General features: G+C 42.3%; 1 long non-coding RNA gene across 1 annotated transcript; it reads right to left on the reverse strand.

Moving 5' to 3' along the window:
• Positions 1-51,322: 51,322 nt before the first annotated feature.
• LOC125965011 (uncharacterized) lies at positions 51,323-116,911 on the reverse strand. Its single transcript, XR_007478435.1, has 3 exons — positions 116,560-116,911; positions 73,238-73,305; positions 51,323-51,561 (listed from the first exon to the last, which is right to left on the reverse strand). It is a non-coding gene; the product is annotated as an uncharacterized LOC125965011 (long non-coding RNA).
• Positions 116,912-144,179: the final 27,268 nt, after the last annotated feature.

The raw sequence follows: 144,179 nt of genomic DNA on the forward strand, positions 1-144,179 counted from the left end.
GCACAGGCACAGGCACGGGGACACTCTGTGGAGGGTCCGGGTCAGGGGCCGACGGAGGTGTAGGTGCGGAACGGGGACTGTGGAGGGTCCGGGTCAGGGGCCGAGGGAGGTGTAGGGTGAGAGGACGTGTCAGGGGAGGGCCAAGGACTGGGGCAGCCTGAGGCTTAGGCACAGGCACAGGCACGGGGACACTCTGTGGAGGGTCCGGGTCAGGGGCCGACGGAGGTGTAGGTGCGGAACGGGGACTGTGGAGGGTCCGGGTCAGGGGCCGACGGAGGTGTAGGGTGAGCGGACGTGTCAGGGTACATGTTAGTGTTAGTGGTGTACCGGTCAGGCTTCGGGTAAGGGTTAGGCCTAGGGCTAGGGGACGGGGACGGTTTCGGATAGAGGTGAGGGTCCGACAACGCTGTAGGGTTAGCGTACGTGCGGGTTAGGGTTACGGTTCCGAAACGGGTACGGCTTAGGGTACCACGATGAGTTAGGCTTAGGGAACAGGTACGGTTTAGGGTCCGGGTTAGGATGAGTTTCTGGATCAGGGTCAGGGTTAAGGAACAGGTCCGGGTTAGGGGACGACAACGAGTTAGGCTTCGAGTACTTGTTAGGGTACGGGTTAGTGTCAGTGGAAGGATTAGGGTACCACTTAGGGTAAGGGTTAGAGTTCGGGTCAGGGAATGGGTACGCCTTAGGGTACGACAACAGGTCAGGCATAGGGTACGTGTCAGTCGTCTATGGGCTAGCGTAAGGTTTAGGGTTATGGTTCGGATTAGGGTACAACAGGGGATTTGGGCTAGGGTACCTGTTAGGGTATGGGGCAGTATTAGTCTGTCTATTGGTTCGGATCAGGAACCAGGTTAGGGTAAGGACTAGGGTTAGGATTAGGGTCTGGGTTAGGGTACGGGTATGGTGTAGGGTACAGTTGAGGGTTCGACACCGGGTTCGTGTCGGGGTATGCGTTAGGTCCAGGTTAGTGTCAGTGTTAGTGTATGGGTTCGATTTAGGGTACGAGTAAGGGTTAGGGGACGGGTTAGAGTTAGGATTAGGTATAAGATTAGGGAACGAGGACGGTGTAGGGGACGAAAAGGGAGTACGCTTAGGGTATGAGCTAGGGGACGGGCTAGGATGTGGCTTAGGGTTAGGGCTCGGGCTGGGTTGAGGGTCCAGGTTAGGGGACGACAGTGGGTTAGGTGTAGGGTCCTGTGAGCCTACGGGTTAGGAGTATGTTCCGTGGTAGGGTAAGGGTTCGGATTAGGGTTAGGGAACGGGTACGGTGTAGGGTACAGTTGAGGGTACGACCATGGGTTAGGATTAGGGGACGTTTTCGGCTACGGGTTAGTGTCAGTGTGTGGGTTAGGATTAGGGTTACGGTTAGGGAATGGGTCCGGTTGAAGGTACAGATTAGGGTATGGGTTAGTGTCCTGGTTACGACTAGGATCCAAGTGAGGGTACGGGTTGGGTTAGGGGACAGGTCAGGGTACGACAACAGGTTCTTCTTCTGTGAAGGGTTGGGATGAGGGAATGGGCAGAGTTTAGGGTGCGGGTTCGTTTTGGTGTACAGATTAGGCTTAGTGCACGGGCAAGGGTTAGGAATCGGCTTAGGCTTAGGGTACTTCTTAGGGGACAGATTAGCGTTAGGGGACGGCTTAGGAGTAGGGGATGCTTCGGGGAAGGGGAAGGGTTATAGTTAGGGATCAGGCTTGGTTGAGGGTACATGTTAGTGTAGGAATTAGGATGAGGGTACAGGTTGCGCTAAGGATTAGGGGAAGGGTTAGGAGGAGGAGGAGGAGGAGGGAACGGGTACGGCGGAGGGTACGGGTTAGGATGAGAGTAGGGCTTAGCGTACGGTTTGGGCGGGGGGGCGGCCCTTTGCTGAACATGCAAAGAACACATTGAAAGAACACTTTGGGCCTCGTGTTCTGTTCCAGGTGTTTGAGCAGAGTGCACTTTCAACTGAAGCTACAGAAGACATGTCCAAACTGTATCCTAATGCCAACAACAGGAGGCGATTTCCCTTACCTGTGCAGCAGTGCAGAGGTGAAGCTCTATGGACAGGTAGGTCCTAGGCTGGATCCCAGAGCACTTTGCACACAGAATCTGGTGGGAAACAGAAAGAGAAAGGGTTTTTGGCTTTTTCTGGTCGTCGAGGAAGAGAACTACCGAATTCTCTGTAGGAGTGAAGCATTGACTTGATACATTGCTCCACAGGAGTCACGTACAGGAGAATTCAAGCATATTAGAGCCACCTGAGGGACTCTGTGCCCACTAGCCCTTGTCTAAGAACCACAGGCCTCAACTCACACACTCAAGCAGCCGTCTGGTACAATGGGACCTCGGCTCCTGGACACAATGCATTCCGCCAGAGCAGGACACCAGACTTAAACGGAGTCAACCTGAAGCCCACGAAGGGACTTCTCGGTCTACTTTGCATGCACTCAAACACACGCACCCAAACAAACTCTACTTCTTCCACTACCTGCCTCAATGGATATTAGAAGAGTGGTGACAAATGGTTGCTTTGCAATTTGGCAAGTAGTAGCAAGAGCCTGAACACACCAGTACGGGTCAGTGTCGTTAGCGTACGTGTTCGGATTACTGGACGGCTTAGGGGGAGGGGACGGGGACACTCTGTGGAGGGTCCGGGTCAGGGGCCGACGGAGGTGTAGGTGCGGAACGGGGACTGTTGGTGGTCCGGGACAGGGGCCGAGGGAGGTGTAGGGTGAGAGGACGTGTCAGGGGAGGGCCAAGGACTGGGGCAGCCTGAGGCTTAGGCACAGGCACAGGCACGGGGACACTCTGTGGAGGGTCCGGGTCAGGGGCCGACGGAGGTGTAGGTGCGGAACGGGGACTGTGGAGGGTCCGGGTCAGGGGCCGAGGGAGGTGTAGGGTGAGAGGACGTGTCAGGGGAGGGCCAAGGACTGGGGCAGCCTGAGGCTTAGGCACAGGCACAGGCACGGGGACACTCTGTGGAGGGTCCGGGTCAGGGGCCGACGGAGGTGTAGGTGCGGAACGGGGACTGTGGAGGGTCCGGGTCAGGGGCCGACGGAGGTGTAGGGTGAGCGGACGTGTCAGGGTACATGTTAGTGTTAGTGGTGTACCGGTCAGGCTTCGGGTAAGGGTTAGGCCTAGGGCTAGGGGACGGGGACGGTTTCGGATAGAGGTGAGGGTCCGACAACGCTGTAGGGTTAGCGTACGTGCGGGTTAGGGTTACGGTTCCGAAACGGGTACGGCTTAGGGTACCACGATGAGTTAGGCTTAGGGAACAGGTACGGTTTAGGGTCCGGGTTAGGATGAGTTTCTGGATCAGGGTCAGGGTTAAGGAACAGGTCCGGGTTAGGGGACGACAACGAGTTAGGCTTCGAGTACTTGTTAGGGTACGGGTTAGTGTCAGTGGAAGGATTAGGGTACCACTTAGGGTAAGGGTTAGAGTTCGGGTCAGGGAATGGGTACGCCTTAGGGTACGACAACAGGTCAGGCATAGGGTACGTGTCAGTCGTCTATGGGCTAGCGTAAGGTTTAGGGTTATGGTTCGGATTAGGGTACAACAGGGGATTTGGGCTAGGGTACCTGTTAGGGTATGGGGCAGTATTAGTCTGTCTATTGGTTCGGATCAGGAACCAGGTTAGGGTAAGGACTAGGGTTAGGATTAGGGTCTGGGTTAGGGTACGGGTATGGTGTAGGGTACAGTTGAGGGTTCGACACCGGGTTCGTGTCGGGGTATGCGTTAGGTCCAGGTTAGTGTCAGTGTTAGTGTATGGGTTCGATTTAGGGTACGAGTAAGGGTTAGGGGACGGGTTAGAGTTAGGATTAGGTATAAGATTAGGGAACGAGGACGGTGTAGGGGACGAAAAGGGAGTACGCTTAGGGTATGAGCTAGGGGACGGGCTAGGATGTGGCTTAGGGTTAGGGCTCGGGCTGGGTTGAGGGTCCAGGTTAGGGGACGACAGTGGGTTAGGTGTAGGGTCCTGTGAGCCTACGGGTTAGGAGTATGTTCCGTGGTAGGGTAAGGGTTCGGATTAGGGTTAGGGAACGGGTACGGTGTAGGGTACAGTTGAGGGTACGACCATGGGTTAGGATTAGGGGACGTTTTCGGCTACGGGTTAGTGTCAGTGTGTGGGTTAGGATTAGGGTTACGGTTAGGGAATGGGTCCGGTTGAAGGTACAGATTAGGGTATGGGTTAGTGTCCTGGTTACGACTAGGATCCAAGTGAGGGTACGGGTTGGGTTAGGGGACAGGTCAGGGTACGACAACAGGTTCTTCTTCTGTGAAGGGTTGGGATGAGGGAATGGGCAGAGTTTAGGGTGCGGGTTCGTTTTGGTGTACAGATTAGGCTTAGTGCACGGGCAAGGGTTAGGAATCGGCTTAGGCTTAGGGTACTTCTTAGGGGACAGATTAGCGTTAGGGGACGGCTTAGGAGTAGGGGATGCTTCGGGGAAGGGGAAGGGTTATAGTTAGGGATCAGGCTTGGTTTAGGGTACATGTTAGTGTAGGAATTAGGATGAGGGTACAGGTTGCGCTAAGGATTAGGGGAAGGGTTAGGAGGAGGAGGAGGAGGAGGGAACGGGTACGGCGGAGGGTACGGGTTAGGATGAGAGTAGGGCTTAGCGTACGGTTTGGGCGGGGGGGCGGCCCTTTGCTGAACATGCAAAGAACACATTGAAAGAACACTTTGGGCCTCGTGTTCTGTTCCAGGTGTTTGAGCAGAGTGCACTTTCAACTGAAGCTACAGAAGACATGTCCAAACTGTATCCTAATGCCAACAACAGGAGGCGATTTCCCTTACCTGTGCAGCAGTGCAGAGGTGAAGCTCTATGGACAGGTAGGTCCTAGGCTGGATCCCAGAGCACTTTGCACACAGAATCTGGTGGGAAACAGAAAGAGAAAGGGTTTTTGGCTTTTTCTGGTCGTCGAGGAAGAGAACTACCGAATTCTCTGTAGGAGTGAAGCATTGACTTGATACATTGCTCCACAGGAGTCACGTACAGGAGAATTCAAGCATATTAGAGCCACCTGAGGGACTCTGTGCCCACTAGCCCTTGTCTAAGAACCACAGGCCTCAACTCACACACTCAAGCAGCCGTCTGGTACAATGGGACCTCGGCTCCTGGACACAATGCATTCCGCCAGAGCAGGACACCAGACTTAAACGGAGTCAACCTGAAGCCCACGAAGGGACTTCTCGGTCTACTTTGCATGCACTCAAACACACGCACCCAAACAAACTCTACTTCTTCCACTACCTGCCTCAATGGATATTAGAAGAGTGGTGACAAATGGTTGCTTTGCAATTTGGCAAGTAGTAGCAAGAGCCTGAACACACCAGTACGGGTCAGTGTCGTTAGCGTACGTGTTCGGATTACTGGACGGCTTAGGGGGAGGGGACGGGGACACTCTGTGGAGGGTCCGGGTCAGGGGCCGACGGAGGTGTAGGTGCGGAACGGGGACTGTTGGTGGTCCGGGACAGGGGCCGAGGGAGGTGTAGGGTGAGAGGACGTGTCAGGGGAGGGCCAAGGACTGGGGCAGCCTGAGGCTTAGGCACAGGCACAGGCACGGGGACACTCTGTGGAGGGTCCGGGTCAGGGGCCGACGGAGGTGTAGGTGCGGAACGGGGACTGTGGAGGGTCCGGGTCAGGGGCCGAGGGAGGTGTAGGGTGAGAGGACGTGTCAGGGGAGGGCCAAGGACTGGGGCAGCCTGAGGCTTAGGCACAGGCACAGGCACGGGGACACTCTGTGGAGGGTCCGGGTCAGGGGCCGACGGAGGTGTAGGTGCGGAACGGGGACTGTGGAGGGTCCGGGTCAGGGGCCGACGGAGGTGTAGGGTGAGCGGACGTGTCAGGGTACATGTTAGTGTTAGTGGTGTACCGGTCAGGCTTCGGGTAAGGGTTAGGCCTAGGGCTAGGGGACGGGGACGGTTTCGGATAGAGGTGAGGGTCCGACAACGCTGTAGGGTTAGCGTACGTGCGGGTTAGGGTTACGGTTCCGAAACGGGTACGGCTTAGGGTACCACGATGAGTTAGGCTTAGGGAACAGGTACGGTTTAGGGTCCGGGTTAGGATGAGTTTCTGGATCAGGGTCAGGGTTAAGGAACAGGTCCGGGTTAGGGGACGACAACGAGTTAGGCTTCGAGTACTTGTTAGGGTACGGGTTAGTGTCAGTGGAAGGATTAGGGTACCACTTAGGGTAAGGGTTAGAGTTCGGGTCAGGGAATGGGTACGCCTTAGGGTACGACAACAGGTCAGGCATAGGGTACGTGTCAGTCGTCTATGGGCTAGCGTAAGGTTTAGGGTTATGGTTCGGATTAGGGTACAACAGGGGATTTGGGCTAGGGTACCTGTTAGGGTATGGGGCAGTATTAGTCTGTCTATTGGTTCGGATCAGGAACCAGGTTAGGGTAAGGACTAGGGTTAGGATTAGGGTCTGGGTTAGGGTACGGGTATGGTGTAGGGTACAGTTGAGGGTTCGACACCGGGTTCGTGTCGGGGTATGCGTTAGGTCCAGGTTAGTGTCAGTGTTAGTGTATGGGTTCGATTTAGGGTACGAGTAAGGGTTAGGGGACGGGTTAGAGTTAGGATTAGGTATAAGATTAGGGAACGAGGACGGTGTAGGGGACGAAAAGGGAGTACGCTTAGGGTATGAGCTAGGGGACGGGCTAGGATGTGGCTTAGGGTTAGGGCTCGGGCTGGGTTGAGGGTCCAGGTTAGGGGACGACAGTGGGTTAGGTGTAGGGTCCTGTGAGCCTACGGGTTAGGAGTATGTTCCGTGGTAGGGTAAGGGTTCGGATTAGGGTTAGGGAACGGGTACGGTGTAGGGTACAGTTGAGGGTACGACCATGGGTTAGGATTAGGGGACGTTTTCGGCTACGGGTTAGTGTCAGTGTGTGGGTTAGGATTAGGGTTACGGTTAGGGAATGGGTCCGGTTGAAGGTACAGATTAGGGTATGGGTTAGTGTCCTGGTTACGACTAGGATCCAAGTGAGGGTACGGGTTGGGTTAGGGGACAGGTCAGGGTACGACAACAGGTTCTTCTTCTGTGAAGGGTTGGGATGAGGGAATGGGCAGAGTTTAGGGTGTGGGTTCGTTTTGGTGTACAGATTAGGCTTAGTGCACGGGCAAGGGTTAGGAATCGGCTTAGGCTTAGGGTACTTCTTAGGGGACAGATTAGCGTTAGGGGACGGCTTAGGAGTAGGGGATGCTTCGGGGAAGGGGAAGGGTTATAGTTAGGGATCAGGCTTGGTTTAGGGTACATGTTAGTGTAGGAATTAGGATGAGGGTACAGGTTGCGCTAAGGATTAGGGGAAGGGTTAGGAGGAGGAGGAGGAGGAGGGAACGGGTACGACGGAGGGTACGGGTTAGGATGAGAGTAGGGCTTAGCGTACGGTTTGGGCGGGGGGGCGGCCCTTTGCTGAACATGCAAAGAACACATTGAAAGAACACTTTGGGCCTCGTGTTCTGTTCCAGGTGTTTGAGCAGAGTGCACTTTCAACTGAAGCTACAGAAGACATGTCCAAACTGTATCCTAATGCCAACAACAGGAGGCGATTTCCCTTACCTGTGCAGCAGTGCAGAGGTGAAGCTCTATGGACAGGTAGGTCCTAGGCTGGATCCCAGAGCACTTTGCACACAGAATCTGGTGGGAAACAGAAAGAGAAAGGGTTTTTGGCTTTTTCTGGTCGTCGAGGAAGAGAACTACCGAATTCTCTGTAGGAGTGAAGCATTGACTTGATACATTGCTCCACAGGAGTCACGTACAGGAGAATTCAAGCATATTAGAGCCACCTGAGGGACTCTGTGCCCACTAGCCCTTGTCTAAGAACCACAGGCCTCAACTCACACACTCAAGCAGCCGTCTGGTACAATGGGACCTCGGCTCCTGGACACAATGCATTCCGCCAGAGCAGGACACCAGACTTAAACGGAGTCAACCTGAAGCCCACGAAGGGACTTCTCGGTCTACTTTGCATGCACTCAAACACACGCACCCAAACAAACTCTACTTCTTCCACTACCTGCCTCAATGGATATTAGAAGAGTGGTGACAAATGGTTGCTTTGCAATTTGGCAAGTAGTAGCAAGAGCCTGAACACACCAGTACGGGTCAGTGTCGTTAGCGTACGTGTTCGGATTACTGGACGGCTTAGGGGGAGGGGACGGGGACACTCTGTGGAGGGTCCGGGTCAGGGGCCGACGGAGGTGTAGGTGCGGAACGGGGACTGTTGGTGGTCCGGGACAGGGGCCGAGGGAGGTGTAGGGTGAGAGGACGTGTCAGGGGAGGGCCAAGGACTGGGGCAGCCTGAGGCTTAGGCACAGGCACAGGCACGGGGACACTCTGTGGAGGGTCCGGGTCAGGGGCCGACGGAGGTGTAGGTGCGGAACGGGGACTGTGGAGGGTCCGGGTCAGGGGCCGAGGGAGGTGTAGGGTGAGAGGACGTGTCAGGGGAGGGCCAAGGACTGGGGCAGCCTGAGGCTTAGGCACAGGCACAGGCACGGGGACACTCTGTGGAGGGTCCGGGTCAGGGGCCGACGGAGGTGTAGGTGCGGAACGGGGACTGTGGAGGGTCCGGGTCAGGGGCCGACGGAGGTGTAGGGTGAGCGGACGTGTCAGGGTACATGTTAGTGTTAGTGGTGTACCGGTCAGGCTTCGGGTAAGGGTTAGGCCTAGGGCTAGGGGACGGGGACGGTTTCGGATAGAGGTGAGGGTCCGACAACGCTGTAGGGTTAGCGTACGTGCGGGTTAGGGTTACGGTTCCGAAACGGGTACGGCTTAGGGTACCACGATGAGTTAGGCTTAGGGAACAGGTACGGTTTAGGGTCCGGGTTAGGATGAGTTTCTGGATCAGGGTCAGGGTTAAGGAACAGGTCCGGGTTAGGGGACGACAACGAGTTAGGCTTCGAGTACTTGTTAGGGTACGGGTTAGTGTCAGTGGAAGGATTAGGGTACCACTTAGGGTAAGGGTTAGAGTTCGGGTCAGGGAATGGGTACGCCTTAGGGTACGACAACAGGTCAGGCATAGGGTACGTGTCAGTCGTCTATGGGCTAGCGTAAGGTTTAGGGTTATGGTTCGGATTAGGGTACAACAGGGGATTTGGGCTAGGGTACCTGTTAGGGTATGGGGCAGTATTAGTCTGTCTATTGGTTCGGATCAGGAACCAGGTTAGGGTAAGGACTAGGGTTAGGATTAGGGTCTGGGTTAGGGTACGGGTATGGTGTAGGGTACAGTTGAGGGTTCGACACCGGGTTCGTGTCGGGGTATGCGTTAGGTCCAGGTTAGTGTCAGTGTTAGTGTATGGGTTCGATTTAGGGTACGAGTAAGGGTTAGGGGACGGGTTAGAGTTAGGATTAGGTATAAGATTAGGGAACGAGGACGGTGTAGGGGACGAAAAGGGAGTACGCTTAGGGTATGAGCTAGGGGACGGGCTAGGATGTGGCTTAGGGTTAGGGCTCGGGCTGGGTTGAGGGTCCAGGTTAGGGGACGACAGTGGGTTAGGTGTAGGGTCCTGTGAGCCTACGGGTTAGGAGTATGTTCCGTGGTAGGGTAAGGGTTCGGATTAGGGTTAGGGAACGGGTACGGTGTAGGGTACAGTTGAGGGTACGACCATGGGTTAGGATTAGGGGACGTTTTCGGCTACGGGTTAGTGTCAGTGTGTGGGTTAGGATTAGGGTTACGGTTAGGGAATGGGTCCGGTTGAAGGTACAGATTAGGGTATGGGTTAGTGTCCTGGTTACGACTAGGATCCAAGTGAGGGTACGGGTTGGGTTAGGGGACAGGTCAGGGTACGACAACAGGTTCTTCTTCTGTGAAGGGTTGGGATGAGGGAATGGGCAGAGTTTAGGGTGCGGGTTCGTTTTGGTGTACAGATTAGGCTTAGTGCACGGGCAAGGGTTAGGAATCGGCTTAGGCTTAGGGTACTTCTTAGGGGACAGATTAGCGTTAGGGGACGGCTTAGGAGTAGGGGATGCTTCGGGGAAGGGGAAGGGTTATAGTTAGGGATCAGGCTTGGTTGAGGGTACATGTTAGTGTAGGAATTAGGATGAGGGTACAGGTTGCGCTAAGGATTAGGGGAAGGGTTAGGAGGAGGAGGAGGAGGAGGGAACGGGTACGGCGGAGGGTACGGGTTAGGATGAGAGTAGGGCTTAGCGTACGGTTTGGGCGGGGGGGCGGCCCTTTGCTGAACATGCAAAGAACACATTGAAAGAACACTTTGGGCCTCGTGTTCTGTTCCAGGTGTTTGAGCAGAGTGCACTTTCAACTGAAGCTACAGAAGACATGTCCAAACTGTATCCTAATGCCAACAACAGGAGGCGATTTCCCTTACCTGTGCAGCAGTGCAGAGGTGAAGCTCTATGGACAGGTAGGTCCTAGGCTGGATCCCAGAGCACTTTGCACACAGAATCTGGTGGGAAACAGAAAGAGAAAGGGTTTTTGGCTTTTTCTGGTCGTCGAGGAAGAGAACTACCGAATTCTCTGTAGGAGTGAAGCATTGACTTGATACATTGCTCCACAGGAGTCACGTACAGGAGAATTCAAGCATATTAGAGCCACCTGAGGGACTCTGTGCCCACTAGCCCTTGTCTAAGAACCACAGGCCTCAACTCACACACTCAAGCAGCCGTCTGGTACAATGGGACCTCGGCTCCTGGACACAATGCATTCCGCCAGAGCAGGACACCAGACTTAAACGGAGTCAACCTGAAGCCCACGAAGGGACTTCTCGGTCTACTTTGCATGCACTCAAACACACGCACCCAAACAAACTCTACTTCTTCCACTACCTGCCTCAATGGATATTAGAAGAGTGGTGACAAATGGTTGCTTTGCAATTTGGCAAGTAGTAGCAAGAGCCTGAACACACCAGTACGGGTCAGTGTCGTTAGCGTACGTGTTCGGATTACTGGACGGCTTAGGGGGAGGGGACGGGGACACTCTGTGGAGGGTCCGGGTCAGGGGCCGACGGAGGTGTAGGTGCGGAACGGGGACTGTTGGTGGTCCGGGACAGGGGCCGAGGGAGGTGTAGGGTGAGAGGACGTGTCAGGGGAGGGCCAAGGACTGGGGCAGCCTGAGGCTTAGGCACAGGCACAGGCACGGGGACACTCTGTGGAGGGTCCGGGTCAGGGGCCGACGGAGGTGTAGGTGCGGAACGGGGACTGTGGAGGGTCCGGGTCAGGGGCCGAGGGAGGTGTAGGGTGAGAGGACGTGTCAGGGGAGGGCCAAGGACTGGGGCAGCCTGAGGCTTAGGCACAGGCACAGGCACGGGGACACTCTGTGGAGGGTCCGGGTCAGGGGCCGACGGAGGTGTAGGTGCGGAACGGGGACTGTGGAGGGTCCGGGTCAGGGGCCGACGGAGGTGTAGGGTGAGCGGACGTGTCAGGGTACATGTTAGTGTTAGTGGTGTACCGGTCAGGCTTCGGGTAAGGGTTAGGCCTAGGGCTAGGGGACGGGGACGGTTTCGGATAGAGGTGAGGGTCCGACAACGCTGTAGGGTTAGCGTACGTGCGGGTTAGGGTTACGGTTCCGAAACGGGTACGGCTTAGGGTACCACGATGAGTTAGGCTTAGGGAACAGGTACGGTTTAGGGTCCGGGTTAGGATGAGTTTCTGGATCAGGGTCAGGGTTAAGGAACAGGTCCGGGTTAGGGGACGACAACGAGTTAGGCTTCGAGTACTTGTTAGGGTACGGGTTAGTGTCAGTGGAAGGATTAGGGTACCACTTAGGGTAAGGGTTAGAGTTCGGGTCAGGGAATGGGTACGCCTTAGGGTACGACAACAGGTCAGGCATAGGGTACGTGTCAGTCGTCTATGGGCTAGCGTAAGGTTTAGGGTTATGGTTCGGATTAGGGTACAACAGGGGATTTGGGCTAGGGTACCTGTTAGGGTATGGGGCAGTATTAGTCTGTCTATTGGTTCGGATCAGGAACCAGGTTAGGGTAAGGACTAGGGTTAGGATTAGGGTCTGGGTTAGGGTACGGGTATGGTGTAGGGTACAGTTGAGGGTTCGACACCGGGTTCGTGTCGGGGTATGCGTTAGGTCCAGGTTAGTGTCAGTGTTAGTGTATGGGTTCGATTTAGGGTACGAGTAAGGGTTAGGGGACGGGTTAGAGTTAGGATTAGGTATAAGATTAGGGAACGAGGACGGTGTAGGGGACGAAAAGGGAGTACGCTTAGGGTATGAGCTAGGGGACGGGCTAGGATGTGGCTTAGGGTTAGGGCTCGGGCTGGGTTGAGGGTCCAGGTTAGGGGACGACAGTGGGTTAGGTGTAGGGTCCTGTGAGCCTACGGGTTAGGAGTATGTTCCGTGGTAGGGTAAGGGTTCGGATTAGGGTTAGGGAACGGGTACGGTGTAGGGTACAGTTGAGGGTACGACCATGGGTTAGGATTAGGGGACGTTTTCGGCTACGGGTTAGTGTCAGTGTGTGGGTTAGGATTAGGGTTACGGTTAGGGAATGGGTCCGGTTGAAGGTACAGATTAGGGTATGGGTTAGTGTCCTGGTTACGACTAGGATCCAAGTGAGGGTACGGGTTGGGTTAGGGGACAGGTCAGGGTACGACAACAGGTTCTTCTTCTGTGAAGGGTTGGGATGAGGGAATGGGCAGAGTTTAGGGTGCGGGTTCGTTTTGGTGTACAGATTAGGCTTAGTGCACGGGCAAGGGTTAGGAATCGGCTTAGGCTTAGGGTACTTCTTAGGGGACAGATTAGCGTTAGGGGACGGCTTAGGAGTAGGGGATGCTTCGGGGAAGGGGAAGGGTTATAGTTAGGGATCAGGCTTGGTTGAGGGTACATGTTAGTGTAGGAATTAGGATGAGGGTACAGGTTGCGCTAAGGATTAGGGGAAGGGTTAGGAGGAGGAGGAGGAGGAGGGAACGGGTACGGCGGAGGGTACGGGTTAGGATGAGAGTAGGGCTTAGCGTACGGTTTGGGCGGGGGGGCGGCCCTTTGCTGAACATGCAAAGAACACATTGAAAGAACACTTTGGGCCTCGTGTTCTGTTCCAGGTGTTTGAGCAGAGTGCACTTTCAACTGAAGCTACAGAAGACATGTCCAAACTGTATCCTAATGCCAACAACAGGAGGCGATTTCCCTTACCTGTGCAGCAGTGCAGAGGTGAAGCTCTATGGACAGGTAGGTCCTAGGCTGGATCCCAGAGCACTTTGCACACAGAATCTGGTGGGAAACAGAAAGAGAAAGGGTTTTTGGCTTTTTCTGGTCGTCGAGGAAGAGAACTACCGAATTCTCTGTAGGAGTGAAGCATTGACTTGATACATTGCTCCACAGGAGTCACGTACAGGAGAATTCAAGCATATTAGAGCCACCTGAGGGACTCTGTGCCCACTAGCCCTTGTCTAAGAACCACAGGCCTCAACTCACACACTCAAGCAGCCGTCTGGTACAATGGGACCTCGGCTCCTGGACACAATGCATTCCGCCAGAGCAGGACACCAGACTTAAACGGAGTCAACCTGAAGCCCACGAAGGGACTTCTCGGTCTACTTTGCATGCACTCAAACACACGCACCCAAACAAACTCTACTTCTTCCACTACCTGCCTCAATGGATATTAGAAGAGTGGTGACAAATGGTTGCTTTGCAATTTGGCAAGTAGTAGCAAGAGCCTGAACACACCAGTACGGGTCAGTGTCGTTAGCGTACGTGTTCGGATTACTGGACGGCTTAGGGGGAGGGGACGGGGACACTCTGTGGAGGGTCCGGGTCAGGGGCCGACGGAGGTGTAGGTGCGGAACGGGGACTGTTGGTGGTCCGGGACAGGGGCCGAGGGAGGTGTAGGGTGAGAGGACGTGTCAGGGGAGGGCCAAGGACTGGGGCAGCCTGAGGCTTAGGCACAGGCACAGGCACGGGGACACTCTGTGGAGGGTCCGGGTCAGGGGCCGACGGAGGTGTAGGTGCGGAACGGGGACTGTGGAGGGTCCGGGTCAGGGGCCGAGGGAGGTGTAGGGTGAGAGGACGTGTCAGGGGAGGGCCAAGGACTGGGGCAGCCTGAGGCTTAGGCACAGGCACAGGCACGGGGACACTCTGTGGAGGGTCCGGGTCAGGGGCCGACGGAGGTGTAGGTGCGGAACGGGGACTGTGGAGGGTCCGGGTCAGGGGCCGACGGAGGTGTAGGGTGAGCGGACGTGTCAGGGTACATGTTAGTGTTAGTGGTGTACCGGTCAGGCTTCGGGTAAGGGTTAGGCCTAGGGCTAGGGGACGGGGACGGTTTCGGATAGAGGTGAGGGTCCGACAACGCTGTAGGGTTAGCGTACGTGCGGGTTAGGGTTACGGTTCCGAAACGGGTACGGCTTAGGGTACCACGATGAGTTAGGCTTAGGGAACAGGTACGGTTTAGGGTCCGGGTTAGGATGAGTTTCTGGATCAGGGTCAGGGTTAAGGAACAGGTCCGGGTTAGGGGACGACAACGAGTTAGGCTTCGAGTACTTGTTAGGGTACGGGTTAGTGTCAGTGGAAGGATTAGGGTACCACTTAGGGTAAGGGTTAGAGTTCGGGTCAGGGAATGGGTACGCCTTAGGGTACGACAACAGGTCAGGCATAGGGTACGTGTCAGTCGTCTATGGGCTAGCGTAAGGTTTAGGGTTATGGTTCGGATTAGGGTACAACAGGGGATTTGGGCTAGGGTACCTGTTAGGGTATGGGGCAGTATTAGTCTGTCTATTGGTTCGGATCAGGAACCAGGTTAGGGTAAGGACTAGGGTTAGGATTAGGGTCTGGGTTAGGGTACGGGTATGGTGTAGGGTACAGTTGAGGGTTCGACACCGGGTTCGTGTCGGGGTATGCGTTAGGTCCAGGTTAGTGTCAGTGTTAGTGTATGGGTTCGATTTAGGGTACGAGTAAGGGTTAGGGGACGGGTTAGAGTTAGGATTAGGTATAAGATTAGGGAACGAGGACGGTGTAGGGGACGAAAAGGGAGTACGCTTAGGGTATGAGCTAGGGGACGGGCTAGGATGTGGCTTAGGGTTAGGGCTCGGGCTGGGTTGAGGGTCCAGGTTAGGGGACGACAGTGGGTTAGGTGTAGGGTCCTGTGAGCCTACGGGTTAGGAGTATGTTCCGTGGTAGGGTAAGGGTTCGGATTAGGGTTAGGGAACGGGTACGGTGTAGGGTACAGTTGAGGGTACGACCATGGGTTAGGATTAGGGGACGTTTTCGGCTACGGGTTAGTGTCAGTGTGTGGGTTAGGATTAGGGTTACGGTTAGGGAATGGGTCCGGTTGAAGGTACAGATTAGGGTATGGGTTAGTGTCCTGGTTACGACTAGGATCCAAGTGAGGGTACGGGTTGGGTTAGGGGACAGGTCAGGGTACGACAACAGGTTCTTCTTCTGTGAAGGGTTGGGATGAGGGAATGGGCAGAGTTTAGGGTGCGGGTTCGTTTTGGTGTACAGATTAGGCTTAGTGCACGGGCAAGGGTTAGGAATCGGCTTAGGCTTAGGGTACTTCTTAGGGGACAGATTAGCGTTAGGGGACGGCTTAGGAGTAGGGGATGCTTCGGGGAAGGGGAAGGGTTATAGTTAGGGATCAGGCTTGGTTGAGGGTACATGTTAGTGTAGGAATTAGGATGAGGGTACAGGTTGCGCTAAGGATTAGGGGAAGGGTTAGGAGGAGGAGGAGGAGGAGGGAACGGGTACGGCGGAGGGTACGGGTTAGGATGAGAGTAGGGCTTAGCGTACGGTTTGGGCGGGGGGGCGGCCCTTTGCTGAACATGCAAAGAACACATTGAAAGAACACTTTGGGCCTCGTGTTCTGTTCCAGGTGTTTGAGCAGAGTGCACTTTCAACTGAAGCTACAGAAGACATGTCCAAACTGTATCCTAATGCCAACAACAGGAGGCGATTTCCCTTACCTGTGCAGCAGTGCAGAGGTGAAGCTCTATGGACAGGTAGGTCCTAGGCTGGATCCCAGAGCACTTTGCACACAGAATCTGGTGGGAAACAGAAAGAGAAAGGGTTTTTGGCTTTTTCTGGTCGTCGAGGAAGAGAACTACCGAATTCTCTGTAGGAGTGAAGCATTGACTTGATACATTGCTCCACAGGAGTCACGTACAGGAGAATTCAAGCATATTAGAGCCACCTGAGGGACTCTGTGCCCACTAGCCCTTGTCTAAGAACCACAGGCCTCAACTCACACACTCAAGCAGCCGTCTGGTACAATGGGACCTCGGCTCCTGGACACAATGCATTCCGCCAGAGCAGGACACCAGACTTAAACGGAGTCAACCTGAAGCCCACGAAGGGACTTCTCGGTCTACTTTGCATGCACTCAAACACACGCACCCAAACAAACTCTACTTCTTCCACTACCTGCCTCAATGGATATTAGAAGAGTGGTGACAAATGGTTGCTTTGCAATTTGGCAAGTAGTAGCAAGAGCCTGAACACACCAGTACGGGTCAGTGTCGTTAGCGTACGTGTTCGGATTACTGGACGGCTTAGGGGGAGGGGACGGGGACACTCTGTGGAGGGTCCGGGTCAGGGGCCGACGGAGGTGTAGGTGCGGAACGGGGACTGTTGGTGGTCCGGGACAGGGGCCGAGGGAGGTGTAGGGTGAGAGGACGTGTCAGGGGAGGGCCAAGGACTGGGGCAGCCTGAGGCTTAGGCACAGGCACAGGCACGGGGACACTCTGTGGAGGGTCCGGGTCAGGGGCCGACGGAGGTGTAGGTGCGGAACGGGGACTGTGGAGGGTCCGGGTCAGGGGCCGAGGGAGGTGTAGGGTGAGAGGACGTGTCAGGGGAGGGCCAAGGACTGGGGCAGCCTGAGGCTTAGGCACAGGCACAGGCACGGGGACACTCTGTGGAGGGTCCGGGTCAGGGGCCGACGGAGGTGTAGGTGCGGAACGGGGACTGTGGAGGGTCCGGGTCAGGGGCCGACGGAGGTGTAGGGTGAGCGGACGTGTCAGGGTACATGTTAGTGTTAGTGGTGTACCGGTCAGGCTTCGGGTAAGGGTTAGGCCTAGGGCTAGGGGACGGGGACGGTTTCGGATAGAGGTGAGGGTCCGACAACGCTGTAGGGTTAGCGTACGTGCGGGTTAGGGTTACGGTTCCGAAACGGGTACGGCTTAGGGTACCACGATGAGTTAGGCTTAGGGAACAGGTACGGTTTAGGGTCCGGGTTAGGATGAGTTTCTGGATCAGGGTCAGGGTTAAGGAACAGGTCCGGGTTAGGGGACGACAACGAGTTAGGCTTCGAGTACTTGTTAGGGTACGGGTTAGTGTCAGTGGAAGGATTAGGGTACCACTTAGGGTAAGGGTTAGAGTTCGGGTCAGGGAATGGGTACGCCTTAGGGTACGACAACAGGTCAGGCATAGGGTACGTGTCAGTCGTCTATGGGCTAGCGTAAGGTTTAGGGTTATGGTTCGGATTAGGGTACAACAGGGGATTTGGGCTAGGGTACCTGTTAGGGTATGGGGCAGTATTAGTCTGTCTATTGGTTCGGATCAGGAACCAGGTTAGGGTAAGGACTAGGGTTAGGATTAGGGTCTGGGTTAGGGTACGGGTATGGTGTAGGGTACAGTTGAGGGTTCGACACCGGGTTCGTGTCGGGGTATGCGTTAGGTCCAGGTTAGTGTCAGTGTTAGTGTATGGGTTCGATTTAGGGTACGAGTAAGGGTTAGGGGACGGGTTAGAGTTAGGATTAGGTATAAGATTAGGGAACGAGGACGGTGTAGGGGACGAAAAGGGAGTACGCTTAGGGTATGAGCTAGGGGACGGGCTAGGATGTGGCTTAGGGTTAGGGCTCGGGCTGGGTTGAGGGTCCAGGTTAGGGGACGACAGTGGGTTAGGTGTAGGGTCCTGTGAGCCTACGGGTTAGGAGTATGTTCCGTGGTAGGGTAAGGGTTCGGATTAGGGTTAGGGAACGGGTACGGTGTAGGGTACAGTTGAGGGTACGACCATGGGTTAGGATTAGGGGACGTTTTCGGCTACGGGTTAGTGTCAGTGTGTGGGTTAGGATTAGGGTTACGGTTAGGGAATGGGTCCGGTTGAAGGTACAGATTAGGGTATGGGTTAGTGTCCTGGTTACGACTAGGATCCAAGTGAGGGTACGGGTTGGGTTAGGGGACAGGTCAGGGTACGACAACAGGTTCTTCTTCTGTGAAGGGTTGGGATGAGGGAATGGGCAGAGTTTAGGGTGCGGGTTCGTTTTGGTGTACAGATTAGGCTTAGTGCACGGGCAAGGGTTAGGAATCGGCTTAGGCTTAGGGTACTTCTTAGGGGACAGATTAGCGTTAGGGGACGGCTTAGGAGTAGGGGATGCTTCGGGGAAGGGGAAGGGTTATAGTTAGGGATCAGGCTTGGTTTAGGGTACATGTTAGTGTAGGAATTAGGATGAGGGTACAGGTTGCGCTAAGGATTAGGGGAAGGGTTAGGAGGAGGAGGAGGAGGAGGGAACGGGTACGGCGGAGGGTACGGGTTAGGATGAGAGTAGGGCTTAGCGTACGGTTTGGGCGGGGGGGCGGCCCTTTGCTGAACATGCAAAGAACACATTGAAAGAACACTTTGGGCCTCGTGTTCTGTTCCAGGTGTTTGAGCAGAGTGCACTTTCAACTGAAGCTACAGAAGACATGTCCAAACTGTATCCTAATGCCAACAACAGGAGGCGATTTCCCTTACCTGTGCAGCAGTGCAGAGGTGAAGCTCTATGGACAGGTAGGTCCTAGGCTGGATCCCAGAGCACTTTGCACACAGAATCTGGTGGGAAACAGAAAGAGAAAGGGTTTTTGGCTTTTTCTGGTCGTCGAGGAAGAGAACTACCGAATTCTCTGTAGGAGTGAAGCATTGACTTGATACATTGCTCCACAGGAGTCACGTACAGGAGAATTCAAGCATATTAGAGCCACCTGAGGGACTCTGTGCCCACTAGCCCTTGTCTAAGAACCACAGGCCTCAACTCACACACTCAAGCAGCCGTCTGGTACAATGGGACCTCGGCTCCTGGACACAATGCATTCCGCCAGAGCAGGACACCAGACTTAAACGGAGTCAACCTGAAGCCCACGAAGGGACTTCTCGGTCTACTTTGCATGCACTCAAACACACGCACCCAAACAAACTCTACTTCTTCCACTACCTGCCTCAATGGATATTAGAAGAGTGGTGACAAATGGTTGCTTTGCAATTTGGCAAGTAGTAGCAAGAGCCTGAACACACCAGTACGGGTCAGTGTCGTTAGCGTACGTGTTCGGATTACTGGACGGCTTAGGGGGAGGGGACGGGGACACTCTGTGGAGGGTCCGGGTCAGGGGCCGACGGAGGTGTAGGTGCGGAACGGGGACTGTTGGTGGTCCGGGACAGGGGCCGAGGGAGGTGTAGGGTGAGAGGACGTGTCAGGGGAGGGCCAAGGACTGGGGCAGCCTGAGGCTTAGGCACAGGCACAGGCACGGGGACACTCTGTGGAGGGTCCGGGTCAGGGGCCGACGGAGGTGTAGGTGCGGAACGGGGACTGTGGAGGGTCCGGGTCAGGGGCCGAGGGAGGTGTAGGGTGAGAGGACGTGTCAGGGGAGGGCCAAGGACTGGGGCAGCCTGAGGCTTAGGCACAGGCACAGGCACGGGGACACTCTGTGGAGGGTCCGGGTCAGGGGCCGACGGAGGTGTAGGTGCGGAACGGGGACTGTGGAGGGTCCGGGTCAGGGGCCGACGGAGGTGTAGGGTGAGCGGACGTGTCAGGGTACATGTTAGTGTTAGTGGTGTACCGGTCAGGCTTCGGGTAAGGGTTAGGCCTAGGGCTAGGGGACGGGGACGGTTTCGGATAGAGGTGAGGGTCCGACAACGCTGTAGGGTTAGCGTACGTGCGGGTTAGGGTTACGGTTCCGAAACGGGTACGGCTTAGGGTACCACGATGAGTTAGGCTTAGGGAACAGGTACGGTTTAGGGTCCGGGTTAGGATGAGTTTCTGGATCAGGGTCAGGGTTAAGGAACAGGTCCGGGTTAGGGGACGACAACGAGTTAGGCTTCGAGTACTTGTTAGGGTACGGGTTAGTGTCAGTGGAAGGATTAGGGTACCACTTAGGGTAAGGGTTAGAGTTCGGGTCAGGGAATGGGTACGCCTTAGGGTACGACAACAGGTCAGGCATAGGGTACGTGTCAGTCGTCTATGGGCTAGCGTAAGGTTTAGGGTTATGGTTCGGATTAGGGTACAACAGGGGATTTGGGCTAGGGTACCTGTTAGGGTATGGGGCAGTATTAGTCTGTCTATTGGTTCGGATCAGGAACCAGGTTAGGGTAAGGACTAGGGTTAGGATTAGGGTCTGGGTTAGGGTACGGGTATGGTGTAGGGTACAGTTGAGGGTTCGACACCGGGTTCGTGTCGGGGTATGCGTTAGGTCCAGGTTAGTGTCAGTGTTAGTGTATGGGTTCGATTTAGGGTACGAGTAAGGGTTAGGGGACGGGTTAGAGTTAGGATTAGGTATAAGATTAGGGAACGAGGACGGTGTAGGGGACGAAAAGGGAGTACGCTTAGGGTATGAGCTAGGGGACGGGCTAGGATGTGGCTTAGGGTTAGGGCTCGGGCTGGGTTGAGGGTCCAGGTTAGGGGACGACAGTGGGTTAGGTGTAGGGTCCTGTGAGCCTACGGGTTAGGAGTATGTTCCGTGGTAGGGTAAGGGTTCGGATTAGGGTTAGGGAACGGGTACGGTGTAGGGTACAGTTGAGGGTACGACCATGGGTTAGGATTAGGGGACGTTTTCGGCTACGGGTTAGTGTCAGTGTGTGGGTTAGGATTAGGGTTACGGTTAGGGAATGGGTCCGGTTGAAGGTACAGATTAGGGTATGGGTTAGTGTCCTGGTTACGACTAGGATCCAAGTGAGGGTACGGGTTGGGTTAGGGGACAGGTCAGGGTACGACAACAGGTTCTTCTTCTGTGAAGGGTTGGGATGAGGGAATGGGCAGAGTTTAGGGTGCGGGTTCGTTTTGGTGTACAGATTAGGCTTAGTGCACGGGCAAGGGTTAGGAATCGGCTTAGGCTTAGGGTACTTCTTAGGGGACAGATTAGCGTTAGGGGACGGCTTAGGAGTAGGGGATGCTTCGGGGAAGGGGAAGGGTTATAGTTAGGGATCAGGCTTGGTTGAGGGTACATGTTAGTGTAGGAATTAGGATGAGGGTACAGGTTGCGCTAAGGATTAGGGGAAGGGTTAGGAGGAGGAGGAGGAGGAGGGAACGGGTACGGCGGAGGGTACGGGTTAGGATGAGAGTAGGGCTTAGCGTACGGTTTGGGCGGGGGGGCGGCCCTTTGCTGAACATGCAAAGAACACATTGAAAGAACACTTTGGGCCTCGTGTTCTGTTCCAGGTGTTTGAGCAGAGTGCACTTTCAACTGAAGCTACAGAAGACATGTCCAAACTGTATCCTAATGCCAACAACAGGAGGCGATTTCCCTTACCTGTGCAGCAGTGCAGAGGTGAAGCTCTATGGACAGGTAGGTCCTAGGCTGGATCCCAGAGCACTTTGCACACAGAATCTGGTGGGAAACAGAAAGAGAAAGGGTTTTTGGCTTTTTCTGGTCGTCGAGGAAGAGAACTACCGAATTCTCTGTAGGAGTGAAGCATTGACTTGATACATTGCTCCACAGGAGTCACGTACAGGAGAATTCAAGCATATTAGAGCCACCTGAGGGACTCTGTGCCCACTAGCCCTTGTCTAAGAACCACAGGCCTCAACTCACACACTCAAGCAGCCGTCTGGTACAATGGGACCTCGGCTCCTGGACACAATGCATTCCGCCAGAGCAGGACACCAGACTTAAACGGAGTCAACCTGAAGCCCACGAAGGGACTTCTCGGTCTACTTTGCATGCACTCAAACACACGCACCCAAACAAACTCTACTTCTTCCACTACCTGCCTCAATGGATATTAGAAGAGTGGTGACAAATGGTTGCTTTGCAATTTGGCAAGTAGTAGCAAGAGCCTGAACACACCAGTACGGGTCAGTGTCGTTAGCGTACGTGTTCGGATTACTGGACGGCTTAGGGGGAGGGGACGGGGACACTCTGTGGAGGGTCCGGGTCAGGGGCCGACGGAGGTGTAGGTGCGGAACGGGGACTGTTGGTGGTCCGGGACAGGGGCCGAGGGAGGTGTAGGGTGAGAGGACGTGTCAGGGGAGGGCCAAGGACTGGGGCAGCCTGAGGCTTAGGCACAGGCACAGGCACGGGGACACTCTGTGGAGGGTCCGGGTCAGGGGCCGACGGAGGTGTAGGTGCGGAACGGGGACTGTGGAGGGTCCGGGTCAGGGGCCGAGGGAGGTGTAGGGTGAGAGGACGTGTCAGGGGAGGGCCAAGGACTGGGGCAGCCTGAGGCTTAGGCACAGGCACAGGCACGGGGACACTCTGTGGAGGGTCCGGGTCAGGGGCCGACGGAGGTGTAGGTGCGGAACGGGGACTGTGGAGGGTCCGGGTCAGGGGCCGACGGAGGTGTAGGGTGAGCGGACGTGTCAGGGTACATGTTAGTGTTAGTGGTGTACCGGTCAGGCTTCGGGTAAGGGTTAGGCCTAGGGCTAGGGGACGGGGACGGTTTCGGATAGAGGTGAGGGTCCGACAACGCTGTAGGGTTAGCGTACGTGCGGGTTAGGGTTACGGTTCCGAAACGGGTACGGCTTAGGGTACCACGATGAGTTAGGCTTAGGGAACAGGTACGGTTTAGGGTCCGGGTTAGGATGAGTTTCTGGATCAGGGTCAGGGTTAAGGAACAGGTCCGGGTTAGGGGACGACAACGAGTTAGGCTTCGAGTACTTGTTAGGGTACGGGTTAGTGTCAGTGGAAGGATTAGGGTACCACTTAGGGTAAGGGTTAGAGTTCGGGTCAGGGAATGGGTACGCCTTAGGGTACGACAACAGGTCAGGCATAGGGTACGTGTCAGTCGTCTATGGGCTAGCGTAAGGTTTAGGGTTATGGTTCGGATTAGGGTACAACAGGGGATTTGGGCTAGGGTACCTGTTAGGGTATGGGGCAGTATTAGTCTGTCTATTGGTTCGGATCAGGAACCAGGTTAGGGTAAGGACTAGGGTTAGGATTAGGGTCTGGGTTAGGGTACGGGTATGGTGTAGGGTACAGTTGAGGGTTCGACACCGGGTTCGTGTCGGGGTATGCGTTAGGTCCAGGTTAGTGTCAGTGTTAGTGTATGGGTTCGATTTAGGGTACGAGTAAGGGTTAGGGGACGGGTTAGAGTTAGGATTAGGTATAAGATTAGGGAACGAGGACGGTGTAGGGGACGAAAAGGGAGTACGCTTAGGGTATGAGCTAGGGGACGGGCTAGGATGTGGCTTAGGGTTAGGGCTCGGGCTGGGTTGAGGGTCCAGGTTAGGGGACGACAGTGGGTTAGGTGTAGGGTCCTGTGAGCCTACGGGTTAGGAGTATGTTCCGTGGTAGGGTAAGGGTTCGGATTAGGGTTAGGGAACGGGTACGGTGTAGGGTACAGTTGAGGGTACGACCATGGGTTAGGATTAGGGGACGTTTTCGGCTACGGGTTAGTGTCAGTGTGTGGGTTAGGATTAGGGTTACGGTTAGGGAATGGGTCCGGTTGAAGGTACAGATTAGGGTATGGGTTAGTGTCCTGGTTACGACTAGGATCCAAGTGAGGGTACGGGTTGGGTTAGGGGACAGGTCAGGGTACGACAACAGGTTCTTCTTCTGTGAAGGGTTGGGATGAGGGAATGGGCAGAGTTTAGGGTGCGGGTTCGTTTTGGTGTACAGATTAGGCTTAGTGCACGGGCAAGGGTTAGGAATCGGCTTAGGCTTAGGGTACTTCTTAGGGGACAGATTAGCGTTAGGGGACGGCTTAGGAGTAGGGGATGCTTCGGGGAAGGGGAAGGGTTATAGTTAGGGATCAGGCTTGGTTGAGGGTACATGTTAGTGTAGGAATTAGGATGAGGGTACAGGTTGCGCTAAGGATTAGGGGAAGGGTTAGGAGGAGGAGGAGGAGGAGGGAACGGGTACGGCGGAGGGTACGGGTTAGGATGAGAGTAGGGCTTAGCGTACGGTTTGGGCGGGGGGGCGGCCCTTTGCTGAACATGCAAAGAACACATTGAAAGAACACTTTGGGCCTCGTGTTCTGTTCCAGGTGTTTGAGCAGAGTGCACTTTCAACTGAAGCTACAGAAGACATGTCCAAACTGTATCCTAATGCCAACAACAGGAGGCGATTTCCCTTACCTGTGCAGCAGTGCAGAGGTGAAGCTCTATGGACAGGTAGGTCCTAGGCTGGATCCCAGAGCACTTTGCACACAGAATCTGGTGGGAAACAGAAAGAGAAAGGGTTTTTGGCTTTTTCTGGTCGTCGAGGAAGAGAACTACCGAATTCTCTGTAGGAGTGAAGCATTGACTTGATACATTGCTCCACAGGAGTCACGTACAGGAGAATTCAAGCATATTAGAGCCACCTGAGGGACTCTGTGCCCACTAGCCCTTGTCTAAGAACCACAGGCCTCAACTCACACACTCAAGCAGCCGTCTGGTACAATGGGACCTCGGCTCCTGGACACAATGCATTCCGCCAGAGCAGGACACCAGACTTAAACGGAGTCAACCTGAAGCCCACGAAGGGACTTCTCGGTCTACTTTGCATGCACTCAAACACACGCACCCAAACAAACTCTACTTCTTCCACTACCTGCCTCAATGGATATTAGAAGAGTGGTGACAAATGGTTGCTTTGCAATTTGGCAAGTAGTAGCAAGAGCCTGAACACACCAGTACGGGTCAGTGTCGTTAGCGTACGTGTTCGGATTACTGGACGGCTTAGGGGGAGGGGACGGGGACACTCTGTGGAGGGTCCGGGTCAGGGGCCGACCTGGACCAAATGGAAAGTTGTAAGGAAGGTATGAATTAGGATATGGGGATTAACAGACATGTACTAATACATATGAAATACATAACCACCAAATACCTACGGAATACCAAGAGAGGTCTACTCAACATTCTGTAATAACCTACATGGGGAAGGATCCAAAGATGAATAGATCGGTACATACATAAAATGAACCAGATTCTGTACACCTAGAACACACACAACATTTTTATCAAATTTACTCTGATACTAAATAAAAATTAAATTTAAAAAACAAACAGGGAATAAGGAGATATAAGCTCTTGGGGGTTTGCCCTGGCACATTCCACCCTAATTTGCAGCCTACTAACAGGATTTCCAGGAAGGCTCTGTTGCTCAAAAACCCAGAGTTGGAAATGTAGAAATGCTGCCACCTTGTGGCCGTTTGCGGCAAGAGCGGCTTTAAACCCACTGCTCATGGTCACTAAACATTCACAGACTCAGGGCTGTAAAGGACACCTGCCCTCAAAAAATGTCCCGAGCTTGGGAATGACCAAAAATATTTAAGACATGCAAATGTTTAAAGGAGATAGTATGAAGAGATAAGTTTGCACACTGTTCTTCAAAAGAAAGGAAAATGGATAAAAGCTCAACATCAGGAATTATTAGACTCATGCAAATCTAATCTACAAGAAGGTTTCAACTCACACACGTCAACTACCATCAGCAAAAAGTCTACAAACAATACATGCTGAAAGGGTTTTAGAGAACTGTGTACTCTCTAGCTGCTGGTGAGATGTAAAGTGGTTACAGCCAATAATGAGAACAGAAAGGACCTCGTTTAAAAGTAAAAACTGGGGCTTCCCTGGTGGTACAGTGGTTGAGAGTCCACCTTCCGATGCAGGGGATACGGGTTCGTGCCCCAGTCTGGGAAGATCCCACATGCCGCAGAGTGGCTAGGCCCGTGAGGCATAGCCGCTGAGCACGTGCGTCCGGAGCCTGTGCTCCGCAACGGGAAAGGCCGCAACAGTGAGAGGCCATCGTACCACACACACACACAAAAGAAATGTAAAACCGAGCCACCGTTCCATCCAGCAGGCCCAATGTTGGGCCTCTCACCTGAGAAGACAGAGGCTGCAACAGCTGCACTGCAGCCACTCTCACAATAGCCAAGACACGGAAGCAACCAAAATGTCCATCAACAGATGAATTGATAAAGAAGAAGTGGTCCATGTACACAATGGAATATTAACCTTGGAAAACAATGAAACACTGCTCTTTGAGACACCATAGATGAGCCTAGAGATAATCACAGAACGTGAGGTAAGTCGGAAAGCAAAATACATATCCTATGATATCAGTTATAGGAGTTATCTAACAACTGACCAAAATGAACATATTTCCACAGAGAAAGACACTCACAGACTTAGAAAACAAATTATGCTTATCTAAAAGGAAAGGTGGAGGGAATGGATAAATGAAGACCAGGTTTACCATACGTGTACAAATGCGTATTAAATACATATGTCAAAAAGACCGGCCATATAGAAACGGAGGTCTACGGGACACTCTTCAATAATTTACATGGGAGGAGGATCTGCACATCTATATATCTATATCTATATATCTATATCTATATACACATATACATATACATATATATAAATATAATGTACAAATGAACCAGATTGTGTCACCTAGGACAAACAATATTCTAATCATTACCCTGATTAAAAAAATTCAAACAATGAACAAGAAGTAATGTGACATAAACTTATGGTTTTTTTTCCTGGCACATTGCATTCTAATTTACAACGTGGTAACATGACTTCCAGAAAGGATCTGCTGCCCTAGTAACCGGATTTGGGGATGGAGAAATGCTGCAGACTTGTGGCCGTTTCCCACAACAGCAGCTTTAAAACCAGTGCTAAGGGTCACTAAATATTCACACTCATTGCAGTCCTGTAAATGACACCTACCCTCAAAAAACATCCTGGCGTCGAAAATCGACCAAGAAAATCAAGAGGGCAACCTTCCAAGAAGACAATTTCAAGAGGTTTATTGTACTCACAGTTTTTTTCTGTTTTTGTTTAACAGAATAAAAAAAAGGTGTGGAAAAAAGCTGAACATTAGGAATTATTAAAGACATGCAAATCTAAATTACAAAAACCTATCAGCTCACACCAGTCAAAATAGTCATCAGCAAAAGTTCTGCAAACAATAAATGCTGAAGTGGTTGTGGAGAAGTGCGTACCCTCAACTTTCAGAGGGACTTAACCTGGTAAGAGCCACTAATGAGAACAGAAAGGAGGTGCCATTACAAGGTAAACATTGAGCTACAATATGATCCAGGAGGTCCAGTCCTGGGTCTATAACATAAGAAGACAGAATTAGAAAGACACTGGAGGGCAAATCTGCATTGCAGCAGCATTACAATAGCCAAGACATGGAAGCAAACACAAAGTCCATCAACAGATGAGTGGATAAAGAAGAACTGGTACACGTACAGATGGAATATTAGCCAAGGAAAAAAATAGCACAATGCCATTTGCAGCACCATAGATGAGTCTAGAGGTCATCAAGCAACTTGTAGTAAGTCAGAAAGCAAAAGACACATATCCTATGATATCACTTAGAGGTGTTACCTAAAAATTGATACCAGTGAAGATATTTCCACAGAGAAAGGCAATCACAGATTCATTAAACAAACTTACGGTTCACCAATGGAAAGGTGTGAGATTGTATATATTAGGCTATTGGGTTTAACAGAGATATACAAACATAGGTGAAATATATAATCACCAGACACCTACGGAACACCAAGAGAAGACTACTCAACATTATGTCATAACCTACATGGGAAAAGGATGCGAAGAAGAATAGATATATGTATATGTGTAAAAGGACCACATCTCACACACCTAGCACAAGCAAAACATTGTAATCAAAGTTGCTGTGATAAAAAATTAAAATTAAAAAAATGAATAAGAAGTAGTGAGACATAAACTTAATGGGCTTTTTCCTGGCACACTGCATTCTAATTTACAACCTACAACACGCCTTCCATTCAGGCTCTGTTGCCCTAGTAACCCGATTTTGTAAAGGAGAACTGCTACCGCCTTGTGAACATTTCTCAAAACAGCAGCTTTAAACACAGCTCTAGAGAGGAGGGGAAGATGGCGGAAGAGTAAGACGCGGAGATCACCTTCCTCCCCACAGATACACCAGAAATACATCTACACGTGGAACAACTCCTACAGAACACCTATTGAATGCTGGCAGAAGACCTCAGACCTCCCAAAAGGCAAGAAACTCCCCATGTACCTGGGTAGGGCAAAAGAAAAAAAGAAAAAACAGAGACAAAAGAATAGGGACGGGACCTGCACCAGTGGGAGGGAGCTGTGAAGGAGGAAAGGTTTCCACAAACTAGGAAGCCCCTTTGCAGGCAGAAACTACAGCTGGCGGAAGGGGGAGTGTCACAGCTGTGGAGGAGAACACAGCAACAGGGGTGAGGAGGGAAAAGCGGGGAGATTCCCACACAGAGAATCGGTGCCGACTGGCACTCACCAGCCCGAGAGGCTTGTCTGCTCACCCGCAGGGGCGGGCGGGGCTGCGAGCTGAGGCACGGGCTTCGGTCGGAGCGCAGCAAGAGAAATGGTGTTGGCTGTGTGAACAGAGCCTGATGGGTTTAGTGCACCACGGCTAGCCGGGAGGGAGTCCGGAAAAAGGTCTGGAGCTGCCGAAGAGGCAAGAGACTTTTTCTTCCCTCTTTGTTTCCTGATGCATGAGGAGACGGCATTAAGAGCGCTGCTTAAAGGAACTCCAGAGACCAGCGCGAGCCGTGGCTAAAAGCACGGACCCCAGAGACGGGAGGAAGATGCTAAGGCTGCTGCTGCCGTCACCAAGGGGTCTGTGTGCGAGCACACGTCACTATCCACACCTCCCTTCTGGGGAGCCTGTGTAGCCCGCCACTGCCAGGTTCCCGGGATCCAGGGATAACTTCCCAGGGAGAACGCACGGCGGGCCTCAGGCTGGTGCAACGTCACGCCGGCCTCTGCTGCTGCAGGCTCGCCTCGTATTCCACGTCCCTCCCTCCCCTCAGCCTGAGTGAGCCAGAGCCCCTGAATCAGTGGCTCCTTTAACCCCGTCCTGTTGGAGCAAAAAACAGAAGCTGTGAGAACAAAGGAGAGAAAGGGAAATCTCTCCCAGCAGCCTCAGAAGCAGCAGATTAAAGCTGCACAATCAAGTTGATGTACCCTGCATCTGTGGAATACATGAATAGACAACGAATCATCCCAAATTGAGGAAGTAGACTTTGAGAGCAAGATTTATGATTTTTTCCCCTTTTACTCTTTTTGTGAGAGTGTATGTGTATGCTTCAGTATGAGATTTTGCTGTACTGCTTTGCTTCCACCATTTGTCCTAAGGTTCTATCTATTCGTTTTGTTTTTTTTAATGTATTTTCTTAATTATTATATTTTAATTTAATAACTTTATTATATTTTACTTTATTTTATTTTACTTTATCTTCTTTCTTTCTTTGTTTCCTTCCTTCCTTCCCTCCTTCCTTTCTTTCCTTCTTTCTTTCTTTCTTTCATCCATCCTTCCTTCCTTCCTTCCTTTCTTTCTTTCTTTCTTCCTACTTCTACTGACTCTTTCTCTCTAATTTTTCTCCCTTTTATTCTGAGCTGTGTGGATGAAAGGCTTTTGGTGCTGCAGCCAGGAGTCAGTGCTGTGCCTCTGAGGTGGGAGAGCCAACTTCAGGACACTGGTCAACAAGAAACCTCCCAGCTCCACATAATATCAAATGGCGAAAATCTCCCAGAGAGCTCCATCTCAATGCCAGCACCCAGCTGCACTCAACGAACAGCAAGTTACTGTGCTGAACACCCTATGCCAAACAACTAGCAAACAGGGACACAACCCCACCCATTAGCAGAGAGGCTGCCTAAAATCATAATAAGTCCACAGACACCGCAAAATACCACCAGACATGGACCTGCCCACCAGAGAGACAAGATCCAGCTTCATCCACCAGAATACAGGCACTAGTCCCCTCCACCAAGAAGCCTACACAACTCACTGAACCAACCTTAGCCACTGGGGACAGACACCAAAAACAACAGGAACTACGAACCTGCAGCCTGCAAAAAGGAGACCCCAAACACAGTAAGGTAAGCAAAATGAGAAGACAGAAAAACACACCGCAGATGAAGGAGCAAGAGAAAAATGCACCAGACCTAACAAATGAAGAGGAAATAGGCAGTCTACCTGAAAAAGAATTCAGAATAATGATAGTAAACGTGATCCAAAATCTTGGAAATAAAATAGACAAAATGCAAGAAACATTTAACAAGGACCTAGAAGAACTTAAGATGAAACAAACAGCGATGAACAGCACAATAAATGAAATGAAAAATACTCTAGATGGGGTCAAAAGCAGAATAACTGAGGCAAAAGGACGAATAAGTGACCTGGAAGATAAAATAGTGGAAAAATCTACTGCAGAGCAGAATAAAGAAAAAATAATGAAAAGAACTGAGGACAGTCTCAGAGACCTCTGGGACAACATTAAACGCACCAACCTTCGAATTATAGGGGTTCCAGAAGAAGAAGAGAAAAAGAAAGGGACTGAGAAAATATTTGAAGAGATTATAGTTGAAAACTTCCCTAATATGGGAAAGGAAATAGTTAATCAAGTCCAGGAAGCACAGAGAGTCCCATACAGGATAAATCCAAGGAGAAATATGCCAAGACACACATTAATCGAACTGTCAAAAATTAAGTACAAAGAAAGCATATTAAAAGCAGCAAGGGAAAAAACAACAAATAAGACACAAGGGAATCCCCATTAGGTTAACAGCTGATCTCTCAGCAGAAACTCTGCAAGCCAGAAGGAAGTGGCAGGACATACTGAAAGTGATGAAAGAGAAAAACCTGCAACCAAGATTACTCTACCCAGCAAGGATCTCATTCAGATTTGATGGAGAAATTAAAACCTTTACAGACAAGCAAAAGCTGAGAGAGTTCAGCACCACCAAACCAGCTCTACAACAACTGCTAAAGGAACTTCTCTAGGCAAGAAACACAAAAGAAGGAAAAGACCTACAATAACGAACCCAAAACAATTTAGAAAATGGGAATACGAACATACATATCGATAATTACCTTAAATGTAAATGGACTAAATGCTCCCACCAAAAGACACATATTGGCTGAATGGATACAAAAAACAAGACCCTTATATATGCTGTCTACAAGGGACCCACTTCAGACCTAGAGACACATACAGACTGAAAGTAAGGGGATGGAAAAAGATAATCCATGCAAATGGAAACCAAAAGAAAGCTGGAGTAGCAATTTTCATATCAGACAAAATAAACTTTAAAATAAAGACTACTAGAAGAGACAAAGAAGGACACTACATAATGATCAAGGGATTGATCCAAGAAGAAGATATAACAATTGTAAATATTTATGCACCCAACATACAAGCACCTCAATACATAAGGCAAATACTAACAGCCATAAAAGGGGAACTCGACAGTAACACATTCATAGTAGGGGACTTTAACACCCTACTTTCACCAATGGACAGATCATCCAAAATGAAAATAAATAAGGAAACACAAGCTTTAAATGATACATTAAACCAGATGGACTTAATTGATATTTATAGGACACTCCATCCAAAAACAACAGAATACACATTTTTCTCACGTGCTCATGGAACATTCCCCAGGATAGATCATATCTTGGGTCACAAATCAAGCCTTGGTAAATTTAAGAAAATGGAAATTGTATCAAGTATCTTTTCCGACCACAACGCTATGAGACTCGATATCAATCACAGGAGAAGATCTGTAAAAAATACAAACACATGGAGGCTAAACAATACACTATTTAATAATGAAGTGATCACTGAAGAAATCAAAGAGGAAAAAACAAAATACCTAGAAACAAATGACAATGGAGACATGACGACCCAAAACCTATGGGATGCAGCAAATGCAGTTCTAAGAGGGAAGTTTATAGCAATACAAGCCCACCTTAAGAAAAAGTAAGCATCTCGAATAAAAAACCTAACATTGCACCTAAAGCGATTAGAGAAAGAACAAAAAAAACCCCAAAGTTACCAGAAGGAAAGAATCATAAAAATCAGATCAGAAATAAATGAAAAAGAAATGAAGGAAACAATAGCAAAGACCAGTAAAACTGAAAGCTGGTTCTTTGAGAAGATAAACAAAATAGATAAACCATTAGCCAGACTCATCACGAAAAAAAGGGAGAAGACTCAAATCAATAGAATTAGAAATGAAAAAGGAGAAGTAACAACTGACACTGCAGAAATAAAAAAGATCATGAGAGATTACTACAAGCAACGTTATGCCAATAAAATAGACAACCTGGAAGAAATGGACAAATTCTTAGAAATGCACAACCTGCCAAGACTGAATCAGGAAGAAATAGAAAATATGAACAGACCAATCACAAGCACTGAAATTGAAACTGTGATTAAAAATCTTCCAACAAACAAAAGCCCAGGACCAGATGGCTTCACAGGCGAATTCTATCAAACATTTAGAGAAGAGCTAAGACCTATCCTTCTCAAACTCTTCCAAAATATAGCAGAGGGAGGAACACTCCCAAATTCATTCTACGAGGCCACCATCACCTTGACACCAAAACCACACAAGGATGTCACAAAGAAAGAAAACTACAGGCCAATATCACTGATGAACATAGATGCAAAAATCCTCAACAAAATACTAGCAAACAGAATCCAACAGCACATTAAAAGGATCATACACCATGATCAAGTGGGGTTTATTCCAGGAATGCAAGGATTCTTCAATATACGCAAATCAATCAATGTGATAAACCGTATTAACAAATTGAAGGAGAAAAATCATATGATCATCTCAATAGATACAGAGAAAGCTTTTGACAAAATTCAACACCCATTTATAACAACCCTGCAGGAAGTAGGCATAGAAGGAACTTTCCTCAACATAATAAAGGCCATATATGACAAACCCACAGCCAACATCATCCTCAATGATGAAAAACTGAAAGCATTTACACGAAGATCAGGAAAAAGACAAGGTTGCCCACTCTCACCACTCTTATTCAATATAGTATTGGAAGTTTTAGCCACAGCAATCAGAGAAGAAAAGGAAAGAAAAGGAATCCAAACCGGAAAAGAAGAAGTAAAGCTGTCACTGTTTGCAGATGACATGATACTATACATAGAGAATCCTAACGATGCTACCAGAAAACTACTAGAGCTAATCAATGAATTTGGTAAAGTTGCAGGATACAAAATTAATGCATAGAAATCTCTTGCATTCCTATACACTAATGATGAAAAATCTGAAAGTGAAATCAAGAAAACACTCCCATTTACCATTGCAACAAAAAGAATGAAATATCTAGGAATAAACCTACCTAAGGAGACAAAAGACCTGTATGCAGAAAATTATAAGACACTGATGAAAGAAATTAAAGATGATACAAATAGATGGAGAGATATACCATGTTCTTGGATTGGAAGAATCAACATTGTGAAAATGACTCTACTACCCAAAGCAATCTACAGATTCAATGCAATCCCTATCAAACTACCACTGGCATTTTTCACAGAACTAGAACAAAAAGTTTCACAATTTGTATGGAAACACAAAATACCCCGAATAGCCACAGCAATCTTGAGAACGAAAAACGAAGCTGGAGGAATCAGGCTCCCTGACTTCAGACTATATGACAAAGCTACAGTCATCAAGACAGTATGGTACTGGCACAAAAACAGAAAGATAGATCAGTGGAACAGGATAGAAAGCCCAGAAATAAACCCAGGCACATATGGTCACCTTATCTTTGATCAAGGAGGCAGGAATGTACAGTGGAGAAAGGACAGCCTCTTCAATAAGTGGTGCTGGGAAAACGGGAAGGTTCCATGTAAAAGTATGAGATTAGATCACTCCCTAACACCATACACAAAAATAAGCTCAAAATGGATTAAAGACCTGAATGTAAGGCCAGAATCTATCAAACTCTTAGAGGAAATCATAGGCAGAACACTCTATGACATAAATCACAGCAAGATTCTTTTTGACCCACCTCCTAGAGAAACGGAATTAAAAACAAAAATAAACAAATGGGACCTAATGAAACGTCAAAGCTTTTGCACAGCAAAGGAAACCATAAACAAGACCAAAAGACAACCCTCAGAATGGGAGAAAATATTTGCAAATGAAGCAACTGACAAAGGATTAATTCCCCAAAATTAAAAGCAGCTCATTCAGCTCAATAACAATAAAACCAACAACCCAATCCAAAAATGGGCAGAAGACCTCAATAGACATTTCTCCAAAGAAGATATACAGACTGCCAACAAACACATGAAAGAATGCTCAACATCATTAATCATTAGGGAAATGCAAATCAAAACTACAATGAGATATCATCTCACACCAGTCAGAATGGCCATCATCAAAAAATCTAGAAACAATAAATGCTGGAGAGAGTGTGGAGAAAAGGGAACACTCCTTCACTGCTGGTGGGAATGTGAATTGGTACAGCCACTATGGAGAACAGTATGGAGGTTCCTTAAAAAACAACAAATAGACCTACCATATGACCCAGCAATCCCACTACTGGGCATATACCCTGAGAAAACCATAATTCAAAAAGAGTCATGTACCAAAATGTTCATTGCAGCTCTATTTAAAATAGCCTGGAGATGGAAACAACCTAAATGCCCATCATCGGATGAATGGATAAAGAAGATGTGACACATATATACAACGGAATATTACTCAGCCATAAACAAAAACGAAATTGAGTTATTTGTAATGAGGTGGATAGACCTAGATCTGTCATACAGAGTGAAGTAAGTCAGAAAGAGAAAGACAAATACCGTATGCTAACATATATATATGGAATTTAAGGGAAAAAATGCCGTGAAGAACCGAGGGGTAAGACAGGAATAAATACACAGACCTACTGGAGAAGGGACTTGAAGATACGGAGAGGGGGGAGGGTGAGCTGTGACAAAGCGAGAGAGAGGCATGGACACATATACACTACCACACGTAAGACAGATAGCTAGTGGGAAGCAGCCGCATAGAACAGGTATATCAGCTCCGTGCTTTGTGACCGCCTGGAGGGGTGGGATAGGGAGGGTGGGAGGGAGGGAGATGCAAGAGGGAAGAGATATGGGAGCATATGTATATGTATAACTGATTAACTTTGTTATAAACAGAAACTAACACACCATTCTAAAGCAATTATACCCCAAAAAAGGTGTTAAAAAAACCCACAGCGCTAATGGTCACCTGATATTCTAAATAACTGCAGGCCTGTAAATGACACCTGCCCTCTAAACAAATCCTTGGGTAGTAAATCCAGCAAAAAAACTCAAAATATGTGCACATTTTAAAACGACAAAAGACATGCACATTTTAAAATGACAATTTCAAGAGGCATATTTTTCGCTCCTTTTGTCTTCTCTTTCTTCTTCTTTCTCTCTTTTTTGTTGTTAAAAAAAGGGCAAGGAAAACGGCTCAACATCAGTAACTAATAAATCCATGCAAATCCAGTCTACCAAAATATTCACCTCAGAGCTGTCAGAATGATTGTCTTCAAAAATGTCTACAGAGAATAAATGCTGAAGGGGTTTTAGAGAACTGCGTACCTGCTAGCTGCTGGTGGGATGTCACCTGGTAACAGCCAGTAGTGAGAACACAATGGAGGTGCGTTTAAAGGTAAAAATTGAGCTACCACGTGATCTGGTAGGCCCACTGATAGGCCTATCACCTGAGTAGACCAGAATCAAAAAGACACAGGCTGGCAATCCTTCACTGCAGCAACATGTACCATAGCCAAGACTTGGAAGAAACCAAAATGTCCATCAACAGAAAAATGCACCAAGAAGAAGTGGTCCATGTACACAATGGAATATTAGCCATGGAAAAGCATGCAACAATGCTGTTGGCACCACCATAGAAGGATCTAGAGATAATCACCCTACCTGAAGTAAGAAAGAAAATGAAAGACATATATTCTATGACATTACTTATAGGTGTTACCTAAAAATTGACACCCATGAAATAATTTCCGAGAGAAGGACATTCATAGATTCAGAAAACCCAATTATGTTTAACCAAATGGAAAGGTGTAAGGAATGTATGAATTAGGATATGGGGGTTAACAGACATGTAGTAATACATATGAAATATATAATCACAAAATACCTATGGAACGCTAAAAGAGGTGTACTCAACACTCTGTAATAACCTACATGGGAAAGGATCCAAAGATGAATAGGTCCATACATTGATATAATGAACCAGATTCTGTACACCTAGAAAAAACACAGTATTTTTATCCAATCTGCTGTGATAATAAATAAATATTAAATTTAAAATACAAACAAGAAGTAAGGAGATATAAGCTCTTGGGAGTTTGCTGTGGCACATTCTGCTCTAATTTGCAGCTTACAAACACGATTTCCAGGAAACCTCTGTTGCCCAAAAACCCAGAGTTGGAAATGTAGAAATGCTGCCGCCTTGTGGCCGTTTCCCACAAGAGCGGCTTTAAAACCACAGCTAACGGTCACTTAACATTCACAAGGACTCAGGACAGTAAAGGACAACGGCCCTCAAAAATTCACAACTGGCAAAATTTTCAAGGAGATAGTATGAAGAGGTAAATTTTACTCATTATTTTTCTAAACACAAGGACAATGGATAAAAGCTCAACAACATAAATTTTTAAACTCATGCAAATCTAGCCTACAAAAAGATTTCAACTCATGCACGTCAACTACCATCAGCCAAAAGTCTACAAACAATAAATGCTGAAGGGGTTTTAGAGAACTGTGTACCCTCTAGCTGCTGGTGAGATGTAAAGTGGTAAGAGCCAATAGTGAGAACAGAAAGGAGCTGTGTTTAAAAGTAAAAATTGAGCCAGCATTCCATTCAGCAGGCCCACCGCTGAGCCTCTCACCTGAAAATACCAGAGTCGAGAAGGCACAGGCTGCAACAGCTTCACTGCAGGATTTTTCACAATAGCCAAGACACGGAAGCAACCAAAATGTCCATCAATGGATCAATGGATAAAGAAGAAGTGGTCCATGTACATAATGGAATATTAGCCATGGAAAACAGTGAAACACTGCTCGTTGAGGCACCATTTATGAGCCTAGATATAATCTCAGAACATGACATAAGTCAGAAAGAAAAAGACATATAGTATGATATCACTTATAGGCGTTATCTAACAACTGACAAAAATGATAGCATTTTCACAGAGAAAGAAACTCACAGACTTAGAAAACAAACTATTCTTATGTAAATGGAAAGGTGGGTGGTATGGAAACTTAAGATTAGGGTTACCATATGTGTACAAATACCTACTAAATACATTTATCAAAGAGACCGACCATATAGCAAGGGAGGTCAATGGAGCACTCTGCAATAATTTACATGGGAAGAGTATCTGTACATGAATATATTACATATGTGTGTGTGTGTGTGTGTATGTGTGTGTGTGTGTATGTAATGTACAAATGAACCAGATTGTATACACCTAGGACAAACAATATTCTAAACATTACCTCGATTTAAAAAGACTAAAAAATCGAACAAGAAATAATGGAATATTAACTTACGGGGTTTTTTCCTAGCACATTCCATTCTAATTTACAACCTGGGAACACGACTTCCAGAAAGGCTGTGCTGCCCTAGAAACCAGTTTTGGGAATGGAGAAATGCTGCCGCCTTGTGGCCGTTTCCCCCAACAGCACCTTTAAAGCCAGTAGTAGTGGTCACTAAATATTCACACTCATTACAAGCCTGTAAATGTCACCTGTTCTCAAAAAAAATCCTGGGGTCAAAAATCGACGAAAAATTCAAAACAGGGCAGCCTTCCCAGAAGACAATTTCAAGTGGTTTATTGTACTCACAGTTTTTTTCTGTTTTTGTTTAACAGGAAGAAAACAAAGCATGGAAAAATGCTGAACATTAGGAATTATTAAAGACATACAAATCCAAATTACAAAAACCTATCAGCTCACACCACTCATAATGGCCATCAGCAAAAATTCTGCAAACAATAATTGCTGAAGGGGTTGTGGAGAAATGCACACCCTCGTTTCTAAGTGGGACATGGTAAGAACCAGTAATGAAGACACAAAGGAGGTGCCTTGATAAGGTAAATATTGAGCTACCATTCAATCAAGCATACCCACTGCTGGGCCTATCACCTGAGAGGATGAGAATCAAAAAGACACAGGGTGGCAGTCCTGCACTCCAGCAATATTTACCACAGCCAACACTTGGAAGCAACAAAAATGTCTGTCAACAGAGGAAGGCACAACAGAGGAAGGCACAAAAAACAGAGGAAGGTCCATGTACACAATGGAATATTACTCCAATAAAAAATATATATAATTTCAATTTAGAAACCATACGTAAGTAAGGAGACATCAGCTTTTGGGGGTTTGTCTGGGCACATTCCTCTCTAATATATAACTGAGGAACACAACTGGCAGGAAAGACTCTTTCCGTAATGCCCAGAATGGGGAAAGGAGAAATGCTGCCGCCCAATGGCCAATACCTGCAACAGCAGCTTTAAAACCTGTGCTAATGGTCACTTCATATGCACAAGTACTGGAGGGCTGTAAATGAAACCTGCCCTCAAAATGTCTTCAGGGAGGTAATGGCCAAAATATTTCAAAATGTGACACATACTTCAAGAAAACCATTTGAAGAGGTAAGCGCTACTCACAGCTTGAGAAAAAAGAGGACATACCTGAAAGTTCAATTTCAAGGGATTATGAGATGCATGCAAATCCAACCTCAAAGAGGTGTCAGCTCACACCTGTCAGAATAAACATCAGCCGAAAAGCTACAAACAATAAATGCTGAAAGGGTTGTGGACAAGGGCATACCCTCAAATTTAAGTGGAACATAACCTGGTAAGAGCCACTAATGAGAACAGAATGGAGACGCCTTTACAAGGTAAACATTATGCTACCATAGGATCCAACAGGCCCTCTCCTGGGCCTATAACCGAAGAAGACATAATTGAAAGACACAGGCAGGCAAATGTGCATTTCAGCAGTGTTACAATAACCAAGACATGGAAGCAACCAAAAAGTCCATCAGCAGGTGAGTGCACAAAGAAAAACTGGTCCACGTACAGATGGAATATTAGCCAAGGAAAAAAATGACACAATGCCATTTGCATCACCAGAGATGAGTCTAGAAGTAATCACGCAACTTGTAGTAAGTCAGAAAGCGAAAGACACATATCCTATGATATCACTTATAAGTGTTACCTAAAAATTGATACCAGTGAAGATATTTCCACAGAGAAAGGCAATCACAGATTCATCAAACAAACTTATGGTTCACCAATGGAAAGGTGTGAGGACTGAATACATTAGGATGTCAGAGTTAACAGAGATATACAAACACAGGTGAAGTATATAATCACCAAAGACCTACGGAATACCAAGAGAAGACTACTCAACATTGTGTCATAACCTAAAATGGGAAAAGGATCCAAAGAAGAAAAGAGATATGTATATGTGGAAAACAACCACATCTTGCACACCTAGAACAAGCAAAACATTGTAATCACACTTGCTGTGATAAACAATGAAAATTAAATTTAAAAAAAGAACAACATTTAGTGAGATATAAACTTAAGGGGCTTTTTCCTGGCCCATTCCATTCTAATTTACAACCTAGAACAGGACTTCCATTGAGGCTCTGTTTCCCTAGTAACCAGATTTGGTTAATGAGAACTGCTGCCGCCTTGTGGCCGTTTCACACAACAGCAGCTCTAACTGCAGCCGTAACGGTTACTTGATAGTCAAAATAATTGCAGGCCTGTAAATGACACCTGCCCTCAAAACAATCCTTCGGTCGTAAATCGAGCAGAAATCTCAAAAGACATCCATATTTCAAAACGACAATTTCAAGAGACATATTTTATGCACATTTTATATTCTGTCTCTTTTTTTGTTATAGATAAAGGCATGGAAAAACGCTCAACGTCAGGAATTAATAAAGCCATGCAAATCCAGTCTAGAAACACGTTCACCTCACAGCCGTCAGAAGGATCGTGAGCAAAAAAGTCTACATAGTATACATGCTGAAGGGGTTTTAGAGAACTGTGTACCCTCTAGCTGCTGATGGGATGTAACCTGGTAACAGCCAGTACAGAGAACAAAATGGAGGTGTGTTTAAAGGTAAAACTTGAGCTACTATGTGATCTGGTAGGCCCACTGATGGGCCTATCAGCCGAGTAGACCTGAATCAAAAAGACACAGGCTGGCAATCCTTCACTGCAGCAACATGTACCATAGCCAAGACTTGGAAGAAACCAAAATGTCCATCAACAGAAAAATTCACCAAGAAGAAGTCGTCCTTGTACACAATGGAATATTAGCCATGGAAAAGCATGGAACAGTGCCATTGGCACCACCATAGAAGGATCTAGAGATAATCACCCAACTTGAAGTAAGAAAGAAACCGAAAGACAGATATCCTATTACATCACTTATAGGTGTTACATAAAAGTTGATACCCATGAAATAATTTCCAAGAGAAGGACACTCATAGATTCAGCAAACCAAATTATGTTTAACCAAATGGAAAGGTGTAAGGAATGTATGAATTAGGATATGGGGGTTAACAGACATGTACTAATATATATGAAATATATAATCACAAAATACCTATGGAATACCAAGAGAGGTCTACTCAACACTCTGTAATAACCTACATGGGAAAGGATCCAAAGATGAATAGATCTATACATAGATATAATGAAGCAGATTCTGTTCAGCTAGAACACACACAACAATTTTCTCAAATTTGCTCTTATAATTAATAAAAATTAAATTTAAAAAAACAAAGAAGAATTATGGAGATATAAGCTCTTGGGCGTTTGCCCTGACACATTCCACTCTAAATTGCAGCCTACAAACACGATTTCCAGGAAAGATCCGTTGCCCAAAAAACCCAGAATTGGAAACGTAGGAATGCTGTCACCTTGTGCCATTTCCCGCAAGAGCGGCTTTAAAACCACAGGTAACCATCACTTAACATTCACAAGGACTCACTCTGGGCTGTAAAGCACACCTGCCGTCAAAACTTGTACTGAGGCATGGAACGGCCAAAAAAATTCAAATCCGGCAAATTTTTCAAGGAGACAGTATGAAGAGGTAAGTTTTACTCACTATTTTTCAAATAAAAAAGAAAATGGATAAAAGCTCAACATCAGAAATTATTAGAGTCATGCAAATCTAGCCTACAAAAAGGTTTCAACTCACGCAAGTCAACTACCATCAGCCAAAAGTCTACAGACAATAAACGCTGAAGGTGTTTTAGAGAGCTGTGTATCCTCTAGCTGCTTGTGAGATGTCAAGTGGCAAGATCCGGTAATGAGAACAGAAAGGAGCTGCGTTTAAAAGTAAAAATTGAGATGTCATTCGATCCAACACGCCCACCACTGGGCCTATCACCTAAGCGCCGAATCGAGAAGACACACGCTGACAAACCTGTACTGAAGTAATACTGAAAATAGCCAGGACATGGAAGCAGCAAAAATGTCAGTTAACAGATGAATGGACAAAGAAGAAGTGGTACATGTACCTAATGGAAGATTAGCTTTCAAAAAAATGAACAATGTCGCTTTCATGACTACAGGTGAGTCTGGAAATAATCCTATTATGTGAAGTCAAAAGTGTATGATATATCTCCTATGATATAATTTATAGATGTTATCTTAAGATTCCTACCAATGAACATATTTCCAAAGGAAAAGCCACTCAGAGACGTATGAAACAAACTAATGGTTAAGCAAAATGAAAGGTGGGAGGATGAGTAAATTAGGATTATGGGGTTAACATACATACACTAATATATGTTATACGTATATAAACTTATAATATATAAAATATACAAATTATATAATCATTAATATATATAAATTATATAATCACCAAACACCTACCAAATACCAAGGGAGCTGTACTCAACACTCTATAATAACCTACATGGTAACAGGATCCAATGATGAACAGATATATGTATGAAAAATTGATCCTAATTGGTACACCCAGAGAATCACAACACTCTAATAAAATTTACTCCAATAGGGGCTTCCCTAGTGGCGCAGTGGTTGAGAATCTGCCTGCCAATGCAGGGGACACGGGTTCGAGCCCTGGTCTGGGAGGCTCCCACATGCCGTGGAGCAACTATGCCCATGAGCCACAACTACTGAGCTTGCGCGTCTGCAGCCTGTGCTCCACAACAAGAGAGGCCACAATAGTGAGAGGCCCACGCACCCCGATGAAGAGCGGTCCCCGCTTGCCGCAACTAGAGAAAGCCCTCGCACAGAAATGAAGACGCAACACAGCCAAAAATAAATAAATAAATATTAAAGGCAAAGGGGAAATTGTAGATCGAGGAAGAATCTAGTTTAAAAAAAATTTACTCCAATAAGAAACATAAAATAAATTTAGAAAACAAACGTAAGTAGGAGACATAAGCTTTTGGGAGTTTGTCCTGGGACATTCCACTACAATTTGCAACCTAGGACCACAACTTCAAGGAAGGCTCTCCTGTCCTTGTAACCAAAGTTGGGAATGTAGAAATCTGCCGCCTTGTGGTCAATTCCCGCAACAGCAGCTTTAATCTCAGTGCTATTGGTCACTTAATATTCACAAGGACTGCAGGGCTTTAAATGACACCTGCCCTCAAAAAATATCTTGCGGTCAGGAATGGACATTAATATACGAAACAGTAGGAAATCCGGAGAAGACAATTTCGAGAGGTAAATTTCCTCACAGTGTTTTTTTTTAAGGACGTGAAAAAATGTTCAACATCAAAAATTATTAGGGACATGCAAATTTAAACTACAGAAAGGTATCAGCTCACAATAGTCTGAATGGCCATCAGAGAAAAATGTCTGCAAACAATAAATGCTGAATGGGATTCCGAGAATGGATACACTCATATGCTGTTGCTGGGATGTAAACTGGTAACAGCCACTAATCAGAACAGAATGAAGGTGCCTTTAAAAGGTAAAAATTGAGCTACTATGTGATCCTGCCAAAACACTAATGGGCCTGTAACCTGAGAACACCAGAATTCAGAAATACCCAGGTACCCAAAAATGCTCTTCAGCGATACTTACAATAGCCAGACATGGATGCAAGCAAAATGTTCAAAAACAAATGAATGGGCAAAGAAGTGGTACATGTACACAATCGAATATTAGCCATGGAAATGATGAAACAATGCCTTTTCCATCACCACTGATGAACCTAGGGGTAATCATACTACGTAAAGTAAGTCACAAAAGGAAAGACAAATATCCGATGACATCATTTACTAGGGTTATCTAGAAATTGATACCCATGAATATATTTCCACTGTGAAAGACCCATACAGACTTTGAAAAAGGTGAAAGGAATGGAAAAATTAGGATGTTGGGGTTAACATGCATTTAATAATTCATATAAAATATATAATCAAGAAGGACCTACTGGATGCCAAGGGAGGTCTACTCAACTCTCTCTAATGACCAACATGCGAAAGAACCTAAACCTGATTAGATATATGTATACATATGAATGAACCAGCTTCTTTACACCTAGAACAAACACAACATTGTAATCCAATTTACTCTGATAAGAAATAAAAAATAAATTAAACAAGAAGTAATGTGACACAAGATTTTGTGTATTTGTCCTGGCACTTTACACTCCAATTTACAATCTAGGAAGACGAATTCCACTAAACCAATGTTTTACCTAGCAATCAAGGTGAGTATGAATAAATTCCACTGCCTTGTTGCCCTTTCCTGCAACTGCAACTTTAAAAACAATGCTTATGGGTACTTAATATTCAGAAGAACTGTTGGGCTCTAAGTGACACCCACAATCAGGAAATGTCCACGGGTAGGTAAGCAAAATAAATTCCAAAGGAACAGACTTTCAAGATCCTATTTCAATAGGTAAATTTTACACTGTTTAAAAGAAAAGCACTCGAAAAGATGTTCTAATTCCTATATTATTAGCGTCATGGAAGTCAAAACTACAAGGAGGGATCACTTCACATGAGTAAGAATAGCCACCATTGAAACACCTACAAACAGTAAATGCTTGAGAGGTTGTAGAAAAAAGGCAACCCTCCTATGCTGCTGTTGGGATCTAACATGGTAACAGCCACTATAAATAAGAGTATGGAGGTGCCTTTACAAGGTAAATTTAGAGGTACCATATGATCCAGCTGTCCCACTCCCAGGCGTATAACAGGAGAAGACCAGAATTGGAAAACACACATGCACCCATATGTGTACCGCAGCACAATTTACAACGTCTAAGACATGGAAGCAACCAAAATATCCATCAGCAGATGGACGGCTAAAGAAGCGGTACATGTTCACAGTGAAATATTACTCAGAAATGAAAAGAATGAAGGAATGCCATTTGCAGCATCATAGATAGAATTACAGATAATCATACTAAGTGAAGTAAGTCAGAAAGAGAAAGTCAAATATCATATGATACTACTTATAGCTGAAATGTAAAAATTGATAGCAATGAACTAATTTACAAGAGAGAAACAGGGACTTTCCAGGTGGTGCAATGGTTAAGAATCTGAGCTTCCAATTCAGGGGGCATGGGTTCGACCCCTGGTGTTGGGAGAACTAATATCACACATGCCTTGCAGTACAGCCAAAAAAAATAAAATAAAAGAGAGAGAAACAGACTCACAGACTTAGAAAACAAACTTATGCTTACCCAATGAGAAAGGTGGGTGGAAGGAATAAATCAATCAGGAGGCTGGGGAAAATATTTACACACTCATACATATGAGATAGATTATCAACAAGGACCTACTGCATAACAAAGGGAAGTCTACTCAACACTCTCTAATAACCTATATGGGAAAAGAATCTGAAGATGAATAGACATATGAATATACATAACTGAACAAGATTCTGTACGCCTACCACAAACAGAATATTTTAAATCAACTTTACTCCAATAAAAAAAGAAAAATTAAATTAAAACAAAAACAAGAAGTAACAAAACAGAAGATTTGGGGTGTTTGTTCTGCCACAGCCCACACTAATTTACAATCCAAGAGCCCGTCTTCCACAGTGGGTCTGGTTACCCAAGGAACCAGAGAGGGGCATGAAGGAAATCCTAACATCTGTGCCCATTTCCACAACAGCAACTTTAAAACATGTGCTTATGGGCACTTCATATTCACAAGGACTGCCAGGGTGTAAATGACACCTGCCCTTAACAAATGCCCTGTGGTAGTTATCGAGCAAAAATTCAAAATAGTCAGACTTTCAAAAACCCAATGTCAACTGTAACTTTTCCTCACAGTGTTTCAAAAAGACACACGCAAAGATGCTCAAAATCTCGAATTATTGGACAGACACATGCAAATCAAAACTACAACAAGGTATCACCTCACACAGTCAGAATGGCCATCATCAAAAAGTTTACAAACCATAAATGCTGGAGAGGACATGGAGAAAAGGGAACCCTCCTATGCTGTTGGTGTGATGTAAGCTGGTAAGAGCCACTATAAAGTACAGTATGGAGATGCCTTTTAAAAGTAAAAATAGAGCTACCATATCATCCAGCAGTCTTACCTCTGGGTGTACATCTGCAGAAAGCCAGAAATGAAAATGACAAATGCACCCAAACCCAAACATGCACTGCAGCACTGTTTACAATAGCCAAGACATGGAGGCAACCAAAATGTCCATCAACAGATGAATGGATAATGAAGAAGTTGTACATGTACACAATCAAATAAATATTACTCAGAAATGAAAAAGCGTGATCACCTCTAGGTCCATTCCTGTTGCTGCAAATGACATTATTTCATTCTAAGTGAAGTAAGTCAGATAGAAAAAGACAAATATCATATGATATCACTTATAGTGGAGTCTAAAAAATGATAGAAATGAACAAATTTATAAAACAGAAACAAACCAACAGACTTCATATATCCTTCAGGGAGAAAAAAATTTAAATGTTTCCAATCACTAAATGTCAACCTGAAAAATGTAAGCAATAAATAACATTGTAAAGGTATTAATTCTCCCCAAATTAACCTATACCAGGCATTAGCAAACTAAATCTGGAGATCACATCCAGCCTATCACCTTCTTTTGTAAATTAAATTTAATGAATGACCCACAAGCAAACCCATAATGAGACGTCAGGTCACACCTCTCAACGTGGCTATTATTCCAAAGTATACAAATATGAAATGTTGTTCATGACATGGAGAAGGCAATCCTAGTACACTGGTGGTGGGATTGTAAGTTGGTACACCCACTATGAAAAGAATATGGAGGTCCTGATAAAAGCTAAAAGTAGAGCTATCATACTAGCCAGCAATTCCACTGCTTGGTATATGTCCAAAGAAAATGAAGACACCAATTTGACAAGATACATGCATCCCAATGTTCATAGCAGCATTATTTACAATTGCCAACATATGGAAGCAAACTAAATGTCCACCAACAGATGAGTGGATAAAGAAGATGTGGTATGTATACACAATAGACTATTACTCAGCCATTAAAAAGGATCAAATTCTGCCATTTGCAACAACATGGAGAGGCCTAGAATATGTATACCTACTTAAGTTAGAGAAGGACAAATACACTATGTTCTCACTTCTCTGTAGAATCTAAAAATGCAAGAAATGTATGTATGTAACAAAACAGAAATAGACTCACAGAGAACAAATTAGTGGTTACTGGTGGGGCGACTTAAAGGGGGAGGGGAAAACAGCAGTTTGTTTCTCTAAATCCAGTATCCCTATGTATGAAATAAACAAACAAGGATATATAGTACAACACAGGGAAATACAGACATTATTGTGTAATCACTTTAGTGGAACATGATCTATAAAAATATTCAATCCATATGTTGTACCCCTGAGACTAATGTAATATTGTAAATCAACTATACTTCAATTTAAATAATCCATAGGGTGGCTGAATGGATTAAAGAAAGTTCAATTATACTGTGTACAAGATATTCATGTTAACTTCTAATCCATATATAGCATAAAATTGAAAGATTGGGAACAAAATCCTCCATGAAAATGATACTTGACTGACTAGTCTATTCTGAGATAAAAAAGACTTGAAGTCAAACCTCTCAAAGGAAAGAAGGTTATCATATAATGATAAATGGATTAATTCATCAAGAAATCATGACAATTATAAATATGTATGTATCCAGCTTTGGAGCCTCTCAACATATAAAGAATATATTAGCCCACGTGAAGGGGAAAATGTGCAGAAATAAAATAATGGTAAGAAACGTCGATACCCAACTTTCAACACTGTATAGGTCATCCGGACATAATATCAATCAGGAAACACTGAACCTGAACACACACTTGATATCAAATGAACCTAACATACATCTACAGTATATTCCACTCAACAGCAGCAAACTTTCCATTGTTCTTAAGTACACATAGAACATTGCCTAGGGTAGATCCTATGTTAAGCCACAAAACAAGTCTTCAAAAATCCAAGAATATTGAAATCATATCAAGGATCATTTCCAACCACAATGGTATGAAACTGAAATTCAATATTAAAAAGAATAATTGAAAATTCAAGAACACTTAGAAATTGAACAATAAGCTCTTGAATAGCCGATGCATACAGGAATAAATCAAAACGGAAATTTAAAAGAAATCTTAAAGCAAACAAAATTGGAAACACAAAGTACCTAAATTTATGGAATACAGGAACAAGACTGCAATTCAAAGAGTTATGTTTACAGTAATAAATGCATATATTTTCAAAGAATTCTTGAGAGGGGATCAAGAGGATAGAGTAGGAAGATACTGAGCTCCCCTGCTGCCAAAGACACACCCAAATTACAACCACTTACACGGAAATTATCTCTGAAGACTAGCAGGGAATGTTTTCCACAACTAAAGATATAAGGAAGGAGAAACCACAAGGCAGGTAGGAGGACTGGGAACACAGTCTAATTGGAACCCACACATATAGCACAGTGACCCACAGCTGGAAGATATCACAATTGCATAGGTCCTCCACATGGAGGGAAGGGTATGAGCCTGGCATTAGGCTGCTCAGCCCAGGGTTCCTGCACTGGAAGAAAAGAACACAGCAGGTCTGGCTTTGAAAACTTGCAGGGCTTATTTTCAGGAAATCTGGAGACTAAAGGAAACTGAGACTGCTCTCATAGGGCACACACAAATCTCACATGTTCTCAGTCCCTGTGCAGAGCCAATAGAGTGAAAGACACGTGTGCCAGACCCACTTGCTAATCTCGGAGAGCTTCTTGGAAAGGCAAGAGGCAACTGGGACTCCCACTAGGAACTGAGACATGGGCAAGCAACATTTTAGAATCTTCCCTGGAACTGATTAGAATCAGGGGCCTGCCCCACTTACCACCATGCCCATAGCACTCCCGCACCAGAAGGCCTCACAGCCAGACACACTGGGGGCCTACGCTGTCCACCTGTGCACCTGGAGCACCACACAGCCACCCATAATGGAGGGCTGCCTTGGATATCAGCACACCCATGGCAATCAATCACATACTGCAGGGGCTCACAGCCATTTAGGCCAGGGTCCAATACCACCTACCAGCTTGTCTACAGCAGTTGGCCCTGCCCTAAGAGAAAGGTGTGTGCAGCCCACACAGGGGACACCCCTGGAGCATGTGGCTCTGCTGGCCAGAGGACAATGTGCTGCTGGGCCCTATCAGTCATCTCCTATATAAGGCCACTTCTCTGAGACCCGGGAATGTAACAACCTGAACCTAATGAATAAAGATGTACAGAGGATTAGGAAACATAAGGAAATAGAGGAATACGTTACAAATGAAGTAACAAGACACGACATCAGACAAAGAACTGAATAAAACAGGGATAAGCATTCTACCCGATAAAAAAAAGTGTTCACAGTAATGATTAAAAAGACGCTCACCCAAGTCAGGAGAAGAATAGATAGACATAGTGAGAATTTCAACAGAGTAATAACATGTCAAAAAGAACAAAACAGTGAACAATACAATAAAAGAGATTAAAACACACACACATGTACATGAGAGAAGCCACATTATACTGTAGGATACAGAAGAACAGATCAGTGAAATGGAAAACAGAGTAGTGAAAATCACCCAAACTGAATAGCACAAAGTAAAAGCAATTAAGAGTATACGTAAAGGGACCTCTGAGACAACATCAAGAATATTAACATGAGCATTACAGGGGCCCCAGAACGAGGAGAAGAGAGAAACGGGCAGATAACTTATTGGAGGATAGAGTAACTGATAACTTTCCTAACCTGGGGAAGGAAACACACATCCAGGTCCAGGAAAAACAGAGTCCCAAACAAGATGAAGACAAACAGGTCCACACCAAGACATATTATAAAGCTCCAAAAATTTAAAGAGTGATCACAGAGGCAGTGAAATAAAAGGGTCTAGTTATGTTCAAGGTATTCCCTTAAGACTGTCAGATGACTTCTGAGCACAATTTTCAAACTAGGAAGGAATGATAGGGTATAATCAATGGGCTAAAAAGAAAAAGTCTACAACAGGAATACTCTACCAGCAAAATTATTATTCAGAATTGCAGGAGAGGGCTTCCCTGATGTCACAGTGGTTGAGAATCTGCCTGCCAATGCAGGGGACACGGGTTCGGGCCCTGATCCAGGGAGATCCCACATGCCACAGAGCCACTAAGCCTGTGTGCCACAACTACTGAGCCTGTGCTCTAGAGCCCATGAGACACAACTACTGAGCCTGCTAGCCACAACTACTGAAGGCTGAGCACCTAGAGCCCATGTTGAACAACAAGAAGAGCTACTGCAATGAGAAGCCCATGCACCACAACGGCCCGTGCACCACAACGAAGAGTAGCCTCCACTTGCCACAACTAGAGAAAAGCCCACGCACTGCAATGAAGACCTAATACAGCCAAAAATAAATAAATAAATAAAATTGTGGAGGAAAGAAAGAATTGAAGGAGAGATCAAGAGTTTCCCATATTAGCAAAAGCTAAAAGAGTTCATCACTAATAAACCAGCCTTATATGCAATGTTGAAGGAATTTACTTAAGCTTCAAAGAAGTCTCACTAATTATTGATAGTAACAAGAAAACAAACAAAAGTAAAAATCTCACTGAAAAACCTATACATAGAGTAAGGGTAATAGATCAAACATTTTTTTAGCTTCTGTAAAGAATAAAAGACAATAGTAGTATGTTTCTTTAAAAAAGAGAGGGCCCAAATAAATCAGAAATGAAAGCGATGATGTTACAACAGACACCACAGAAGTACAAAGTATCCTAAGATACACACAGGGTAACTCAGGGCTCAGACTGGACAGAGCCCAGGCTCCCTTCCACTGTACATGAGTTACAGGAGCCTCAGGAACTGAGGAGGGGGTCCCTGAGGGGAGGCACAAGATAGAAGATGTTAGGCATTAACCTGACTGTATTTATGTTAAACCTGCCTGAACTACATTCACATGAGATTGTTTTGTCCTGAATGTACATTGGCACCTTTAGTCTGAACTGCAGATCTTTGGCTTCACCACCTCCACTGACAGCATTAGCTTCACCTGCTGTGGACTGTCTCCTATAGGATTTCTAGAACCACAAATCATCGAAGTTTCACAGGACACAGAGTCTGTGAGACTCCACTCAGTCTCAGAGTCTCAACCCCACTCAGAGACGTAGAGTCACAACAGAGACTCCACTCTTGGAGGACACACACAGTAGTGTGCACATCAGGACCCAAGGGAAGGGGCAGTGACCCCATAGGAGACTGAGCAGACCTACTTGCTAGTTTTAGAGGGTCTCCTGCAGAGGTGGGGGGTGACTGGGCCTCACCGTGCGGACAAGGACACTGGCAGCAGAAGTTCTGGGAAGTCCTCCTTAGCATGAGCCCTCCCAGAGTCCGCAGGTAGCCCCACCAAAGAGCCAGGTAGGCCATAGTTCTGGGTCACCTCAGGCCAAACAACAAACAGAGAGGGAATTCTGCCCCATGCATCAGCAGACAAGCGGATTAAAGTTTTATTGAGCTCTGCCCACCAGAGCAACACCCAGCTCTACCCACCACCAGTCCCTCACATCAGGAATGCTGCACAAGCCTCTAAGATAGACTCATCCAGCAGAGAGCAGATAGCAGAAGCAAGAAGAACTACAGTTCTTCAGCCTGTGGATGGAAAACCACATTCACAGAAAGATAGGCAAAATGAAAAGGCAGAGGAATTTGTACCAGATGAAGGAACAAGATAAAACCCCAGAAAAACAACTAAATGAGGTGGAGATAGGCAACCTTCCAGAAAAAGAATTCATAATAATGATAGTGAAGATCATCCAAGACCTTGGAAAAAGAATGGAGGCAAAGATCGAGAAGGTGCAAGAAATAGTTAACAAAGACCTAGAAGAATTAAAGAGCAAACAAACAGAGATGAACAGTACAATAACTGAAATGAAAAACACACTAGAAGGGGGCTTCCCTGGTGGCGCAGTGGTTGAGAGTCCACCTGCCGATGCAGGGGACATGGGTCCGTGCCCTGGTCTGGTAAGATCCCACATGCCACGGAGCGGCTGGGCCTGTGAGCCATGGCTGCTGAGCCTGCACATCCAGAGCCTGTGCTCCACAATGCGAGACGCCACAAAAGTGAGAGGCCCGCGTACCGCAAAAAAAAAAAAAAAAAAAAAAAAAAAAAAAAAAAAAAAAAAAAACACTAGAAGGAATCAATAGTAGAATAACTGAGGCAGAAGAACGGATAACTGTCCTGGAGACAGAAAGGTGGAATTCACTGCTGCAGAAAAGAATAAAGAAAAAAGAATGCAAAGAAATGAAGACAGCTTAAGAGACCTCTGGGATAACATTAAACGCAACAAAATTTGCATTATAGGGATCCCAGAAGGTGAAGAGAGAGAGAAAGGACCCGAGCAAATATTTGAAGAGATTATAGTCGAAATCTTCCCTAGCATGGGAAAGGAAATAGTAGCCACCCAAGTCCAGAAAGCACAGAGAGTCCCAGGCAGGATAAACCCAAGGAGAAAAATGCCGAGACACGTAATAATCAAACTGACAAAAATTGAAGACAAAGACAAATTATTGAAAGCCCAAGGGAAAAATGACAACATACAAGGGAACTCCCATAAGGTTAACAGCTGATTTCTCAGCAGAAACTCTACAAACCAGAAGGGAGTGGGCTGATATATTTAAAGTGATGAAAGGGAAGAACCTACAACCAAAAGAACTCTACCCAGCAAGATCTCATTCAGATTCAATGGAGAAATCAAAAGCTTTACAGACAAGCAAAAGCTAAGCGAACTCAGCACCACCAAACCAGCTCTACAACAAATGCTAAAGGAACCTATCTAAGTGGGAAACACAACAGAAGAAAAGAATCTACAAAAACAAACACATAACAATTAAGAAAATAGTAATAGGAATATACATATCAGTATTTACCTTAAATGTGAATGGATTAAATGCTCCAAACAAAAGACACAGTCTTGCTGAATGGATACAAAAACAAGGTCCATATATATGCAGTCTATAAGAGACCCATTTCAGACCTAGGGAAACCTACAGACTGAAAGTGAGGGGATGGAAAAGGATATTCCATGCAAATGAAAATCAAAAGAAAGCTGGAGTAGCAATACTCATATCAGATACAATAGACTTTAAAATAAAGAGCGTTACAAGAGACAAGGAAGGACACTACGTAATGATCAAGGGATCAATCCAAGAAGAAGACATAACAATTATAAATATATATGTACCCAACATAGGAGCACCTCAATACATAAGGCAACTGCTAACAGCTATAAAAGAGAAAATCGACAGTAACACAATAATAGCAGGGGACTTTAACACTTTACTTACACCAATGGAGATCATCCGGACAGAAAATTAATAAGGAAACACAAACTTTAAATGACACAATAGACCAAATAGATTTAATTGATATTTATAGGACATTCCATCCAAAAACAGCAGATTACATGTTCTTCTCAACTTCACGCAGAACATTCTCCAGGATAGATCACATCTTGGGTCACAAATAAAGCCTCAGGAAATTTAATAAAACTGAAATCATATCAAGCATCTGTTCTGACCACAAGGTTATGAGATTAGAAATCAATTACAGGGAAAAAATATGTAAAAAACAGAAACACATGGAGGCTCAACAATACGTCACTAAATAACCAAGACATCACTGAAGAAAGAAAAGAGGAAATCAAAAACAACCTAGAGACAAATGACAACAAAAACATGATGATCCAAAACCTATGGGATGCAGCAAAAGCAGTCCTAAGAGGGAAGTTTATAGCAATACAAGCCTACCTCAAGAAACCAGAAAACTCTCAAATAAACAGTCTAACCTTACACCTAAAGGAATTAGAGAAAGAAGAAAGAAGCCCAAAGTTAGTAGAAGGAAAGAAATCATAAAGATCAGAGCAGAAATAAATGAAACAGAAACAAAGAAAACAATAGCAAAGATCAATAAAACTAAAAGCTGGTTCTTTGAGAAGATAAACAAAAATGATAAATCGTTAGCCAGACTCAAGGAAAAGAGGGAGGGGACTCAAATCAATAAAATCAGAAGTGAAAAAGGAGAAGTTGCAACAGACACCACAGAAATACAAAGCATCCTAAGAGACTTCTACAAGCAACTCTATGCCAATCAAATGGACAACCTGGAAGAAATGGACAAATTCTTAGAAAGGTATAACCTTCCAAGACTGAAAGAGGAACAAATAGAAAATATGAATAGACCAATCACAAGTAATGAAATTGAAACTGTGATTAAAAATCTTCCAACAAACAAAAGTCCAGAACCAGATGGCATCAGAGGTGAATTCTATCAAATATTGAGACAAGAGCTAACACCCAACCTTCTCAAACTCTTCAGAAATTTGCAGGGAAAGGAACACTCCCAAACTCATTCTATGACGCCACCATCACACTGATACCAAAACCAGACAATGATACTACAGAAAAAGAAAATTAGAGACCAATATCACTGATGAATATAGATGTAAAAATCCTCAACAAAATACTAGCAAACAGAATTGAACAACACATTAAAAGGATCACACACCATGATCAGGTGGGGTCTATCCCAGGAATGCAAGGGTTCTTCAATATACACAAATCAATCAATGTGATACACCATATTAACAAATTGTAGAATAAAAATATCATCTCAATAGAAGCAGGAAAATATTTTGACAAAATTCAACACCCATTTATGATTAAAAATTCTCCAGAAAGTGAACATAGAGGGAATCTACCTCAACATAATAAAGGCCATATATGACAAACCCACAACAAACATCATTCTCAATGGTGAAAAACTACAAGAATTTCCTCTAAGATCAGGAACAAAACAAGGATGTCCACCCTCACCAGTATTATTCAACATAGTTTTGGAAGTCCTAGACACAGCAATCAGAGAAAAAAAAGAAATAAAAGGAACACAAATTGGAAAAGAAGTAAAATTTTCACTGTTTGCAAATGACATGATACTACACATAGTGAATCTTAAGGATGACACTAGAAGATTACTAGAGCTAAACAATGAATCTGGTAAAGTTGCAGGATACAAAGTTAATGCACAGAAATCTCTTGCATTCCTCTACACTAACAATGAAAGATGAGAAAGAGAAATTAAGGAAACAATCCCATACACCATTGCGACAAAAAGAATAAAATATGTAGTAATGAACCTACCTAGGGAGGTCAAAGTCCTATACTCAGAAAACTATAAGACACTGCTGAAAGAAATCAAAGATTATATAAACAGATGGGAGTATTAACCATACGCTTGGATTAGAAGAATCAATATTGTGAAAATGACTATACTACGCAAAGCAATCTACAGATTCAATGCAATCCCTATCAAATTATCAGTGGCATTTTCTACAGAACTAGAACAAAAAAACCTTAAAATTTGTATGGAGACACAAAACACCCCGAATAGCCAAATCAGTCTTGAGGGAAATTAAAAGAGCTGGAGGAATCAGACTTCCTGACTTCAGACTATACTACAAAGCTACAGTAATCAAGACTATATGGTACTGGCACCAAAACAGAAATATAGATCAATGGAACAGGATAGAAAGCCCAGAGATAAACCTACATACCTATGGCTAACTCATCTATGACAAAGGAGGCAAGGATAAACAATGGAGAAAAGATAGTCTCTTCAGTAAGTGGTGCTGGGAAAACTGGACAGTTACACATAGAAGAATGAAATTAGAACATCCATAACACCATACACAAAAATAAACTCCAAATAGATTAGAGATCTAAATGTTAAGACCAGACGCTATTAAACTCTTAGAAGAAAACATAGGCAGAACACTCTATGACATAAATCACAGCAAGATCCTATTTGACCCACCTCCTAGAGAAATGGAAATAAAAACAAAAATAAACAAATGGGACCTAATGAAACTTAAAAGCTTTTGCACAGCAAAGAAACACATAAAGAAGACGAAAAGACAACCCTCAGAATGGGAGAAAATCTTTTCAAATGAAGCAAATGACAAAGGATTAATCTCCAAAATTTACAAGCAGCTCATGTAGCTCAATATCACAAAAGCAAACAACCCAATCCAGGAATGGGCAGAAGACCTAAATAGACATTGCTCCACAGACGATATACAGGTTGCCAACAAACACATGAAAGGATGCTGAACATCACTAATCATTACAGAAATGTAAATCAAAACTACAGTGAGGTATCACTCACAGCAGTCAGAATGGCAATCATCAAAAAATCTACAAAAAATAAATGCTGGAGAGGCATTTATTGGAGAAAAGGGAACACTCTTTCAGTGTTAGTGGGAATGTAAATTGATATAGCCATTAGGGAGAACGGTATGGAGGTTCCTTAAAAAACTACAAATAGAAGTACCATATGACCCAGCAATCCAACTCCTGGGCATTTACCCTGAGAGAACCATAATTCAAAAAGAGTTATGTTCAACAATGTTCATTGCAGCTCTATTTACAATAGCCAGGAGATGGAAGCAACCTAAGTGTCCATCGACTGATGAATCGATAAAGAATATCTGGCACATATATACAATGGAATATTACTCAGCCATAAAAAGAAACAAAACTGAGTTATTTGTAGTGAGACGGATGGACGTACAGACTGTCCTACACAGTAAAGTAAGTCAGAAAGAGAAAAACAAATAGCGTGTGCTAACACAGATATATGGAGTCTAAAGAAAAAAATGTTTATGAAGAACCTAGGGGCGGGAGAGGATTAAGGACACAGACGTACAGAAAGGACTTGAGCACACGGGGAGGGGGAAGGGTAAGCTGGGACAAAGTGAGAGAGTGGCATGGACATATATACATTACCAAATGTAACATCGATAGCTACTGGGAAGAAGCCACATAGCACAGGGAGATCAGCTCAGTGCTTTGTGAACACCTAAAGTGGTGGGATAGAGACAGTGAGAGAGAGATGCAAGAGGGAGGGGATATGGTGGTATATGTATAGCTGATTCACTTTGTTATACAGCAGAAACTAACGCATCATTGTAAAGCAATTATACGCCAATAAAGTTGTAAATTGAAAAAAAAAAAGAAAGCCCAGAGATAAACCTACATACCAATGGTCAATAATCTATGACACAGGAGGCAAGACTATACAATGGAGAAAAGACAGTCTCTTCAACCAGTGGTTCTGGGAAAAATGGGCAGCTACATGTAAAAGAAGGAAATTAGAATACTCCCTAACACCATACAGAAAAATAAATTCAAAATGGATTAGAGACCTTAATGTAAGACCGGACAGTATAAAACTCTTAGAGGAAAAAATAGGAAGAATACTCTGACATACATCACAACAAGATCTTTTTTGATCCACCTCCTAGAGTAATGCAATAAAAAAGATAAACAAATGGGAACTAATGAAACATAAAAGCTTTTGCAAAGCAAAGGAAAGTAAAAACAAGACGAAAAGACAACTCTCAGAATGGGAGAATATATTTTCAAATGAAGCAACAGACAAAGGATTAATCTCCAATAATATATAAACAGCACATGCAGCTCAATATTAACAAGACCAAACAACCCAATACAAAAATGGCAGAAGATCTAAATAGACATTTATTCCAAGAAGAGAGAGAGATGGCCAAGAAGCACATGAAAAGTTTCTCAACATCACTAATTATTAGAGAAATGCAAATCAAAACTACAATGAGGTATCACCTCACACCTCTTAGAATGGACATCATCAGAAAATCTACAAACGACAAATGCTGGGGAGGGTGTGGAGAAAAGGAACCCTCTTCCACTATTGGTGGGAATGTAAATTGATACAGTCACTATGGAGAACAATATGGAGGTTCCTTAAAGAACTAAAAATAGAATTACCATATGATCCAGCAATCCCACTACTGGGCATATACCCAGAGAAAATCATAAATCAAAAAGACACATTCACCACAATGTTCATTGCAGCATTATTTACAATAGCCGGGTAATGGGAGCAACCTAAATGCACACAGACAGATGAATGGATAAAGATGTGGTACATATATAAAATGGAATGTTACTCAGCCATAAAAAGGAATGAAATTCGGTCATTTGTACAGGCGTCGATGGACCTAGAGACTGTCATACAGAGTGAAGTAAGACAGAAAGAGAAAAAGAAATATTGTATATTAATGCATATAGGTGGAACCAAGAAAAATGGAACAGATGAACTGGTTTGCAGGGCAGAAATAGAGACACAGATGTAGAGAACAAACGTATGGACACCAAGGGGGGAAAGCCGTGGGGGGGTAGTGCTGGGATGAATTGGGAGTTTGGGATTGACTTATATACACCCATATGTATAAAATCGATAACCAGAAAGAACCTGCTGTATAATAATAAAATTAAAAATTAAAAAAATAAATAAACATACAAAAAGTAAAACAGAAAAAAAGTTCTTCCATTCCCATACATGTATTTATATGAATGAATTATTTCCATGCTTCTATCTATAAATACAAAAAAGAGGAATAAAACCTACATTGAACCAAAAAAGAAAAAAAAAAAAGCAGAACCCACCAGTTATAAACAGGAAAACCCTATCAGGACACTTGCTCCAAAGGTAAAGAATCCTGAAGTTGGTCAGAGGTGGGTAATCGTCTCCCATGCAGTCAGGAGCCCCCCCACCCCCACAAGGAGCGTCCTCATTGCAAAGCTGGGGAACCATGCCGAGGCATCTCTGAGTAAACGTGAGCTGAGCTCCAGGCCAGCTGCTGCTGAACTGTTCCCACACTTCCCAGGTACAACCCCTGAATCTGTGCAAGGACTTGAAAGCCTAGAGGAAGGGTCATGGAGCCACACCAGCGACAGAACCCAGGCCGACTTGGTGCCTACAGGCCAAGCAGGATGGTCCTGGCCCCGGGCGCACTTCTGGAAGCTTTCCATTTCTCTGCCTGAGATACCCCTCCTGTCCCGGCCCCCACTGCTTTTTTCCTTACTCACCTCTGCCTGGGGAGAAATTCCAGCAGCAGATATGGGTGACACATCCTCTTCTTTAGCAGTTGGCAGCTTGGCAACTCCTGCAGAAAACCCAGCAGAGCCCCACTCACACCGGGCCACCCAAAAAACCGTGGCCCCTCACTCCCTCCCACCAGCCCAGCCCCGACATTGCTGACGGGGCAGAGAATATGGCGTCAGACACAACTGAAGGGGCTCTTGCTGCCTGGAGCGGTGTTTATATTGACCTCAAACCAGGCACACCTGGAGAGGGCTGGCCGGCAGTGTCAGGCTGCCCAGGTCAGCCAATCCTCGCCCCTCTGGGGCTCACAGCAGCAGAAAATGGACCTTGATGAACCGACCAGGTCCAAGGAACAAGTGTGGGCTCCTGAGAGTCAGGATAGACAAGGGGCTGCAGCTCTGGCTTGTTTTCTAATCACTTTATCTGGCCCATGAATGGGAGACAACTTCAAGAAGACCCTCTCCTAATGAGAGGAACCCAGGAGTCAGGGAGAGGAGGGGTGGTGGGTGGAGACAGAGGCCTGGTGCCCCGGCTGCAGTGGAAGTCTCTGGAAGACCAGGTGGAGGGAGGCCGCACAGAGTGACGCCCAGTGTCACAGACCTGTTGGAGCTGTTGTTTGTTAGTTCAGGTCGTGCTCTGAGGTGCTCTGTGTCAGCCCTGAGCAACAGGTGAGCTGGGGGTGCTCTGCAATGGGGGCTATGTGCATGGTTCCTGTGTGCCCAGTCTTGCTGGGTACCTGCACAGGTGAGCTCCATATCCTGGGAGGGGCCTGACCACAAGAGCCCCGTGGGCTGCTGGGTACCTGCGCAGGTGAGCTCCATATCCTGGGAGGGGCCTGACCATGAGAGCCCTGTGGGCTACTGGGTACTTGGTAAAGGACGTCAGGTCAGTGAAGCAACTGAGAATATACATCCAGTAGTTCCTAATTCCTACACACTGATGGTCATTCTACCATCCACCAGGACATGGTATTCTGTATTAGACTTAGATGATGTCTTCTTCTGTATTCCATTAGTCCCAGAGTCACAAGAAATTTTGAAGTAGCGAGGAGTCTAGCCGGTCTTATTGGCCGCCATCACTGCAGTGTCTGTAGGTTTTTCTATGGTGACAGTGTGATATACGGTTCCCCCACCAAGGTACGGGTTAGGTTTAGGGTACGGGTTAGGGTATGATTTAGGGTTAGGGTTATGGTTAGGATTAGCGTTAGGGAATGGATACAGTTTATGGTACCAGTTAGTGTACGACAACGGGTTTGGTTAGAATCCATGTTAGGGTGTAGGTTAGTGTTAGTATATGGGTTAGGATTAGGTTGTGGGTTAGGGGACGGTTTAGGGTTAGGTTTAGCGTTAGGGAAAGGGTACGGATTAGGTCACTGTTTAGGGTACAACAACGGTTTAGGGTACCTGTTAGGGTTAGTGTTACTGTTAGTGTACGTGTTACAATTAGGACTTGGGTAAGTATAAGGGTAAGGGTTAGGGTTAGGGTTAGGGTACGTGTTAGTGTTAGTGTATGGGTTATTATTATGGCACAGCTTAGTGTAAGGTTTAGGGTTAGGGTTAGGGAATGGGTACGGTTTTGGTTACAGTTTAGTGTATGACAACATCAGTCTTTGGGGGTTTATCCAGGCACATTCACCTCTAGTGTATAAAAGAGGAACACCACTGGCAGGAAGGTCTGTTTCCCTGGTTACCAGAATGGGGAAAGCAGAAATGCTGCCGCCAAATGGCCGTTGCCTGCAACAGCAGCTTTACAACCTGTGCTGATCGGCACTTCATATGCACAAGTACTCGAGGGCTGTAAATGAAACCTGCCCTCAAAATGTCTTCAGGGAGGTAATGGCCAAAATATTTCAAAATGTGGCACATATTTCAAGAAAACCGTTTGAAGAGGTAAGCTGTACTCACAGTTTGAAGAAAATAAAGGACATGCCTGAAAGCTAAATTTCAAGGCATTATGAGACACATGCAAATCCAACCACAAAGAGGTATCAGCTCACAGCAGTCAGAATAAAAGTTAGTAGAAAAACTACAAACAATAAATGCTGAAGGGGTTATGGAGAAGTGCATACCCTCAACTTTAAATGGGACGTAACCTGGTAAGAGCCATTAATGGAACAGAATGGAGGTGCCTTTACAAGGTAAACAACTGGCTACCATATGATCCAGCAGGCCCACTACTTGGTCTAAAACCGAAGATGACAGAATTGGAAAGACACAGGCTGGCAAATGTGCATTGCAGCGGTATTACAATAGTCAAGACATGGAAGCAACCAAAAATTCCATCAACAGATGAGTGGACAAAGAAGAACTGGTACATGCACAGACCGAATATTAGCCAAGGAAAAAAATGACACAATGCCATTTGCAACACCGTGGATGAGTCTAGAAGTAATCACACAACTTGTCGTAAGTCAGAAAGTGAAAGACACATATACTATGATATCACTTATAGGTGTTACCTGAAAAGTGACACCAGTGAAGATATTTCCACAGAGCAAGGCAATCACAGATTTATTAAACAAACTTATGATTTACCAATGGAAAGGTGTGAGGATTGGATACATTAAGATATCGGGGTTAACAGAGCTATACAAACACAGGCGAAGTATATAATCACCAAAGACCTACATAATACCAAGAGAAGACTACTCAAGATTGTGTCGTAACCTACATGGGAAAAGGATCCAAAGAACAATAGATATATGTATATGTGTAAAACAACCACCTCTTGCACACCTAGAACAAGCAAAACATTGTAATCACACTTGCTGTGATAAAAAATGAAAATTAAATTTAAAAAACGAAGAAGTAGTGGGATATAACGTTAAGGGGCTTTTTCCTGGCACATTCCATTCTAATTTACAACCTAGAACGTGACTTTCATTAAGGCTCTGTTGCCCTAATAACCAGATTTGTTAAAGGAGAACTGTGCCTCTTTGTGGCCGTTTCACACAGCAGCAGCTCTAAACCCAGCAATAATGGTTACTTGATATTCAAAATAATTCCAGGCCTGTAAATGACACCTGCCCTCTAAACAAATCCGTGGTCACTAAATCGAGCAAGAATCTCAAAAGACGTGCATATTTCAAAACGACAATTTAAAGAGGCATATTTTACGCACATTTGGTATTCTTTCTTTTTCTCTCGTTTTTTTGTTAAAAAAAAGGGCAAGGAAAAATGCTCAACATCAGGAATTAATAAAGCCATGCAAATCCAGTCTACAGAAACGTTCACCTCACAGCCGTCAGAATGATCACCAGCAAAAAAGTCTACAACTTATAAATGGTGAAGGGGCTTTAGAGAACTGTGTACCCTCTAGCTGCTGGTGGGATGTAACCTGGTAAGAGACAGTACTGAAAACAGAATGGAGGTGTGTTTAAAGGTAAAACTTGAGCTACCATGTGATCTGGTAGGATCACTGATGGGCCTATCACCTGAGTAGACCAGAATCAAAGAGACACAGGCTGGCAATCCTGCACTGCAGCAACATGTATCATAGCCAAGACTTGGAAGAAACCAAAATGTCCATCAACAGAAAAATTCACCAAGAAGAAGTCGTCCTTGTACACAATGGAATATTAGCCATGGAAAAGCATGGAACAGTGCCATTGGCACCACCTTAGAAGGATCTAGAGATAATCACCCAACTTGAAGTAAGAAAGAAAACGAAAGACAGATATCCTATTACATCACTTATAGGTGTTACATAAAAGTTGATACCCATGAAATAATTTCCAAGAGAAGGACACTCATAGATTCAGAAAACCAAATTATGTTTAACCAAATGGAAAGGTGTAAGGAATGTATGAATTAGGATATGGGGGTTAACAGACATGTACTTATATATATGAAATATATAATCACAAAATACCTATGGAATACCAAGAGAGGTCTACTCAAAACTCTGTAATAACCTACATGGGAAAGGATCCAAAGATGAATAGATCTATACATAGATATAATGAAGCAGATTCTGTTCAGCTAGAACACACACAACAATTTTCTCAAATTTGCTCTTATAATTAATAAAAATTAAATTTAAAAAAACAAAGAAGAATTATGGAGATATAAGCTCTTGGGCGTTTGCCCTGACACATTCCACTCTAAATTGCAGCCTACAAACACGATTTCCAGGAAAGATCCTTTGCCCAAAAAACCCAGAATTGGAAACGTAGGAATGCTGTCACCTTGTGCCATTTCCCGCAAGAGCGGCTTTAAAACCACAGGTAACCATCACTTAACATTCACAAGGACTCACTCTGGGCTGTAAAGCACACCTGCCGTCAAAACTTGTACTGAGGCATGGAACGGCCAAAAAAATTCAAATCCGGCAAATTTTTCAAGGAGACAGTATGAAGAGGTAAGTTTTACTCACTATTTTTCAAATAAAAAAGAAAATGGATAAAAGCTCAACATCAGAAATTATTAGAGTCATGCAAATCTAGCCTACAAAAAGGTTTCAACTCACGCAAGTCAACTACCATCAGCCAAAAGTCTACAGACAATAAACGCTGAAGGTGTTTTAGAGAGCTGTGTATCCTCTAGCTGCTTGTGAGATGTCAAGTGGCAAGATCCGGTAATGAGAACAGAAAGGAGCTGCGTTTAAAAGTAAAAATTGAGATGTCATTCGATCCAACACGCCCACCACTGGGCCTATCACCTAAGCGCCGAATCGAGAAGACACACGCTGACAAACCTGTACTGAAGTAATACTGAAAATAGCCAGGACATGGAAGCAGCAAAAATGTCAGTTAACAGATGAATGGACAAAGAAGAAGTGGTACATGTACCTAATGGAAGATTAGCTTGCAAAAAAATGAACAATGTCGCTTTCATGACTACAGGTGAGTCTGGAAATAATCCTATTATGTGAAGTCAAAAGTGTATGATATATCTCCTATGATATAATTTATAGATGTTATCTTAAGATTCCTACCAATGAACATATTTCCAAAGGAAAAGCCACTCAGAGACGTATGAAACAAACTAATGGTTAAGCAAAATGAAAGGTGGGAGGATGAGTAAATTAGGATTATGGGGTTAACATACATACACTAATATATGTTATACGTATATAAACTTATAATATATAAAATATACAAATTATATAATCATTAATATATATAAATTATATAATCACCAAACACCTACCAAATACCAAGGGAGCTGTACTCAACACTCTATAATAACCTACATGGTAACAGGATCCAATGATGAACAGATATATGTATGAAAAATTGATCCTAATTGGTACACCCAGAGAATCACAACACTCTAATAAAATTTACTCCAATAGGGGCTTCCCTAGTGGCGCAGTGGTTGAGAATCTGCCTGCCAATGCAGGGGACACGGGTTCGAGCCCTGGTCTGGGAGGCTCCCACATGCCGTGGAGCAACTATGCCCATGAGCCACAACTACTGAGCTTGCGCGTCTGCAGCCTGTGCTCCACAACAAGAGAGGCCACAATAGTGAGAGGCCCACGCACCCCGATGAAGAGCGGTCCCCGCTTGCCGCAACTAGAGAAAGCCCTCGCACAGAAATGAAGACGCAACACAGCCAAAAATAAATAAATAAATATTAAAGGCAAAGGGGAAATTGTAGATCGAGGAAGAATCTAGTTTAAAAAAAATTTACTCCAATAAGAAACATAAAATAAATTTAGAAAACAAACGTAAGTAGGAGACATAAGCTTTTGGGAGTTTGTCCTGGGACATTCCACTACAATTTGCAACCTAGGACCACAACTTCAAGGAAGGCTCTCCTGTCCTTGTAACCAAAGTTGGGAATGTAGAAATCTGCCGCCTTGTGGTCAATTCCCGCAACAGCAGCTTTAATCTCAGTGCTATTGGTCACTTAATATTCACAAGGACTGCAGGGCTTTAAATGACACCTGCCCTCAAAAAATATCTTGCGGTCAGGAATGGACATTAATATACGAAACAGTAGGAAATCCGGAGAAGACAATTTCGAGAGGTAAATTTCCTCACAGTGTTTTTTTTTAAGGACGTGAAAAAATGTTCAACATCAAAAATTATTAGGGACATGCAAATTTAAACTACAGAAAGGTATCAGCTCACAATAGTCTGAATGGCCATCAGAGAAAAATGTCTGCAAACAATAAATGCTGAATGGGATTCCGAGAATGGATACACTCATATGCTGTTGCTGGGATGTAAACTGGTAACAGCCACTAATCAGAACAGAATGAAGGTGCCTTTAAAAGGTAAAAATTGAGCTACTATGTGATCCTGCCAAAACACTAATGGGCCTGTAACCTGAGAACACCAGAATTCAGAAATACCCAGGTACCCAAAAATGCTCTTCAGCGATACTTACAATAGCCAGACATGGATGCAAGCAAAATGTTCAAAAACAAATGAATGGGCAAAGAAGTGGTACATGTACACAATCGAATATTAGCCATGGAAATGATGAAACAATGCCTTTTCCATCACCACTGATGAACCTAGGGGTAATCATACTACGTAAAGTAAGTCACAAAAGGAAAGACAAATATCCGATGACATCATTTACTAGGGTTATCTAGAAATTGATACCCATGAATATATTTCCACTGCGAAAGACCCATACAGACTTTGAAAAAGGTGAAAGGAATGGAAAAATTAGGATGTTGGGGTTAACATGCATTTAATAATTCATATAAAATATATAATCAAGAAGGACCTACTGGATGCCAAGGGAGGTCTACTCAACTCTCTCTAATGACCAACATGCGAAAGAACCTAAACCTGATTAGATATATGTATACATATGAATGAACCAGCTTCTTTACACCTAGAACAAACACAACATTGTAATCCAATTTACTCTGATAAGAAATAAAAAATAAATTAAACAAGAAGTAATGTGACACAAGATTTTGTGTATTTGTCCTGGCACTTTACACTCCAATTTACAATCTAGGAAGACGAATTCCACTAAACCAATGTTTTACCTAGCAATCAAGGTGAGTATGAATAAATTCCACTGCCTTGTTGCCCTTTCCTGCAACTGCAACTTTAAAAACAATGCTTATGGGTACTTAATATTCAGAAGAACTGTTGGGCTCTAAGTGACACCCACAATCAGGAAATGTCCACGGGTAGGTAAGCAAAATAAATTCCAAAGGAACAGACTTTCAAGATCCTATTTCAATAGGTAAATTTTACACTGTTTAAAAGAAAAGCACTCGAAAAGATGTTCTAATTCCTATATTATTAGCGTCATGGAAGTCAAAACTACAAGGAGGGATCACTTCACATGAGTAAGAATAGCCACCATTGAAACACCTACAAACAGTAAATGCTTGAGAGGTTGTAGAAAAAAGGCAACCCTCCTATGCTGCTGTTGGGATCTAACATGGTAACAGCCACTATAAATAAGAGTATGGAGGTGCCTTTACAAGGTAAATTTAGAGGTACCATATGATCCAGCTGTCCCACTCCCAGGCGTATAACAGGAGAAGACCAGAATTGGAAAACACACATGCACCCATATGTGTACCGCAGCACAATTTACAACGTCTAAGACATGGAAGCAACCAAAATATCCATCAGCAGATGGACGGCTAAAGAAGCGGTACATGTTCACAGTGAAATATTACTCAGAAATGAAAAGAATGAAGGAATGCCATTTGCAGCATCATAGATAGAATTACAGATAATCATACTAAGTGAAGTAAGTCAGAAAGAGAAAGTCAAATATCATATGATACTACTTATAGCTGAAATGTAAAAATTGATAGCAATGAACTAATTTACAAGAGAGAAACAGGGACTTTCCAGGTGGTGCAATGGTTAAGAATCTGAGCTTCCAATTCAGGGGGCATGGGTTCGACCCCTGGTGTTGGGAGAACTAATATCACACATGCCTTGCAGTACAGCCAAAAAAAATAAAATAAAAGAGAGAGAAACAGACTCACAGACTTAGAAAACAAACTTATGCTTACCCAATGAGAAAGGTGGGTGGAAGGAATAAATCAATCAGGAGGCTGGGGAAAATATTTACACACTCATACATATGAGATAGATTATCAACAAGGACCTACTGCATAACAAAGGGAAGTCTACTCAACACTCTCTAATAACCTATATGGGAAAAGAATCTGAAGATGAATAGACATATGAATATACATAACTGAACAAGATTCTGTACGCCTACCACAAACAGAATATTTTAAATCAACTTTACTCCAATAAAAAAAGAAAAATTAAATTAAAACAAAAACAAGAAGTAACAAAACAGAAGATTTGGGGTGTTTGTTCTGCCACAGCCCACACTAATTTACAATCCAAGAGCCCGTCTTCCACAGTGGGTCTGGTTACCCAAGGAACCAGAGAGGGGCATGAAGGAAATCCTAACATCTGTGCCCATTTCCACAACAGCAACTTTAAAACATGTGCTTATGGGCACTTCATATTCACAAGGACTGCCAGGGTGTAAATGACACCTGCCCTTAACAAATGCCCTGTGGTAGTTATCGAGCAAAAATTCAAAATAGTCAGACTTTCAAAAACCCAATGTCAACTGTAACTTTTCCTCACAGTGTTTCAAAAAGACACACGCAAAGATGCTCAAAATCTCGAATTATTGGACAGACACATGCAAATCAAAACTACAACAAGGTATCACCTCACACAGTCAGAATGGCCATCATCAAAAAGTTTACAAACCATAAATGCTGGAGAGGACATGGAGAAAAGGGAACCCTCCTATGCTGTTGGTGTGATGTAAGCTGGTAAGAGCCACTATAAAGTACAGTATGGAGATGCCTTTTAAAAGTAAAAATAGAGCTACCATATCATCCAGCAGTCTTACCTCTGGGTGTACATCTGCAGAAAGCCAGAAATGAAAATGACAAATGCACCCAAACCCAAACATGCACTGCAGCACTGTTTACAATAGCCAAGACATGGAGGCAACCAAAATGTCCATCAACAGATGAATGGATAATGAAGAAGTTGTACATGTACACAATCAAATAAATATTACTCAGAAATGAAAAAGCGTGATCACCTCTAGGTCCATTCCTGTTGCTGCAAATGACATTATTTCATTCTAAGTGAAGTAAGTCAGATAGAAAAAGACAAATATCATATGATATCACTTATAGTGGAGTCTAAAAAATGATAGAAATGAACAAATTTATAAAACAGAAACAAACCAACAGGCTTCATATATCCTTCAGGGAGAAAAAAATTTAAATGTTTCCAATCACTAAATGTCAACCTGAAAAATGTAAGCAATAAATAACATTGTAAAGGTATTAATTCTCCCCAAATTAACCTATACCAGGCATTAGCAAACTAAATCTGGAGATCACATCCAGCCTATCACCTTCTTTTGTAAATTAAATTTAATGAATGACCCACAAGCAAACCCATAATGAGACATCAGGTCACACCTCTCAACGTGGCTATTATTCCAAAGTATACAAATATGAAATGTTGTTCATGACATGGAGAAGGCAATCCTAGTACACTGGTGGTGGGATTGTAAGTTGGTACACCCACTATGAAAAGAATATGGAGGTCCTGATAAAAGCTAAAAGTAGAGCTATCATACTAGCCAGCAATTCCACTGCTTGGTATATGTCCAAAGAAAATGAAGACACCAATTTGACAAGATACATGCATCCCAATGTTCATAGCAGCATTATTTACAATTGCCAACATATGGAAGCAAACTAAATGTCCACCAACAGATGAGTGGATAAAGAAGATGTGGTATGTATACACAATAGACTATTACTCAGCCATTAAAAAGGATCAAATTCTGCCATTTGCAACAACATGGAGAGGCCTAGAATATGTATACCTACTTAAGTTAGAGAAGGACAAATACACTATGTTCTCACTTCTCTGTAGAATCTAAAAATGCAAGAAATGTATGTATGTAACAAAACAGAAATAGACTCACAGAGAACAAATTAGTGGTTACTGGTGGGGCGACTTAAAGGGGGAGGGGAAAACAGCAGTTTGTTTCTCTAAATCCAGTATCCCTATGTATGAAATAAACAAACAAGGATATATAGTACAACACAGGGAAATACAGACATTATTGTGTAATCACTTTAGTGGAACATGATCTATAAAAATATTCAATCCATATGTTGTACCCCTGAGACTAATGTAATATTGTAAATCAACTATACTTCAATTTAAATAATCCATAGGGTGGCTGAATGGATTAAAGAAAGTTCAATTATACTGTGTACAAGATATTCATGTTAACTTCTAATCCATATATAGCATAAAATTGAAAGACTGGGAACAAAATCCTCCATGAAAATGATACTTGACTGACTAGTCTATTCTGAGATAAAAAAGACTTGAAGTCAAACCTCTCAAAGGAAAGAAGGTTATCATATAATGATAAATGGATTAATTCATCAAGAAATCATGACAATTATAAATATGTATGTATCCAGCTTTGGAGCCTCTCAACATATAAAGAATATATTAGCCCACGTGAAGGGGAAAATGTGCAGAAATAAAATAATGGTAAGAAACGTCGATACCCAACTTTCAACACTGTATAGGTCATCCGGACATAATATCAATCAGGAAACACTGAACCTGAACACACACTTGATATCAAATGAACCTAACATACATCTACAGTATATTCCACTCAACAGCAGCAAACTTTCCATTGTTCTTAAGTACACATAGAACATTGCCTAGGGTAGATCCTATGTTAAGCCACAAAACAAGTCTTCAAAAATCCAAGAATATTGAAATCATATCAAGGATCATTTCCAACCACAATGGTATGAAACTGAAATTCAATATTAAAAAGAATAATTGAAAATTCAAGAACACTTAGAAATTGAACAATAAGCTCTTGAATAGCCAATGCATACAGGAATAAATCAAAACGGAAATTTAAAAGAAATCTTAAAGCAAACAAAATTGGAAACACAAAGTACCTAAATTTATGGAATACAGGAACAAGACTGCAATTCAAAGAGTTATGTTTACAGTAATAAATGCATATATTTTCAAAGAATTCTTGAGAGGGGATCAAGAGGATAGAGTAGGAAGATACTGAGCTCCCCTGCTGCCAAAGACACACCTAAATTACAACCACTTACACGGAAATTATCTCTGAAGACTAGCAGGGAATGTTTTCCACAACTAAAGATATAAGGAAGGAGAAACCACAAGGCAGGTAGGAGGACTGGGAACACAGTCTAATTGGAACCCACACATATAGCACAGTGACCCACAGCTGGAAGATATCACAATTGCATAGGTCCTCCACATGGAGGGAAGGGTATGAGCCTGGCATTAGGCTGCTCAGCCCAGGGTTCCTGCACTGGAAGAAAAGAACACAGCAGGTCTGGCTTTGAAAACTTGCAGGGCTTATTTTCAGGAAATCTGGAGACTAAAGGAAACTGAGACTGCTCTCATAGGGCACACACAAATCTCACATGTTCTCAGTCCCTGTGCAGAGCCAATAGAGTGAAAGACACGTGTGCCAGACCCACTTGCTAATCTCGGAGAGCTTCTTGGAAAGGCAAGAGGCAACTGGGACTCCCACTAGGAACTGAGACATGGGCAAGCAACATTTTAGAATCTTCCCTGGAACTGATTAGAATCAGGGGCCTGCCCCACTTACCACCATGCCCATAGCACTCCCGCACCAGAAGGCCTCACAGCCAGACACACTGGGGGCCTACGCTGTCCACCTGTGCACCTGGAGCACCACACAGCCACCCATAATGGAGGGCTGCCTTGGATATCAGCACACCCATGGCAATCAATCACATACTGCAGGGGCTCACAGCCATTTAGGCCAGGGTCCAATACCACCTACCAGCTTGTCTACAGCAGTTGGCCCTGCCCTAAGAGAAAGGTGTGTGCAGCCCACACAGGGGACACCCCTGGAGCATGTGGCTCTGCTGGCCAGAGGACAATGTGCTGCTGGGCCCTATCAGTCATCTCCTATATAAGGCCACTTCTCTGAGACCCGGGAATGTAACAACCTGAACCTAATGAATAAAGATGTACAGAGGATTAGGAAACATAAGGAAATAGAGGAATACGTTACAAATGAAGTAACAAGACACGACATCAGACAAAGAACTGAATAAAACAGGGATAAGCATTCTACCCGATAAAAAAAAGTGTTCACAGTAATGATTATAAAGACGCTCACCCAAGTGAGGAGAAGAATAGATAGACATAGTGAGAATTTCAACAGAGTAATAACATGTCAAAAAGAACAAAACAGTGAACAATACAATAAAAGAGATTAAAACACACACACATGTACATGAGAGAAGCCACATTATACTGTAGGATACAGAAGAACAGATCAGTGAAATGGAAAACAGAGTAGTGAAAATCACCCAAACTGAATAGCACAAAGTAAAAGCAATTAAGAGTATACGTAAAGGGACCTCTGAGACAACATCAAGAATATTAACATGAGCATTACAGGGGCCCCAGAACGAGGAGAAGAGAGAAACGGGCAGATAACTTATTGGAGGATAGAGTAACTGATAACTTTCCTAACCTGGGGAAGGAAACACACATCCAGGTCCAGGAAAAACAGAGTCCCAAACAAGATGAAGACAAACAGGTCCACACCAAGACATATTATAAAGCTCCAAAAATTTAAAGAGTGATCACAGAGGCAGTGAAATAAAAGGGTCTAGTTATGTTCAAGGTATTCCCTTAAGACTGTCAGATGACTTCTGAGCACAATTTTCAAACTAGGAAGGAATGATAGGGTATAATCAATGGGCTAAAAAGAAAAAGTCTACAACAGGAATACTCTACCAGCAAAATTATTATTCAGAATTGCAGGAGAGGGCTTCCCTGATGTCACAGTGGTTGAGAATCTGCCTGCCAATGCAGGGGACACGGGTTCGGGCCCTGATCCAGGGAGATCCCACATGCCACAGAGCCACTAAGCCTGTGTGCCACAACTACTGAGCCTGTGCTCTAGAGCCCATGAGACACAACTACTGAGCCTGCTAGCCACAACTACTGAAGGCTGAGCACCTAGAGCCCATGTTGAACAACAAGAAGAGCTACTGCAATGAGAAGCCCATGCACCACAACGGCCCGTGCACCACAACGAAGAGTAGCCTCCACTTGCCACAACTAGAGAAAAGCCCACGCACTGCAATGAAGACCTAATACAGCCAAAAATAAATAAATAAATAAAATTGTGGAGGAAAGAAAGAATTGAAGGAGAGATCAAGAGTTTCCCATATTAGCAAAAGCTAAAAGAGTTCATCACTAATAAACCAGCCTTATATGCAATGTTGAAGGAATTTACTTAAGCTTCAAAGAAGTCTCACTAATTATTGATAGTAACAAGAAAACAAACAAAAGTAAAAATCTCACTGAAAAACCTATACATAGAGTAAGGGTAATAGATCAAACATTTTTTTAGCTTCTGTAAAGAATAAAAGACAATAGTAGTATGTTTCTTTAAAAAAGAGAGGGCCCAAATAAATCAGAAATGAAAGCGATGATGTTACAACAGACACCACAGAAGTACAAAGTATCCTAAGATACACACAGGGTAACTCAGGGCTCAGACTGGACAGAGCCCAGGCTCCCTTCCACTGTACATGAGTTACAGGAGCCTCAGGAACTGAGGAGGGCGTCCCTGAGGGGAGGCACAAGGTAGAAGATGTTAGGCATTAACCTGACTGTATTTATGTTAAACCTGCCTGAACTACATTCACATGAGATTGTTTTGTCCTGAATGTACATTGGCACCTTTAGTCTGAACTGCAGATCTTTGGCTTCACCACCTCCACTGACAGCATTAGCTTCACCTGCTGTGGACTGTCTCCTATAGGATTTCTAGAACCACAAAGCATCGAAGTTTCACAGGACACAGAGTCTGTGAGACTCCACTCAGTCTCAGAGTCTCAACCCCACTCAGAGACGTAGAGTCACAACAGAGACTCCACTCTTGGAGGACACACACAGTAGTGTGCACATCAGGACCCAAGGGAAGGGGCAGTGACCCCATAGGAGACTGAGCAGACCTACTTGCTAGTTTTAGAGGGTCTCCTGCAGAGGTGGGGGGTGACTGGGCCTCACCGTGCGGACAAGGACACTGGCAGCAGAAGTTCTGGGAAGTCCTCCTTAGCATGAGCCCTCCCAGAGTCCGCAGGTAGCCCCACCAAAGAGCCAGGTAGGCCATAGTTCTGGGTCACCTCAGGCCAAACAACAAACAGAGAGGGAATTCTGCCCCATGCATCAGCAGACAAGCGGATTAAAGTTTTATTGAGCTCTGCCCACCAGAGCAACACCCAGCTCTACCCACCACCAGTCCCTCACATCAGGAATGCTGCACAAGCCTCTAAGATAGACTCATCCAGCAGAGAGCAGATAGCAGAAGCAAGAAGAACTACAGTTCTTCAGCCTGTGGATGGAAAACCACATTCACAGAAAGATAGGCAAAATGAAAAGGCAGAGGAATTTGTACCAGATGAAGGAACAAGATAAAACCCCAGAAAAACAACTAAATGAGGTGGAGATAGGCAACCTTCCAGAAAAAGAATTCATAATAATGATAGTGAAGATCATCCAAGACCTTGGAAAAAGAATGGAGGCAAAGATCGAGAAGGTGCAAGAAATAGTTAACAAAGACCTAGAAGAATTAAAGAGCAAACAAACAGAGATGAACAGTACAATAACTGAAATGAAAAACACACTAGAAGGGGGCTTCCCTGGTGGCGCAGTGGTTGAGAGTCCACCTGCCGATGCAGGGGACATGGGTCCGTGCCCTGGTCTGGTAAGATCCCACATGCCACGGAGCGGCTGGGCCTGTGAGCCATGGCTGCTGAGCCTGCACATCCAGAGCCTGTGCTCCACAATGCGAGACGCCACAAAAGTGAGAGGCCCGCGTACCGCAAAAAAAAAAAAAAAAAAAAAAAAAAAAAAAAAAAAAACACTAGAAGGAATCAATAGTAGAATAACTGAGGCAGAAGAACGGATAACTGTCCTGGAGACAGAAAGGTGGAATTCACTGCTGCAGAAAAGAATAAAGAAAAAAGAATGCAAAGAAATGAAGACAGCTTAAGAGACCTCTGGGATAACATTAAACGCAACAAAATTTGCATTATAGGGATCCCAGAAGGTGAAGAGAGAGAGAAAGGACCCGAGCAAATATTTGAAGAGATTATAGTCGAAATCTTCCCTAGCATGGGAAAGGAAATAGTAGCCACCCAAGTCCAGAAAGCACAGAGAGTCCCAGGCAGGATAAACCCAAGGAGAAAAATGCCGAGACACGTAATAATCAAACTGACAAAAATTGAAGACAAAGACAAATTATTGAAAGCCCAAGGGAAAAATGACAACATACAAGGGAACTCCCATAAGGTTAACAGCTGATTTCTCAGCAGAAACTCTACAAACCAGAAGGGAGTGGGCTGATATATTTAAAGTGATGAAAGGGAAGAACCTACAACCAAAAGAACTCTACCCAGCAAGATCTCATTCAGATTCAATGGAGAAATCAAAAGCTTTACAGACAAGCAAAAGCTAAGCGAACTCAGCACCACCAAACCAGCTCTACAACAAATGCTAAAGGAACCTATCTAAGTGGGAAACACAACAGAAGAAAAGAATCTACAAAAACAAACACATAACAATTAAGAAAATAGTAATAGGAATATACATATCAGTATTTACCTTAAATGTGAATGGATTAAATGCTCCAAACAAAAGACACAGTCTTGCTGAATGGATACAAAAACAAGGTCCATATATATGCAGTCTATAAGAGACCCACTTCAGACCTAGGGAAACCTACAGACTGAAAGTGAGGGGATGGAAAAGGATATTCCATGCAAATGAAAATCAAAAGAAAGCTGGAGTAGCAATACTCATATCAGATACAATAGACTTTAAAATAAAGAGCGTTACAAGAGACAAGGAAGGACACTACGTAATGATCAAGGGATCAATCCAAGAAGAAGACATAACAATTATAAATATATATGTACCCAACATAGGAGCACCTCAATACATAAGGCAACTGCTAACAGCTATAAAAGAGAAAATCGACAGTAACACAATAATAGCAGGGGACTTTAACACTTTACTTACACCAATGGAGATCATCCGGACAGAAAATTAATAAGGAAACACAAACTTTAAATGACACAATAGACCAAATAGATTTAATTGATATTTATAGGACATTCCATCCAAAAACAGCAGATTACATGTTCTTCTCAACTTCACGCAGAACATTCTCCAGGATAGATCACATCTTGGGTCACAAATAAAGCCTCAGGAAATTTAATAAAACTGAAATCATATCAAGCATCTGTTCTGACCACAAGGTTATGAGATTAGAAATCAATTACAGGGAAAAAATATGTAAAAAACAGAAACACATGGAGGCTCAACAATACGTCACTAAATAACCAAGACATCACTGAAGAAAGAAAAGAGGAAATCAAAAACAACCTAGAGACAAATGACAACAAAAACATGATGATCCAAAACCTATGGGATGCAGCAAAAGCAGTCCTAAGAGGGAAGTTTATAGCAATACAAGCCTACCTCAAGAAACCAGAAAACTCTCAAATAAACAGTCTAACCTTACACCTAAAGGAATTAGAGAAAGAAGAAAGAAGCCCAAAGTTAGTAGAAGGAAAGAAATCATAAAGATCAGAGCAGAAATAAATGAAACAGAAACAAAGAAAACAATAGCAAAGATCAATAAAACTAAAAGCTGGTTCTTTGAGAAGATAAACAAAAATGATAAATCGTTAGCCAGACTCAAGGAAAAGAGGGAGGGGACTCAAATCAATAAAATCAGAAGTGAAAAAGGAGAAGTTGCAACAGACACCACAGAAATACAAAGCATCCTAAGAGACTTCTACAAGCAACTCTATGCCAATCAAATGGACAACCTGGAAGAAATGGACAAATTCTTAGAAAGGTATAACCTTCCAAGACTGAAAGAGGAACAAATAGAAAATATGAATAGACCAATCACAAGTAATGAAATTGAAACTGTGATTAAAAATCTTCCAACAAACAAAAGTCCAGAACCAGATGGCATCAGAGGTGAATTCTATCAAATATTGAGACAAGAGCTAACACCCAACCTTCTCAAACTCTTCAGAAATTTGCAGGGAAAGGAACACTCCCAAACTCATTCTATGACGCCACCATCACACTGATACCAAAACCAGACAATGATACTACAGAAAAAGAAAATTAGAGACCAATATCACTGATGAATATAGATGTAAAAATCCTCAACAAAATACTAGCAAACAGAATTGAACAGCACATTAAAAGGATCACACACCATGATCAGGTGGGGTCTATCCCAGGAATGCAAGGGTTCTTCAATATACACAAATCAATCAATGTGATACACCATATTAACAAATTGTAGAATAAAAATATCATCTCAATAGAAGCAGGAAAATATTTTGACAAAATTCAACACCCATTTATGATTAAAAATTCTCCAGAAAGTGAACATAGAGGGAATCTACCTCAACATAATAAAGGCCATATATGACAAACCCACAACAAACATCATTCTCAATGGTGAAAAACTACAAGAATTTCCTCTAAGATCAGGAACAAAACAAGGATGTCCACCCTCACCAGTATTATTCAACATAGTTTTGGAAGTCCTAGACACAGCAATCAGAGAAAAAAAAGAAATAAAAGGAACACAAATTGGAAAAGAAGTAAAATTTTCACTGTTTGCAAATGACATGATACTACACATACTGAATCTTAAAGATGACACTAGAAGATTACTAGAGCTAAACAATGAATCTGGTAAAGTTGCAGGATACAAAGTTAATGCACAGAAATCTCTTGCATTCCTCTACACTAACAATGAAAGATGAGAAAGAGAAATTAAGGAAACAATCCCATACACCATTGCGACAAAAAGAATAAAATATGTAGTAATGAACCTACCTAGGGAGGTCAAAGTCCTATACTCAGAAAACTATAAGACACTGCTGAAAGAAATCAAAGATTATATAAACAGATGGGAGTATTAACCATACGCTTGGATTAGAAGAATCAATATTGTGAAAATGACTATACTACGCAAAGCAATCTACAGATTCAATGCAATCCCTATCAAATTATCAGTGGCATTTTCTACAGAACTAGAACAAAAAAACCTTAAAATTTGTATGGAGACACAAAACACCCCGAATAGCCAAATCAGTCTTGAGGGAAATTAAAAGAGCTGGAGGAATCAGACTTCCTGACTTCAGACTATACTACAAAGCTACAGTAATCAAGACTATATGGTACTGGCACCAAAACAGAAATATAGATCAATGGAACAGGATAGAAAGCCCAGAGATAAACCTACATACCTATGGCTAACTCATCTATGACAAAGGAGGCAAGGATAAACAATGGAGAAAAGATAGTCTCTTCAGTAAGTGGTGCTGGGAAAACTGGACAGTTACACATAGAAGAATGAAATTAGAACATCCATAACACCATACACAAAAATAAACTCCAAATAGATTAGAGATCTAAATGTTAAGACCAGACGCTATTAAACTCTTAGAAGAAAACATAGGCAGAACACTCTATGACATAAATCACAGCAAGATCCTATTTGACCCACCTCCTAGAGAAATGGAAATAAAAACAAAAATAAACAAATGGGACCTAATGAAACTTAAAAGCTTTTGCACAGCAAAGAAACACATAAAGAAGACGAAAAGACAACCCTCAGAATGGGAGAAAATCTTTTCAAATGAAGCAAATGACAAAGGATTAATCTCCAAAATTTACAAGCAGCTCATGTAGCTCAATATCACAAAAGCAAACAACCCAATCCAGGAATGGGCAGAAGACCTAAATAGACATTGCTCCACAGACGATATACAGGTTGCCAACAAACACATGAAAGGATGCTGAACATCACTAATCATTACAGAAATGTAAATCAAAACTACAGTGAGGTATCACTCACAGCAGTCAGAATGGCAATCATCAAAAAATCTACAAAAAATAAATGCTGGAGAGGCATTTATTGGAGAAAAGGGAACACTCTTTCAGTGTTAGTGGGAATGTAAATTGATATAGCCATTAGGGAGAATGGTATGGAGGTTCCTTAAAAAACTACAAATAGAAGTACCATATGACCCAGCAATCCAACTCCTGGGCATTTACCCTGAGAGAACCATAATTCAAAAAGAGTTATGTTCAACAATGTTCATTGCAGCTCTATTTACAATAGCCAGGAGATGGAAGTAACCTAAGTGTCCATCGACTGATGAATCGATAAAGAATATCTGGCACATATATACAATGGAATATTACTCAGCCATAAAAAGAAACAAAACTGAGTTATTTGTAGTGAGACGGATGGACGTACAGACTGTCCTACACAGTAAAGTAAGTCAGAAAGAGAAAAACAAATAGCGTGTGCTAACACAGATATATGGAGTCTAAAGAAAAAAATGTTTATGAGGAACCTAGGGGCGGGAGAGGATTAAGGACACAGACGTACAGAAAGGACTTGAGCACACGGGGAGGGGGAAGGGTAAGCTGGGACAAAGTGAGAGAGTGGCATGGACATATATACATTACCAAATGTAACATCGATAGCTACTGGGAAGAAGCCACATAGCACAGGGAGATCAGCTCAGTGCTTTGTGAACACCTAAAGTGGTGGGATAGAGACAGTGAGAGAGAGATGCAAGAGGGAGGGGATATGGTGGTATATGTATAGCTGATTCACTTTGTTATACAGCAGAAACTAACGCATCATTGTAAAGCAATTATACGCCAATAAAGTTGTAAATTGAAAAAAAAAAAGAAAGCCCAGAGATAAACCTACATACCAATGGTCAATAATCTATGACACAGGAGGCAAGACTATACAATGGAGAAAAGACAGTCTCTTCAACCAGTGGTTCTGGGAAAAATGGGCAGCTACATGTAAAAGAAGGAAATTAGAATACTCCCTAACACCATACAGAAAAATAAATTCAAAATGGATTAGAGACCTTAATGTAAGACCGGACAGTATAAAACTCTTAGAGGAAAAAATAGGAAGAATACTCTGACATACATCACAACAAGATCTTTTTTGATCCACCTCCTAGAGTAATGCAATAAAAAAGATAAACAAATGGGAACTAATGAAACATAAAAGCTTTTGCAAAGCAAAGGAAAGTAAAAACAAGACGAAAAGACAACTCTCAGAATGGGAGAATATATTTTCAAATGAAGCAACAGACAAAGGATTAATCTCCAATAATATATAAACAGCACATGCAGCTCAATATTAACAAGACCAAACAACCCAATACAAAAATGGCAGAAGATCTAAATAGACATTTATTCCAAGAAGAGAGAGAGATGGCCAAGAAGCACATGAAAAGTTTCTCAACATCACTAATTATTAGAGAAATGCAAATCAAAACTACAATGAGGTATCACCTCACACCTCTTAGAATGGACATCATCAGAAAATCTACAAACGACAAATGCTGGGGAGGGTGTGGAGAAAAGGAACCCTCTTCCACTATTGGTGGGAATGTAAATTGATACAGTCACTATGGAGAACAATATGGAGGTTCCTTAAAGAACTAAAAATAGAATTACCATATGATCCAGCAATCCCACTACTGGGCATATACCCAGAGAAAATCATAAATCAAAAAGACACATTCACCACAATGTTCATTGCAGCACTATTTACAATAGCCGGGTAATGGGAGCAACCTAAATGCACACAGACAGATGAATGGATAAAGATGTGGTACATATATAAAATGGAATGTTACTCAGCCATAAAAAGGAATGAAATTCGGTCATTTGTACAGGCGTCGATGGACCTAGAGACTGTCATACAGAGTGAAGTAAGACAGAAAGAGCAAAAGAAATATTGTATATTAATGCATATAGGTGGAACCAAGAAAAATGGAACAGATGAACTGGTTTGCAGGGCAGAAATAGAGACACAGATGTAGAGAACAAACGTATGGACACCAAGGGGGGAAAGCCGTGGGGGGGTAGTGCTGGGATGAATTGGGAGTTTGGGATTGACTTATATACACCCATATGTATAAAATCGATAACCAGAAAGAACCTGCTGTATAATAATAAAATTAAAAATTAAAAAAATAAATAAACATACAAAAAGTAAAACAGAAAAAAAGTTCTTCCATTCCCATACATGTATTTATATGAATGAATTATTTCCATGCTTCTATCTATAAATACAAAAAAGAGGAATAAAACCTACATTGAACCAAAAAAGAAAAAAAAAAAAGCAGAACCCACCAGTTATAAACAGGAAAACCCTATCAGGACACTTGCTCCAAAGGTAAAGAATCCTGAAGTTGGTCAGAGGTGGGTAATCGTCTCCCATGCAGTCAGGAGCCCCCCCACCCCCACAAGGAGCGTCCTCATTGCAAAGCTGGGGAACCATGCCGAGGCATCTCTGAGTAAACGTGAGCTGAGCTCCAGGCCAGCTGCTGCTGAACTGTTCCCACACTTCCCAGGTACAACCCCTGAATCTGTGCAAGGACTTGAAAGCCTAGAGGAAGGGTCATGGAGCCACACCAGCGACAGAACCCAGGCCGACTTGGTGCCTACAGGCCAAGCAGGATGGTCCTGGCCCCGGGCGCACTTCTGGAAGCTTTCCATTTCTCTGCCTGAGATACCCCTCCTGTCCCGGCCCCCACTGCTTTTTTCCTTACTCACCTCTGCCTGGGGAGAAATTCCAGCAGCAGATATGGGTGACACATCCTCTTCTTTAGCAGTTGGCAGCTTGGCAACTCCTGCAGAAAACCCAGCAGAGCCCCACTCACACCGGGCCACCCAAAAAACCGTGGCCCCTCACTCCCTCCCACCAGCCCAGCCCCGACACTGCTGACGGGGCAGAGAATATGGCGTCAGACACAACTGAAGGGGCTCTTGCTGCCTGGAGCGGTGTTTATATTGACCTCAAACCAGGCACACCTGGAGAGGGCTGGCCGGCAGTGTCAGGCTGCCCAGGTCAGCCAATCCTCGCCCCTCTGGGGCTCACAGCAGCAGAAAATGGACCTTGATGAACCGACCAGGTCCAAGGAACAAGTGTGGGCTCCTGAGAGTCAGGATAGACAAGGGGCTGCAGCTCTGGCTTGTTTTCTAATCACTTTATCTGGCCCATGAATGGGAGACAACTTCAAGAAGACCCTCTCCTAATGAGAGGAACCCAGGAGTCAGGGAGAGGAGGGGTGGTGGGTGGAGACAGAGGCCTGGTGCCCCGGCTGCAGTGGAAGTCTCTGGAAGACCAGGTGGAGGGAGGCCGCACAGAGTGACGCCCAGTGTCACAGACCTGTTGGAGCTGTTGTTTGTTAGTTCAGGTCGTGCTCTGAGGTGCTCTGTGTCAGCCCTGAGCAACAGGTGAGCTGGGGGTGCTCTGCAATGGGGGCTATGTGCATGGTTCCTGTGTGCCCAGTCTTGCTGGGTACCTGCACAGGTGAGCTCCATATCCTGGGAGGGGCCTGACCACAAGAGCCCCGTGGGCTGCTGGGTACCTGCGCAGGTGAGCTCCATATCCTGGGAGGGGCCTGACCATGAGAGCCCTGTGGGCTACTGGGTACTTGGTAAAGGACGTCAGGTCAGTGAAGCAACTGAGAATATACATCCAGTAGTTCCTAATTCCTACACACTGATGGTCATTCTACCATCCACCAGGACATGGTATTCTGTATTAGACTTAGATGATGTCTTCTTCTGTATTCCATTAGTCCCAGAGTCACAAGAAATTTTGAAGTAGCGAGGAGTCTAGCCGGTCTTATTGGCCGCCATCACTGCAGTGTCTGTAGGTTTTTCTATGGTGACAGTGTGATATACGGTTCCCCCACCAAGGTACGGGTTAGGTTTAGGGTACGGGTTAGGGTATGATTTAGGGTTAGGGTTATGGTTAGGATTAGCGTTAGGGAATGGATACAGTTTATGGTACCAGTTAGTGTACGACAACGGGTTTGGTTAGAATCCATGTTAGGGTGTAGGTTAGTGTTAGTATATGGGTTAGGATTAGGTTGTGGGTTAGGGGACGGTTTAGGGTTAGGTTTAGCGTTAGGGAAAGGGTACGGATTAGGTCACTGTTTAGGGTACAACAACGGTTTAGGGTACCTGTTAGGGTTAGTGTTACTGTTAGTGTACGTGTTACAATTAGGACTTGGGTAAGTATAAGGGTAAGGGTTAGGGTTAGGGTTAGGGTACGTGTTAGTGTTAGTGTATGGGTTATTATTATGGCACAGCTTAGTGTAAGGTTTAGGGTTAGGGTTAGGGAACGGGTACGGTTTTGGTTACAGTTTAGTGTATGACAACATCAGTCTTTGGGGGTTTATCCAGGCACATTCACCTCTAGTGTATAAAAGAGGAACACCACTGGCAGGAAGGTCTGTTTCCCTGGTTACCAGAATGGGGAAAGCAGAAATGCTGCCGCCAAATGGCCGTTGCCTGCAACCTGTGCTGATCGGCACTTCATATGCACAAGTACTCGAGGGCTGTAAATGAAACCTGCCCTCAAAATGTCTTCAGGGAGGTAATGGCCAAAATATTTCAAAATGTGGCACATATTTCAAGAAAACCGTTTGAAGAGGTAAGCTATACTCACAGTTTGAAGAAAATAAAGGACATGCCTGAAAGCTACATTTCAAGGCATTATGAGACACATGCAAATCCAACCACAAAGAGGTATCAGCTCACAGCAGTCAGAATAAAAGTTAGTAGAAAAACTACAAACAATAAATGCTGAAGGGGTTATGGAGAAGTGCATACCCTCAACTTTAAATGGGACGTAACCTGGTAAGAGCCATTAATGGAACAGAATGGAGGTGCCTTTACAAGGTAAACAACTGGCTACCATATGATCCAGCAGGCCCACTACTTGGTCTAAAACCGAAGATGACAGAATTGGAAAGACACAGGCTGGCAAATGTGCATTGCAGCAGTATTACAATAGTCAAGACATGGAAGCAACCAAAAATTCCATCAACAGATGAGTGGACAAAGAAGAACTGGTACATGCACAGACCGAATATTAGCCAAGGAAAAAAATGACACAATGCCATTTGCAACACCGTGGATGAGTCTAGAAGTAATCACACAACTTGTCGTAAGTCAGAAAGTGAAAGACACATATACTATGATATCACTTATAGGTGTTACCTGAAAAGTGACACCAGTGAAGATATTTCCACAGAGCAAGGCAATCACAGATTTATTAAACAAACTTATGATTTACCAATGGAAAGGTGTGAGGATTGGATACATTAAGATATCGGGGTTAACAGAGCTATACAAACACAGGCGAAGTATATAATCACCAAAGACCTACATAATACCAAGAGAAGACTACTCAAGATTGTGTCGTAACCTACATGGGAAAAGGATCCAAAGAACAATAGATATATGTATATGTGTAAAACAACCACCTCTTGCACACCTAGAACAAGCAAAACATTGTAATCACACTTGCTGTGATAAAAAATGAAAATTAAATTTAAAAAACGAAGAAGTAGTGGGATATAACGTTAAGGGGCTTTTTCCTGGCACATTCCATTCTAATTTACAACCTAGAACGTGACTTTCATTAAGGCTCTGTTGCCCTAATAACCAGATTTGTTAAAGGAGAACTGTGCCTCTTTGTGGCCGTTTCACACAGCAGCAGCTCTAAACCCAGCAATAATGGTTACTTGATATTCAAAATAATTCCAGGCCTGTAAATGACACCTGCCCTCTAAACAAATCCGTGGTCACTAAATCGAGCAAGAATCTCAAAAGACGTGCATATTTCAAAACGACAATTTAAAGAGGCATATTTTACGCACATTTGGTATTCTTTCTTTTTCTCTCGTTTTTTTGTTAAAAAAAAGGGCAAGGAAAAATGCTCAACATCAGGAATTAATAAAGCCATGCAAATCCAGTCTACAGAAACGTTCACCTCACAGCCGTCAGAATGATCACCAGCAAAAAAGTCTACAACTTATAAATGGTGAAGGGGCTTTAGAGAACTGTGTACCCTCTAGCTGCTGGTGGGATGTAACCTGGTAAGAGACAGTACTGAAAACAGAATGGAGGTGTGTTTAAAGGTAAAACTTGAGCTACCATGTGATCTGGTAGGATCACTGATGGGCCTATCACCTGAGTAGACCAGAATCAAAGAGACACAGGCTGGCAATCCTGCACTGCAGCAACATGTATCATAGCCAAGACTTGGAAGAAACCAAAATGTCCATCAACAGAAAAATTCACCAAGAAGAAGTCGTCCTTGTACACAATGGAATATTAGCCATGGAAAAGCATGGAACAGTGCCATTGGCACCACCATAGAAGGATCTAGAGATAATCACCCAACTTGAAGTAAGAAAGAAACCGAAAGACAGATATCCTATTACATCACTTATAGGTGTTACATAAAAGTTGATACCCATGAAATAATTTCCAAGAGAAGGACACTCATAGATTCAGAAAACCAAATTATGTTTAACCAAATGGAAAGGTGTAAGGAATGTATGAATTAGGATATGGGGGTTAACAGACATGTACTTATATATATGAAATATATAATCACAAAATACCTATGGAATACCAAGAGAGGTCTACTCAAAACTCTGTAATAACCTACATGGGAAAGGATCCAAAGATGAATAGATCTATACATAGATATAATGAAGCAGATTCTGTTCAGCTAGAACACACACAACAATTTTCTCAAATTTGCTCTTATAATTAATAAAAATTAAATTTAAAAAAACAAACAAGAATTATGGAGATATAAGCTCTTGGGCGTTTGCCCTGACACATTCCACTCTAAATTGCAGCCTACAAACACGATTTCCAGGAAAGATCCTTTGCCCATAAAACCCAGAATTGGAAACGTAGGAATGCTGTCACCTTGTGCCATTTCCCGCAAGAGCGGCTTTAAAACCACAGGTAACCATCACTTAACATTCACAAGGACTCACTCTGGGCTGTAAAGCACACCTGCCGTCAAAACTTGTACTGAGGCATGGAACGGCCAAAAAAATTCAAATCCGGCAAATTTTTCAAGGAGACAGTATGAAGAGGTAAGTTTTACTCACTATTTTTCAAATAAAAAAGAAAATGGATAAAAGCTCAACATCAGAAATTATTAGAGTCATGCAAATCTAGCCTACAAAAAGGTTTCAACTCACGCAAGTCAACTACCATCAGCCAAAAGTCTACAGACAATAAACGCTGAAGGTGTTTTAGAGAGCTGTGTATCCTCTAGCTGCTTGTGAGATGTCAAGTGGCAAGATCCGGTAATGAGAACAGAAAGGAGCTGCGTTTAAAAGTAAAAATTGAGATGTCATTCGATCCAACACGCCCACCACTGGGCCTATCACCTAAGCGCCGAATCGAGAAGACACACGCTGACAAACCTGTACTGAAGTAATACTGAAAATAGCCAGGACATGGAAGCAGCAAAAATGTCAGTTAACAGATGAATGGACAAAGAAGAAGTGGTACATGTACCTAATGGAAGATTAGCTTGCAAAAAAATGAACAATGTCGCTTTCATGACTACAGGTGAGTCTGGAAATAATCCTATTATGTGAAGTCAAAAGTGTATGATATATCTCCTATGATATAATTTATAGATGTTATCTTAAGATTCCTACCAATGAACATATTTCCAAAGGAAAAGCCACTCAGAGACGTATGAAACAAACTAATGGTTAAGCAAAATGAAAGGTGGGAGGATGAGTAAATTAGGATTATGGGGTTAACATACATACACTAATATATGTTATACGTATATAAACTTATAATATATAAAATATACAAATTATATAATCATTAATATATATAAATTATATAATCACCAAACACCTACCAAATACCAAGGGAGCTCTACTCAACACTCTATAATAACCTACATGGTAACAGGATCCAATGATGAACAGATATATGTATGAAAAATTGATCCTAATTGGTACATCCAGAGAATCACAACACTCTAATAAAATTTACTCCAATAGGGGCTTCCCTAGTGGCGCAGTGGTTGAGAATCTGCCTGCCAATGCAGGGGACACGGGTTCGAGCCCTGGTCTGGGAGGCTCCCACATGCCGTGGAGCAACTATGCCCATGAGCCACAACTACTGAGCTTGCGCGTCTGCAGCCTGTGCTCCACAACAAGAGAGGCCACAATAGTGAGAGGCCCACGCACCCCGATGAAGAGCGGTCCCCACTTGCCGCAACTAGAGAAAGCCCTCGCACAGAAATGAAGACGCAACACAGCCAAAAATAAATAAATAAATATTAAAGGCAAAGGGGAAATTGTAGATCGAGGAAGAATCTAGTTTAAAAAAAATTTACTCCAATAAGAAACATAAAATAAATTTAGAAAACAAACGTAAGTAGGAGACATAAGCTTTTGGGAGTTTGTCCTGGGACATTCCACTACAATTTGCAACCTAGGACCACAACTTCAAGGAAGGCTCTCCTGTCCTTGTAACCAAAGTTGGGAATGTAGAAATCTGCCGCCTTGTGGTCAATTCCCGCAACAGCAGCTTTAATCTCAGTGCTATTGGTCACTTAATATTCACAAGGACTGCAGGGCTTTAAATGACACCTGCCCTCAAAAAATATCTTGCGGTCAGGAATGGACATTAATATACGAAACAGTAGGAAATCCGGAGAAGACAATTTCGAGAGGTAAATTTCCTCACAGTGTTTTTTTTTAAGGACGTGAAAAAATGTTCAACATCAAAAATTATTAGGGACATGCAAATTTAAACTACAGAAAGGTATCAGCTCACAATAGTCTGAATGGCCATCAGAGAAAAATGTCTGCAAACAATAAATGCTGAATGGGATTCCGAGAATGGATACACTCATATGCTGTTGCTGGGATGTAAACTGGTAACAGCCACTAATCAGAACAGAATGAAGGTGCCTTTAACAGGTAAAAATTGAGCTACTATGTGATCCTGCCAAAACACTAATGGGCCTGTAACCTGAGAACACCAGAATTCAGAAATACCCAGGTACCCAAAAATGCTCTTCAGCGATACTTACAATAGCCAGACATGGATGCAAGCAAAATGTTCAAAAACAAATGAATGGGCAAAGAAGTGGTACATGTACACAATCGAATATTAGCCATGGAAATGATGAAACAATGCCTTTTCCATCACCACTGATGAACCTAGGGGTAATCATACTACGTAAAGTAAGTCACAAAAGGAAAGACAAATATCCGATGACATCATTTACTAGGGTTATCTAGAAATTGATACCCATGAATATATTTCCACTGCGAAAGACCCATACAGACTTTGAAAAAGGTGAAAGGAATGGAAAAATTAGGATGTTGGGGTTAACATGCATTTAATAATTCATATAAAATATATAATCAAGAAGGACCTACTGGATGCCAAGGGAGGTCTACTCAACTCTCTCTAATGACCAACATGCGAAAGAACCTAAACCTGATTAGATATATGTATACATATGAATGAACCAGCTTCTTTACACCTAGAACAAACACAACATTGTAATCCAATTTACTCTGATAAGAAATAAAAAATAAATTAAACAAGAAGTAATGTGACACAAGATTTTGTGTATTTGTCCTGGCACTTTACACTCCAATTTACAATCTAGGAAGACGAATTCCACTAAACCAATGTTTTACCTAGCAATCAAGGTGAGTATGAATAAATTCCACTGCCTTGTTGCCCTTTCCTGCAACTGCAACTTTAAAAACAATGCTTATGGGTACTTAATATTCAGAAGAACTGTTGGGCTCTAAGTGACACCCACAATCAGGAAATGTCCACGGGTAGGTAAGCAAAATAAATTCCAAAGGAACAGACTTTCAAGATCCTATTTCAATAGGTAAATTTTACACTGTTTAAAAGAAAAGCACTCGAAAAGATGTTCTAATTCCTATATTATTAGCGTCATGGAAGTCAAAACTACAAGGAGGGATCACTTCACATGAGTAAGAATAGCCACCATTGAAACACCTACAAACAGTAAATGCTTGAGAGGTTGTAGAAAAAAGGCAACCCTCCTATGCTGCTGTTGGGATCTAACATGGTAACAGCCACTATAAATAAGAGTATGGAGGTGCCTTTACAAGGTAAATTTAGAGGTACCATATGATCCAGCTGTCCCACTCCCAGGCGTATAACAGGAGAAGACCAGAATTGGAAAACACACATGCACCCATATGTGTACCGCAGCACAATTTACAACGTCTAAGACATGGAAGCAACCAAAATATCCATCAGCAGATGGACGGCTAAAGAAGCGGTACATGTTCACAGTGAAATATTACTCAGAAATGAAAAGAATGAAGGAATGCCATTTGCAGCATCATAGATAGAATTACAGATAATCATACTAAGTGAAGTAAGTCAGAAAGAGAAAGTCAAATATCATATGATACTACTTATAGCTGAAATGTAAAAATTGATAGCAATGAACTAATTTACAAGAGAGAAACAGGGACTTTCCAGGTGGTGCAATGGTTAAGAATCTGAGCTTCCAATTCAGGGGGCATGGGTTCGACCCCTGGTGTTGGGAGAACTAATATCACACATGCCTTGCAGTACAGCCAAAAAAAATAAAATAAAAGAGAGAGAAACAGACTCACAGACTTAGAAAACAAACTTATGCTTACCCAATGAGAAAGGTGGGTGGAAGGAATAAATCAATCAGGAGGCTGGGGAAAATATTTACACACTCATACATATGAGATAGATTATCAACAAGGACCTACTGCATAACAAAGGGAAGTCTACTCAACACTCTCTAATAACCTATATGGGAAAAGAATCTGAAGATGAATAGACATATGAATATACATAACTGAACAAGATTCTGTACGCCTACCACAAACAGAATATTTTAAATCAACTTTACTCCAATAAAAAAAGAAAAATTAAATTAAAACAAAAACAAGAAGTAACAAAACAGAAGATTTGGGGTGTTTGTTCTGCCACAGCCCACACTAATTTACAATCCAAGAGCCCGTCTTCCACAGTGGGTCTGGTTACCCAAGGAACCAGAGAGGGGCATGAAGGAAATCCTAACATCTGTGCCCATTTCCACAACAGCAACTTTAAAACATGTGCTTATGGGCACTTCATATTCACAAGGACTGCCAGGGTGTAAATGACACCTGCCCTTAACAAATGCCCTGTGGTAGTTATCGAGCAAAAATTCAAAATAGTCAGACTTTCAAAAACCCAATGTCAACTGTAACTTTTCCTCACAGTGTTTCAAAAAGACACACGCAAAGATGCTCAAAATCTCGAATTATTGGACAGACACATGCAAATCAAAACTACAACAAGGTATCACCTCACACAGTCAGAATGGCCATCATCAAAAAGTTTACAAACCATAAATGCTGGAGAGGACATGGAGAAAAGGGAACCCTCCTATGCTGTTGGTGTGATGTAAGCTGGTAAGAGCCACTATAAAGTACAGTATGGAGATGCCTTTTAAAAGTAAAAATAGAGCTACCATATCATCCAGCAGTCTTACCTCTGGGTGTACATCTGCAGAAAGCCAGAAATGAAAATGACAAATGCACCCAAACCCAAACATGCACTGCAGCACTGTTTACAATAGCCAAGACATGGAGGCAACCAAAATGTCCATCAACAGATGAATGGATAATGAAGAAGTTGTACATGTACACAATCAAATAAATATTACTCAGAAATGAAAAAGCGTGATCACCTCTAGGTCCATTCCTGTTGCTGCAAATGACATTATTTCATTCTAAGTGAAGTAAGTCAGATAGAAAAAGACAAATATCATATGATATCACTTATAGTGGAGTCTAAAAAATGATAGAAATGAACAAATTTATAAAACAGAAACAAACCAACAGACTTCATATATCCTTCAGGGAGAAAAAAATTTAAATGTTTCCAATCACTAAATGTCAACCTGAAAAATGTAAGCAATAAATAACATTGTAAAGGTATTAATTCTCCCCAAATTAACCTATACCAGGCATTAGCAAACTAAATCTGGAGATCACATCCAGCCTATCACCTTCTTTTGTAAATTAAATTTAATGAATGACCCACAAGCAAACCCATAATGAGACGTCAGGTCACACCTCTCAACGTGGCTATTATTCCAAAGTATACAAATATGAAATGTTGTTCATGACATGGAGAAGGCAATCCTAGTACACTGGTGGTGGGATTGTAAGTTGGTACACCCACTATGAAAAGAATATGGAGGTCCTGATAAAAGCTAAAAGTAGAGCTATCATACTAGCCAGCAATTCCACTGCTTGGTATATGTCCAAAGAAAATGAAGACACCAATTTGACAAGATACATGCATCCCAATGTTCATAGCAGCATTATTTACAATTGCCAACATATGGAAGCAAACTAAATGTCCACCAACAGATGAGTGGATAAAGAAGATGTGGTATGTATACACAATAGACTATTACTCAGCCATTAAAAAGGATCAAATTCTGCCATTTGCAACAACATGGAGAGGCCTAGAATATGTATACCTACTTAAGTTAGAGAAGGACAAATACACTATGTTCTCACTTCTCTGTAGAATCTAAAAATGCAAGAAATGTATGTATGTAACAAAACAGAAATAGACTCACAGAGAACAAATTAGTGGTTACTGGTGGGGCGACTTAAAGGGGGAGGGGAAAACAGCAGTTTGTTTCTCTAAATCCAGTATCCCTATGTATGAAATAAACAAACAAGGATATATAGTACAACACAGGGAAATACAGACATTATTGTGTAATCACTTTAGTGGAACATGATCTATAAAAATATTCAATCCATATGTTGTACCCCTGAGACTAATGTAATATTGTAAATCAACTATACTTCAATTTAAATAATCCATAGGGTGGCTGAATGGATTAAAGAAAGTTCAATTATACTGTGTACAAGATATTCATGTTAACTTCTAATCCATATATAGCATAAAATTGAAAGATTGGGAACAAAATCCTCCATGAAAATGATACTTGACTGACTAGTCTATTCTGAGATAAAAAAGACTTGAAGTCAAACCTCTCAAAGGAAAGAAGGTTATCATATAATGATAAATGGATTAATTCATCAAGAAATCATGACAATTATAAATATGTATGTATCCAGCTTTGGAGCCTCTCAACATATAAAGAATATATTAGCCCACGTGAAGGGGAAAATGTGCAGAAATAAAATAATGGTAAGAAACGTCGATACCCAACTTTCAACACTGTATAGGTCATCCGGACATAATATCAATCAGGAAACACTGAACCTGAACACACACTTGATATCAAATGAACCTAACATACATCTACAGTATATTCCACTCAACAGCAGCAAACTTTCCATTGTTCTTAAGTACACATAGAACATTGCCTAGGGTAGATCCTATGTTAAGCCACAAAACAAGTCTTCAAAAATCCAAGAATATTGAAATCATATCAAGGATCATTTCCAACCACAATGGTATGAAACTGAAATTCAATATTAAAAAGAATAATTGAAAATTCAAGAACACTTAGAAATTGAACAATAAGCTCTTGAATAGCCAATGCATACAGGAATAAATCAAAACGGAAATTTAAAAGAAATCTTAAAGCAAACAAAATTGGAAACACAAAGTACCTAAATTTATGGAATACAGGAACAAGACTGCAATTCAAAGAGTTATGTTTACAGTAATAAATGCCTATATTTTCAAAGAATTCTTGAGAGGGGATCAAGAGGATAGAGTAGGAAGATACTGAGCTCCCCTGCTGCCAAAGACACACCCAAATTACAACCACTTACACGGAAATTATCTCTGAAGACTAGCAGGGAATGTTTTCCACAACTAAAGATATAAGGAAGGAGAAACCACAAGGCAGGTAGGAGGACTGGGAACACAGTCTAATTGGAACCCACACATATAGCACAGTGACCCACAGCTGGAAGATATCACAATTGCATAGGTCCTCCACATGGAGGGAAGGGTATGAGCCTGGCATTAGGCTGCTCAGCCCAGGGTTCCTGCACTGGAAGAAAAGAACACAGCAGGTCTGGCTTTGAAAACTTGCAGGGCTTATTTTCAGGAAATCTGGAGACTAAAGGAAACTGAGACTGCTCTCATAGGGCACACACAAATCTCACATGTTCTCAGTCCCTGTGCAGAGCCAATAGAGTGAAAGACACGTGTGCCAGACCCACTTGCTAATCTCGGAGAGCTTCTTGGAAAGGCAAGAGGCAACTGGGACTCCCACTAGGAACTGAGACATGGGCAAGCAACATTTTAGAATCTTCCCTGGAACTGATTAGAATCAGGGGCCTGCCCCACTTACCACCATGCCCATAGCACTCCCGCACCAGAAGGCCTCACAGCCAGACACACTGGGGGCCTACGCTGTCCACCTGTGCACCTGGAGCACCACACAGCCACCCATAATGGAGGGCTGCCTTGGATATCAGCACACCCATGGCAATCAATCACATACTGCAGGGGCTCACAGCCATTTAGGCCAGGGTCCAATACCACCTACCAGCTTGTCTACAGCAGTTGGCCCTGCCCTAAGAGAAAGGTGTGTGCAGCCCACACAGGGGACACCCCTGGAGCATGTGGCTCTGCTGGCCAGAGGACAATGTGCTGCTGGGCCCTATCAGTCATCTCCTATATAAGGCCACTTCTCTGAGACCCGGGAATGTAACAACCTGAACCTAATGAATAAAGATGTACAGAGGATTAGGAAACATAAGGAAATAGAGGAATACGTTACAAATGAAGTAACAAGACACGACATCAGACAAAGAACTGAATAAAACAGGGATAAGCATTCTACCCGATAAAAAAAAGTGTTCACAGTAATGATTATAAAGACGCTCACCCAAGTCAGGAGAAGAATAGATAGACATAGTGAGAATTTCAACAGAGTAATAACATGTCAAAAAGAACAAAACAGTGAACAATACAATAAAAGAGATTAAAACACACACACATGTACATGAGAGAAGCCACATTATACTGTAGGATACAGAAGAACAGATCAGTGAAATGGAAAACAGAGTAGTGAAAATCACCCAAACTGAATAGCACAAAGTAAAAGCAATTAAGAGTATACGTAAAGGGACCTCTGAGACAACATCAAGAATATTAACATGAGCATTACAGGGGCCCCAGAACGAGGAGAAGAGAGAAACGGGCAGATAACTTATTGGAGGATAGAGTAACTGATAACTTTCCTAACCTGGGGAAGGAAACACACATCCAGGTCCAGGAAAAACAGAGTCCCAAACAAGATGAAGACAAACAGGTCCACACCAAGACATATTATAAAGCTCCAAAAATTTAAAGAGTGATCACAGAGGCAGTGAAATAAAAGGGTCTAGTTATGTTCAAGGTATTCCCTTAAGACTGTCAGATGACTTCTGAGCACAATTTTCAAACTAGGAAGGAATGATAGGGTATAATCAATGGGCTAAAAAGAAAAAGTCTACAACAGGAATACTCTACCAGCAAAATTATTATTCAGAATTGCAGGAGAGGGCTTCCCTGATGTCACAGTGGTTGAGAATCTGCCTGCCAATGCAGGGGACACGGGTTCGGGCCCTGATCCAGGGAGATCCCACATGCCACAGAGCCACTAAGCCTGTGTGCCACAACTACTGAGCCTGTGCTCTAGAGCCCATGAGACACAACTACTGAGCCTGCTAGCCACAACTACTGAAGGCTGAGCACCTAGAGCCCATGTTGAACAACAAGAAGAGCTACTGCAATGAGAAGCCCATGCACCACAACGGCCCGTGCACCACAACGAAGAGTAGCCTCCACTTGCCACAACTAGAGAAAAGCCCACGCACTGCAATGAAGACCTAATACAGCCAAAAATAAATAAATAAATAAAATTGTGGAGGAAAGAAAGAATTGAAGGAGAGATCAAGAGTTTCCCATATTAGCAAAAGCTAAAAGAGTTCATCACTAATAAACCAGCCTTATATGCAATGTTGAAGGAATTTACTTAAGCTTCAAAGAAGTCTCACTAATTATTGATAGTAACAAGAAAACAAACAAAAGTAAAAATCTCACTGAAAAACCTATACATAGAGTAAGGGTAATAGATCAAACATTTTTTTAGCTTCTGTAAAGAATAAAAGACAATAGTAGTATGTTTCTTTAAAAAAGAGAGGGCCCAAATAAATCAGAAATGAAAGCGATGATGTTACAACAGACACCACAGAAGTACAAAGTATCCTAAGATACACACAGGGTAACTCAGGGCTCAGACTGGACAGAGCCCAGGCTCCCTTCCACTGTACATGAGTTACAGGAGCCTCAGGAACTGAGGAGGGCGTCCCTGAGGGGAGGCACAAGGTAGAAGATGTTAGGCATTAACCTGACTGTATTTATGTTAAACCTGCCTGAACTACATTCACATGAGATTGTTTTGTCCTGAATGTACATTGGCACCTTTAGTCTGAACTGCAGATCTTTGGCTTCACCACCTCCACTGACAGCATTAGCTTCACCTGCTGTGGACTGTCTCCTATAGGATTTCTAGAACCACAAAGCATCGAAGTTTCACAGGACACAGAGTCTGTGAGACTCCACTCAGTCTCAGAGTCTCAACCCCACTCAGAGACGTAGAGTCACAACAGAGACTCCACTCTTGGAGGACACACACAGTAGTGTGCACATCAGGACCCAAGGGAAGGGGCAGTGACCCCATAGGAGACTGAGCAGACCTACTTGCTAGTTTTAGAGGGTCTCCTGCAGAGGTGGGGGGTGACTGGGCCTCACCGTGCGGACAAGGACACTGGCAGCAGAAGTTCTGGGAAGTCCTCCTTAGCATGAGCCCTCCCAGAGTCCGCAGGTAGCCCCACCAAAGAGCCAGGTAGGCCATAGTTCTGGGTCACCTCAGGCCAAACAACAAACAGAGAGGGAATTCTGCCCCATGCATCAGCAGACAAGCGGATTAAAGTTTTATTGAGCTCTGCCCACCAGAGCAACACCCAGCTCTACCCACCACCAGTCCCTCACATCAGGAATGCTGCACAAGCCTCTAAGATAGACTCATCCAGCAGAGAGCAGATAGCAGAAGCAAGAAGAACTACAGTTCTTCAGCCTGTGGATGGAAAACCACATTCACAGAAAGATAGGCAAAATGAAAAGGCAGAGGAATTTGTACCAGATGAAGGAACAAGATAAAACCCCAGAAAAACAACTAAATGAGGTGGAGATAGGCAACCTTCCAGAAAAAGAATTCATAATAATGATAGTGAAGATCATCCAAGACCTTGGAAAAAGAATGGAGGCAAAGATTGAGAAGGTGCAAGAAATAGTTAACAAAGACCTAGAAGAATTAAAGAACAAACAAACAGAGATGAACAGTACAATAACTGAAATGAAAAACACACTAGAAGGGGGCTTCCCTGGTGGCGCAGTAGTTGAGAGTCCACCTGCCGATGCAGGGGACATGGGTCCGTGCCCTGGTCTGGTAAGATCCCACATGCCACGGAGCGGCTGGGCCTGTGAGCCATGGCTGCTGAGCCTGCACATCCAGAGCCTGTGCTCCACAATGCGAGACGCCACAAAAGTGAGAGGCCCGCGTACCGCAAAAAAAAAAAAAAAAAAAAAACACTAGAAGGAATCAATAGTAGAATAACTGAGGCAGAAGAACGGATAACTGTCCTGGAGACAGAAAGGTGGAATTCACTGCTGCAGAAAAGAATAAAGAAAAAAGAATGCAAAGAAATGAAGACAGCTTAAGAGACCTCTGGGATAACATTAAACGCAACAAAATTTGCATTATAGGGATCCCAGAAGGTGAAGAGAGAGAGAAAGGACCCGAGCAAATATTTGAAGAGATTATAGTCGAAATCTTCCCTAGCATGGGAAAGGAAATAGTAGCCACCCAAGTCCAGAAAGCACAGAGAGTCCCAGGCAGGATAAACCCAAGGAGAAAAATGCCGAGACACGTAATAATCAAACTGACAAAAATTGAAGACAAAGACAAATTATTGAAAGCCCAAGGGAAAAATGACAACATACAAGGGAACTCCCATAAGGTTAACAGCTGATTTCTCAGCAGAAACTCTACAAACCAGAAGGGAGTGGGCTGATATATTTAAAGTGATGAAAGGGAAGAACCTACAACCAAAAGAACTCTACCCAGCAAGATCTCATTCAGATTCAATGGAGAAATCAAAAGCTTTACAGACAAGCAAAAGCTAAGCGAACTCAGCACCACCAAACCAGCTCTACAACAAATGCTAAAGGAACCTATCTAAGTGGGAAACACAACAGAAGAAAAGAATCTACAAAAACAAACACATAACAATTAAGAAAATAGTAATAGGAATATACATATCAGTATTTACCTTAAATGTGAATGGATTAAATGCTCCAAACAAAAGACACAGTCTTGCTGAATGGATACAAAAACAAGGTCCATATATATGCAGTCTATAAGAGACCCATTTCAGACCTAGGGAAACCTACAGACTGAAAGTGAGGGGATGGAAAAGGATATTCCATGCAAATGAAAATCAAAAGAAAGCTGGAGTAGCAATACTCATATCAGATACAATAGACTTTAAAATAAAGAGCGTTACAAGAGACAAGGAAGGACACTACGTAATGATCAAGGGATCAATCCAAGAAGAAGACATAACAATTATAAATATATATGTACCCAACATAGGAGCACCTCAATACATAAGGCAACTGCTAACAGCTATAAAAGAGAAAATCGACAGTAACACAATAATAGCAGGGGACTTTAACACTTTACTTACACCAATGGAGATCATCCGGACAGAAAATTAATAAGGAAACACAAACTTTAAATGACACAATAGACCAAATAGATTTAATTGATATTTATAGGACATTCCATCCAAAAACAGCAGATTACATGTTCTTCTCAACTTCACGCAGAACATTCTCCAGGATAGATCACATCTTGGGTCACAAATAAAGCCTCAGGAAATTTAATAAAACTGAAATCATATCAAGCATCTGTTCTGACCACAAGGTTATGAGATTAGAAATCAATTACAGGGAAAAAATATGTAAAAAACAGAAACACATGGAGGCTCAACAATACGTCACTAAATAACCAAGACATCACTGAAGAAAGAAAAGAGGAAATCAAAAACAACCTAGAGACAAATGACAACAAAAACATGATGATCCAAAACCTATGGGATGCAGCAAAAGCAGTCCTAAGAGGGAAGTTTATAGCAATACAAGCCTACCTCAAGAAACCAGAAAACTCTCAAATAAACAGTCTAACCTTACACCTAAAGGAATTAGAGAAAGAAGAAAGAAGCCCAAAGTTAGTAGAAGGAAAGAAATCATAAAGATCAGAGCAGAAATAAATGAAACAGAAACAAAGAAAACAATAGCAAAGATCAATAAAACTAAAAGCTGGTTCTTTGAGAAGATAAACAAAAATGATAAATCGTTAGCCAGACTCAAGGAAAAGAGGGAGAGGACTCAAATCAATAAAATCAGAGTGAAAAAGGAGAAGTTGCAACAGACACCACAGAAATACAAAGCATCCTAAGAGACTTCTACAAGCAACTCTATGCCAATCAAATGGACAACCTGGAAGAAATGGACAAATTCTTAGAAAGGTATAACCTTCCAAGACTGAAAGAGGAACAAATAGAAAATATGAATAGACAAATCACAAGTAATGAAATTGAAACTGTGATTAAAAATCTTCCAACAAACAAAAGTCCAGAACCAGATGGCATCAGAGGTGAATTCTATCAAATATTGAGACAAGAGCTAACACCCAACCTTCTCAAACTCTTCAGAAATTTGCAGGGAAAGGAACACTCCCAAACTCATTCTATGACGCCACCATCACAGTGATACCAAAACCAGACAATGATACTACAGAAAAAGAAAATTAGAGACCAATATCACTGATGAATATAGATGTAAAAATCCTCAACAAAATACTAGCAAACAGAATTGAACAACACATTAAAAGGATCACACACCATGATCAGGTGGGGTCTATCCCAGGAATGCAAGGGTTCTTCAATATACACAAATCAATCAATGTGATACACCATATTAACAAATTGTAGAATAAAAATATCATCTCAATAGAAGCAGGAAAAAATTCTGACAAAATTCAACACCCATTTATGATTAAAAATTCTCCAGAAAGTGAACATAGAGGGAATCTACCTCAACATAATAAAGGCCATATATGACAAACCCACAACAAACATCATTCTCAATGGTGAAAAACTACAAGAATTTCCTCTAAGATCAGGAACAAAACAAGGATGTCCACCCTCACCAGTATTATTCAACATAGTTTTGGAAGTCCTAGACACAGCAATCAGAGAAAAAAAAGAAATAAAAGGAACACAAATTGGAAAAGAAGTAAAATTTTCACTGTTTGCAAATGACATGATACTACACATAGTGAATCTTAAAGATGACACTAGAAGATTACTAGAGCTAAACAATGAATCTGGTAAAGTTGCAGGATACAAAGTTAATGCACAGAAATCTCTTGCATTCCTCTACACTAACAATGAAAGATGAGAAAGAGAAATTAAGGAAACAATCCCATACACCATTGCGACAAAAAGAATAAAATATGTAGTAATGAACCTACCTAGGGAGGTCAAAGTCCTATACTCAGAAAACTATAAGACACTGCTGAAAGAAATCAAAGATTATATAAACAGATGGGAGTATTAACCATACGCTTGGATTAGAAGAATCAATATTGTGAAAATGACTATACTACGCAAAGCAATCTACAGATTCAATGCAATCCCTATCAAATTATCAGTGGCATTTTCTACAGAACTAGAACAAAAAAACCTTAAAATTTGTATGGAGACACAAAACACCCCGAATAGCCAAATCAGTCTTGAGGGAAATTAAAAGAGCTGGAGGAATCAGACTTCCTGACTTCAGACTATACTACAAAGCTACAGTAATCAAGACTATATGGTACTGGCACCAAAACAGAAATATAGATCAATGGAACAGGATAGAAAGCCCAAAGATAAACCTACATACCTATGGCTAACTCATCTATGACAAAGGAGGCAAGGATAAACAATGGAGAAAAGATAGTCTCTTCAGTAAGTGGTGCTGGGAAAACTGGACAGTTACACATAGAAGAATGAAATTAGAACATCCATAACACCATACACAAAAATAAACTCCAAATAGATTAGAGATCTAAATGTTAAGACCAGACGCTATTAAACTCTTAGAAGAAAACATAGGCAGAACACTCTATGACATAAATCACAGCAAGATCCTATTTGACCCACCTCCTAGAGAAATGGAAATAAAAACAAAAATAAACAAATGGGACCTAATGAAACTTAAAAGCTTTTGCACAGCAAAGAAACACATAAAGAAGACGAAAAGACAACCCTCAGAATGGGAGAAAATCTTTTCAAATGAAGCAAATGACAAAGGATTAATCTCCAAAATTTACAAGCAGCTCATGTAGCTCAATATCACAAAAGCAAACAACCCAATCCAGGAATGGGCAGAAGACCTAAATAGACATTGCTCCACAGACGATATACAGGTTGCCAACAAACACATGAAAGGATGCTGAACATCACTAATCATTACAGAAATGTAAATCAAAACTACAGTGAGGTATCACTCACAGCAGTCAGAATGGCAATCATCAAAAAATCTACAAAAAATAAATGCTGGAGAGGCATTTATTGGAGAAAAGGGAACACTCTTTCAGTGTTAGTGGGAATGTAAATTGATATAGCCATTAGGGAGAACGGTATGGAGGTTCCTTAAAAAACTACAAATAGAAGTACCATATGACCCAGCAATCCAACTCCTGGGCATTTACCCTGAGAGAACCATAATTCAAAAAGAGTTATGTTCAACAATGTTCATTGCAGCTCTATTTACAATAGCCAGGAGATGGAAGTAACCTAAGTGTCCATCGACTGATGAATCGATAAAGAATATCTGGCACATATATACAATGGAATATTACTCAGCCATAAAAAGAAACAAAACTGAGTTATTTGTAGTGAGACGGATGGACGTACAGACTGTCCTACACAGTAAAGTAAGTCAGAAAGAGAAAAACAAATAGCGTGTGCTAACACAGATATATGGAGTCTAAAGAAAAAAATGTTTATGAAGAACCTAGGGGCGGGAGAGGATTAAGGACACAGACGTACAGAAAGGACTTGAGCACACGGGGAGGGGGAAGGGTAAGCTGGGACAAAGTGAGAGAGTGGCATGGACATATATACATTACCAAATGTAACATCGATAGCTACTGGGAAGAAGCCACATAGCACAGGGAGATCAGCTCAGTGCTTTGTGAACACCTAAAGTGGTGGGATAGAGACAGTGAGAGAGAGATGCAAGAGGGAGGGGATATGGTGGTATATGTATAGCTGATTCACTTTGTTATACAGCAGAAACTAATGCATCATTGTAAAGCAATTATACGCCAATAAAGTTGTAAATTGAAAAAAAAAAAGAAAGCCCAGAGATAAACCTACATACCAATGGTCAATAATCTATGACACAGGAGGCAAGACTATACAATGGAGAAAAGACAGTCTCTTCAACCAGTGGTTCTGGGAAAAATGGGCAGCTACATGTAAAAGAAGGAAATTAAAATACTCCCTAACACCATACAGAAAAATAAATTCAAAATGGATTAGAGACCTTAATGTAAGACCGGACAGTATAAAACTCTTAGAGGAAAAAATAGGAAGAATACTCTGACATACATCACAACAAGATCTTTTTTGATCCACCTCCTAGAGTAATGCAATAAAAAAGATAAACAAATGGGAACTAATGAAACATAAAAGCTTTTGCAAAGCAAAGGAAAGTAAAAACAAGACGAAAAGACAACTCTCAGAATGGGAGAATATATTTTCAAATGAAGCAACAGACAAAGGATTAATCTCCAATAATATATAAACAGCACATGCAGCTCAATATTAACAAGACCAAACAACCCAATACAAAAATGGCAGAAGATCTAAATAGACATTTATTCCAAGAAGAGAGAGAGATGGCCAAGAAGCACATGAAAAGTTTCTCAACATCACTAATTATTAGAGAAATGCAAATCAAAACTACAATGAGGTATCACCTCACACCTCTTAGAATGGACATCATCAGAAAATCTACAAACGACAAATGCTGGGGAGGGTGTGGAGAAAAGGAACCCTCTTCCACTATTGGTGGGAATGTAAATTGATACAGTCACTATGGAGAACAATATGGAGGTTCCTTAAAGAACTAAAAATAGAATTACCATATGATCCAGCAATCCCACTACTGGGCATATACCCAGAGAAAATCATAAATCAAAAAGACACATTCACCACAATGTTCATTGCAGCACTATTTACAATAGCCGGGTAATGGGAGCAACCTAAATGCACACAGACAGATGAATGGATAAAGATGTGGTACATATATAAAATGGAATGTTACTCAGCCATAAAAAGGAATGAAATTCGGTCATTTGTACAGGCGTCGATGGACCTAGAGACTGTCATACAGAGTGAAGTAAGACAGAAAGAGCAAAAGAAATATTGTATATTAATGCATATAGGTGGAACCAAGAAAAATGGAACAGATGAACTGGTTTGCAGGGCAGAAATAGAGACACAGATGTAGAGAACAAACGTATGGACACCAAGGGGGGAAAGCCGTGGGGGGGTAGTGCTGGGATGAATTGGGAGTTTGGGATTGACTTATATACACCCATATGTATAAAATCGATAACCAGAAAGAACCTGCTGTATAATAATAAAATTAAAAATTAAAAAAATAAATAAACATACAAAAAGTAAAACAGAAAAAAAGTTCTTCCATTCCCATACATGTATTTATATGAATGAATTATTTCCATGCTTCTATCTATAAATACAAAAAAGAGGAATAAAACCTACATTGAACCAAAAAAGAAAAAAAAAAAAGCAGAACCCACCAGTTATAAACAGGAAAACCCTATCAGGACACTTGCTCCAAAGGTAAAGAATCCTGAAGTTGGTCAGAGGTGGGTAATCGTCTCCCATGCAGTCAGGAGCCCCCCCACCCCCACAAGGAGCGTCCTCATTGCAAAGCTGGGGAACCATGCCGAGGCATCTCTGAGCAAACGTGAGCTGAGCTCCAGGCCAGCTGCTGCTGAACTGTTCCCACACTTCCCAGGTACAACCCCTGAATCTGTGCAAGGACTTGAAAGCCTAGAGAAAGGGTCATGGAGCCACACCAGCGACAGAACCCAGGCCGACTTGGTGCCTACAGGCCAAGCAGGATGGTCCTGGCCCCGGGCGCACTTCTGGAAGCTTTCCATTTCTCTGCCTGAGATACCCCTCCTGTCCCGGCCCCCACTGTTTTTTTCCTTACTCACCTCTGCCTGGGGAGAAATTCCAGCAGCAGATATGGGTGACACATCCTCTTCTTTAGCAGTTGGCAGCTTGGCAACTCCTGCAGAAAACCCAGCAGAGCCCCACTCACACCGGGCCACCCAAAAAACCGTGGCCCCTCACTCCCTCCCACCAGCCCAGCCCCGACACTGCTGACGGGGCAGAGAATATGGCGTCAGACACAACTGAAGGGGCTCTTGCTGCCTGGAGCGGTGTTTATATTGACCTCAAACCAGGCACACCTGGAGAGGGCTGGCCGGCAGTGTCAGGCTGCCCAGGTCAGCCAATCCTCGCCCCTCTGGGGCTCACAGCAGCAGAAAATGGACCTTGATGAACCGACCAGGTCCAAGGAACAAGTGTGGGCTCCTGAGAGTCAGGATAGACAAGGGGCTGCAGCTCTGGCTTGTTTTCTAATCACTTTATCTGGCCCATGAATGGGAGACAACTTCAAGAAGACCCTCTCCTAATGAGAGGAACCCAGGAGTCAGGGAGAGGAGGGGTGGTGGGTGGAGACAGAGGCCTGGTGCCCCGGCTGCAGTGGAAGTCTCTGGAAGACCAGGTGGAGGGAGGCCGCACAGAGTGACGCCCAGTGTCACAGACCTGTTGGAGCTGTTGTTTGTTAGTTCAGGTCGTGCTCTGAGGTGCTCTGTGTCAGCCCTGAGCAACAGGTGAGCTGGGGGTGCTCTGCAATGGGGGCTATGTGCATGGTTCCTGTGTGCCCAGTCTTGCTGGGTACCTGCACAGGTGAGCTCCATATCCTGGGAGGGGCCTGACCATGAGAGCCCTGTGGGCTACTGGGTACTTGGTAAAGGACGTGAGGTCAGTGAAGCAACTGAGAATATACATCCAGTAGTTCCTAATTCCTACACACTGATGGTCATTCTACCATCCACCAGGACATGGTATTCTGTATTAGACTTAGATGATGTCTTCTTCTGTATTCCATTAGTCCCAGAGTCACAAGAAATTTTGAAGTAGCGAGGAGTCTAGCCGGTCTTATTGGCCGCCGTCACTGCAGTGTCTGTAGGTTTTTCTATGGTGACAGTGTGATATACGGTTCCCCCACCAAGGTACGGGTTAGGATTAGGGTACGGGTTAGGGTATGATTTAGGGTTAGGGTTATGGTTAGGATTAGCGTTAGGGAATGGATACAGTTTATGGTACCAGTTAGTGTACGACAACGGGTTTGGTTAGAATCCATGTTAGGGTGTAGGTTAGTGTTAGTATACGGGTTAGGATTAGGTTGTGGGTTAGGGGACGGTTTAGGGTTAGGTTTAGCGTTAGGGAAAGGGTACAGATTAGGTCACTGTTTAGGGTACGACAACGGTTTAGGGTACCTGTTAGGGTTAGTGTTACTGTTAGTGTACGTGTTACAATTAGGACTTGGGTAAGTATAAGGGTTAGGGTTAGGGTTAGGGTACGTGTTAGTGTTAGTGTATGGGTTATTATTATGGCACAGCTTAGTGTAAGGTTTAGGGTTAGGGTTAGGGAACGGGTACGGTTTTGGTTACAGTTTAGTGTATGACAACATCAGTCTTTGGGGGTTTATCCAGGCACATTCACCTCTAGTGTATAAAAGAGGAACACCACTGGCAGGAAGGTCTGTTTCCCTGGTTACCAGAATGGGGAAAGCAGAAATGCTGCCGCCAAATGGCCGTTGCCTGCAACAGCAGCTTTACAACCTGTGCTGATCGGCACTTCATATGCACAAGTACTCGAGGGCTGTAAATGAAACCTGCCCTCAAAATGTCTTCAGGGAGGTAATGGCCAAAATATTTCAAAATGTGGCACATATTTCAAGAAAACCATTTGAAGAGGTAAGCTGTACTCACAGTTTGAAGAAAATAAAGAACATGCCTGAAAGCTAAATTTCAAGGCATTATGAGACACATGCAAATCCAACCACAAAGAGGTATCAGCTCACAGCAGTCAGAATAAAAGTTAGTAGAAAAACTACAAACAATAAATGCTGAAGGGGTTATGGAGAAGTGCATACCCTCAACTTTAAATGGGACGTAACCTGGTAAGAGCCATTAATGGAACAGAATGGAGGTGCCTTTACAAGGTAAACAACTGGCTACCATATGATCCAGCAGGCCCACTACTTGGTCTAAAACCGAAGATGACAGAATTGGAAAGACACAGGCTGGCAAATGTGCATTGCAGCAGTATTACAATAGTCAAGACATGGAAGCAACCAAAAATTCCATCAACAGATGAGTGGACAAAGAAGAACTGGTACATGCACAGACCGAATATTAGCCAAGGAAAAAAATGACACAATGCCATTTGCAACACCGTGGATGAGTCTAGAAGTAATCACACAACTTGTCGTAAGTCAGAAAGTGAAAGACACATATACTATGATATCACTTATAGGTGTTACCTGAAAAGTGACACCAGTGAAGATATTTCCACAGAGCAAGGCAATCACAGATTTATTAAACAAACTTATGATTTACCAATGGAAAGGTGTGAGGATTGGATACATTAAGATATCGGGGTTAACAGAGCTATACAAACACAGGTGAAGTATATAATCACCAAAGACCTACATAATACCAAGAGAAGACTACTCAAGATTGTGTCGTAACCTACATGGGAAAAGGATCCAAAGAACAATAGATATATGTATATGTGTAAAACAACCACCTCTTGCACACCTAGAACAAGCAAAACATTGTAATCACACTTGCTGTGATAAAAAATGAAAATTAAATTTAAAAAACGAAGAAGTAGTGGGATATAACGTTAAGGGGCTTTTTCCTGGCACATTCCATTCTAATTTACAACCTAGAACGTGACTTTCATTAAGGCTCTGTTGCCCTAATAACCAGATTTGTTAAAGGAGAACTGTGCCTCTTTGTGGCCGTTTCACACAGCAGCAGCTCTAAACCCAGCAATAATGGTTACTTGATATTCAAAATAATTCCAGGCCTGTAAATGACACCTGCCCTCTAAACAAATCCGTGGTCACTAAATCGAGCAAGAATCCCAAAAGACGTGCATATTTCAAAACGACAATTTAAAGAGGCATATTTTACGCACATTTGGTATTCTTTCTTTTTCTCTCGTTTTTTTGTTAAAAAAAAGGGCAAGGAAAAATGCTCAACATCAGGAATTAATAAAGCCATGCAAATCCAGTCTACAGAAACGTTCACCTCACAGCCGTCAGAATGATCACCAGCAAAAAAGTCTACAACTTATAAATGGTGAAGGGGCTTTAGAGAACTGTGTACCCTCTAGCTGCTGGTGGGATGTAACCTGGTAAGAGACAGTACTGAAAACAGAATGGAGGTGTGTTTAAAGGTAAAACTTGAGCTACCATGTGATCTGGTAGGATCACTGATGGGCCTATCACCTGAGTAGACCAGAATCAAAGAGACACAGGCTGGCAATCCTGCACTGCAGCAACATGTATCATAGCCAAGACTTGGAAGAAACCAAAATGTCCATCAACAGAAAAATTCACCAAGAAGAAGTCGTCCTTGTACACAATGGAATATTAGCCATGGAAAAGCATGGAACAGTGCCATTGGCACCACCATAGAAGGATCTAGAGATAATCACCCAACTTGAAGTAAGAAAGAAAACGAAAGACAGATATCCTATTACATCACTTATAGGTGTTACATAAAAGTTGATACCCATGAAATAATTTCCAAGAGAAGGACACTCATAGATTCAGAAAACCAAATTATGTTTAACCAAATGGAAAGGTGTAAGGAATGTATGAATTAGGATATGGGGGTTAACAGACATGTACTTATATATATGAAATATATAATCACAAAATACCTATGGAATACCAAGAGAGGTCTACTCAAAACTCTGTAATAACCTACATGGGAAAGGATCCAAAGATGAATAGATCTATACATAGATATAATGAAGCAGATTCTGTTCAGCTAGAACACACACAACAATTTTCTCAAATTTGCTCTTATAATTAATAAAAATTAAATTTAAAAAAACAAACAAGATTTATGGAGATATAAGCTCTTGGGCGTTTGCCCTGGCACATTCCACTCTAAATTGCAGCCTACAAACACGATTTCCAGGAAAGATCTGTTGCCCAAAAAACCCAGAATTGGAAACGTAGGAATGCTGTCACCTTGTGCCATTTCCCGCAAGAGCGGCTTTAAAACCACAGGTAACCATCACTTAACATTCACAAGGACTCACTCTGGGCTGTAAAGCACACCTGCCGTCAAAACTTGTACTGAGGCATGGAACGGCCAAAAAAATTCAAATCCGGCAAATTTTTCAAGGAGACAGTATGAAGAGGTAAGTTTTACTCACTATTTTTCAAATAAAAAAGAAAATGGATAAAAGCTCAACATCAGAAATTATTAGAGTCATGCAAATCTAGCCTACAAAAAGGTTTCAACTCACGCAAGTCAACTACCATCAGCCAAAAGTCTACAGACAATAAACGCTGAAGGTGTTTTAGAGAGCTGTGTATCCTCTAGCTGCTTGTGAGATGTCAAGTGGCAAGATCCGGTAATGAGAACAGAAAGGAGCTGCGTTTAAAAGTAAAAATTGAGATGTCATTCGATCCAACACGCCCACCACTGGGCCTATCACCTAAGCGCCGAATCGAGAAGACACACGCTGACAAACCTGTACTGAAGTAATACTGAAAATAGCCAGGACATGGAAGCAGCAAAAATGTCAGTTAACAGATGAATGGACAAAGAAGAAGTGGTACATGTACCTAATGGAAGATTAGCTTTCAAAAAAATGAACAATGTCGCTTTCATGACTACAGGTGAGTCTGGAAATAATCCTATTATGTGAAGTCAAAAGTGTATGATATATCTCCTATGATATAATTTATAGATGTTATCTTAAGATTCCTACCAATGAACATATTTCCAAAGGAAAAGCCACTCAGAGACGTATGAAACAAACTAATGGTTAAGCAAAATGAAAGGTGGGAGGATGAGTAAATTAGGATTATGGGGTTAACATACATACACTAATATATGTTATACGTATATAAACTTATAATATATAAAATATACAAATTATATAATCATTAATATATATAAATTATATAATCACCAAACACCTACCAAATACCAAGGGAGCTCTACTCAACACTCTATAATAACCTACATGGTAACAGGATCCAATGATGAACAGATATATGTATGAAAAATTGATCCTAATTGGTACACCCAGAGAATCACAACACTCTAATAAAATTTACTCCAATAGGGGCTTCCCTAGTGGCGCAGTGGTTGAGAATCTGCCTGCCAATGCAGGGGACACGGGTTCGAGCCCTGGTCTGGGAGGCTCCCACATGCCGTGGAGCAACTATGCCCATGAGCCACAACTACTGAGCTTGCGCGTCTGCAGCCTGTGCTCCACAACAAGAGAGGCCACAATAGTGAGAGGCCCACGCACCCCGATGAAGAGCGGTCCCCGCTTGCCGCAACTAGAGAAAGCCCTCGCACAGGAATGAAGACGCAACACAGCCAAAAATAAATAAATAAATATTAAAGGCAAAGGGGAAATTGTAGATCGAGGAAGAATCTAGTTTAAAAAAAATTTACTCCAATAAGAAACATAAAATAAATTTAGAAAACAAACGTAAGTAGGAGACATAAGCTTTTGGGAGTTTGTCCTGGGACATTCCACTACAATTTGCAACCTAGGACCACAACTTCAAGGAAGGCTCTCCTGTCCTTGTAACCAAAGTTGGGAATGTAGAAATCTGCCGCCTTGTGGTCAATTCCCGCAACAGCAGCTTTAATCTCAGTGCTATTGGTCACTTAATATTCACAAGGACTGCAGGGCTTTAAATGACACCTGCCCTCAAAAAATATCTTGCGGTCAGGAATGGACATTAATATACAAAACAGTAGGAAATCCGGAGAAGACAATTTCGAGAGGTAAATTTCCTCACAGTGTTTTTTTTTAAGGACATGAAAAAATGTTCAACATCAAAAATTATTAGGAACATGCAAATTTAAACTACAGAAAGGTATCAGCTCACAATAGTCTGAATGGCCATCAGAGAAAAATGTCTGCAAACAATAAATGCTGAATGGGATTCCGAGAATGGATACACTCATATGCTGTTGCTGGGATGTAAACTGGTAACAGCCACTAATCAGAACAGAATGAAGGTGCCTTTAAAAGGTAAAAATTGAGCTACTATGTGATCCTGCCAAAACACTAATGGGCCTGTAACCTGAGAACACCAGAATTCAGAAATACCCAGGTACCCAAAAATGCTCTTCAGCGATACTTACAATAGCCAGACATGGATGCAAGCAAAATGTTCAAAAACAAATGAATGGGCAAAGAAGTGGTACATGTACACAATCGAATATTAGCCATGGAAATGATGAAACAATGCCTTTTCCATCACCACTGATGAACCTAGGGGTAATCATACTACGTAAAGTAAGTCACAAAAGGAAAGACAAATATCCGATGACATCATTTACTAGGGTTATCTAGAAATTGATACCCATGAATATATTTCCACTGCGAAAGACCCATACAGACTTTGAAAAAGGTGAAAGGAATGGAAAAATTAGGATGTTGGGGTTAACATGCATTTAATAATTCATATAAAATATATAATCAAGAAGGACCTACTGGATGCCAAGGGAGGTCTACTCAACTCTCTCTAATGACCAACATGCGAAAGAACCTAAACCTGATTAGATATATGTATACATATGAATGAACCAGCTTCTTTACACCTAGAACAAACACAACATTGTAATCCAATTTACTCTGATAAGAAATAAAAAATAAATTAAACAAGAAGTAATGTGACACAAGATTTTGTCCTGGCACTTTACACTCCAATTTACAATCTAGGAAGACGAATTCCACTAAACCAATGTTTTACCTAGCAATCAAGGTGAGTATGAATAAATTCCACTGCCTTGTTGCCCTTTCCTGCAACTGCAACTTTAAAAACAATGCTTATGGGTACTTAATATTCAGAAGAACTGTTGGGCTCTAAGTGACACCCACAATCAGGAAATGTCCACGGGTAGGTAAGCAAAATAAATTCCAAAGGAACAGACTTTCAAGATCCTATTTCAATAGGTAAATTTTACACTGTTTAAAAGAAAAGCACTCGAAAAGATGTTCTAATTCCTATATTATTAGCGTCAGGGAAGTCAAAACTACAAGGAGGGATCACTTCACATGAGTAAGAATAGCCACCATTGAAACACCTACAAACAGTAAATGCTTGAGAGGTTGTAGAAAAAAGGCAACCCTCCTATGCTGCTGTTGGGATCTAACATGGTAACAGCCACTATAAATAAGAGTATGGAGGTGCCTTTACAAGGTAAATTTAGAGGTACCATATGATCCAGCTGTCCCACTCCCAGGCGTATAACAGGAGAAGACCAGAATTGGAAAACACACATGCACCCATATGTGTACCGCAGCACAATTTACAACGTCTAAGACATGGAAGCAACCAAAATATCCATCAGCAGATGGACGGCTAAAGAAGCGGTACATGTTCACAGTGAAATATTACTCAGAAATGAAAAGAATGAAGGAATGCCATTTGCAGCATCATAGATAGAATTACAGATAATCATACTAAGTGAAGTAAGTCAGAAAGAGAAAGTCAAATATCATATGATACTACTTATAGCTGAAATGTAAAAATTGATAGCAATGAACTAATTTACAAGAGAGAAACAGGGACTTTCCAGGTGGTGCAATGGTTAAGAATCTGAGCTTCCAATTCAGGGGGCATGGGTTCGACCCCTGGTGTTGGGAGAACTAATATCACACATGCCTTGCAGTACAGCCAAAAAAAATAAAATAAAAGAGAGAGAAACAGACGCACAGACTTAGAAAACAAACTTATGCTTACCCAATGAGAAAGGTGGGTGGAAGGAATAAATCAATCAGGAGGCTGGGGAAAATATTTACACACTCATACATATGAGATAGATTATCAACAAGGACCTACTGCATAACAAAGGGAAGTCTACTCAACACTCTCTAATAACCTATATGGGAAAAGAATCTGAAGATGAATAGACATATGAATATACATAACTGAACAAGATTCTGTACGCCTACCACAAACAGAATATTTTAAATCAACTTTACTCCAATAAAAAAAGAAAAATTAAATTAAAACAAAAACAAGAAGTAACAAAACAGAAGATTTGGGGTGTTTGTTCTGCCACAGCCCACACTAATTTACAATCCAAGAGCCCGTCTTCCACAGTGGGTCTGGTTACCCAAGGAACCAGAGAGGGGCATGAAGGAAATCCTAACATCTGTGCCCATTTCCACAACAGCAACTTTAAAACATGTGCTTATGGGCACTTCATATTCACAAGGACTGCCAGGGTGTAAATGACACCTGCCCTTAACAAATGCCCTGTGGTAGTTATCGAGCAAAAATTCAAAATAGTCAGACTTTCAAAAACCCAATGTCAACTGTAACTTTTCCTCACAGTGTTTCAAAAAAACACACGCAAAGATGCTCAAAATCTCGAATTATTGGACAGACACATGCAAATCAAAACTACAACAAGGTATCACCTCACACAGTCAGAATGGCCATCATCAAAAAGTTTACAAACCATAAATGCTGGAGAGGACATGGAGAAAAGGGAACCCTCCTATGCTGTTGGTGTGATGTAAGCTGGTAACAGCCACTATAAAGTACAGTATGGAGATGCCTTTTAAAAGTAAAAATAGAGCTACCATATCATCCAGCAGTCTTACCTCTGGGTGTACGTCTGCAGAAAGCCAGAAATGAAAATGACAAATGCACCCAAACCCAAACATGCACTGCAGCACTGTTTACAATAGCCAAGGCATGGAGGCAACCAAAATGTCCATCAACAGATGAATGGATAATGAAGAAGTTGTACATGTACACAATCAAATAAATATTACTCAGAAATGAAAAAGCATGATCACCTCTAGGTCCATTCCTGTTGCTGCAAATGACATTATTTCATTCTAAGTGAAGTAAGTCAGATAGAAAAAGACAAATATCATATGATATCACTTATAGTGGAGTCTAAAAAATGATAGAAATGAACAAATTTATAAAACAGAAACAAACCAACAGACTTCATATATCCTTCAGGGAGAAAAAATTTTAAATGTTTCCAATCACTAAATGTCAACCTGAAAAATGTAAGCAATAAATAACATTGTAAAGGTATTAATTCTCCCCAAATTAACCTATACCAGGCATTAGCAAACTAAACCTGGAGATCACATCCAGCCTATCACCTTCTTTTGTAAATTAAATTTAATGAATGATCCACAAGCAAACCCATAATGAGACGTCAGGTCACACCTCTCAACGTGGCTATTATTCCAAAGTATACAAATATGAAATGTTGTTCATGACATGGAGAAGGCAATCCTAGTACACTGGTGGTGGGATTGTAAGTTGGTACACCCACTATGAAAAGAATATGGAGGTCCTGATAAAAGCTAAAAGTAGAGCTATCATACTAGCCAGCAATTCCACTGCTTGGTATATGTCCAAAGAAAATGAAGACACCAATTTGACAAGATACATGCATCCCAATGTTCATAGCAGCATTATTTACAATTGCCAACATATGGAAGCAAACTAAATGTCCACCAACAGATGAGTGGATAAAGAAGATGTGGTATGTATACACAATAGACTATTACTCAGCCATTAAAAAGGATCAAATTCTGCCATTTGCAACAACATGGAGAGGCCTAGAATATGTATACCTACTTAAGTTAGAGAAGGACAAATACACTATGTTCTCACTTCTCTGTAGAATCTAAAAATGCAAGAAATATATGTATGTAACAAAACAGAAATAGACTCACAGAGAACAAATTAGTGGTTACTGGTGGGGCGACTTAAAGGGGGAGGGGAAAACAGCAGTTTGTTTCTCTAAATCCAGTATCCCTATGTATGAAATAAACAAACAAGGATATATAGTACAACACAGGGAAATATAGACATTATTTTGTAACCACTTTAGTGGAACATGATCTATAAAAATATTCAATCCATATGTTGTACCCCTGAGACTAATGTAATATTGTAAATCAACTATACTTCAATTTAAATAATCCATAGGGTGGCTGAATGGATTAAAGAAAGTTCAATTATACTGTGTACAAGATATTCATGTTAACTTCTAATCCATATATAGCATAAAATTGAAAGATTGGGAACAAAATACTCCATGAAAATGATACTTGACTGACTAGTCTATTCTGAGATAAAAAAGACTTGAAGTCAAACCTCTCAAAGGAAAGAAGGTTATCATATAATGATAAATGGATTAATTCATCAAGAAATCATGACAATTATAAATATGTATGTATCCAGCTTTGGAGCCTCTCAACATATAAAGAATATATTAACCCACGTGAAGGGGAAAATGTGCAGAAATAAAATAATGGTAAGAAACGTCGATACCCAACTTTCAACACTGTATAGGTCATCCGGACATAATATCAATCAGGAAACACTGAACCTGAACACACACTTGATATCAAATGAACCTAACATACATCTACAGTATATTCCACTCAACAGCAGCAAACTTTCCATTGTCCTTAAGTACACATAGAACATTGCCTAGGGTAGATCCTATGTTAAGCCACAAAACAAGTCTTCAAAAATCCAAGAATATTGAAATCATATCAAGGATCATTTCCAACCACAATGGTATGAAACTGAAATTCAATATTAAAAAGAATAATTGAAAATTCAAGAACACTTAGAAATTGAACAATAAGCTCTTGAATAACCAATGCATACAGGAATAAATCAAAACGGAAATTTAAAAGAAATCTTAAAGCAAACAAAATTGGAAACACAAAGTACCTAAATTTATGGAATACAGGAACAAGACTGCAATTCAAAGAGTTATGTTTACAGTAATAAATGCATATATTTTCAAAGAATTCTTGAGAGGGGATCACGAGGATAGAGTAGGAAGATACTGAGCTCCCCTGCTGCCAAAGACACACCCAAATTACAACCACTTACACGGAAATTATCTCTGAAGACTAGCAGGGAATGTTTTCCACAACTAAAGATATAAGGAAGGAGAAACCACAAGGCAGGTAGGAGGACTGGGAACACAGTCTAATTGGAACCCACACATATAGCACAGTGACCCACAGCTGGAAGATATCACAATTGCATAGGTCCTCCACATGGAGGGAAGGGTATGAGCCTGGCATTAGGCTGCTCAGCCCAGGGTTCCTGCACTGGAAGAAAAGAACACAGCAGGTCTGGCTTTGAAAACTTGCAGGGCTTATTTTCAGGAAATCTGGAGACTAAAGGAAACTGAGACTGCTCTCATAGGGCACACACAAATCTCACATGTTCTCAGTCCCTGTGCAGAGCCAATAGAGTGAAAGACACGTGTGCCAGACCCACTTGCTAATCTCGGAGAGCTTCTTGGAAAGGCAAGAGGCAACTGGGACTCCCACTAGGAACTGAGACATGGGCAAGCAACATTTTAGAATCTTCCCTGGAACTGATTAGAATCAGGGGCCTGCCCCACTTACCACCATGCCCATAGCACTCCCGCACCAGAAGGCCTCACAGCCAGACACACTGGGGGCCTACGCTGTCCACCTGTGCACCTGGAGCACCACACAGCCACCCATAATGGAGGGCTGCCTTGGATATCAGCACACCCATGGCAATCAATCACATACTGCAGGGGCTCACAGCCATTTAGGCCAGGGTCCAATACCACCTACCAGCTTGTCTACAGCAGTTGGCCCTGCCCTAAGAGAAAGGTGTGTGCAGCCCACACAGGGGACACCCCTGGAGCATGTGGCTCTGCTGGCCAGAGGACAATGTGCTGCTGGGCCCTATCAGTCATCTCCTATATAAGGCCACTTCTCTGAGACCCGGGAATGTAACAACCTGAACCTAATGAATAAAGATGTACAGAGAATTAGGAAACATAAGGAAATAGAGGAATACGTTACAAATGAAGTAACAAGACACGACATCAGACAAAGAACTGAATAAAACAGGGATAAGCATTCTACCCGATAAAAAAAAGTGTTCACAGTAATGATTATAAAGACGCTCACCCAAGTCAGGAGAAGAATAGATAGACATAGTGAGAATTTCAACAGAGTAATAACATGTCAAAAAGAACAAAACAGTGAACAATACAATAAAAGAGATTAAAACACACACACATGTACATGAGAGAAACCACATTATACTGTAGGATACAGAAGAACAGATCAGTGAAATGGAAAACAGAGTAGTGAAAATCACCCAAACTGAATAACACAAAGTAAAAGCAATTAAGAGTATACGTAAAGGGACCTCTGAGACAACATCAAGAATATTAACATGAGCATTACAGGGGCCCCAGAACGAGGAGAAGAGAGAAACGGGCAGATAACTTATTGGAGGATAGAGTAACTGATAACTTTCCTAACCTGGGGAAGGAAACACACATCCAGGTCCAGGAAAAACAGAGTCCCAAACAAGATGAAGACAAACAGGTCCACACCAAGACATATTATAAAGCTCCAAAAATTTAAAGAGTGATCACAGAGGCAGTGAAATAAAAGGGTCTAGTTATGTTCAAGGTATTCCCATAAGACTGTCAGATGACTTCTCAGCACAATTTTCAAACTAGGAAGGAATGATAGGATATAATCAATGGGCTAAAAAGGAAAAGTCTACAACAGGAATACTCTACCAGCAAAATTATTATTCAGAATTGCAGGAGAGGGCTTCCCTGATGTCACAGTGGTTGAGAATCTGCCTGCCAATGCAGGGGACACGGGTTCGGGCCCTGATCCAGGAAGATCCCACATGCCACAGAGCAACTAAGCCTGTGTGCCACAACTACTGAGCCTGTGCTCTAGAGCCCATGAGACACAACTACTGAGCCTGCTAGCCACAACTACTGAAGGCTGAGCACCTAGAGCCCATGTTGAACAACAAGAAGAGCTACTGCAATGAGAAGCCCATGCACCACAACGGCCCATGCACCACAACGAAGAGTAGCCTCCACTTGCCACAACTAGAGAAAAGCCCACGCACTGCAATGAAGACCTAATACAGCCAAAAATAAATAAATAAATTTATGGAGGAAAGAAAGAATTGAAGGAGAGATCAAGAGTTTCCCATATTAGCAAAAGCTAAAAGAGTTCATCACTAATAAACCAGCCTTATATGCAATGTTGAAGGAATTTACTTAAGCTTCAAAGAAGTCTCACTAATTATTGATAGTAACAAGAAAACAAACAAAAGTAAAAATCTCACTGAAAAACCTATACATAGAGTAAGGGTAATAGATCAAACATTTTTTTAGCTTCTGTAAAGAATAAAAGACAATAGTAGTATGTTTCTTTAAAAAAGAGAGGGCCCAAATAAATCAGAAATGAAAGCGATGATGTTACAACAGACACCACAGAAGTACAAAGTATCCTAAGATACACACAGGGTAACTCAGGGCTCAGACTGGACAGAGCCCAGGCTCCCTTCCACTGTACATGAGTTACAGGAGCCTCAGGAACTGAGGAGGGGGTCCCTGAGGGGAGGCACAAGATAGAAGATGTTAGGCATTAACCTGACTGTATTTATGTTAAACCTGCCTGAACTACATTCACATGAGATTGTTTTGTCCTGAATGTACATTGGCACCTTTAGTCTGAACTGCAGATCTTTGGCTTCACCACCTCCACTGACAGCATTAGCTTCACCTCTGTGGACTGTCTCCTATAGGATTTCTAGAACCACAAATCATCGAAGTTTCACAGGACACAGAGTCTGTGAGACTCCACTCAGTCTCAGAGTCTCAACCCCACTCAGAGACGTAGAGTCACAACAGAGACTCCACTCTTGGAGGACACACACAGTAGTGTGCACATCAGGACCCAAGGGAAGGGGCAGTGACCCCATAGGAGACTGAGCGGACCTACTTGCTAGTTTTAGAGGGTCTCCTGCAGAGGTGGGGGGTGACTGGGCCTCACCGTGCAGACAAGGACACTGGCAGCAGAAGTTCTGGGAAGTCCTCCTTAGCATGAGCCCTCCCAGAGTCCGCAGGTAGCCCCACCAAAGAGCCAGGTAGGCCATAGTTCTGGGTCACCTCAGGCCAAACAACAAACAGAGAGGGAATTCTGCCCCATGCATCAGCAGACAAGCGGATTAAAGTTTTATTGAGCTCTGCCCACCAGAGCAACACCCAGCTCTACTCACCACCAGTCCCTCACATCAGGAATGCTGCACAAGCCTCTAAGATAGACTCATCCAGCAGAGAGCAGATAGCAGAAGCAAGAAGAACTACAGTTCTTCAGCCTGTGGATGGAAAACCACATTCACAGAAAGATAGACAAAATGAAAAGGCAGAGGAATTTGTACCAGATGAAGGAACAAGATAAAACCCCAGAAAAACAACTAAATGAGGTGGAGATAGGCAACCTTCCAGAAAAAGAATTCATAATAATGATAGTGAAGATCATCCAAGACCTTGGAAAAAGAATGGAGGCAAAGATCGAGAAGGTGCAAGAAATAGTTAACAAAGACCTAGAAGAATTAAAGAGCAAACAAACAGAGATGAACAGTACAATAACTGAAATGAAAAACACACTAGAAGGGGGCTTCCCTGGTGGCGCAGTGGTTGAGAGTCCACCTGCCGATGCAGGGGACATGGGTCCGTGCCCTGGTCTGGTAAGATCCCACATGCCACGGAGCGGCTGGGCCTGTGAGCCATGGCTGCTGAGCCTGCACATCCAGAGCCTGTGCTCCACAATGCGAGATGCCACAAAAGTGAGAGGCCCGCGTACCGAAAAAAAAAAAAAAAAAAAAAAAAAAAAAACACTAGAAGGAATCAATAGTAGAATAACTGAGGCAGAAGAACGGATAACTGTCCTGGAGACAGAAAGGTGGAATTCACTGCTGCAGAAAAGAATAAAGAAAAAAGAATGCAAAGAAATGAAGACAGCTTAAGAGACCTCTGGGATAACATTAAACGCAACAAAATTTGCATTATAGGGATCCCAGAAGGTGAAGAGAGAGAGAAAGGACCCGAGCAAATATTTGAAGAGATTATAGTCGAAATCTTCCCTAGCATGGGAAAGGAAATAGTAGCCACCCAAGTCCAGAAAGCACAGAGAGTCCCAGGCAGGATAAACCCAAGGAGAAAAATGCCGAGACACGTAATAATCAAACTGACAAAAATTGAAGACAAAGACAAATTATTGAAAGCCCAAGGGAAAAATGACAACATACAAGGGAACTCCCATAAGGTTAACAGCTGATTTCTCAGCAGAAACTCTACAAACCAGAAGGGAGTGGGCTGATATATTTAAAGTGATGAAAGGGAAGAACCTACAACCAAAAGAACTCTACCCAGCAAGATCTCATTCAGATTCAATGGAGAAATCAAAAGCTTTACAGACAAGCAAAAGCTAAGCGAACTCAGCACCACCAAACCAGCTCTACAACAAATGCTAAAGGAACCTATCTAAGTGGGAAACACAACAGAAGAAAAGAATCTACAAAAACAAACACATAACAATTAAGAAAATAGTAATAGGAATATACATATCAGTATTTACCTTAAATGTGAATGGATTAAATGCTCCAAACAAAAGACACAGTCTTGCTGAATGGATACAAAAACAAGGTCCATATATATGCAGTCTATAAGAGACCCATTTCAGACCTAGGGAAACCTACAGACTGAAAGTGAGGGGATGGAAAAGGATATTCCATGCAAATGAAAATCAAAAGAAAGCTGGAGTAGCAATACTCATATCAGATACAATAGACTTTAAAATAAAGAGCGTTACAAGAGACAAGGAAGGACACTACGTAATGATCAAGGGATCAATCCAAGAAGAAGACATAACAATTATAAATATATATGTACCCAACATAGGAGCACCTCAATACATAAGGCAACTGCTAACAGCTATAAAAGAGAAAATCGACAGTAACACAATAATAGCAGGGGACTTTAACACTTTACTTACACCAATGGAGATCATCCGGACAGAAAATTAATAAGGAAACACAAACTTTAAATGACACAATAGACCAAATAGATTTAATTGATATTTATAGGACATTCCATCCAAAAACAGCAGATTACATGTTCTTCTCAACTTCACGCGGAACATTCTCCAGGATAGATCACATCTTGGGTCACAAATAAAGCCTCAGGAAATTTAATAAAACTGAAATCATATCAAGCATCTGTTCTGACCACAAGGTTATGAGATTAGAAATCAATTACAGGGAAAAAATATGTAAAAAACAGAAACACATGGAGGCTCAACAATACGTCACTAAATAACCAAGACATCACTGAAGAAAGAAAAGAGGAAATCAAAAACAACCTAGAGACAAATGACAACAAAAACATGATGATCCAAAACCTATGGGATGCAGCAAAAGCAGTCCTAAGAGGGAAGTTTATAGCAATACAAGCCTACCTCAAGAAACCAGAAAACTCTCAAATAAACAGTCTAACCTTACACCTAAAGGAATTAGAGAAAGAAGAAAGAAGCCCAAAGTTAGTAGAAGGAAAGAAATCATAAAGATCAGAGCAGAAATAAATGAAACAGAAACAAAGAAAACAATAGCAAAGATCAATAAAACTAAAAGCTGGTTCTTTGAGAAGATAAACAAAAATGATAAATCGTTAGCCAGACTCAAGGAAAAGAGGGAGGGGACTCAAATCAATAAAATCAGAAGTGAAAAAGGAGAAGTTGCAACAGACACCACAGAAATACAAAGCATCCTAAGAGACTTCTACAAGCAACTCTATGCCAATCAAATGGACAACCTGGAAGAAATGGACAAATTCTTAGAAAGGTATAACCTTCCAAGACTGAAAGAGGAACAAATAGAAAATATGAATAGACCAATCACAAGTAATGAAATTGAAACTGTGATTAAAAATCTTCCAACAAACAAAAGTCCAGAACCAGATGGCATCAGAGGTGAATTCTATCAAATATTGAGACAAGAGCTAACACCCAACCTTCTCAAACTCTTCAGAAATTTGCAGGGAAAGGAACACTCCCAAACTCATTCTATGACGCCACCATCACACTGATACCAAAACCAGACAATGATACTACAGAAAAAGAAAATTAGAGACCAATATCACTGATGAATATAGATGTAAAAATCCTCAACAAAATACTAGCAAACAGAATTGAACAACACATTAAAAGGATCACACACCATGATCAGGTGGGGTCTATCCCAGGAATGCAAGGGTTCTTCAATATACACAAATCAATCAATGTGATACACCATATTAACAAATTGTAGAATAAAAATATCATCTCAATAGAAGCAGGAAAATATTTTGACAAAATTCAACACCCATTTATGATTAAAAATTCTCCAGAAAGTGAACATAGAGGGAATCTACCTCAACATAATAAAGGCCATATATGACAAACCCACAACAAACATCATTCTCAATGGTGAAAAACTACAAGAATTTCCTCTAAGATCAGGAACAAAACAAGGATGTCCACCCTCACCAGTATTATTCAACATAGTTTTGGAAGTCCTAGACACAGCAATCAGAGAAAAAAAAGAAATAAAAGGAACACAAATTGGAAAAGAAGTAAAATTTTCACTGTTTGCAAATGACATGATACTACACATAGTGAATCTTAAAGATGACACTAGAAGATTACTAGAGCTAAACAATGAATCTGGTAAAGTTGCAGGATACAAAGTTAATGCACAGAAATCTCTTGCATTCCTCTACACTAACAATGAAAGATGAGAAAGAGAAATTAAGGAAACAATCCCATACACCATTGCGACAAAAAGAATAAAATATGTAGTAATGAACCTACCTAGGGAGGTCAAAGTCCTATACTCAGAAAACTATAAGACACTGCTGAAAGAAATCAAAGATTATATAAACAGATGGGAGTATTAACCATATGCTTGGATTAGAAGAATCAATATTGTGAAAATGACTATACTACCCAAAGCAATCTACAGATTCAATGCAATCCCTATCAAATTATCAGTGGCATTTTCTACAGAACTAGAACAAAAAAACCTTAAAATTTGTATGGAGACACAAAACACCCCGAATAGCCAAATCAGTCTTGAGGGAAATTAAAAGAGCTGGAGGAATCAGACTTCCTGACTTCAGACTATACTACAAAGCTACAGTAATCAAGACTATATGGTACTGGCACCAAAACAGAAATATAGATCAATGGAACAGGATAGAAAGCCCAGAGATAAACCTACATACCTATGGCTAACTCATCTATGACAAAGGAGGCAAGGATAAACAATGGAGAAAAGATAGTCTCTTCAGTAAGTGGTGCTGGGAAAACTGGACAGTTACACATAGAAGAATGAAATTAGAACATCCATAACACCATACACAAAAATAAACTCCAAATAGATTAGAGATCTAAATGTTAAGACCAGACGCTATTAAACTCTTAGAAGAAAACATAGGCAGAACACTCTATGACATAAATCACAGCAAGATCCTATTTGACCCACCTCCTAGAGAAATGGAAATAAAAATAAACAAATGGGACCTAATGAAACTTAAAAGCTTTTGCACAGCAAAGAAACACATAAAGAAGACGAAAAGACAACCCTCAGAATGGGAGAAAATCTTTTCAAATGAAGCAAATGACAAAGGATTAATCTCCAAAATGTACAAGCAGCTCATGTAGCTCAATATCACAAAAACAAACAACCCAATCCAGGAATGGGCAGAAGACCTAAATAGACATTGCTCCAAAGACGATATACAGGTTGCCAACAAACACATGAAAGGATGCTGAACATCACTAATCATTACAGAAATGTAAATCAAAACTACAGTGAGGTATCACTCACAGCAGTCAGAATGGCAATCATCAAAAAATCTACAAAAAATAAATGCTGGAGAGGCATTTATTGGAGAAAAGGGAACACTCTTTCAGTGTTAGTGGGAATGTAAATTGATATAGCCATTAGGGAGAACGGTATGGAGGTTCCTTAAAAAACTAAAAATAGAAGTACCATATGACCCAGCAATCCAACTCCTGGGCATTTACCCTGAGAGAACCATAATTCAAAAAGAGTTATGTTCAACAATGTTCATTGCAGCTCTATTTACAATAGCCAGGAGATGGAAGCAACCTAAGTGTCCATCGACTGATGAATCGATAAAGAATATCTGGCACATATATACAATGGAATATTACTCAGCCATAAAAAGAAACAAAACTGAGTTATTTGTAGTGAGATGGATGGACGTACAGACTGTCCTACACAGTAAAGTAAGTCAGAAAGAGAAAAACAAATAGCGTGTGCTAACACAGATATATGGAGTCTAAAGAAAAAAATGTTTATGAAGAACCTAGGGGCGGGAGAGGATTAAGGACACAGATGTACAGAAAGGACTTGAGCACACGGGGAGGGGAAGGGTAAGCTGGGACAAAGTGAGAGAGTGGCATGGACATATATACATTACCAAATGTAACATCGATAGCTACTGGGAAGAAGCCACATAGCACAGGGAGATCAGCTCAGTGCTTTGTGAACACCTAAAGTGGTGGGATAGAGACAGTGAGAGAGAGATGCAAGAGGGAGGGGATATGGTGGTATATGTATAGCTGATTCACTTTGTTATACAGCAGAAACTAACACATCATTGTAAAGCAATTATACGCCAATAAAGTTGTAAATTGAAAAAAAAAAAGAAAGCCCAGAGATAAACCTACATACCAATGGTCAATAATCTATGACACAGGAGGCAAGACTATACAATGGAGAAAAGACAGTCTCTTCAATCAGTGGTTCTGGGAAAAATGGGCAGCTACATGTAAAAGAAGGAAATTAGAATACTCCCTAACACCATACAGAAAAATAAATTCAAAATGGATTAGAGACCTTAATGTAAGACCGGACAGTATAAAACTCTTAGAGGAAAAAATAGGAAGAATACTCTGACATAAATCACAACAAGATCTTTTTTGATCCACCTCCTAGAGTAATGCAATAAAAAAGATAAACAAATGGGAACTAATGAAACATAAAAGCTTTTGCAAAGCAAAGGAAAGTAAAAACAAGACGAAAAGACAACTCTCAGAATGGGAGAATATATTTTCAAATGAAGCAACAGACAAAGGATTAATCTCCAATAATATATAAACGGCACATGCAGCTCAATATTAACAAGACCAAACAACCCAATACAAAAATGGCAGAAGATCTAAATAGACATTTATTCCAAGAAGAGAGAGAGATGGCCAAGAAGCACATGAAAAGTTTCTCAACATCACTAATTATTAGAGAAATGCAAATCAAAACTACAATGAGGTATCACCTCACACCTCTTAGAATGGACATCATCAGAAAATCTACAAACGACAAGTGCTGGGGAGGGTGTGGAGAAAAGGAACCCTCTTCCACTATTGGTGGGAATGTAAATTGATACAGTCACTATGGAGAACAATATGGAGGTTCCTTAAAGAACTAAAAATAGAATTACCATATGATCCAGCAATCCCACTACTGGGCATATACCCAGAGAAAATCATAAATCAAAAAGACACATTCACCACAATGTTCATTGCAGCACTATTTACAATAGCCGGGTAATGGGAGCAACCTAAATGCACACAGACAGATGAATGGATAAAGATGTGGTACATATATAAAATGGAATGTTACTCAGCCATAAAATGGAATGAAATTCGGTCATTTGTACAGGCGTCGATGGACCTAGAGACTGTCATACAGAGTGAAGTAAGACAGAAAGAGAAAAAGAAATATTGTATATTAATGCATATAGGTGGAACCAAGAAAAATGGAACAGATGAACTGGTTTGCAGGGCAGAAATAGAGACACAGATGTAGAGAACAAACGTATGGACACCAAGGGGGGAAAGCCGTGGGGGGGTAGTGCTGGGATGAATTGGGAGTTTGGGATTGACTTATATACACCCATATGTATAAAATCGATAACCAGAAAGAACCTGCTGTATAATAATAAAATTAAAAATTAAAAAAATAAATAAACATACAAAAAGTAAAACAGAAAAAAAGTTCTTCCATTCCCATACATGTATTTATATGAATGAATTATTTCCATGCTTCTATCGATAAATACAAAAAAGAGGAATAAAACCTACATTGAACCAAAAAAGAAAAAAAAAAAAGCAGAACCCACCAGTTATAAACAGGAAAACCCTATCAGGACACTTGCTCCAAAGGTAAAGAATCCTGAAGTTGGTCAGAGGTGGGTAATCGTCTCCCATGCAGTCAGGAGCCCCCCCACCCCCACAAGGAGCGTCCTCATTGCAAAGCTGGGGAACCATGCCGAGGCATCTCTGAGTAAACGTGAGCTGAGCTCCAGGCCAGCTGCTGCTGAACTGTTCCCACACTTCCCAGGTACAACCCCTGAATCTGTGCAAGGACTTGAAAGCCTAGAGGAAGGGTCATGGAGCCACACCAGCGACAGAACCCAGGCCGACTTGGTGCCTACAGGCCAAGCAGGATGGTCCTGGCCCCGGGCGCACTTCTGGAAGCTTTCCATTTCTCTGCCTGAGATACCCCTCCTGTCCCGGCCCCCACTGCTTTTTTCCTTACTCACCTCTGCCTGGGGAGAAATTCCAGCAGCAGATATGGGTGACACATCCTCTTCTTTAGCAGTTGGCAGCTTGGCAACTCCTGCAGAAAACCCAGCAGAGCCCCACTCACACCGGGCCACCCAAAAAACCGTGGCCCCTCACTCCCTCCCACCAGCCCAGCCCCGACACTGCTGACGGGGCAGAGAATATGGCGTCAGACACAACTGAAGGGGCTCTTGCTGCCTGGAGCGGTGTTTATATTGACCTCAAACCAGGCACACCTGGAGAGGACTGGCCGGCAGTGTCAGGCTGCCCAGGTCAGCCAATCCTCACCCCTCTGGGGCTCACAGCAGCAGAAAATGGACCTTGATGAACCGACCAGGTCCAAGGAACAGGTGTGGGCTCCTGAGAGTCAGGATAGACAAGGGGCTGCAGCTCTGGCTTGTTTTCTAATCATTTTATCTGGCCCATGAATGGGAGACAACTTCAAGAAGACCCTCTCCTAATGAGAGGAACCCAGGAGTCAGGGAGAGGAGGGGTGGTGGGTGGAGACAGAGGCCTGGTGCCCCGGCTGCAGTGGAAGTCTCTGGAAGACCAGGTGGAGGGAGACCGCACAGAGTGATGCCCAGTGTCACAGACCTGTTGGAGCTGTTGTTTGTTAGTTCAGGTCGTGCTCTGAGGTGCTCTGTGTCAGCCCTGAGCAACAGGTGAGCTGGGGGTGCTCTGCAATGGGGGCTATGTGCATGGTTCCTGTGTGCCCAGTCTTGCTGGGTACCTGCACAGGTGAGCTCCATATCCTGGGAGGGGCCTGACCACAAGAGCCCCGTGGGCTGCTGGGTACCTGTGCAGGTGAGCTCCATATCCTGGGAGGGGCCTGACCATGAGAGCCCTGTGGGCTACTGGGTACTTGGTAAAGGACGTCAGGTCAGTGAAGCAACTGAGAATATACATCCAGTAGTTCCTACACACTGATGGTCATTCTACCATCCACCAGGACATGGTATTCTGTATTAGACTTAGATGATGTCTTCTTCTGTATTCCATTAGTCCCAGAGTCACAAGAAATTTTGAAGTAGCGAGGAGTCTAGCCGGTCTTATTGGCCGCCGTCACTGCAGTGTCTGTAGGTTTTTCTATGGTGACAGTGTGATATACGGTTCCCCCACCAAGGTACGGGTTAGGATTAGGGTACGGGTTAGGGTATGATTTAGGGTTAGGGTTATGGTTAGGATTAGTGTTAGGGAATGGATACAGTTTATGGTACCAGTTAGTGTACGACAACGGGTTTGGTTAGAATCCATGTTAGGGTGTAGGTTAGTGTTAGTATACGGGTTAGGATTAGGTTGTGGGTTAGGGGACGGTTTAGGGTTAGGTTTAGCGTTAGGGAAAGGGTACGGATTAGGTCACTGTTTAGGGTACGACAACGGTTTAGGGTACCTGTTAGGGTTAGTGTTACTGTTAGTGTACGTGTTACAATTAGGACTTGGGTAAGTATAAGGGTTAGGGTTAGGGTTAGGGTACGTGTTAGTGTTAGTGTTAGTGTTAGTGTATGGGTTATTATTATGGCACAGCTTAGTGTAAGGTTTAGGGTTAGGGTTAGGGAACGGGTATGGTTTTGGTTACAGTTTAGTGTATGACAACATCAGTCTTTGGGGGTTTATCCAGGCACATTCACCTCTAGTGTATAAAAGAGGAACACCACTGGCAGGAAGGTCTGTTTCCCTGGTTACCAGAATGGGGAAAGCAGAAATGCTGCCGCCAAATGGCCGTTGCCTGCAACAGCAGCTTTACAACCTGTGCTGATCGGCACTTCATATGCACAAGTACTCGAGGGCTGTAAATGAAACCTGCCCTCAAAATGTCTTCAGGGAGGTAATGGCCAAAATATTTCAAAATGTGGCACATATTTCAAGAAAACCGTTTGAAGAGGTAAGCTGTACTCACAGTTTGAAGAAAATAAAGGACATGCCTGAAAGCTAAATTTCAAGGCATTATGAGACACATGCAAATCCAACCACAAAGAGGTATCAGCTCACAGCAGTCAGAATAAAAGTTAGTAGAAAAACTACAAACAATAAATGCTGAAGGGGTTATGGAGAAGTGCATACCCTCAACTTTAAATGGGACGTAACCTGGTAAGAGCCATTAATGGAACAGAATGGAGGTGCCTTTACAAGGTAAACAATTGGCTACCATATGATCCAGCAGGCCCACTACTTGGTCTAAAACCGAAGATGACAGAATTGGAAAGACACAGGCTGGCAAATGTGCATTGCAGCAGTATTACAATAGTCAAGACATGGAAGCAACCAAAAATTCCATCAACAGATGAGTGGACAAAGAAGAACTGGTACATGCACAGACCGAATATTAGCCAAGGAAAAAAATGACACAATGCCATTTGCAACACCGTGGATGAGTCTAGAAGTAATCACACAACTTGTCGTAAGTCAGAAAGTGAAAGACACATATACTATGATATCACTTATAGGTGTTACCTGAAAAGTGACACCAGTGAAGATATTTCCACAGAGCAAGGCAATCACAGATTTATTAAACAAACTTATGATTTACCAATGGAAAGGTGTGAGGATTGGATACATTAAGATATCGGGGTTAACAGAGCTATACAAACACAGGCGAAGTATATAATCACCAAAGACCTACATAATACCAAGAGAAGACTACTCAAGATTGTGTCATAACCTACATGGGAAAAGGATCCAAAGAACAATAGATATATGTATATGTGTAAAACAACCACCTCTTGCACACCTAGAACAAGCAAAACATTGTAATCACACTTGCTGTGATAAAAAATGAAAATTAAATTTAAAAAACGAAGAAGTAGTGGGATATAACGTTAAGGGGCTTTTTCCTGGCACATTCCATTCTAATTTACAACCTAGAACGTGACTTTCATTAAGGCTCTGTTGCCCTAATAACCAGATTTGTTAAAGGAGAACTGTGCCTCTTTGTGGCCGTTTCACACAGCAGCAGCTCTAAACCCAGCAATAATGGTTACTTGATATTCAAAATAATTCCAGGCCTGTAAATGACACCTGCCCTCTAAACAAATCCGTGGTCACTAAATCGAGCAAGAATCTCAAAAGACGTGCATATTTCAAAACGACAATTTAAAGAGGCATATTTTACGCACATTTGGTATTCTTTCTTTTTCTCTCGTTTTTTTGTTAAAAAAAAGGGCAAGGAAAAATGCTCAACATCAGGAATTAATAAAGCCATGCAAATCCAGTCTACAGAAACGTTCACCTCACAGCCGTCAGAATGATCACCAGCAAAAAAGTCTACAACTTATAAATGGTGAAGGGGCTTTAGAGAACTGTGTACCCTCTAGCTGCTGGTGGGATGTAACCTGGTAAGAGACAGTACTGAAAACAGAATGGAGGTGTGTTTAAAGGTAAAACTTGAGCTACCATGTGATCTGGTAGGATCACTGATGGGCCTATCACCTGAGTAGACCAGAATCAAAGAGACACAGGCTGGCAATCCTGCACTGCAGCAACATGTATCATAGCCAAGACTTGGAAGAAACCAAAATGTCCATCAACAGAAAAATTCACCAAGAAGAAGTCGTCCTTGTACACAATGGAATATTAGCCATGGAAAAGCATGGAACAGTGCCATTGGCACCACCATAGAAGGATCTAGAGATAATCACCCAACTTGAAGTAAGAAAGAAAACGAAAGACAGATATCCTATTACATCACTTATAGGTGTTACATAAAAGTTGATACCCATGAAATAATTTCCAAGAGAAGGACACTCATAGATTCAGAAAACCAAATTATGTTTAACCAAATGGAAAGGTGTAAGGAATGTATGAATTAGGATATGGGGGTTAACAGACATGTACTTATATATATGAAATATATAATCACAAAATACCTATGGAATACCAAGAGAGGTCTACTCAAAACTCTGTAATAACCTACATGGGAAAGGATCCAAAGATGAATAGATCTATACATAGATATAATGAAGCAGATTCTGTTCAGCTAGAACACACACAACAATTTTCTCAAATTTGCTCTTATAATTAATAAAAATTAAATTTAAAAAAACAAACAAGAATTATGGAGATATAAGCTCTTGGGCGTTTGCCCTGACACATTCCACTCTAAATTGCAGCCTACAAACACGATTTCCAGGAAAGATCTGTTGCCCAAAAAACCCAGAATTGGAAACGTAGGAATGCTGTCACCTTGTGCCATTTCCCGCAAGAGCGGCTTTAAAACCACAGGTAACCATCACTTAACATTCACAAGGACTCACTCTGGGCTGTAAAGCACACCTGCCGTCAAAACTTGTACTGAGGCATGGAACGGCCAAAAAAATTCAAATCCGGCAAATTTTTCAAGGAGACAGTATGAAGAGGTAAGTTTTACTCACTATTTTTCAAATAAAAAAGAAAATGGATAAAAGCTCAACATCAGAAATTATTAGAGACATGCAAATCTAGCCTACAAAAAGGTTTTAACTCACGCAAGTCAACTACCATCAGCCAAAAGTCTACAGACAATAAACGCTGAAGGTGTTTTAGAGAGCTGTGTATCCTCTAGCTGCTTGTGAGATGTCAAGTGGCAAGATCCGGTAATGAGAACAGAAAGGAGCTGCGTTTAAAAGTAAAAATTGAGATGTCATTTGATCCAACACGCCCACCACTGGGCCTATCACCTAAGCGCCGAATCGAGAAGACACACGCTGACAAACCTGTACTGAAGTAATACTGAAAATAGCCAGGACATGGAAGCAGCAAAAATGTCAGTTAACAGATGAATGGACAAAGAAGAAGTGGTACATGTACCTAATGGAAGATTAGCTTTCAAAAAAATGAACAATGTCGCTTTCATGACTACAGGTGAGTCTAGAAATAATCCTATTATGTGAAGTCAAAAGTGTATGATATATCTCCTATGATATAATTTATAGATGTTATCTTAAGATTCCTACCAATGAACATATTTCCAAAGGAAAAGCCACTCAGAGACGTATGAAAGAAACTAATGGTTAAGCAAAATGAAAGGTGGGAGGATGAGTAAATTAGGATTATGGGGTTAACATACATACACTAATATATGTTATAAGTATATAAACTTATAATATATAAAATATACAAATTATATAATCATTAATATATATAAATTATATAATCACCAAACACCTACCAAATACCAAGGGAGCTCTACTCAACACTCTATAATAACCTACATGGTAACAGGATCCAATGATGAACAGATATATGTATGAAAAATTGATCCTAATTGGTACACCCAGAGAATCACAACACTCTAATAAAATTTACTCCAATAGGGGCTTCCCTAGTGGCGCAGTGGTTGAGAATCTGCCTGCCAATGCAGGGGACACGGGTTCGAGCCCTGGTCTGGGAGGCTCCCACATGCCGTGGAGCAACTATGCCCATGAGCCACAACTACTGAGCTTGCGCGTCTGCAGCCTGTGCTCCACAACAAGAGAGGCCACAATAGTGAGAGGCCCACGCACCCCGATGAAGCGTGGTCCCCGCTTGCCGCAACTAGAGAAAGCCCTCGCACAGAAATGAAGATGCAACACAGCCAAAAATAAATAAATAAATATTAAAGGCAAAGGGGAAATTGTAGATCGAGGAAGAATCTAGTTTAAAAAAAATTTACTCCAATAAGAAACATAAAATAAATTTAGAAAACAAACGTAAGTAGGAGACATAAGCTTTTGGGAGTTTGTCCTGGGACATTCCACTACAATTTGCAACCTAGGACCACAACTTCAAGGAAGGCTCTCCTGTCCTTGTAACCAAAGTTGGGAATGTAGAAATCTGCCGCCTTGTGGTCAATTCCCGCAACAGCAGCTTTAATCTCAGTGCTATTGGTCACTTAATATTCACAAGGACTGCAGGGCTTTAAATGACACCTGTCCTCAAAAAATATCTTGCGGTCAGGAATGGACATTAATATACAAAACAGTAGGAAATCCGGAGAAGACAATTTCGAGAGGTAAATTTCCTCACAGTGTTTTTTTTTAAGGACACGAAAAAATGTTCAACATCAAAAATTATTAGGAACATGCAAATTTAAACTACAGAAAGGTATCAGCTCACAATAGTCTGAATGGCCATCAGAGAAAAAGGTCTGCAAACAATAAATGCTGAATGGGATTCCGAGAATGGATACACTCATATGCTGTTGCTGGGATGTAAACTGGTAACAGCCACTAATCAGAACAGAATGAAGGTGCCTTTAAAAGGTAAAAATTGAGCTACTATGTGATCCTGCCAAAACACTAATGGGCCTGTAACCTGAGAACACCAGAATTCAGAAATACCCAGGTACCCAAAAATGCTCTTCAGCGATACTTACAATAGCCAGACATGGATGCAAGCAAAATGTTCAAAAACAAATGAATGGGCAAAGAAGTGGTACATGTACACAATCGAATATTAGCCATGGAAATGATGAAACAATGCCTTTTCCATCACCACTGATGAACCTAGGGGTAATCATACTACGTAAAGTAAGTCACAAAAGGAAAGACAAATATCCGATGACATCATTTACTAGGGTTATCTAGAAATTGATACCCATGAATATATTTCCACTGCGAAAGACCCATACAGACTTTGAAAAAGGTGAAAGGAATGGAAAAATTAGGATGTTGGGGTTAACATGCATTTAATAATTCATATAAAATATATAATCAAGAAGGACCTACTGGATGCCAAGGGAGGTCTACTCAACTCTCTCTAATGACCAACATGCGAAAGAACCTAAACCTGATTAGATATATGTATACATATGAATGAACCAGCTTCTTTACACCTAGAACAAACACAACATTGTAATCCAATTTACTCTGATAAGAAATAAAAAATAAATTAAACAAGAAGTAATGTGACACAAGATTTTGTGTATTTGTCCTGGCACTTTACACTCCAATTTACAATCTAGGAAGACGAATTCCACTAAACCAATGTTTTACCTAGCAATCAAGGTGAGTATGAATAAATTCCACTGCCTTGTTGCCCTTTCCTGCAACTGCAACTTTAAAAACAATGCTTATGGGTACTTAATATTCAGAAGAACTGTTGGGCTCTAAGTGACACCCACAATCAGGAAATGTCCACGGGTAGGTAAGCAAAATAAATTCCAAAGGAACAGACTTTCAAGATCCTATTTCAATAGGTAAATTTTACACTGTTTAAAAGAAAAGCACTCGAAAAGATGTTCTAATTCCTATATTATTAGCGTCAGGGAAGTCAAAACTACAAGGAGGGATCACTTCACATGAGTAAGAATAGCCACCATTGAAACACCTACAAACAGTAAATGCTTGAGAGGTTGTAGAAAAAAGGCAACCCTCCTATGTTGCTGTTGGGATCTAACATGGTAACAGCCACTATAAATAAGAGTATGGAGGTGCCTTTACAAGGTAAATTTAGAGGTACCATATGATCCAGCTGTCCCACTCCCAGGCGTATAACAGGAGAAGACCAGAATTGGAAAACACACATGCACCCATATGTGTACCGCAGCACAATTTACAACGTCTAAGACATGGAAGCAACCAAAATATCCATCAGCAGATGGACGGCTAAAGAAGCGGTACATGTTCACAGTGAAATATTACTCAGAAATGAAAAGAATGAAGGAATGCCATTTGCAGCATCATAGATAGAATTACAGATAATCATACTAAGTGAAGTAAGTCAGAAAGAGAAAGTCAAATATCATATGATACTACTTATAGCTGAAATGTAAAAATTGATAGCAATGAACTAATTTACAAGAGAGAAACAGGGACTTTCCAGGTGGTGCAATGGTTAAGAATCTGAGCTTCCAATTCAGGGGGCATGGGTTCGATCCCTGGTGTTGGGAGAACTAATATCACACATGCCTTGCAGTACAGCCAAAAAAAATAAAATAAAAGAGAGAGAAACAGACGCACAGACTTAGAAAACAAACTTATGCTTACCCAATGAGAAAGGTGGGTGGAAGGAATAAATCAATCAGGAGGCTGGGGAAAATATTTACACACTCATACATATGAGATAGATTATCAACAAGGACCTACTGCATAACAAAGGGAAGTCTACTCAACACTCTCTAATAACCTATATGGGAAAAGAATCTGAAGATGAATAGACATATGAATATACATAACTGAACAAGATTCTGTACGCCTACCACAAACAGAATATTTTAAATCAACTTTACTCCAATAAAAAAAGAAAAATTAAATTAAAACAAAAACAAGAAGTAACAAAACAGAAGATTTGGGGTGTTTGTTCTGCCACAGCCCACACTAATTTACAATCCAAGAGCCCGTCTTCCACAGTGGGTCTGGTTACCCAAGGAACCAGAGAGGGGCATGAAGGAAATCCTAACATCTGTGCCCATTTCCACAACAGCAACTTTAAAACATGTGCTTATGGGCACTTCATATTCACAAGGACTGCCAGGGTGTAAATGACACCTGCCCTTAACAAATGCCCTGTGGTAGTTATCGAGCAAAAATTCAAAATAGTCAGACTTTCAAAAACCCAATGTCAACTGTAACTTTTCCTCACAGTGTTTCAAAAAAACACACGCAAAGATGCTCAAAATCTCGAATTATTGGACAGACACATGCAAATCAAAACTACAACAAGGTATCACCTCACACAGTCAGAATGGCCATCATCAAAAAGTTTACAAACCATAAATGCTGGAGAGGACATGGAGAAAAGGGAACCCTCCTATGCTGTTGGTGTGATGTAAGCTGGTAAGAGCCACTATAAAGTACAGTATGGAGATGTCTTTTAAAAGTAAAAATAGAGCTACCATATCATCCAGCAGTCTTACCTCTGGGTGTACATCTGCAGAAAGCCAGAAATGAAAATGACAAATGCACCCAAACCCAAACATGCACTGCAGCACTGTTTACAATAGCCAAGGCATGGAGGCAACCAAAATGTCCATCAACAGATGAATGGATAATGAAGAAGTTGTACATGTACACAATCAAATAAATATTACTCAGAAATGAAAAAGCATGATCACCTCTAGGTCCATTCCTGTTGCTGCAAATGACATTATTTCATTCTAAGTGAAGTAAGTCAGATAGAAAAAGACAAATATCATATGATATCACTTATAGTGGAGTCTAAAAAATGATAGAAATGAACAAATTTATAAAACAGAAACAAACCAACAGACTTCATATATCCTTCAGGGAGAAAAAATTTTAAATGTTTCCAATCACTAAATGTCAACCTGAAAAATGTAAGCAATAAATAACATTGTAAAGGTATTAATTCTCCCCAAATTAACCTATACCAGGCATTAGCAAACTAAACCTGGAGATCACATCCAGCCTATCACCTTCTTTTGTAAATTAAATTTAATGAATGATCCACAAGCAAACCCATAATGAGACGTCAGGTCACACCTCTCAACGTGGCTATTATTCCAAAGTATACAAATATGAAATGTTGTTCATGACATGGAGAAGGCAATCCTAGTACACTGGTGGTGGGATTGTAAGTTGGTACACCCACTATGAAAAGAATATGGAGGTCCTGATAAAAGCTAAAAGTAGAGCTATCATACTAGCCAGCAATTCCACTGCTTGGTATATGTCCAAAGAAAATGAAGACACCAATTTGACAAGATACATGCATCCCAATGTTCATAGCAGCATTATTTACAATTGCCAACATATGGAAGCAAACTAAATGTCCACCAACAGATGAGTGGATAAAGAAGATGTGGTATGTATACACAATAGACTATTACTCAGCCATTAAAAAGGATCAAATTCTGCCATTTGCAACAACATGGAGAGGCCTAGAATATGTATACCTACTTAAGTTAGAGAAGGACAAATACACTATGTTCTCACTTCTCTGTAGAATCTAAAAATGCAAGAAATGTATGTATGTAACAAAACAGAAATAGACTCACAGAGAACAAATTAGTGGTTACTGGTGGGGCGACTTAAAGGGGGAGGGGAAAACAGCAGTTTGTTTCTCTAAATCCAGTATCCCTATGTATGAAATAAACAAACAAGGATATATAGTACAACACAGGGAAATATAGACATTATTTTGTAACCACTTTAGTGGAACATGATCTATAAAAATATTCAATCCATATGTTGTACCCCTGAGACTAATGTAATATTGTAAATCAACTATACTTCAATTTAAATAATCCATAGGGTGGCTGAATGGATTAAAGAAAGTTCAATTATACTGTGTACAAGATATTCATGTTAACTTCTAATCCATATATAGCATAAAATTGAAAGATTGGGAACAAAATACTCCATGAAAATGATACTTGACTGACTAGTCTATTCTGAGATAAAAAAGACTTGAAGTCAAACCTCTCAAAGGAAAGAAGGTTATCATATAATGATAAATGGATTAATTCATCAAGAAATCATGACAATTATAAATATGTATGTATCCAGCTTTGGAGCCTCTCAACATATAAAGAATATATTAACCCACGTGAAGGGGAAAATGTGCAGAAATAAAATAATGGTAAGAAACGTCGATACCCAACTTTCAACACTGTATAGGTCATCCGGACATAATATCAATCAGGAAACACTGAACCTGAACACACACTTGATATCAAATGCACCTAACATACATCTACAGTATATTCCACTCAACAGCAGCAAACTTTCCATTGTTCTTAAGTACACATAGAACATTGCCTAGGGTAGATCCTATGTTAAGCCACAAAACAAGTCTTCAAAAATCCAAGAATATTGAAATCATATCAAGGATCATTTCCAACCACAATGGTATGAAACTGAAATTCAATATTAAAAAGAATAATTGAAAATTCAAGAACACTTAGAAATTGAACAATAAGCTCTTGAATAGCCAATGCATACAGGAATAAATCAAAACGGAAATTTAAAAGAAATCTTAAAGCAAACAAAATTGGAAACACAAAGTACCTAAATTTATGGAATACAGGAACAAGACTGCAATTCAAAGAGTTATGTTTACAGTAATAAATGCATATGTTTTCAAAGAATTCTTGAGAGGGGATCACGAGGATAGAGTAGGAAGATACTGAGCTCCCCTGCTGCCAAAGACACACCCAAATTACAACCACTTACACGGAAATTATCTCTGAAGACTAGCAGGGAATGTTTTCCACAACTAAAGATATAAGGAAGGAGAAACCACAAGGCAGGTAGGAGGACTGGGAACACAGTCTAATTGGAACCCACACATATAGCACAGTGACCCACAGCTGGAAGATATCACAATTGCATAGGTCCTCCACATGGAGGGAAGGGTATGAGCCTGGCATTAGGCTGCTCAGCCCAGGGTTCCTGCACTGGAAGAAAAGAACACAGCAGGTCTGGCTTTGAAAACTTGCAGGGCTTATTTTCAGGAAATCTGGAGACTAAAGGAAACTGAGACTGCTCTCATAGGGCACACACAAATCTCACATGTTCTCAGTCCCTGTGCAGAGCCAATAGAGTGAAAGACACGTGTGCCAGACCCACTTGCTAATCTCGGAGAGCTTCTTGGAAAGGCAAGAGGCAACTGGGACTCCCACTAGGAACTGAGACATGGGCAAGCAACATTTTAGAATCTTCCCTGGAACTGATTAGAATCAGGGGCCTGCCCCACTTACCACCATGCCCATAGCACTCCCGCACCAGAAGGCCTCACAGCCAGACACACTGGGGGCCTACGCTGTCCACCTGTGCACCTGGAGCACCACACAGCCACCCATAATGGAGGGCTGCCTTGGATATCAGCACACCCATGGCAATCAATCACATACTGCAGGGGCTCACAGCCATTTAGGCCAGGGTCCAATACCACCTACCAGCTTGTCTACAGCAGTTGGCCCTGCCCTAAGAGAAAGGTGTGTGCAGCCCACACAGGGGACACCCCTGGAGCATGTGGCTCTGCTGGCCAGAGGACAATGTGCTGCTGGGCCCTATCAGTCATCTCCTATATAAGGCCACTTCTCTGAGACCCGGGAATGTAACAACCTGAACCTAATGAATAAAGATGTACAGAGAATTAGGAAACATAAGGAAATAGAGGAATACGTTACAAATGAAGTAACAAGACACGACATCAGACAAAGAACTGAATAAAACAGGGATAAGCATTCTACCCGATAAAAAAAAGTGTTCACAGTAATGATTATAAAGACGCTCACCCAAGTCAGGAGAAGAATAGATAGACATAGTGAGAATTTCAACAGAGTAATAACATGTCAAAAAGAACAAAACAGTGAACAATACAATAAAAGAGATTAAAACACACACACATGTACATGAGAGAAGCCACATTATACTGTAGGATACAGAAGAACAGATCAGTGAAATGGAAAACAGAGTAGTGAAAATCACCCAAACTGAATAGCACAAAGTAAAAGCAATTAAGAGTATACGTAAAGGGACCTCTGAGACAACATCAAGAATATTAACATGAGCATTACAGGGGCCCCAGAACGAGGAGAAGAGAGAAATGGGCAGATAACTTAGTGGAGGATAGAGTAACTGATAACTTTCCTAACCTGGGGAAGGAAACACACATCCAGGTCCAGGAAAAACAGAGTCCCAAACAAGATGAAGACAAACAGGTCCACACCAAGACATATTATAAAGCTCCAAAAATTTAAAGAGTGATCACAGAGGCAGTGAAATAAAAGGGTCTAGTTATGTTCAAGGTATTCCCATAAGACTGTCAGATGACTTCTCAGCACAATTTTCAAACTAGGAAGGAATGATAGGATATAATCAATGGGCTAAAAAGGAAAAGTCTACAACAGGAATACTCTACCAGCAAAATTATTATTCAGAATTGCAGGAGAGGGCTTCCCTGATGTCACAGTGGTTGAGAATCTGCCTGCCAATGCAGGGGACACGGGTTCGGGCCCTGATCCAGGGAGATCCCACATGCCACAGAGCAACTAAGCCTGTGTGCCACAACTACTGAGCCTGTGCTCTAGAGCCCATGAGACACAACTACTGAGCCTGCTAGCCACAACTACTGAAGGCTGAGCACCTAGAGCCCATGTTGAACAACAAGAAGAGCTACTGCAATGAGAAGCCCATGCACCACAACGGCCCATGCACCACAACGAAGAGTAGCCTCCACTTGCCACAACTAGAGAAAAGCCCACGCACTGCAATGAAGACCTAATACAGCCAAAAATAAATAAATAAATTTATGGAGGAAAGAAAGAATTGAAGGAGAGATCAAGAGTTTCCCATATTAGCAAAAGCTAAAAGAGTTCATCACTAATAAACCAGCCTTATATGCAATGTTGAAGGAATTTACTTAAGCTTCAAAGAAGTCTCACTAATTATTGATAGTAACAAGAAAACAAACAAAAGTAAAAATCTCACTGAAAAACCTATACATAGAGTAAGGGTAATAGATCAAACATTTTTTTAGCTTCTGTAAAGAATAAAAGACAATAGTAGTATGTTTCTTTAAAAAAGAGAGGGCCCAAATAAATCAGAAATGAAAGCGATGATGTTACAACAGACACCACAGAAGTACAAAGTATCCTAAGATACACACAGGGTAACTCAGGGCTCAGACTGGACAGAGCCCAGGCTCCCTTCCACTGTACATGAGTTACAGGAGCCTCAGGAACTGAGGAGGGGGTCCCTGAGGGGAGGCACAAGATAGAAGATGTTAGGCATTAACCTGACTGTATTTATGTTAAACCTGCCTGAACTACATTCACATGAGATTGTTTTGTCCTGAATGTACATTGGCACCTTTAGTCTGAACTGCAGATCTTTGGCTTCACCACCTCCACTGACAGCATTAGCTTCACCTCTGTGGACTGTCTCCTATAGGATTTCTAGAACCACAAATCATCGAAGTTTCACAGGACACAGAGTCTGTGAGACTCCACTCAGTCTCAGAGTCTCAACCCCACTCAGAGACGTAGAGTCACAACAGAGACTCCACTCTTGGAGGACACACACAGTAGTGTGCACATCAGGACCCAAGGGAAGGGGCAGTGACCCCATAGGAGACTGAGCGGACCTACTTGCTAGTTTTAGAGGGTCTCCTGCAGAGGTGGGGGGTGACTGGGCCTCACCGTGCAGACAAGGACACTGGCAGCAGAAGTTCTGGGAAGTCCTCCTTAGCATGAGCCCTCCCAGAGTCCGCAGGTAGCCCCACCAAAGAGCCAGGTAGGCCATAGTTCTGGGTCACCTCAGGCCAAACAACAAACAGAGAGGGAATTCTGCCCCATGCATCAGCAGACAAGCGGATTAAAGTTTTATTGAGCTCTGCCCACCAGAGCAACACCCAGCTCTACCCACCACCAGTCCCTCACATCAGGAATGCTGCACAAGCCTCTAAGATAGACTCATCCAGCAGAGAGCAGATAGCAGAAGCAAGAAGAACTACAGTTCTTCAGCCTGTGGATGGAAAACCACATTCACAGAAAGATAGACAAAATGAAAAGGCAGAGGAATTTGTACCAGATGAAGGAACAAGATAAAACCCCAGAAAAACAACTAAATGAGGTGGAGATAGGCAACCTTCCAGAAAAAGAATTCATAATAATGATAGTGAAGATCATCCAAGACCTTGGAAAAAGAATGGAGGCAAAGATCGAGAAGGTGCAAGAAATAGTTAACAAAGACCTAGAAGAATTAAAGAACAAACAAACAGAGATGGACAGTACAATAACTGAAATGAAAAATACACTAGAAGGGGGCTTCCCTGGTGGTGCAGTGGTTGAGAGTCCACCTGCCAATGCAGGGGACATGGGTTCGTGCCCTGGTCTGGTAAGATCCCACATGCCACGGAGCGGCTGGGCCTGTGAGCCATGGCTGCTGAGCCTGCACATCCAGAGCCTGTGCTCCACAATGCGAGACGCCACAAAAGTGAGAGGCCTGCGTACCGCAAAAAAAAAAAAAAAACACTAGAAGGAATCAATAGTAGAATAACTGAGGCAGAAGAACGGATAACTGTCCTGGAGACAGAAAGGTGGAATTCACTGCTGCAGAAAAGAATAAAGAAAAAAGAATGCAAAGAAATGAAGACAGCTTAAGAGACCTCTGGGATAACATTAAACGCAACAAAATTTGCATTATAGGGATCCCAGAAGGTGAAGAGAGAGAGAAAGGACCCGAGCATATATTTGAAGAGATTATAGTCGAAATCTTCCCTAGCATGGGAAAGGAAATAGTAGCCACCCAAGTCCAGAAAGCACAGAGAGTCCCAGGCAGGATAAACCCAAGGAGAAAAATGCCGAGACACGTAATAATCAAACTGACAAAAATTAAAGACAAAGACAAATTATTGAAAGCCCAAGGGAAAAATGACAACATACAAGGGAACTCCCATAAGGTTAACAGCTGATTTCTCAGCAGAAACTCTACAAACCAGAAGGGAGTGGGCAGATATATTTAAAGTGATGAAAGGGAAGAACCTACAACCAAAAGAACTCTACCCAGCAAGATCTCATTCAGATTCAATGGAGAAATCAAAAGCTTTACAGACAAGCAAAAGCTAAGCGAACTCAGCACCACCAAACCAGCTCTACAACAAATGCTAAAGGAACCTATCTAAGTGGGAAACACAACAGAAGAAAAGAATCTACAAAAACAAACACATAACAATTAAGAAAATAGTAATAGGAATATACATATCAGTATTTACCTTAAATGTGAATGGATTAAATGCTCCAAACAAAAGACACAGTCTTGCTGAATGGATACAAAAACAAGGTCCATATATATGCAGTCTATAAGAGACCCATTTCAGACCTAGGGAAACCTACAGACTGAAAGTGAGGGGATGGAAAAGGATATTCCATGCAAATGAAAATCAAAAGAAAGCTGGAGTAGCAATACTCATATCAGATACAATAGACTTTAAAATAAAGAGCATTACAAGAGACAAGGAAGGACACTACGTAATGATCAAGGGATCAATCCAAGAAGAAGACATAACAATTATAAATATATATGTACCCAACATAGGAGCACCTCAATACATAAGGCAACTGCTAACAGCTATAAAAGAGAAAATCGACAGTAACACAATAATAGCAGGGGACTTTAACACTTTACTTACACCAATGGAGATCATCTGCACAGAAAATTAATAAGGAAACACAAACTTTAAATGACACAATAGACCAAATAGATTTAATTGATATTTATAGGACATTCCATCCAAAAACAGCAGATTACATGTTCTTCTCAACTTCACGCAGAACATTCTCCAGGATAGATCACATCTTGGGTCACAAATAAAGCCTCAGGAAATTTAATAAAACTGAAATCATATCAAGCATCTGTTCTGACCACAAGGTTATGAGATTAGAAATCAATTACAGGGAAAAAATATGTAAAAAACAGAAACACATGGAGGCTCAACAATACGTCACTAAATAACCAAGACATCACTGAAGAAAGAAAAGAGGAAATCAAAAACAACCTAGAGACAAATGACAACAAAAACATGATGATCCAAAACCTATGGGATGCAGCAAAAGCAGTCCTAAGAGGGAAGTTTATAGCAATACAAGCCTACCTCAAGAAACCAGAAAACTCTCAAATAAACAATCTAACCTTACACCTAAAGGAATTAGAGAAAGAAGAAAGAAACCCAAAGTTAGTAGAAGGAAAGAAATCATAAAGATCAGAGCAGAAATAAATGAAACAGAATCAAAGAAAACAATAGCAAAGATCAATAAAACTAAAAGCTGGTTCTTTGAGAAGATAAACAAAAATGATAAATCGTTAGCCAGACTCAAGGAAAAGAGGGAGAGCACTCAAATCAATAAAATCAGAAGTGAAAAAGGAGAAGTTGCAACAGACACCACAGAAATACAAAGCATCCTAAGAGACTTCTACAAGCAACTCTATGCCAATCAAATGGACAACCTGGAAGAAATGGACAAATTCTTAGAAAGGTATAACCTTCCAAGACTGAAAGAGGAACAAATAGAAAATATGAATAGACCAATCACAAGTAATGAAATTGAAACTGTGATTAAAAATCTTCCAACAAACAAAAGTCCAGAACCAGATGGCATCAGAGGTGAATTCTATCAAATATTGAGACAAGAGCTAACACCCAACCTTCTCAAACTCTTCAGAAATTTGCAGGGAAAGGAACACTCCCAAACTCATTCTATGACGCCACCATCACACTGATACCAAAACCAGACAATGATACTACAGAAAAAGAAAATTAGAGACCAATATCACTGATGAATATAGATGTAAAAATCCTCAACAAAATACTAGCAAACAGAATTGAACAACACATTAAAAGGATCACACACCATGATCAGGTGGGGTCTATCCCAGGAATGCAAGGGTTCTTCAATATACACAAATCAATCAATGTGATACACCATATTAACAAATTGTAGAATAAAAATATCATCTCAATAGAAGCAGGAAAATATTTTGACAAAATTCAACACCCATTTATGATTAAAAATTCTCCAGAAAGTGAACATAGAGGGAATCTACCTCAACATAATAAAGGCCATATATGACAAACCCACAACAAACATCATTCTCAATGGTGAAAAACTACAAGAATTTCCTCTAAGATCAGGAACAAAACAAGGATGTCCACCCTCACCAGTATTATTCAACATAGTTTTGGAAGTCCTAGACACAGTAATCAGAGAAAAAAAGAAATAAAAGGAACACAAATTGGAAAAGAAGTAAAATTTTCACTGTTTGCAAATGACATGATACTACACATAGTGAATCTTAAAGATGACACTAGAAGATTACTAGAGCTAAACAATGAATTTGGTAAAGTTGCAGCATACAAAATTAATGCACAGAAATCTCTTGCATTCCCCTACACAAACAATGAAAAATGAGAAGGAGAAATTAAGGAAACAATCCCAAACACCACTGCAAGAAAAAGAATAAAATATGTAGGAATGAACCTACCTAAGGAGGTCAAAGTCCTATATTCAGAAAACTATAAGACACTGCTGAAAGAAATCAAAGATTATATAAACAGATGGGAGTATTAACTATATGCTTGGATTAGAAGAATCAATATTGTGAAAATGGCTATACTACCCAAAGCAATCTACAGATTCAATGCAATCCCTATCAAATTATCAGTGGCATTTTCTACAGAACTAGAACAAAAAAACCTTAAAATTTGTATGGAGACACAAAACACCCCGAATAGCCAAATCAGTCTTGAGGGAAATTAAAAGAGCTGGAGGAATCAGACTTCCTGACTTCAGACTATACTACAAAGCTACAGTAATCAAGACTATATGGTACTGGCACCAAAACAGAAATATAGATCAATGGAACAGGATAGAAAGCCCAGAGATAAACCTACATACCTATGGCTAACTCATCTATGACAAAGGAGGCAAGGATAAACAATGGAGAAAAGATAGTCTCTTCAGTAAGTGGTGCTGGGAAAACTGGACAGTTACACATAGAAGAATGAAATTAGAACATCCATAACACCATACACAAAAATAAACTCCAAATAGATTAGAGATCTAAATGTTAAGACCAGACGCTATTAAACTCTTAGAAGAAAACATAGGCAGAACACTCTATGACATAAATCACAGCAAGATCCTATTTGACCCACCTCCTAGAGAAATGGAAATAAAAACAAAAATAAACAAATGGGACCTAATGAAACTTAAAAGCTTTTGCACAGCAAAGAAACACATAAAGAAAATGAAAAGACAACCCTCAGAATGGGAGAAAATATTTTCAAATGAATGGATTAATCTCCAAAATTTACAAGCAGCTCATGTAGCTCAATATCACAAAAACAAACAACCCAATCCAGGAATGGGCAGAAGACCTAAATAGACATTGCTCCAAAGACGATATACAGGTTGCCAACAAACACATGAAAGGATGCTGAACATCACTAATCATTACAGAAATGTAAATCAAAACTACAGTGAGGTATCACTCACAGCAGTCAGAATGGCAATCATCAAAAATCTACAAAAAATAAATGCTGGAGAGGCATTTATTGGAGAAAAGGGAACACTCTTTCAGTGTTAGTGGGAATGTAAATTGATATAACCATTAGGGAGAACGGTATGGAGGTTCCTTAAAAAACTAAAAATAGAAAAACCATACGACCCAGCAATCCAACTCCTGGGCATTTACCCTGAGAGAACCATAATTCAAAAAGAGTTATGTTCAACAATGTTCATTGCAGCTCTATGTACAATAGCCAGGACATGGAAGCAACCTAAGTGTCCATCAACTGATGAATCGATAAAGAATATCTGGCACATATATACAATGGAATATTACTCAGCCATAAAAAGAAACAAAACTGAGTTATTTGTAGTGAGATGGATGGACATAGAGACTGTCCTACACAGTAAAGTAAGTCAGAAAGAGAAAAACAAATAGCGTGTGCTAACACAGATATATGGAGTCTAAAGAAAAAAAAGTTTATGAAGAACCTAGGGGCGGGAGAGGATTAAGGACACAGACGTTCAGAAAGGACTTGAGCAGGACTTGAAAGGACTTGAGGGGAAGGGTAAGATGGGACAAAGTGAGAGAGTGGCATGGACATATATACATTACCAAATGTAACATCGATAGCTACTGGGAAGAAGCCACATAGCACAGGGAGATCAGCTCAGTGCTTTGTGAACACCTAAAGTGGTGGGATAGAGACAGTGAGAGATTGATGGAAGAGGGAGGGGATATGGTGGTATATGTATAGCTGATTCACTTTGTTATACAGCAGAAACTAACGCATCATTGTAAAGCCATTATACTCCAATAAAGTTGTAAAAAAAAAAAAAAAGAAAGCCCAGAGATAAACCTACATACCAATGGTCAATAATCTATGACACAGGAGGCAAGACTATACAATGGAGAAAAGACAGTCTCTTCAATCAGTGGTTCTGGGAAAAATGGACAGCTACATGTAAAAGAATTAAATTAGAATACTCCCTAACACCATACAGAAAAATAAATTCAAAATGGATTAGAGACCTTAATGTAAGACCAGACAGTATAAAACTCTTAGAGGAAAAAATAGGAAGAATACTCTGACATAAATCACAACAAGATCTGTTTTGATCCACCTCCTAGAGTAATGCAATATAAAAGAAAAATAAACAAATGGGAACTAATGAAACATAAAAGCTTTTGCAAAGCAAAGGAAAGTAAAAACAAGACGAAAAGACAACCCTCAGAATGGGAGAATATATTTGTAAATGAATCAACAGACAAAGGATTAATCTCCAATAATATATAAACAGCACATGCAGCTCAATATTAACAAAACCAAACAACCCAATACCAAAATGGCAGAAGATCTAAATAGACATTTATTCCAAGAAGAGAGAGAGATGGCCAAGAAGAACATGAAAATTTCTCAACATCACTAATTATTAGAGAAATGTAAATCAAAACTACAATGAGGTATCACCTCACACCTCTTAGAATGGACATCATCAGAAAATCTACAAACGACAAATGCTGGGGAGGGTGTGGAGAAAAGGAACCCTCTTCCACTATTGGTGGGAATGTAAATTGATACAGTCACTATGGAGATCAATATGGAGGTTCCTTAAAAAACTAAAAATAGAATTACCATATGATCCAGCAATCCCACTACTGGGCATATACCCAGAGAAAAACATAAATCATAAAGACACATTCACCACATTGCAGCACTATTTACAATAGCCAGGTAATGGGAGCAACCTAAATGCACACAGACAGACGAATGGATAAAGATGTGGTACATATATAAAGTGGAATGTTACTCAGCCATAAAAAGGAATGAAATTCGGTCATTTGTACAGGCGTCGATGGACCTAGAGA

The sequence above is a fragment of the Orcinus orca genome, chromosome 7 (genome assembly GCF_937001465.1).
Source record: "Orcinus orca chromosome 7, mOrcOrc1.1, whole genome shotgun sequence".
Taxonomy (NCBI): Eukaryota; Metazoa; Chordata; class Mammalia; order Artiodactyla; family Delphinidae; genus Orcinus; species Orcinus orca.